Source organism: Apodemus sylvaticus, chromosome 13 (genome assembly GCF_947179515.1).
Source record: "Apodemus sylvaticus chromosome 13, mApoSyl1.1, whole genome shotgun sequence".
Taxonomy (NCBI): domain Eukaryota; kingdom Metazoa; phylum Chordata; class Mammalia; order Rodentia; family Muridae; genus Apodemus; species Apodemus sylvaticus.
Window position 1 is genome coordinate 43177645 of NC_067484.1, and position 144179 is coordinate 43321823.

The window sequence follows — 144179 nt, forward strand, 5'->3', positions numbered from 1 at the left end:
TCACCAGAATTACTACTTCTTGAAATACTCCCCTCCCTACCCCCACCCTAAGCCAGTAATTTTCTTAAAGGTATTGCATGACTCACATACAGTAATATGCACCCATCTTAGGTACTCAGTTTGATAACTGTGAATAGAAGTATGACTTTCAACAAGGGCTGCAAGGTCCCAAAGGCTCCTTCGTTACTATTCCTTCCTACAATACCACAGACCAGCCTTGATTATTTTCTTTTCAAATCTCTTCATATAAATTAGTGGTTTTCTCTTAAAAGTAATTTTTTCCCCAGGCAGACATCTGATAATGCTTGGAAACATTTTTTTCATGGGCTCAGTAAGCAGGGCAGTGAGAGAGTTGCTATCTGGAAGCAGATGGAATCCAGTAGTGCTACTAATCATTCTACAGTGCGTGGAGGACCATGTCTGACCGCCAAAACTAGCCTCTAGTGAAAATAGACTTGAGGTTGAAAAATTCTGCTATAAACAGAACCATAAAGTATATACTCCTTTGGATATGATTTATTTTATTTTATGCCTATGAGATTCCTCCATGCATTCGTGCAAATCAGTTATTTATTACTGGGTGGTATTCACCTGTATCATAACTCAACATGATTTAATTTCACTATTTTATAAATATGAATATTCTACTTGTATGTACATATGTTTATATGTATGTAAGTATGTATGTGCATTTCATGCATGCCTGATACTCACAGATAAGGCATGGAATCCCCTAGGACTGGAGTTACAGACTCCTGTGAGTCATCCCATCTGTGGTGGGAATGGTATCCCTGTCCTTTGCAAAAACAAGTGCTTTTAACCCCTAAGCTATCTTTCCAGCCTCTCAAAGTCATTTAAAATGCAGCACTTTGAATACTTCTTGAAAGGTATGTGCAGTCAGCCAGAGTACAAGAAGTAGACATGGGAAGTGTGACGTACGTGTATTTTCAGCCAGAGACTCTAGATTCATTGTTCCTTCTTTGCCTCAAGTAAGAAAGATGCAGAGAATGAAAAGATGGTATCTGTTCCTAGAGCTGCTGAGGATATTAAATATATACCTATATTTACATTGTTTCGTATCAGGTTGGTTTTGCTATGTTAAAATATGTTATTCTGTGTGTGTACCTTAGTTCTTGGTAAAAAAAAAATATCATCTGTAATACACAATTACCAGTGAAAGTGGGGAGGGGGAAGTGAGATTAATTATTCATTTGGACATTTGCCAAGGCTCCAAAGGCACTGTTAGCTGAAGGTCTCTGATGAAATACACCATTCTCAACATTGTTGACTTAACTAGTAGAAGAACCAGAGACAGATCACATGTATTTGAAGCAATAACAAGTTTCAAAAACTTTAAAAAATAAAGTGTAAAGAAAAAAAACTTTCAGTATCAGCTTCTTGCTTCTGCTTAAAGACAAGACCTCCAGTCATCATTTATAAGAAACCCTCCTCAGGTTGGATTAGAGAGAAGTCACATTTTCTCCTCCACCCCTCCCACAGCTTTCTGGTTTTGACTTTTTGCAATAGGGTCTTATTCTGCAGGCCAGGGTCTTTGGTCCTTGTTCTGTAGGTCAAGTGGACCTCAAACTGGTAGGAATCCTCCTGCCTCTGCCTCTCAAGCACTGGAATTACAGGTCAGTACACTAGACGATTTTATTTTCAGAATGTCAGAAATCACATACCGCACATGAGAGGAGACAAGGGTAAAATTTACTTTAGATGTTAATGTCAAATACTTTTCTGAAAGAAATCCTATTAAAATAAATGGAGACTTAGGGGTTTTTGAACAGTGTTGGGTGGGGTTTTTCTGGGACAAACTTGGAAATATTTTCCTGAAGTGGACACAAGTGAAATGATGGATAGTTTGCTGAAGCACACGTGAAAGAATGTTTTGCTGAAGCAAACACAGGTGAAAGGACGCTCTGCTGAGGTAAGACCAATACTGAGGGAAGACACCTGGTGTGGAGAGTATAAACAGGACTTGACAGACAGTGAAGGAGGCTGAGCTTAGCCTGTCTACAGAGCGAGTGGGGCAACAGTTGATCTCAAATCTTTGCCTCTTCACTAAATCTTTGCTTCACTGAGAGGGGCACAGCTGAAAACTTTTCCTGGCCTTCCTGTTGGCCCTGATTCCTCCTACTGACTCATGTCAAGGCTGAGGCCTGACTGTCTCTGTCACCAATGCAGATTTAAGGTTGCTCTCCCAACTCTACTGAGCTGGACTGCTGGTGTCTCTGGGAAGTATTTGTGAGTGGATCAAGCTACTGCTTGATCCTGTGAACCTGTGAACTAAATTGCTGATTTCCTAACAGTGCAGATGGGATCTGCTTCAAAAATCCATCTCCAAACAGGTCCACTTCCTCCATAGCCTTTTTGTCCACTACCTCTGCTGGTGTTGGGCTAGAAGGGAGGTTAAAGCATTTAAGAACCATCATTAAAAGGAGGATTTGAAAAAATTAAAGTTACAAATAAACAACTAATTCTTTAGTTGATTGAAGAAATTGGTAGTGACATCACTAAATTTTAAATTTTATACTTTTTGAGAAGCATCTAATGTTTTATTGTTTTTTAATCTCTCTCCTATATTTAGACACAACTTGATGTTTGACCAGATAACATAATTCAATATTCAGTATTTCAACAATTAATGACAAATTCACTGTCAAACCTGATTTTAAGAAATAGCTCCATAAAAAATGGGATTTTAAAAATCTTTTGTTTGTGAGTTTCATGTGACTACAGTACTTCTTTGAATTTTACAATCTTTTTACCTCTTCTGTAATTTTCCTTGAGCCTTAGTTGTAGGGGTCATGTTGCAGATGGATCAGCTGGGGCTGAATGAGCTCATCACCTACACCAGTTCTGGGGTTCTGTTTATTTTGCTCTGTTGTCCTCAAAGTTCTTGTGTGAATGTCAACAGTCGTCCTTTGTCCTCCTTGTCCTATTATGGGAAGGATCTCAATGCTAAGTCTGCATCTGATCTGCATCTCATCTGCATATAAATTCTACTGGAGCTCTGCTTTAGTTAACTTTTGTATTGCTGACAGAACTTAGGGTGGAAATAACTTAAAGAGAAGGGTTTGTCTTGTCTCAAGCTTCTGAGGAAGTTCAATCCAGCATGGTGAGGTAGGCTTTGTCCACAGTGACAGAGTGTACTGTGGTCACTGTTAACACTGTTATGAACCTGGAAGATGGAATTGTGACTGGCCCAGGGACAGGTATGGTTTCAAAGGCCTACCCCAAGTGAGGCACTTCTTCCTGCTGGGACCCACCTCCTGAAGGTGGTGTAGTTCCCTTAAAGTTACACTCTAACTCTGAGAGCTGCAAACAAGCCTTCAACAAATGACCCACTCTGTGATGGATGCTATAGCTTTAAACTATAATCACTTAATCTGTTTAATGTCTCCTGGGAGTGGTCTTCCTTCTTAGATGTGGGGGGGGCATGACTCCTCATTAACCTGATAGATGAGGATAAGAAGAGTTAGCTTTGGCCCATGGAAATAAGTGATAATGTTTAGATGATCACATCATTTGAAACATGCTTATTGTTTAAAAAGTCAAGTGATTTCTGGTCAAGAGTTACCACACAGTGGGCTCAGGTTATACAACATGAGTACTTCACTGTGGCCTCTGGACAGCTAGTCATCGTGTTCCTGGCAGTGAAATTGTTATAATAGCCCATGTCTTGCTCATTAGCGGCGACTTCCGCTAACATTAAGGAAAAATACCCACAAAAGTACAGACTCTGAAAACCCACATAAAGGTTTGGAGAGAATACAATTTATTTGGTACATGTTAAACATCAGGAAGGAAAACAATATGTTGTGTATTCCCAAAGCACAAAGCTGTTGTCTTTGTTTCCCTAAGAAACATTTCCCACTATCAGTGAATCAATGACATATGTAAGTAAATCTGTCAAAATTTGGGAGTCACCTGTTGTGACTTTTGTTACGGGCTAGGGCAGAATGAACTTAGAGCTCTCTGATATAAAGATTCAAAATACATTTTTTTTTCTGCAGACATGACAAGACTATTAAAAAGAACTGATGCTCATGTAAAAACAGTAAAACAGGGGTCTCACTCAGCAGAGATTTGAGTAGGGGGACTACCAGGAAATGTGACCAAGTTTTTTTTATGTTGCAGAGGAAAAGACAGAGCATCGGCAAAAAAACGGGAAAAAATGAGGTCTATGTGCCCCCACACGGCCAAAAAGACTGTCTCTAAAGACAATTTTAGTGTCAAATCCACAGTGTGATTTACCTGGAGAGACAGAAGAGAGCAATCCTTGATTGATTCAGTTATCCTTGTGTGTGTGTGTGTGTGTGTGATAGTACAGCCAGAGCTGTCTGCTTTTTGATTCATTTGGTATGTATAAAACATTGGTAAATGTCAGTCAGGCCTAAAGAAAACCCTTGCCCTCTAGAGGCTGGGAGCCAGTGGTCTATACCTTTTCCTACCCATCCTTCCCATCCAGTTGGCCATTCTAACCAAGGCCTCTTTGTCAACAAAGTCTACCTGAGGGTCAGGGAGACCATTGATCCCATGTGAATTCAAGCTACTTGAGCCACTACACCTCCCTTCCAGATCCTTCTGGCTCTGTGGTCTTTCAGATAACATTCACTCCAGTGTCTTCATGACATTCTTCTTTTTTAAAAAAAAATGTATTCTTATGTTATATGTATGAGTGCTTTCCCCGCATATGTGCCTGTGCACCATCTTACACAGAGGCTAGAAGAGGATGTTGGATAGCCTGGAACCCAAATTATTATTCACTACACAGGTGGTGGGAACTGAACCCTGCAAGATCAAGAAGTGCTATTAACCTCACCTCTGAATCATGTCTCTAGCCCCTTATCATCCATATCTTGTTGTTGTTGTTAATATTTTAAAACAGCCTTAAGTTATTGGTCCTAGTGAGGATCGAGTTTTGTTTACTTGCTTTTTTCTTCAATACAGCATTCATATTAGCATGTTTTAAAGTTACCACAAACCTAACACAGGCCTCCCGTGTGCCTTGGACTGTGCTAGGGCATCAGGAAGAGCCACTGCCTCCATGATTTGTATGTTGAGTGTGTAACTGGTGTGTAGTTAGAGGCTGAGAAGAGCTGTGGGAAGGGGACAGTGAGGATTGGATTTGGGATTGGAATCAGGAAAGGTCAACGTTGAGAGGACATAGGGGTGACAGAACCATGGCTATCTGGGCTTGGATTTGCTCTAGACAAGGAAGTAAAGATGCAAAAGCCTGAGGTCCGGTGGTCTGCAGTCTTTCAGCAGGATTTCAGACCTGGGAGGACCAAGCATAATGAGGATCACAATAGAAGAAGTGAGCACGGACTGGAGATCCTGATCTGTAAGGTCAAGTTCAAGGACTCTGACAAAAAGTTCCTGAATAGGAAAGTGATGCATTATGTGCGAAGTTTTTAAAGTCCACAGAAAAGTTCTAGATTTTTCAGGACGCTTCAGAGATTACTGGTAACAACCACCTTATCCAGCGAGAATTATTTTAAACACATTCATGGCCAAACACATGGCTCTCCATAAGAAGACCCTTTTTTCTGCACACACACTACAATGGCATTTGTGTAGTTTCCTCTAGTTTTTATCAAATCTGTACGGGTGCTGCCAGTCATGTTTTGTTTGTTATCTTTAAAAATTAGGAGTAACTTTATAGATGTAGTCTAGATTTATTCTTATTCGATTTTTTTCTCATCACACACACTAATTATATACATTAGAGAAACTCAGTGAGGTACTTTCATACCTACAGTACGCACTGATCAAATCCAGCCACTATTACCCCTTTCCCCCCTCACCTCCAGTAACTACGATTCTACTCTGACACTGGTATTCCAACTTCCACACATGAGAGCAATTAGCATGTTGTTGGCATCTGGCTTGCTTCATTTAATGTCCCCAGACCTGCTGCAGAAGGCACAGCTGTTTCCTCTCTGTGCCCAAACAGCAGTCCATCCTGTGTTTATGTCACATTTTTTGTATACATTTGTCACTTGATACAAACCAGGATTCCATGTCTTACCTATACTAAGAGAATATGGAAGCAGGTACCTCAGGTCCAGTCAGAATTTAATATTACCACGGAGTGAAAATTACCTTCCCAATTAGATCATTCCTGAGTGTACGACTCACAGAACCTGTAAGGAAGCAAATGGTCATTATTTCAGGTCACTGGATTTGGAGGCATACTGCTGTTCAATAATAGATAATGAACACAATTAGAGTCCTGGGGACCCATTCAAACTCCATGGTTATTCCCTTTATTATAAAAATATCCAGTCTGAAAACAACTATGATCACCACCATTCTTGAACTTTCAGCTGAAGTTTCAAGCATCAGTCATATATTATCTAATTTAGTCTATGAAATAGCGCTGTCATGTAAGTCTCTCTCTCCCCCTCTCTCTTCCTTTCTCCTTCCCCCTCTTTTTCATTTTGACAGGATTTCACTACATAGTCCAGAGTTACCATGAGTCTTCTGCCTCATCCTCCCTCATCCTGAAGTTATAAATCTGTGCCACCATGCCTGGTGAAAATGTGTGTTCTTGATGGCCTTGTTTTATGGATGAGGAAGTTTGAATCTAAAAATTTCAAAGGCTATTAAAAGTGAAGTTAGTGGCTGTAAGGGTCACAGTCAGCCTCTAATGCTTAACACCTTCACTTGCTAACTCAAATCTCTCTCTGCTTATTTTATATTATGTGAAACTTCAGTTTAGTTTTGTTTGTCTCTAAATAAGAAACAAAGGGGCTTGTAGGTAAATAGTTGTTTCAAGACCCTGTTCTCTTAAACAGGAGCAATACAACAGAGTACAGTTGTGCGCCATTTCAGAGCATGGTATACTGGCTCTTGAGAAGCATGGAACTGCTATGTCTTTGCATGGCCTCAGGGATATGGACCTGACTGGGCCAATGAGGGAATGAGAAGACAAACAATAGACACAGAGAAAGCTGGGACTGTGGACAGAACTTAGTGGGATTTTATATACGTTGAGTAAAGAGGTAGGGATACTGTATACAGCTGGATTGGGGAGACAGGCTCCGTAGGAGCCGTCTCGGTATGGAGGCAGGCTTCACTTAGTAAATGTCTGAGAGGACAAAGATATAGTCAACATTTTTTACACAAACTTCAGCCTTTGCACTTGGACCCTGGAGGAAGGCTTTGCCATGCCTCTGAACCTCACTCAGATCTGGAGAGGCTTTGTCCTTCCCATGTGTCTGAGGCTATGCAGTCCTTGACATGGCTGTACCCATGTCACTGTGCGCAATCACTCAGGATTCGCTCAGGATTCACTCACTCGGGGGATTCTTCATTCCCCACACGAAACTCTTCCCAACAAAGCAAGTCATTTGGGGAGGAGACATCTTTGTGTCTTCTGACTTTGAGTTAAGTTGCCTAAAACAATACCTTTGCTTGCACGGAGTGAAAATGTCAGATTTCTAGAAATTATTCTTTCAATTTGTTCAGAGAATTATAAGTCAGAAGGTTTCCTATGAGTCAGGAAAGCAGAATTTACCACATACCCACAAAGAAATTCTTTCTGTACTTAACGGGGGCTAACATTTGATTGACTTTGTAGTTGCAAATACCATTCATAAGTTTGCTTAACTTTATTAAAATAGCTGAGTTTGTTCAGCCAATGTTTGTTGAGTCATGCAAATGTGCCTCAAGTGTATAATTTTTTTTAAAGCCCCATTAATGCCTCTGTAAAGTCAGCACTAGGAATTCTTGTTTAACAGACAAGGAAAATGCTGACCAAGAATGTAAGTCCCTGCCGGAGGACATCCAGCTGGCAACAGGCAGACTTGCTATTTGAACCCAAGTCTGCCTCAACACAGAAACCATGTTCATACTTGTTTCTACACCTTGTTTAATCCTAAAGGTATTGACCAAAAGCTAATAGTCCAATGGAGTAGAAATCCACCTTAAGCAGTGCTGAGAATCGTTGTATTAATGGAGAGAGGTCTATGCTAATAGGACAGAAGTGTACATACCATCCCAATGAAAACTAGTAACAGAGACTGACTTCTGATATCCCACTGCTATTGGAATACACACTATTTTATTCTAAGAATGGAAGGAAATTAGGATACAGAGTTTTTCTTCATGCAGTTGTCTGTGCTTTCTTTGCAATAATTATTCGCTACCTAGATAAAGTACCTGAGCTAGATTAGAGTAAGCTACTGTAAGGCAGAGGCCCTAGGAGAGGACTGTTAGATACTGCTACCCCATCATTTATTAATACTAAATCTATCAATATGTAACAATGAAAATATATATGAAAATAATATAAGATGCTTATATTATGATTCATCACAGTAACAATGAAAATAATTTTATGATTTGGGGTCACCACAACATAAAGAAATATATTAAAGGTCATGACATTGAGACATGACATGACATGAAAGTTGAGAACCACTGAGTTGGAGGTTGATGTTCCTGACACCATAGGCCTAAGCTTGCAACACTTGTCTCTGTAGGTATAATGGTCCTTGCTCATGAGACTTATATAAATTTATATTAGAAGGCGCTTCTTGCTGTCTGCTAGGGATTATTGCTGGGAACACGAAGGATTATGATAGTTGCCAGGTACTAGTCTGTTGATGGTTAAAGCACAGAGCAGTATGCCTCCAACCAGACTGTGAGAGCCCTAATTCTCTGGAGTCTAAAGCCTTGAGCATTATACCCCTGTTCCCTGGGGTGTGGAGGTATAAGCCTGTGGCTCTGCAGTCCATACCCGAGTCTTAGGCACTCGAAGGTTCAGACTTGCCGTCCTCAGAGGAACTTCTTCTCACCTCTACATGGTTCAAACAAACACATACCACCTTACACACAAATAGACAAGAGTTCACTCAGGGAGAGAGTCAGTACTGAATGGAACATTTCATAGTCGGAATTAAAGCCTGAGTTTCCAGTTGCCAAGGCCAGTGTTTTACATCGTATGCACATCTTATCTTTAAAAAGTAGTTTAGATTTAGTTGATATATTGCTGTGAGGCCAGTGTAGGTGTGTTATCATGCCCTCTGTACTCACAGGTTTTGTGTGTCAACTTGACACAGGTTGGAGTTATCACAGAGAAAAGAGCTTCAGTTGGGAAGTGCCTCCATGAGACCCAGCTGTGGGGCATTTTCTCAATCAGTGATGAAGGGGGAGGGCCCCTTGGGAGTTGTACCATCTCTGGGCTGGTAGTCTTGGGTTCTATAAGAGAGCAGGCTGAACAAGCCAGGGTAAGCAAGCCAGTAAGAAACATCCCTCTATGGCCTCTGCATCTGCTCCTGCTTCCTGACCTGCTTGGGTTCCAGTCCTGACTTCCTTTAGTGATGGACAGCAGCATGGAAGTGTAAGCTCAATACACCCTTTCCTCCCCAACTTGCTTCTTGGTCATGATGTTTGTGCAGGAATAGAAACCCTGACTAAGACACCCTCCCCCTCTTCTTCTTCCTCCACCTGATCTTTTTCTTCCTTCTTGTGTGTGATAGGACTGTAGGTAAACTAAGTTGGCCTCAGATTCACTGTGTGTCCAAGGATGATCTTGAACATCTGATCCCCCTGCCTCCAACTCCTACGCACTGGGATTGTAGCCAACTGCCACCATGCTGAGTTTCTATGGTGCTGGGAAATCAAATATTGGATTCTGTTCATGCAAAGTAATGGGTCAGTTGATCAGTTTACTAACCAAACTGTGTCCTTGGTCTAATACAGGACCTTTTGTTCTGGTGGTGGTGGTGACAGGGTTGTACAGTAAGATTTTCTCTGACATGTGACTTTCTCAGACCTGCCAGAGATATAGATATTGACACAGAGGCTTTTTAATATTTTAAAACTTAGGCCTTTTGCCTAGGGCAGTCTCTCAGCTAGTCTAAAGTTAACTTGACTAATCCTGGCACTCTGTCCTGCCACCTCTATACTCAACTCTAGCCCACCCCTGTGCTTCATGAAAGGCAAATCCCCACCTTATTTCTTCTCCCCGTGTTCCTCTTTGTCCCTCAGAAGTCCCACCCTCTACTTCTTGCCCAGCCATTGGCCCGCGACTCTTTATTACAGTCAATCAGATACAATTCTAGATTACCTCTAGGTAAAGAAGGAAGGAAAATATTTACAAAATACAGGACTATTGATGGAACATAGAAATAACAAGACCAAGTCCCAGCCACATTTTTATCTCTCTGCCATTACAGAATTAACAATTGAAAAGAGACACACCTTCACAGAGTGTACCCCAAGAGTGTTGGGGATTGCTGTCAGTACACCATGGGTATTTTTTTTTCAACTAAACTCAGCCTCCCAATTACCCCCAGCTGTAAAGATTAAAATTAAAAGCAAGTTTAATAGATTTTATAATCCTTCTAAGATAGTGTTGATTTCTTTTTGAGTAAAGTAATTTTTTTCTGGCCTATCATTAGATTCTGGGAGTAATATACATATGACTATTTATAAAAGTGAAGAACAGTTTAGTTTTTCCCAAAAACAGATTCAAATGTGAATTCCTTCCAACTCTTGCATGTGGGGTCAGTGCAATGAGCACCTAGTGGTGGTATGCATGTTTGTTTTTTAAAGATTTATATATTTATTTTATGTAAGTACACTGTAGCTGTTTTCAGACACACCAGAAGAGGGCATACGATCTCATTACAGATGGTTGTGAGCCACCATGTGGTTGCTGGAATTTGAACTCAGGACCTCTGGAAGAACAGTTGGTGCTCTTGACCACTGAGCCATCTCTCCAGTCCGATGGTGTGCATATTGATCCATCGCAGTAATGACTGCTAGATACCATGAAGGAGAGAGGCCATTGCAATCAGCTTCACAAGTGGAACATTTCCTCATGAAACCCCAGCTGTGATATACTTCCAACAGGAGGCATATGCTGTCAGATAGTTTTGCTAGTGAAGAATGAAGCAAGGATTCTAGTTTAACTTAACATTGCTGGCTGTGGTGGTCCATGCCTTTAACTCTAGCCCTTCAGAGGCAGAGGGAGAAGAATCAGAAGCTCAACCCAAGCCTTGGCTACATAATGGATTCAATGCCAGCCTGTGCTACCTGCAGCACTGTCTCAAAAGCAAACAATAAAGACCAGATTCAGCATCCTGAACAGACAATACCCTGACTTGATCTCAGAAAAGGGAACTGAAAAAAGGAGAGCAAGTGAGAATCCCTGAAGAGTCCTCTAAAGTTGGAACTAATAAACACACATTTAAAAGTCATGTTTTGCTTGTTTGAATGAAGTCTCCCTTCTTTTGCTCTGTCTCCTAAGTGTTAAGAGTTCCATTCCTACACTGCCGTCCCCAGCAATAAAGTCAAGCTTTCCCAGTTGTCTCTTTTGGCATGTCACCTGCTATTTCTCCTACTTATGATTACTGGAACTCAGCTTTGGCTATTCCTAATTATGGGTGCATGGAATGGACAAGTCAAGTTTACTCCAGTATAAGACAATTCTGACAGCCCACTGATAGTAGGCGCTGAGATCTCTTTTACACATATACAAACAATGGGATTCTCCAACAGACTTATAAATTAGGATGACATGCTTTGGAAGTATATAAAGTCATGGACAATTCAACATGAGGTGCAGGAATGAGCCTTAGTGTGTGGCCCAGGGGCTGTCCCCAGTGGACAGTGTTATGTTTGGAAGTTAAATTTAATAAATTATTAATTAATTAACATGATATTATTTGCCTGTTTATAAACGACCTGCACAGCCATCCCATGCCACATGCCATGCCCCTGTGGTGTCACTGAGAACTGCAGCTGTCTCAAAGACACAATAGAACTTATTTTTAAGCAGTAAGAAAAAACGGATCATAGGGGTCAGGGTCGCCATGTCCTTGACCCCACTTTTCTGTGTGGTGGGAAAGAACGAAACGAGTTAATGACCTGCAACTGGCTATTTTAATTTTTATTGGCAAGAAAGGCAATAATCAAATGACTCCTATGGGGATGAATTATAACGATGTTAGCAATAAGCCTTCAAGTGAATTATACTAATTAATTTCTGTAGGACAGTATTACCCATCACCTCCATCATGATAGACATGGAAGCCTCAATCCCAAGAAACAAAGTTGTATTTCAAAGGCTTTTGGGCATCCAGGGATTGAGATCCATAGCTTTGTACTCCAAATGGGATATTGAGTTTACAGAATCATGCTGACGTCCAAGGGCTCAACTGCCTTCCTTCTCTACAGAGGTCAAACATGTGGGTGGGGGAGCAAAAGCTGGGGACCCAGTGGAGCTGTTGGGGGTGCTGTCTTATCAGTACTTGTGCTACAAACACACAAACTCCAGCCTAGAAGAATCTCTCACTTGAAGCTTGAAAGGCTGGAAATTCACACATGCAATAGGGATTCAATGGCCTCCTGCTCATTAGGACCACTCTTTAAAAATCAAAATAAGATTGAGCTTTCGATGAGAGGAAACAGTTTCTCCTGAGACACCAGTGGCTTTACTCCGCTCTCTGAATAAGCATTAATGCGGGTCTTTTTGAAACTGTTGACAGCACTGTCCTATATTAGCGCGAGTGGGTTAAAATGCAGGTGTTACAGGAGAAGAGATGTGAATTCTCGCTCTTTGGTAATGTGTTTTTATTTGATGACTTTATTGTGTATGTCTAAGGTGTGTAGCATGGTGTTTTGATGTGTATTTACGCATAATGAGAAGGTTATTCCAGTCAGGCCAATTAACTTATCTATCATCTCACTAGTTATCCTCTTAAAAAAATATATGCAGCAGGAGTATTTGCATTTCCAGAGCCCAGTACAACATTGTCAGCAATAGTCTTTATGCTTCCAATTAGAGGCCTGTAGTGTCCTTTGTCCCACACAGTACCACCATTCATGTCTCTTCCTTCTTCCCTTGCTTCTCTCTCTTGGTAACATCTCCTGTTCATCTCTTTTCAGTTCAGACAGGGTCCCATGTAGCCCAGGCTGGTTTAAGCTCCTGCCCAGGATGTCCTTGAACGTAAGGTTATCTTGTCCTTCCCTAGTGTGTGTGTGTGTGTATCACAAATGTTTGCCACCATGTATGGTCAGTGCAGCATTGGGGATCACAAACTCATGGTCTTAGGCACTCAAAGGTAGCATAGGTAAATAAGTGTTCTAACTGAACAACATGCTGAGACCAGTACTCTATTTCTATTTCTATATAGTCAACCTAAAAAGAAAAAAAGAAAAAGGATTCCCTATCACTTGTCTTTTTGTCCTTGTCTTACTTCATACAACATAATATCTTCCAGGTTCAACATACTAGCACATGGAAGATTTTTCTCTTTAAGGCTAAAACATACTCTGTTGTATATTACACATTGTAATATGTTTGCATCTTTATGCATGTATAATCATTCATCCCTCAACAGACAGGTTGTTATCATGTTTTGGCTATTATAAATTATGCTCAATGAGTTTGGGAATGTAGACAGCTCTTAAGCGTACTGATTTTGGTACAAGACTCCTTCAAATAGGAACCTGGTTCTGGATTTCCTAAAGGACCAAGCTCTGTCATCTCAAGTCCAAGTCTAATGAGTGAAGCAAGGAAGGAATTTATTCTTTGATACGGCCCAAGTTGGATGGAAAAAGGGAGTGGGGGGTGTTGTCGATAGCCTAAGTTCTGTATTCAGAATCCTGCCAAGAGGTTGGGGTGTGTCTAAAGATTGGACAGAAGTGAGGGCAAGAAGTTTGAAGAGTTAAGTGGTTTTGGCTAAACTGGTCTGATTGGGCATAATATCAGATCTGTTTTGGGCAGGTCCTGTAGGCTCCAGGAAAATCATCATTGCTTGTAGAAACGATGACTTAGTTCTTGTCCTGACATGATTGTTCTTGCTCAGTGGGTGACCTACGGCTCCTGTCATGGGGAAATTGCTCCCACTCAGGGCAGTAGTCCCATCACGAGATGGCTTGCATGCAAGTTGCTGTTTTGGAGTCTGGAAAGTTCAGTAACTATCCTCCTGACATCATCAGCTTTGATGGTAGCTGAGAGAGGTCAGACAAAGTTAAGGTCTGCTGATCTTGTACTGTTTTAAAGACAGATACTCCTGAAAAGGTCGATGTGTTTGTGTGGAGCTGAGCAGGGCTATTATTCAAAGTTGAAGGTAGCAAAGAGCCCTGGGACCAACTGAAGATTCAGTACTTTTAGCAAAGACAGCGTTTAAGTCCCTGTTATAATTTCATTTCTTTTCTGTATTTGCACAGAAGAATGATTGCTAAGTCCTATGCTAATTTCTATGTGCTTTTTCTTTCTTTTGAGGAAGTGCTATTGATTTTCTATTGTGGCCATACCAACTCTCATTGCCACCAACAATATGCAGCCATCTACCCGGCTCTATCCTTACCCACACTTTCTTCAAATCCTTGTGTCTCTTTGAGCCCAGTTATATTAAGATTAGAGATATAATTTCCTTGTGTTTTTATTATATTTCTCTGATGAAGAGTGGCATTAGATATGTTTACATATTTAACAGCTGACATATTTGTCAGCCATTTGTATGCTTTTTAAAAATGTTTAGTTTTCTTTGGTTCCCAGAGTAAGCTCAGGTCTCCATGCATACTCAGCAAGTATGCCACAGAGGTTCATGCCAACTTTGGGTTCTCTTTTCAGGGAAATGTCTGCTTAGGCTATTTACTCATTTTAAAAAATGGTGACTTGGATGTTTGTTTGTTTGTTTGTTGTTGTTCATTTTACTGTAGGGCTCTAGGACTTCCTTATATATTTTATATATTTACCTCTCATCAGATCTATAATCTGCTAAAATTTTCTCTGAAATTGTAAGCTGCCTTTTTTGTTATGTTAATTATTAGCTACATAGAGGTTTCCACTATGGGTTCACTTTGGGTTTCGGTCATTTTGTAATTCTGTGTTTTGCCAAGCCTTTGGTGAGGTGTGCAAAAAAGAAAGAAAAGTGTTACTAAGAGCCCTCACTATGTGTTTTCTTCTAGGGACACTTGTGTGCATGAGTGTGTGTGCATGTGTGTGTGTGTGTGTGTGTGTGTGTGTGCATGCACACATGTGCACAGGCATGCTCATACATTTGTGTGCACAAGTGTGTGTTCATGCACACACTTGTGTGTAGGCATATATGTGTGTGTATGTGTATGTGTTTGTGCATGACTGCACATGTGCATATATATATATATACATATGTGTGTTTATTTTTAGGTCTTTAATATATTTCCACTTGATTTTTATGTATGTTGTAATGTAAGAGTCTATTTCTTTCCCTTGAAGATATGTTTTCCTAAGATATAATGACTATATCATATCTCCCCACCATATCCATAGGCTGCTCTTGTTAGGGTTTTGTGGACTATTTAATCTTTGTTTGTCTTTGGGGGGTCTCTCCTCCATTCCTTTGGTCTATATGTCTATTCTCTTGCCAGTACTACACTCTTTTGATTACTATATACATATTTGATACATATACATATTTGATTAGTATAACATAATTTGGAAGCAGGAAGTATGATTTCTCAATTTTTTCTTTCAAAACTTAAATGACTATTTTTTGACTCTGTACACATTTTAGGGTTGTTTTTTCTTTATCTGTGAAGAATATGACCCAGTTTTGTATAGGAATTCATTGGATCTACAGATTTCTGTGTGATGACATTTTAATAATATGAATTTTCCCAATCCAAACAGGGTATCTTTCTATTTATTTGTACCGCCTTCATTTTTGCATTAATGTGCTTCATTTCTTAGCCTTTATCTCCATACTCAAATGTATTACCAAGTATTGTCACTCCGATCTGAAACTTGATTGTGCCCTTGCTTCCAGTTTTTGATAGATTATTTAAAGGAATGCAACTGAAATCTATACGTTGATTTCGTTGATTTATAAAATCATGTTATTGAATTTATTAACTAATTCTGAGGGTGTTTTTTGTTTGTTTGTTTTTGTTTGTTTGTTTTTTAAAAACACTGGCATCTTTACAGTTTCTCCTAAAGGTCATGGCATCTAAAACCAGGAATAATTTTCTTCTTTTTGATTTGCAGACACTGATGAGTCTTGCTAGTGTGTCAAGGCTTTCGTCTCACAGAAGTGACGGGGGTAACCCAATCTTAAGAGAGGAGTGTTTAGGTTTTTCCTTGTCACTTACAATATTAACTATGAGCTTTCTATGAATTGTCATCGTAACATTAAGACACTTTCCTTCTGTATGTAAATCATTGAATGTTTTTAATCAAAAAGGAACCCTGAATGTTATCAAATAATTTATCAGCTTTTATTGAGATACATATGTAGTTTTAATAATCTTTCATCAATTATGTAAAAATATTATATTACATCATAAACATGTGAAACTAATTTCACATTCCAGGAAAACATATTCTGTGGTGGGGAACGGAACTCAGTATTGATGGAGGCTGTAGAGACACGCAGCGGGAAAGCCTTCGTGGCTTCACGGCAGTGAGGAGAGTGTCTCTGACTCCTCCTTATGTTTTCCCTGAACAGTGGGCATGGCCCAGACAAGGCACTGCCAATCTTTTGTGTGCAGACTTCTTCAGTTCTCTCAGCTTTCCTTCTGCCCCCTTCCATCTCCACCTTTCCTCTCCTCTTGCCTCTTCTCCTCTCTTCTCTTTTGTTCTTCTTTTCTTCTCCTTTGTTTTATCCATTCTGAGGGTCAACACCAGGGCCTTCCCCACACTAAGAAAGTGATCTTCCACTGAGCTACATTCCATGGTCCTTGTTTTCGTTTTAGTTCTGTTTTGGGAACAAGTTCACTAAATAGCTCAAGCTGGCTTTGAACCTTCTATGTAGCCCATACTGGCCAGTTTTGGATTATAGAAGTGTAGCAGCACAGTTTGCTCCATAGAGTTCTGTTCTGCTCCGCTCTGGCATGTACTTGGAATATAATTGGGTTCTTCCCATCCCTTCTTTTACAGAAGAAATGAGGAGAGGGATCCTCTAGTCTCCCATCTTGCTGACATTATTCCTTGGGAATTTCTTTTTGAAGCCATAAGACATCAAACATTTGGTCTTGCTAATCTGAGACAGAAATCACAGCCACATTTTCTGCCATTTTGAAGGCTGTATATGCTAATAAAATTTATTTGAACAAGATGAAAAATTGCTGGTACTAGAAGTCTTTTTGTCACATTAGTTCAAAAATTCAACTTCTAGCCATCTTGGCTCTATGACAAGCTTGGGAGTGCAAAAGCATAATGTATTTAAAACAGTGCACACTTTCCAACGGAAGGCAATTATGTTTAGAAACTCCCTCACCCAAGGGTATTTGAAACCATTTGCTAAGAACAGCATAAGCACACATGTAAAATCTTGTGCCTTGAGGCAAGGCACTCCAGCTTTGGAACTGGCTAACATTTTATAGCCTTATGTGGAATAGTACTTGAAGTTACATCTTGCAACCTATTATAAGATAAGCCAGATAATTCATAGGAACGATGACTCTATTTTGATAATATGGCTAGTCTGGCCAGTTGGTTTGAAATTTTATATGAGACCCTCAGTTTGAAATGGTTATTTTCTCTTATGTAAAGCTTTCATCTACGCTTCCTGCAACATTGATCAATTTTAGTACGTTTTTATCTTTTCCAGAACTGCAGTATTTTTGGACTGCTGTCAAAACCAGCTCCACTGCAATTCTAAAGGCTAGCTTCGATGTCACATGACTATCTGCTTCCACCAGAAGCAATGCGTAAATGCAAATGCTGTTTACCCTGTTAATCTTACCCATGGTACAGATTGTGTGTGTCTGCTGTGTATGTCACAGAACACCTTCTGATTCTACAAAAGTGTACATCCTACCGTGTTCACATCTGTCACTCTCATCTAAAGAAATGTTCTCATCATGAAAGAGGGAAAAGGAAATGAGACAGTACAAAGCTAGAAACCCTTGCCAAGGTACTTAATGTGCTGAGAAGGCAGATTTTAGAGGGCTCAATGACTTTGACCAGGGAGAAATTACATACCAAAAGAAAAGAAAACCCACAAAAATTAAAACATAGTTCAGGACAAGATGTTATCATTGTGCTTTCTAGTGTGGTTAGTTATTTTTAGGGAAAGTTCCATATCACCCATCAGATAAACATCATGATCTAAAAAAAAAAAATGGGAAATCCATGTTTATTCTTTTTCTCCATAAGAATTATAAATAATGACTTTAAAGGTTCTGCTCTCAACTGATAGGAACAGGTGCAGAGACCTACAGGCAAACATTAGGCAGAGTTCAGGGAATCCCATCGAAGAAGGGGAGGAAGAATTGTAGGAGCCAAAGGGGTTAAAAGACACCACAAGAACATGGCCCAGAAAAATTAATTTATCAGGCTCATAGGAGCTCACAGAGACTGAACCAACAATTAGGGAGCCTATATAGGTCTGACCTATACAGGCTCTGCATCTATGTTATGTTGTGTAGCTTGGTGTTCTTGTAGAATTCCTAACAGTGGGAGCAGGGTCACACTGGGTTTTTGCCTGCTTTTGAGATCCTTTTCCTCCTATGGAGTTGCCGCATCCAGCATTGATGTGAGGGGATGTTCTTAGTCTTGTAACTTATTATGTCATGTTAGGTTTGATATCCCTGGGAGGACTGCTCTTTTCTGAAGGGGAAAGGAGGAGGGTTAGATCTGGTAGAGAGGGGAGGTGAGAGGAGGAGCTCAGAAGAAAGGAGGGAGAAGAAACTACAGTCATAAATGTAATACATGAGAGATAAATAAATAGCACCACTTTCTAGTCTCTTTGTCAGATTTTGGGCCTGAAGTTCAAAATAAAGACAGTAGCATCGGGACTACATGAAGATTTGCACACTCATTCTTGTAAATCTCCATAGATTTGATGCTCTGAGTCCAAGTCTGATTTCAGTATGAGATTTAGAACAAAGGAAGGAAGTCTAAATTTTAATCTAGTTCACTACTACTAACCTGTCTGAGATTAATAGATTATTATCTTCTCTAGATATTCAATTCCTCCTCTATACACTGGAGACTTGTACATGTGTAGAATAGAGACCCAACAAATCAGCAAATATTGGTCATCTTCCCATTTTCTCTATCTCTTAGCATACACTTATTGCATTTTCAGCCCTCTGGGCCCACAGTCATTGTAATAATACTCATTCAAACTGTTAAACTAGAGAAGAGTAATAGGTGTTTCCCAAAACTACGGCCAATAAGTCAAATATACACAAGGCATCTTCATATATGCTGATTCCTAGACGCCCAAGTCCAGAACTTATATCTGAGTCCTTTTGTTCACTAGAGGAGTCATTTCCAACTCTCCACTGTTTAACTTCATTCTCTATAAAATATGAATCTAAATAAGAAAACTTTTAGCAACAGTAGCCTTAAGGTTATAATGTTGATGTGGACTGTTTACCACAGAGCAGGGTCTTAGACTGTCCTTATGCAAGGGTCTCATCCCTGCCCTCCTCCTCCCACCTCTAATTTTTGTTGCCCTACCCCTTCTTCTGTCAACACTCCATTGAACTATAATCCTGAAGATCATAGTAGCACAGAGATTCAACATCACACAGATTAGAGGCATTGTAAAGATGTAGTATACACTGAATGGGTTATCCTCTGCTAAGTTCAGGCTCTCTTCGTTCTGGATCCAACATCTGATGTTAAATAAATGGTGGCTTCACTTTTCCAGGAATTATACTCAGAATTCTAAAGGTGAACGACAGAATTTCTCCCACCATTTTCTCATTAATTGTACAAAGGCGAAACTGAGTTCTAGGGCTGAGGATGTAGCTCAGTTACAATGCTTTCCTGACACTCACATATGCACAAAGCGCTGGGATCAGCTTCCAGGATTGTATCAAACCAAATGTAGTAGCTCACTCCTGCAACCCAAACACCAGGCAGACTGTGCAGGAGGGGCAAGATTTCAAGATCTGGCTGCTGCTGCACAGAGGTTTCAAGTCCAGCTTGGCCCTCATCTGACCCTGTATCCAACGGATACAGCAGCAGCAATAGGAGGAGGATGCTGGAGGAAGAGGAAGTGGAGGAACGGGAAGAGGAGGAGCAGCAGGAGGAGGAGCAGCAGGAGGAGGAGCAGCAGGAGGAGGAGCAGCAGGAGGAGGAGCAGCAGGAGGAGGAGCAGCAGGAGGAGGAGCAGCAGGAGGAGGAGCAGCAGGAGGAGGAGGACAAGGCAGTGACCCAGTTTTAAAAAGAAAAATCTGTTCATTATAATATTTGTGAGCATTTTTAAAAAAATCTCTGCTTTATCACAAATATCCATGGCTAGTCTTCTGGGCTAGAGAACCAGTGAAAGAGAAAGCATTGTGATGTGCTATGGCCGAGAGGTATACCGGCACTGTGTTTGACGCGCTGATTATTCAAAGGTGAACACTGCTTGGCTCTCTCAGAAAGACCCCCATGAACTCATCTGCAGCAGACCACAGGAGAGGCTGCATAGAGGCTGAGGCACACGGAAATGTAGGCTGTTCTTTAAACAGGGTACTGACCTGGCACTTGTTTTTAATCATGTCCAGATGCAGGCTGCATAGTCACATAGATTTATTATTTTTACAACAGAAGTCAATTGGGCATGACACTAATGTATTGTTTCAAGAAGAGTCTCACTCAACTAAATCGAGACTCAGTAGGAAATTTAAAGAGAAGCAATTTCGGTTATGGGTTTTAATGAATACTATTAAGTGATAACCAAAAATAAAGAGGAAGAGAAAAAAAAGAGAGAGACTAGAGATTGCTCAGAAAACATCCTTCCCCATCTTCTAAATCATCATGACAACACAGTCCTTGGCTGTGAAGTTAATTTCCTTCGTAATTACATTCTATTTAGAGGTGTGATTGCTAAGAAACACCCTCCTGGCAAGGAAGGGGGAAGGAAGGGAGCAGGGGAGTGTGGTGGTGGGGAGTTATTTTAGTGAGGGACAAGGAGGAAGGCTCCTCCAGTACCCCATGCTAAGTATCAGTCTCCGTCATTTTGTCTTTAGACATTTACTTACCCTTCAGTAGGCCCCTCTAGTCCCTGTGCCTGCCTCCAATCCCCAAAGCAGTGTGTAGAATTCACATAAGACACAGAAAATCTTTAAATGTGCTTGCCTTGAACTCTTGATGCTTATCCTAAGGTACTTCGGTTTCCCCTGTCCCCAGGATTGCATAGGGAGTATAGACTGGGCTTAGCAGTTCTGTTACACTTACATAGGATAAAAGGGCTATGTACTTTAAAAATGAAATGTATGCCAGTCTCCTTTGGCGTTTTGAAATGTGGTTGAATCACATAGCAAGCTTGTTTCTGTTAGGACAGAAGTGTCTGTGTTTTAACAAAACCTTATCTATAACTCTTTTTCTTCCAGTCATTTGAGATGGTAGGAAAAAGCAAAGCATATAAATAAATAAATAAATAAATAAATAAATAAATAAAAGCTGTGCTTTAGACTGTATTTGAGTTTGGTCAGGAGGTCTTCACCCTAAGGACAAAAATCTAGGACAAGATACCCTGTTATGTTAAATGCCAAGTTCCTGTTTTCAGAACACTAGGGAAAAAAAAGAAAGAAAGAAAGAAATGGGGCCAGAAGATTTGACTAAACAATTGTAAGAGCTGAATTCCCAGGTCTTCTGTCAGGCTTCGTGCAAGATCACAGACTGTGTAGGACTATCCTGAGTCCAGCTCAAAGAAGCTCTAATTCTATTACTGCCTCATGCACGCACATTATTTTTGCTCATTAACAAGATGGCCTCATGACAGAGCAGTCAGAGTGATTAGCAAAGCGTCCCCTTCCATTCTTCAAAATATCATCAACGCGCTGCTCAGGAAACAAACTCATTTTCCAACCCGGCTGTGATTTGCAGGGTTTCAGGCACTGATGACGGCTTGTCTGCTTGGTTTAAAAGAGCTTCTGATGTAACAGAACCTGACACTGTTTACTTCAGCCTATTTTGCCTGCTGCATTCGCTGAATGCTTCACTGGAGAAGAAAAATCGAAGGAAGGCTATTCATTGTAATGCCAGCTGCTTTTTAAAAAAGGAAATCAATTTTTGCTTGAGCTCAGAATGTACTCCGTAGGTCCAGAGTGACCTACCACTTTCTGATGTCAACAACAAAAGGGACTGCTCGAAATTTTCCACCACAATCACCCAACAGCTCAACGAACATTGAAAATTCTAGATTAGTTTCATTTGAGTTTATGTTCAAATTGGTATCCGCTCAGGCCAACAATATCACAAAATAGAAAGCCTTAGGTGACAGCCCTTCCACCGCAAGCTGCAGAGGACTCTGGGCTCTGCCTTTCCAGCGTTTGTTATAAATTACTTGGCAAGACCATTTTATGACGGAAATAATTAGTTATGTTTAGTATTTATAGCTAGTATCATGATGCTTTCCTGCACTGCTAATTAATTATTTTATGGCCAGCATGTTTCAAATGCAATTAGTTAGGTATGGCAATGATCATAATATTTTGCATATTCATGACAACATTCTGCCTATTTACAGCAAAACTTGGGTGTCAAAATCAGTTATTTTCCTTTTGTTATGAGGCAGAATAATTACAGGAAACAATAACAATGATCTGTTGCATATGAATAACATTTTACAAAGGAGCACCTCCATTGATGTCACCCAGCCATGCTCCCCTGCTGTTTCTCATAGGGAAATAGAAACTCCATATGTCGACAAGCTTTGGCTGGGCCTTTAGCCAGCTTGAAGGTCACCAACGGTGGCTTTTGCTCTTTTCATACATAGCTGGTGCCTCATTTGGGACCCTGGGCCTGATTGATTACTGAAAAAGGGATATTGAGAATGAGAATATATAGGCCATGAAAAAGAACCAAGGGAAGCAGTTGGCTCTTCCCTGCTTTCAACAATGCCTCAAGCTTTTTTTCTGTGGTACTATTATTACTCTTTGTAGGAGCTAAGGAGGTGCCTCTTAACAGAAGTGAAGCTGCCTCTATTGTTTCTGCACTAGAGGCTGAAGACAGTCTGAATTACTGGTTAACCAGACTCTGCATCCAGCAGGCACACTGCCTTGTGTCGAACTATTGAGCACTTCCTAAGTCTTGAGCATCTACAAGTAATATTGTAAGGCTTGGGAGTGTTCTCAATTAGCTTGTAGACAAGATCAATGACATGTGCTCTCTTCCAGGGTTGGGTCTATTTCTCTTTGCTCTAAGCTCCCCTGAGTAGCTAGAATCCTCCTTTTCCTTTGCCCCATATGTCTGTGCAAAGTAAGTGCAAATAGTAAGAATCAAGAAAAATATTGACCACTGATAACATAGACTTAGCTGTGAATCTCCTGTCGTGGGGCATGGTTGTGTGGGCTTAGAGTGAAGAGGTGGGGCAGTAAACATAAGCTTTTACATAGATCCAGGTATTGCTCTTCAGACTTTAGGTGACCCAGGAGAAAAAATATGTCAGAGGGGAAAAAAAACTGATGAACTTTGTTTTGTTTGATCATTTCGTTTTTCTTTATGTATGATTTAGAGATGTGTTTTGTGATTTCAGAGTGCCATGTGTCTTCCAAAGGCAGCCAGGCATGGTGGTACATGCCTTTAATCCCAATGCTTTGAAGGAGAGGCAGGTGGGTCTCTGTTAGTTCAAGGACAGCCAGGTCTATAAAGCAAGTTCAGGATGGATAGCCAGGGCTGGTTACACTGAGAAACCCTGTCTCAAAACCAAACCAAACCAAAACAAACAAACTAAAAAAGAACTCTTGTTCCAAAGGCAAAGAAGTTCTCCCTTTTCCCTCACCAGATTCTTTCCTGTTTTTAATTCAAGCCCGTTTTCATTCACTGAGTTTGTCACGAGCCAACTAGCTTTGAAGTTAATAATCATTATTTTCCCATTTCTTGGGATAAAGGCAAAACGGACCCTCTTAGCACTCCCTCAGAAACCGTTCTTTATCCCTTTAATCATCTCTGTCACGTCTCTGAACTTACTCCAGTTTCACCACATCTGCACGTTACAAGTTCTTGGTGTTCTCAAAAGGAGTCCAAGCCATGCTCAAAAACATCTGCCCGCATTCAGGGCCAAGTCTAGAATTAATCCTTCTGTTTAAATGACTCTGGTATGGGTCACAGGCTGGCTGTTTTGTTGCTTTTAAAAAGCAAAACATAACAAGAAGCAAAAAAAAATCTTACAGGCAAAAAGATATTTTCTTAAGATAAACAGCTAAGGAAACAGTCATTTTTTTATAAGGCTACATGTCAGGGATGGACGGTGTCTCAGTTTGAGCCTGGCGCTCCTGATCAGGCTAAGACATGGAGTGGAGAAAAGGAAGACTACGGAGCTTGGAAGCTCAAGAAATCTGGGCAGTTCCAAGTGAACCCTGGGGGTTCTTCATGCTAGAACCAAGATGGCAGAGATTGGAAGAATGGGGATGATTGAAGTGAATCCAGCCCTTCTTGGAGCATTTACCACTGAAATTGCAACTGTTACCACTTTAGGAGATTCTTCAGTGTCTGTAAGACACACTACAAAGGCCAAATACTAACAATGAAAAGAAAGGTGTGTGTGGGGGGGATCTGAGGGTTAGCAGACTAGATGTATGGGGGTCAGCGGCAACTCATCCGTTTGTAGAAATCAGACAGCTTTTGATTTACCAACTCTGTCCCACTTAGCACCTTTGTTCCTAACTTAGCATGCCTAAGTCCTGGCTATGCATTCTGACAACCCATCCCACTGCCTTCGCCTTTCATAAAAGCATTATCCTTACCTGAGTTTTCTGCTTATGTTTGGGGGGGGACACTTTGAAAATTTAAAAAGTGACCAACACCTGCTACAGGTTGACTTAGTGTGATTCACACCGGCTTTTTTTTTTTTTTTTTTTAACTTCTAAAAGCCCAACTGTGGGCACAGATGTTCTCTGAGCGAAGTCCAAAAACCAAACATATTGCAGTGCTGATGAACTAGTCATGCTTTTTGCCATCAAAGAGCAGCATAAAAAGCCCAATGCAAGGGACGTGCTTTTAGTAATTGAGAGCCTAATCAATCCCACATTGCAAGTGCCTCTGTCATCTGTTTACACACCTTTTGCCGGTTTACAGGGCCATGGTTAAAAGGCAAGCTTGCTTAGCCCTGGAGGTTACAAGACATCTGTATCCCTGTGGTCTGGGAGGAGCACAAAAGTCACGTTGAAAGAGACGTTATCAGTGGCGTGTGGGGACTGCATTCATTTAACTCATAATTATGAAATGTGGGTGTTGGGTATCGAGCTCAGCCCGAACAGGAAGCTTTCTTGTGATTGATTTGCCTAAAACAGTTGCTGCATTGAGGGAATCTGAATGGTTTTAACATACATGTTCTTCGGTTACATTAAGCTGGTGTGGTTATGGTAAATGTACAGGCTAGCTATTGTCACCCAACTGAACAATTTCACATATCCCAAGCTAAGCTTACGTACTTTTAAATATCTCCTTCTTTCCAATTATAATTTTCACACTTCTTATATTTCTAGAAACTCCACAGGCATTACTAATATATTTCCATGAAGATTGACTTGTAGCAGCCTTCTACAGGGATTAGAGCTGACATCTGTGTAACAGTGCCTGAGAGGGGAAAATATTAATATAGTTTCTGCCATATGATGATAGACATTAGAATGTCATTAACAAGCCAATTTCGGAAATGGAACCTGACACCATATTGGGAGTTACGATCTTGGTCTTGACCCAGCAGCATGATGTGGAGCCAAGACAATATGCACACGGACACAAGAGAACTCTTGTTTTTCCTTTAAACTCTTTCTATATGAGATATCAGTGAAATTGGAAACAACAATGTGTGGATGTTCTGCTTTTTGTTCTACCTGCTAGCTGTCTTCCTAGAATCATTTCTGTTTCAACACTATTGAGCTCATATTTTTCCCTTGGGAAAAATTCACATCTTCCTAAACTTTCTCTGACACACACACACACACACACACACACACACACACACACACACATACACACACACACACCACAAATTCAAGGAGAGAAGAGAAGCCTGCCTTCTCTTCTCAGTTGCTGGGCCTTGTTAGCTAGTTCCAAGGAAGATTGCCTTAGCACAGCTTAGCCGCACTTCTGCCCATTCATTGCTGTGCATTCCCCCCCGCCCCCCCACCCCCCAGCACCTTCCCATTAAATTAAGGCAGAGTTACACTGGTTCAGATTTTAATTCTTCTTCATTGACCAGATGAGTGTTCTTTCCTGTTGTTAAACCTCGATAAGCTCACAAATATGTTAATGAATGCACATGTTTTCAACCTCACTTTCATAAGTTTAATTTACTGACATTTATATCAATAAATATAGAAGCTTGCCTATCATTTGCGAGCCATTGATCTGGCTGTCACAGAAGAACACAAAGACGTGGTGTGTGGCATGCATGTCGAGCCTTCCAGTTGTTCATAATCATGAGCCTTTAGGAAATTAACTAAATCTAGCACCTGGGTACATAGTCTAGTCCCACTGAGGTGTTTGACTTGATGTGAGGGTAGGGGAGACCCACTCTTGGTTTGTCTGTGCAAACTTTTCCCGTTTGCATCCATTTTAGCATTTCAATGTTGTAATCTCCAATTTTGACCCATTTGTTTCCCGCAAAAAGACACACACAGAGCCTTTATATTTACAATAAGCCTTAACCAGCACAAAAGCTGGGCAAATATCTACCTTTTAAGCTGTTAGAATCTACTTTCCTATAGGTAATCCCGAATTATTCCTTAGTACTTCCTATGTTTCAACTGGGCTGCTCTTAACTCCAATTGGCCAGCCCGGGGGGGGGGGGGGGGGGGGCATGTTTGTATGGCACAGCTAATGGAGGAAGTTTCTCCTTCCTCCCTCAGCACCTTCTTTTTCTAGGCGGCTCAGGAAACCTAAACCCCACCCGTGTCTCTTCTGCCCAGTTATTGGCTATTGCCATCTTTATTTACCAATCAGAAATAACACGGGGCGGAGGGAGGCAGGGTCAAAGGTCTACAGGCTAATTGCAGATTCCAGGTCTTGGGGTCCGCGCTTAGCATTACAGTAGACAATTACAATCGACAGCAAGACCAAACTTTTGTCCTTGGGGGGGGGGATGGGGGGGAAAGCTTAAAACAGGTGTGAAGGAAATAAGCAGATTGGGTCTTTGAGGTTTCAGGTTGGGGGGGGACGACTACAAGGAAGACCCGAGGAAAGTCCAATGTCCCAGTGTCGTAGCTGAATACAATGCAGGGAGTGCTGTATGCTCACACCAGCATGCTTTTTCCATCGTCTAAAGCACAGAACCCAACATTCCAGGGTGATTGCTTGCAGGCCTTGCTAAGGGGAAGTAATTCCCAGCATTGTGATTTTACCACACAATGTAAACAGATGGCCGAGGTTCACTGAACCCACTGAATGCTTCAGTCTGATGTTTTACAGCCTTTGGGGTGAGCAGACCATTTCGGACTCATGGCGCAAGCCAGAGAGCCTTAATTGCTGCTTGATCATTTTGGATTTAGGGACTTGTCAAGAAAACACCCTTTGTTCCAATTTTAAAAAGATACTTAGAACGGAGGCAGAGCCAAATATCTTCTTGTTAGTTTTTATTACCCACACCAACCAAGAGTGTGTGTTCATAAAAGCATTGTACAACTCTTCTTTTGTCTCCATCCAATGGTTAGAAATTAATTTCCTTTGTTTTCATTGCTAAAACAGACTTGACCAAAAAGGATGCTTTTGCTCCTTCTGAGGTACACAAAGTCCTGAAAAACCACGCAAGTTTGTACCGATATTCCCTCTTCACATCTGGGAGGAGGAGCCCATCCAGTTTGGACTTGTCTGATTTGAAAGAGATTTAATAGCTGCAAACCGGATTTGTCAACTGGTTCCTTCCACCACTTCCAGCCGTGTCATGAAATAATGGTTAACAGAAACCAAATTTGTATTTATTAATGTTTATTGTTTTGCAGCTGAAATTGATTTTCAAAGTGTACTTTTGAGTGCCATTTCCATTAAAAAACCAACAGAGCAGATGTGTTATTAGGGCTTCTCCAGGATAATCCAGGAGGGCTAATGTGCCAGCCTTTTCTGTGTGAAGGCAAATGAATGGAGTGGGGGGGGGGGCGGAGGGCGGGGAAGCAAGGGGCGGATGCACAGAACTAATGTTTTATCTAATCTGCGGCTCGAGTGAAACATGAACAGATTTTTGCTTTTCTACATCGCTTGTAATTAGCAATGTCTCCCTAGGTCTAGACCCACTTAGAATAAAGTAAATAACATTCATGATTTGGCTATTTCTGATTTATTCCTGTGGCTTTGAAAATTGAAAGAATGAATTAAAATAAGCGGTCGCACACAGCGATCATCACAAAGGATTTTTCCAAATAGGTAGGATGTTTTTATTTTGGTGGGCGGAGTGGTGGAACAGGAGGATTCCTTGACCCATGCCATAGATTAAATACCATTTCACAGGAGCTGGTTTCTGTTGCTCTAGGTTTGACCACGTTTATTTTTAACCACAGTGGAATAGGGTGTCCTGGTGCAATATTGAGTTATATTTGCTGGCCTCACTGGGCAGAAAACAGTGCTGCCTGTCTTCACTGTTCACTGGCAGATTTTAGAAAACAAAATAGACATCTTGTTAAAAGATGACAAAATTCCTGCTTTATTGCAAACTTCTTCTGTTGCACACAGAAAAAGGAGCCAAACACAGGTTCTCAGGTTGCCAACCTTTTTGGCTGAGGAAGAACAGCTGGGTGAATTATGTCTCTCTCTTTCAGACAGATTCTTTCCTCATATCATCCTCCTCATGACCTTGTTCCACCTACCTGGGGGAGTAGGTTTTTCTCCGTGGCAGGCGAGGGGGCTACAGCACGCCATTCACCTGGGGTCATCCACCCTCATAAAGTCCTTAAGGCACTCATAGAAAACTGCTCTTGCTGCAGAAGGTTTTGATGTGATCCCTGTAAACTGAGAAAAGAATTTCTTAATCTCAAACATTTTCTGGGATGTTCTTTGATCTTCTGGCTTGCAAGACAGTATTTGTTCTTTTGGAAACAAACTCTTATGATGCGAAGACCTTTCGTGAGGAAAAATAAAAAATAAAAAGGGAGAGTGTTGAACTATGGAATGATTCAAGATTTTAATTTTAACCAGGTGAGCTGATGCAAACTTTTAATTCCAACGTGAGAAAGGCCAAGGCTTACAGATCACTGTAAGTTAGAGGTCAGCCTGATTGACAGTGAGCTCCAAGACAGCCAGCACTACAGAGTGGAATTCTGTCTCAAAAAAACAAACCACACCAAAATAAGAACAACAAGCAAACAATGGAGCTTCAGTTTGGTAGATTTCAGGAGAGCCCCGCCCCCACCTTCTGATGGTGTAGTGGGACATTCTTCACTGTAATAACTTTCCAGTGTTCATTTTTTTTTTTGGCAAACATTTCCAGTTGGTTCTGTTTTCCTTGCTTAAGTGATGATTATAGGGTATATAAGAAATTCCTACTCTTGGACAATTTAGTGGTTCTGGATACAGAACAGTGATTGTGGGTATCTGTGGACTCAGTCGTGGTGTGTCACCCCGAGGCTCTGACTGAATTTGTTGTTCTACACTGAGGCGGTGGGTGGCAACCTCCAGAGAAGGTAGGAAAGTTGGGCAGACAAAAAAAAGGTAATTTTTATGACTCTTGTACAAGGGCCCGGATTGTTGACTGCCTAAGCCTCATCTTCTAGGGCAATATAAGAAGTGCCTAAGCATCTGTTCTCGGGCAATATAGGAGAAGTTCCTTCAGTGGGAACACCTGTGTGGTGACCCCATCATGGTGGATCGCCTAAGATGCATTTTATGTACCTCTAACTAGTTCTTCTCAGCTGCAAAATCCATAAATACCTGATAAGCCATTGTAAAAAAAAAATGTAAACTGAAGGAGAAGCACCTATAACAAGGACACTCTCTCCTCTTGTTATTTTGTTCTCTCCTCTTGCCCTCTTCCTTCCTTTCCCCATTCCCCCCACCCCCTCTCTCTATGTGCTCATGGCTGGCCTCTAATCCTCTCTCTCTCTTTCTCTCTCTCTCTCTCTCTCTCTCTCTCTCTCTCTGCTTTTCTCTCAATTCCCTTCCCCATGCCCTGAATAAACTCTATTCTATAGTAAAATAATAATAGTAATAATAATAATAATACAGGGCACATAGTCAGCATTAAATAAATATTAGTTGAGATATCAAATGACAAAGCTCTACACAAGTCACATGATTTCTTTTTATGGCCTCTGGTAGTATAAAAGCATCCAATGAGTGTTGAATATTTAATGTTAACTATCTTTACTTTTGAAATGAAAGGGACAGAGAAACATCAAAGAGTTAGAGTACAGTCTATGTGATCTTGCAAGGCAGTTGGAGAATATAGCTGGTTTGGTGTTGACTAGAGAGGCAGATGTGTGTGAGCTGGTGTTTAAGGGACCCCCGCATCTAAAGGTCTCCGCTGTTTAAATTTTCAAAGACCTCAGTATTGCTGATGCTGTTATGGTCCTAAACTCTAACTGTGGACTAGTGATTCTCAGGGTGGGGTTTGAGGGTATATGGGGTAGGGATGTGCGTGCAACGGCACACTACATAGCGCAGGTGGGCCTCAAACTCACAATCCTTCTGCGTTAGCTTCCTGTGTGCTGGTATTAGAGCCATCACATGAAACGCTCAAGTTAGGATCTTCTGATGTGTGTTGGTCACTTTTCATGGCTGTGACAAAGTAGCAAAGAAGATAAATATAGAAGAAGGGAAAGCTTATTTTGACTAACAGGGTGTCTAGAAGGGACAGACCCACTCACATCATGACAACTAAGAAGAAGAAGAACAGAGAAAAGCTCCATAGACAAGATGCACTCTGGGAAGGCACAACCCCCAATAACCTACTTCCTCCAACCAGGCCCTAAGCTCTGCTAGCAATTCATGGGTGGATTAATCCATTGATAAAATTTACACTCTCCCTGGCCAATTAACTCTCCAACTGATCACGTAACACGTGAGCTTTCTGGGGATACTATTAGATAAAATTCCTAATATCTTTCAAGAGGCTTGTGAAGGTCAAATTCTTGTAATACCAAACTGATTTTACACTTGCTGACATTTGACCCAGTGCTAGAAAAGCGGTGATGAGTGAGAGTGCAGTATTAATACTCCTGACAGTCCCACAATGCTCCAACAATCGCAGCAGTCAGTGCCCTTCACTGCCTTGGACCTACCCTCTGTTGAAAAACAAACAAACAAGCCAACGAACATGTTAACTAATAACAAAGTAGCCCATGGTAGTCAGTCAGCTGTAGACTACACGCCCAGTACATGTGAGGTCCCACAGCATCGCGAACTACAGCATCAGGAGCAAAGCCAGATTTCCGTAAAAGCATCCTGAAGGAAGGAGTAAAGTGGTCAATTTTAAATATCTTGACCCCAAATACAGGTTGTTTAGTGCTCTAGAGGACTAATGCAGGCATGAAAGGCTGCTGCGCTCTCACTGGAGTTCCTTGCTTGTCTTACCTGCAAGCACCTTGTGACTGTAGACTTTGGACTAAACGACTGGCATTTGTCCTGAAGCACAATTTGCACTTGAAGCCGGACTGACATTGATCCTGTGTCTATTCACAGTTTAGCTTTTAGCAAACATGTTCTTAAAAAAATATGAAAGAAGGGATATGGTTATTCCAGGGGGTGGGGAGAGTGGGGGGGGGGGGAACTGGTAATGTTGGTTGGCAGCAAGAAAATTTAAGCTCTCAAGTAAAATAGCAACATTTTAGAAAGCTTGCTCTTGCTGTTATGAACTTAGAACTTTCTGGATACTTCTAGGTGCTGATATTAACACTGATATTAAGAACCGTGCTTGTTTGCTATGTGTTATGAAATATATTAACCTTTGGAAGATCTGGATATTTCCAAGTGGCCAATGCATCTTTTTATTTTTCATAGCATTCATTTTATTTTATGATGAGTTTGCATGTGTCTTTGTATGGCTTTTGAGCATGTGAGTGCAAGCTCCCATGGGTAGAAAAGGGTACCGTGTCCTCCTAAATCTGTAGTTACAGGCAATTGTGAGCCAATCAACATGGATTCTGGGAACAAACTCCAGTCCTCTCAAAGAACACGATAGACTCCTAACTCCCGAGCCATCTCTCCAGGCCACAAAATGAATTTAAAATACTGTATGAGTATGTTCAAAATTAACTCAAGGTTCAAGCTAGTTAGACCCAAACTGGAGTTTTACATAGCAAAGTGAATATATATACAAATATCTGTATATATATATACATGTATGTATATGTATACATATACATATATATCCCCTATGACTCTATGATTACTGACTACAGTTGACTTGCAAGGAATGGCTAAGTTTTGGAGTAATATTCAAGAAAAATGTTCACAACTGAGTTAAAAAAGAAAAAAACCAGTAAAATACTTCTGTTTTTCCAACTACGTGTGTGTATGAGGTCAGATTGACTTCGTATGTTTCAGCCCCAAAAGCAAATTATAGCCAGCTGAGATGGCAGCAGACATGAGGATCCAGCTGTTTTCCATTATACACTGGACAGGAAAGAAATTTAGTAAAACTTCATAAATACACTGTTTTCCTCACTACTTAGGAAAAAACCATAGTCTCTTTTCACTTAAAATATTAATGGACATACAGTGGATATTTTGCTGCCATTTTTAAATAATTTTTTTTTCTCTTTTTTAAATTATTTTTTGTCTCAGTAGTATTTTTTTTTATTTGATATAATTTATTTACATTTCAAATGATTTCCCCTTTTCTAGCCCCCCCCACTCCCCGAAAGTCCGGTAAGCCCCCTTCTCTTCCCCTGTCCTCCCTCCCACCCCTTCCCAGTTCCCCGTTCTGGTTTTGCCAAATACTGTTTCACTGAGTCTTTCCAGAACCAGGGACCACTCCTCATTTTTAAATAATTTAATAGGGTATTTTGAAACATTCAATTTGGCTTCCTGTAAGATACTGGCAGGTAGGATACACACATGTAATGTCTTTTTAGTGGATTTACTGATTTTTCATAGTGTGAAGGACAAAGGTTTTGGGAGATCCCAAAGACTGAAACTTGGTACCTACAACGGCTTGCTTAACAAGCTTTAAATGATAGAGAGAGATTTACATCTTGCAGATCTAATTTCTGCTCTGTAGAATCATTTTTTTTTCTGGAAAAACAAAATCCTCCTGAAGAAGAAACCGAAAAGCATTGCTTGCCGTCTTTCTTAAATACACTGTGTATGGGCCAGCATTCTGAGTGGCATAGTTTGACAAAAGGTGTTTCCGAACATAACTTTCTATTTTGGGCTTCATGATCTATCATAAATATAATTGTAGTGATGCGTGTTGCTTTCAGCTTGGGCTTTCTTTTTAATTTTGAGTACTTAAAAATTTTCACAAAAATTTGGAAAGGTTACACAGCAGGTCATACCCATGATTCCATTGCAAAATACTTTACATAATGACTTCTTTTTGGAATTTTTTCCATTCTGTATTTATTTTTTAAGATGTATCCATTTTGAAATATATAAATTTGCTTGCTTTGAAAATTACTGTCGTGTATTCTTCTACAAATAAATTCTCAAGATTCTTGGCTTTTAACAGTTAAACTGTATTTCTTGCTAAGGTGTAACATTTCTAATTCTTTGTTGTATATCAGGAAAGAAAGAAGCAATAGTTCTCATGGTGATAAGGATTTTTGTTTAAAATCTCAGTAAAGCAAGTAACTAATGATAAATACTTTGATTTTTAAACTTACTATTTAATTTTTAATTTTTAAAAAAATTTAATCATGTGTGTGTGTCTGTCTGTCTGTGTCTGTCTGTCTGTGTGTATGTGTATATGTGTATGTGTAGTCATTATGGCAGGCATGTGGAGGTCAGAGGACAAATGGAAGGAGCCAGTTTGTTCCATCATGTGGATCCCAGGGATTGAATTCAGTCAGGCAGGCTTGACGGCAGTCAGTCTTTGTGTGCTGAGCAGTCTTAACTGCTTCATCTCTCAGCATTTGAAATCATAAACTTCAGCATATGCTTTTACATATTGTACAAGATGGGTGTTCTAGAAATTCTAACCATTTCCATGTCCTTCCTGAGAGAAATGGTGTTTGGTGCTCGACTTCTAACCAGCTGATATAGATAATCAAGTACACTGAATATCTATGACCCCACCAAATTCACAGGTTGAAGTTTTAATCCACTGGTGTGACTATTTTAGGGAAAAGGCCTGTGGGATGCTAAATGCTAAATGAAATCACAAGGGGCCTTTAGACACCTGTAGTGGCACTCGCCTCGAATCCCTGTACTTGGGAGACAGCAAGTTTGAGACTAGCCTGAGCTATCAGCACTGACTCTGTCATGCGAGACCAACCCCGTAAATCTGGCACCCTGGACTTTCCGACTTTGGTTGGTGGTGTTTTCTTTCCAATGGTGGCTAACCCAGCAGTCTCTGTACAGTAACACTCAGGAGGGCATTGCAATTTTAGTCTCAGGGTCTTCTAGCTGAGTCCCAGAATCAGGGAAGCAAACATGTTAATGCTGGAGTGAGCTTCAAAACCAAGAGCTTACATGAACCCACAAGTGTTCTTTAGACTTCTACCATAATTGCTGGAGTAGAGCAACCACTGCATGGCATTTTGTTTGTTTGTTTTGTTGTTTTGTTTTTGTTTTCAATCACACCTGCCTGAAAGACGTGAGGAATCAGCTTGCCAAGAGTCACACTTACACTACCAAACCCGATGACCTTTCTCTGAGTGTCACTTTTCCGGTTCAAAATTCTGCGCTGTCTCACTTTGCTGGTATACCTTCCATCTCCCTAAAAGGAGCTCTGATCTCCAGAAAGCTTTGTGCAAAGAAAGGGAACCATCAGAGTTGAGTGACATTTAATCAACCCAAAAGCTTCTAAAAATTCCAAAGGCAGTGGTATGTGGTGTTATCTGTCACTTACAGGAACCAACCTGTAACAAGCAGCTCACCAAGGCTAAGAGTCAGTGAGCCATCACAGCTGGGAGGGACAGTCACTGGTTTGGTACAGTGTTTTCAGGAGAACGGCTCTATGTCGAGATCCTGGCAGGAAGAGCAGTGTCAGGCTGGGTGCTTGATGGGAATTTCTAGGAAAGCATGAGCAGGGGTGTCAAAAGGCTACTGAAGATGTAACTGTAACAACGGCAGTACCCCTCAGTCTGTAGGGGGAAAGCAAGGAGAGTTGAGGGGTCTGGAGAACCTCAACTTGGAAGGAGCCTGAATGTAGCAGAAAACAGGCTGATCCTTGTGCCTCCTCCTACTCTTATTTCTGCAATCTAGAACTTAATCCGATATTCAAAGCTACACTTAACCTGAACCAAAGCCAAAGGGTGAAGGAACCCTTTCCAGCCAGCCTACTGTGTGTGCATACCTGGCGGCCAAGGGTGGAGAGGACCTACGTGCGTTATTTGAATGTGTTTGCTTTGGATGTGAAGTGGTCCTCAGAGGCTCACGTGCTTACTGCTCGGGTCATGCTAGGAGTAGGCACTGAGGTAGGTGAAGAGGGTCCCTGGATGGGCCTTGAGATTCCTCCCTGTCCTCTCTCTGCCTTCTGACAGTGGAGACAATACGATGGGCTCCATTGTCTTGTTTCCCACAACTTGATGGCCTCCATCGGCTGGTTGTCATTACCTCAGCTTGCCACGCTGCTCTTAGGCCAGCTGTTCTCTATCCAGCATTATATTTCCTCAGATCAAGTACCCACTTTTGAGACCTCTGTCCACCCAGACTTTCCACTCTTCTGTCCATTTTTCATTTTTACCATGTGGGGCTCCACTTACTTGCTTATTATCATGTTGTTCCCCTGAGTAACTTCTAGTTTCTCAGGTGGTGAACATACATACACACACACACACACACACACAAACACACCACACACACACTGTCTGTGTCCTGGACTAATTGCTGCCTAACCCTACGTGCCCTTAGGGGTTGGAGGTGAGGTGGCATGGAATCAATGACACAGACTCCAGGAGCCACTGGGAAGCCCCCAGAAAGCTCACCTTAGAACTGCTTCTTCAATACTCTCCACCCATGCACCATTGGTCCCAAGAAAGCATTTTTCAAAACAGCAGTTCCCTATTGATGGCATTGTCTACATCAGAAATCCTTATTCTCTCAGACAGTCCTCAGTTAGGTCCTCCTGCAGGAGATGCCTTTGCAGCTGCACAGCCCCTGGCTGCTGTACCGTTCCTCTCTCTCTCTCTCTCTCTCTCTCTCACACACACACACACACACACACACACACACACACCTTGCTAATTATACCATGTTTGTGTTGACAGAAGTATAAGAGCATGGCATGATGGGAGTCTGTGAGGGAGTGAGGGAAGGCAGCAGCAACATCCTACGAGGCTCAGCGTTCCACATGTATGGGGTATCTGCGGGCACTGGGCTGAGAGATGAGGCCACATGGAATTGTTTCTGGCCTGCCACTGCTGAGTCTGCCAGCTGCAGAATCCCAGTGAACAAAGTCCTCATTGAACTCAGCATGTCAACAGTGCTGTCTTTGCTGCCTGTCACAGGCATAAACCTCAGGTCATGAGAAGTGGCCCTTTTCTGTGAAAATCTGGAAGCACTGCTGATGAAGTCAGCAGGAGGCTTTTCTAAAGAAAGCGTGGTAGTTTAGGTGACACAGTTACATGTTTCTTACACAATTAACTACTACCTTCTTTCTATATATCAGAGAGTTAAAATCATGGTTCTTTGAGCCAAAATGTTAAAATTTTTTTAAAAAAATATTATTATTATTATTGTTATTATTATTATATACAAGATCTCTCTTTATACCACTGGCTGTTCTGGAACTCACTATGTGTAACTGTCCCCAGTTACATGGAACGAACGGGTTACCCGGTTACCTGGAAGGAAAGAAAGGATAGAAAGGAATGACAAGAGAAACATGGAGCCTAGACAAATAGGTTTTCTGATCAAGGCTCAAAGTTTAATGGGGGGGGGGGTCTCCAAATATATATAGATGGGTGAAGACCCTTCCCCCAAAGGCTGGAAACCCTGGCAGAACTGCAGAACCAGTTCGCTTGCTCTGCAGGTGGCTAGTGTCCGGTGGCTAGTGCCTCTCAGGAAACTGCAGATCCTTGGAGAACAATGGGCTTTGCCTTGGTCTGAGCACTCCACCCTAGGTGGAGGGGATTATGTCTAGCACAGGAGTACCCGCCCCACACACACACAAGGCTGGGAGAGGAACTTCACCTTGGTCAATGTCAAGTTCCTGCCAGGTGGCAGGGCACCCCAATACGGCTCTCTACAGCTATATTCACACACTGGCCTTGAACTCACAGAAATCTGCCTTTCTCTGCCTCCCAAGTGCTAGGCTTAAAGCCCAGCATTAAATTAGCTTTTAAATTCATTCTATATTTCAAGATGGTTCTGTAAGACCCCAAAAACCGAGGGTGCCCCAACACCCCACACCCTGGAAGGTGACACCCAAATCACTCGAGAGAAACGGTCTCGATGCAATAGCATGAGGATTTCTTTATTCCAGAATTCTGGGTTCCATAGCCGTGCACTATGCAAGGTCAGAGGACTATGGTCCCCGAGTGCTGAATTTTATAAGTTTACGACAGAGCCCTCGAATCACAAACCAATCATTTTTTAGCATGGAGAGCCCTCGAAATGGGAGCCAATCGCGACGGCTTTTATAAGTTTACAACAAAGCCTGCGAATCACAAACCAATCATTTCTTAGCATGGAGAGCCCTCGAAATGGGAGCCAATTGATTGGTACCACTCCATAGTTTTAGGCCAATCAGTTTAAAAGCCTGCGCTCAGTGGACCAATTAGTTTCCTATAATGTCTACAGCTGCATGAACTCCTGCTTAGGGGTAATGGCATAAGTTTACAGAAGCAAGATAAGCTTAGCCCATTTCCAATTACCCTATGGGGCCAGGATCACTTATTCAAGGCCTTTCTGCTAGCTCTAAACAAAGGGCGGGCTCTGGAATGTGACCTTTTACCTAGTTTCTAACAAAGCGAGATAGCATTTTAAACTCCTGATTTCTTGGGGTCATTAGAGTTAGGCTGTATTATTTTCTATCCTTTCAGTTCCACATATCCCGTGAACTGATAGATGTAGATAACACAAATTCTATATTTTTTTTAATATAAGTTTCTCTCAAAAGTTTTCATTTTGTTTGCACGAAGAACTCTTCTCCCTGACCACTCTTAATTGTCTTTAAGTTGAACTTTTGGGATGGGAATATTTCTAAATTTCTTTTGATTTACATAAGTTCGTTTTCATGTGGAAAGTATTGGACCTTAGATTTGGGGATTCTTGTACTTAAGATATACGAACCAACTGCAATGACCATGTAAAGTCTACACTTTGCTGCGTACTCCACCATTAGCGACAACAAGTGGACCTGACACAGACTATGCAGAGTCTCTTAGGGGCATCAGACAAATTTTTAAAAATCAAGAAAATGGAAAACTAAATAGTTGTGAGTTCAGTGGGCAAAGTATGCCCAGGGAACCTAGTTTAGAAAAAGTAGCCAACAGGGCCCTTTCTGAGGGCTGAGTACAGGGTAAACAGAAAGGCCTGTCAGGGTAGCTGCTCATCAGAGAATAGGGCGGGGACAGAGTTCCCTGGGCTATGGAGGAAAGGCTGAACATGTGCATAGCAGCCAGAGAGGTGAGATGTTGAACCAGGGAAGAGTGGCTTGTAATAGAGTTTGAAAGAAGAATGGTGTCCTGCAGTTTAGCTGCAGGGGGATGCCATTTACTTCATTCTAGCTGCAGTGGGATGCTACCCACTTTAGTGTAGCGGAGGTGGGATACCTCTCAAGGTGCACAGGTTGCCGTGTGATTGGATTCTCATCTTAAGGCTCACTTGCTCACATGTTGAGTGAGAGGTAAGAAAATACGGCAGAAAAGTAAATCTTCTCAGTCAGAAGGCTGTGCAAGTCAGACTACAATGGGGCCAGGATGTGGCATGAGCCTTGGAAAGAAACGGGCAGACACATGATCTGTTTCAGAGCCCAAGTTGAGCAGATCTGCTGATGAGTTACATGTGGCATGTGGCAAAAAGATAAATGATCAACAAAACCCGTGGGTTTCTGGGAAGCAGACACTGTGATGCTGGGGTGAGCACATTGGCCCTTGGGGTAGATAGTCTAAGTCCAAATACCAGTTCTCATTCTCAGCAGTCCTTCTGTCTTAGCAAATTTAACTTGGTGGTGTCTTGGTTTTCTTCTCTCCCCAATGAGAATGACATGCATGTTTTCCTTACCGGAATGCGGTGAGCTCTGAGATTAGGCAGTGTGACGCATTCTGGCACAGAGCAGTCCTGACTAAGTGTTGGTTGTTATGTCTAAACCAGGAGGACTGGGAAGGCATTAGAACAGAAGGGTAAAGTGCAGCTGTGAGGGGAGAGAACCTTCAAGGCTTTGTTATTGAAATATTGAGCCAGTCATAGTTGCACACGGCAGTAGGATTTGCTGAAGGAGGAAGAGGTGGAGGATCACGAGTTCGAGGCCACCCTGGGCTACACATTTTGGACTGGAGAGATGACTCAGCGGTTAAGAGCACCAACTGCTCTTCCAGAGGTCCTCAGTTCAATTCCCAGCAACCACAGTGTGGCTCACAACATCTGTAATGGGGTCTGGTGCCCTCTTCTGGTGTGTCTGAAGAGAGCAATGGTGGTGTACTCATATACATAAAATAAATAAATAAATAAAAACTTTCTTTAAAAAAAAAAAGAAATATTGAATTGTTTGTTGGAAATACAGATGAAAAAACTACGATCTTGAGATTGGAAGAGACCCTGTACAGAAAACTCCCAACAGGAAGCTAGATTAAAAACATGCTAAGTGTTATCCCTGAGAGATAGCAAAGTTCAGAATTAATCCCTAGTCCAGCTTAGAGTGTAGAGTTAGACCCAGGAAAGGAACCTGAGTGAAAAAGTGTCTGATATATCTATCACAAGGGGACTTTAAGAGAAGTTGAGGAAGGAGAAGGTAGGACAAGGATAAAGAAGGAAGGGTCTCAATTTGGAGCACTGCTGAAGGGTCTCTGAGGAAGGGGTCCAATGGGCCTGGTGCCATGGAGAGATCACTGGGCCACTTTGATGAGAATGGGCGAATGCCTCAGAGTGAAGAGGGCAACTTTGATGAGCAGAGTGTGTTGGGAGCCAGGAGGACTCTTACTGAGAACTATTTGCTAGAAAGGGGCGGGGCAGCCCTGTGCAGGTGTGTGTTCTTGTTCACTTGTTTTGTTGAATGGCAGGTAGTAAGAACAGGAAGTGAAGGGTAAGCTGGTGCTGAAGGAGTGAAGTAGTTCCAAGGAGCTAAGGACCACAGCCATCAAGAAGAGGCTCGCCTTTAATGGTAGGTTTCATAATGCTCAGGAAAAAGGCAATACAGGATCGTAGAATTTTCAGACCATCCTCCATTTCTTTCTTTCTTCTTACATTGAAACAAGATTTCGTGTAGCCCATACCTGGCAGTCTCAAACTTGCTACATACTCAAGAAAGAGCTTGAGCTTCTGAACCTCCTGCCTCCACCTCCTGAAAGCTGGGATTACAGATGTGGAACCATCACGCCTGGTTCATGCAGTGCTAAGGACTGAACTCCGGGCTTCAAACGTGCTAGGCAAGCGCTCTATCAAATGAGCTATATTTCCAGCTCTTGATTCTGTATCAATAATGAACTTCAAGGTAAAGTAGTCAACCAGCTGGAAATAGAGGCATAGGAAGTATGTGGAAGGTTCCATACAGGAGAGCTTGAAATAATAACTTTGTAAAATGGGAGTCTATGAAGACAAACAAACAAACAACAACAACCTGACATGAATGCTGAGTGAATCCGTAACTGATATCTGAGATCCTATATTCTCAAAAGACCTGTTGTGATTGATTGGTCAGTTTTCTTTGTAGGATTCAGTTGCTAGGAATCTTACATTATAAATACAAGGTTACTCCTGTGGACTTCAAACTTGGGTTACATTGAATTCAGAACCCACGAGTCTGTTGCAGTAGTTTGCATCCACAGAAGCAAAATTGAAATTTTACAGAAGCAGAGACCACATTCTCATCATCTTAGACTGCTTTCATAGCCATTTCCAAAATGAAGTAGACAGGCAGTGACTAGGTTATTCATCCTACATAGCTTTCTGAGAGGGCATTGTACTTCTAGACAAAGCCATTGACACTGTTCCAAAATTCTAAAAGAGGGTATGAGGATGCCCTACTCAGTCATGTCTATACAGACCAATGTCTAAACTGAAAACCAAGCTTAACTGTGGCAAAGCCATAGGCTTGGCTTTAACAGTCTATAAGGTTTCAAACTGGCCTCAGCTGAGTTCACGGGAATGTGTATGTATAAAAGAGAACATACCATTTGAAAATGTACCTGAGCAATTGGAAACACATACTTGTAAAACACTGGAGTGGGTGTGTGCTACCTGTTTTTATTATGGAAATGCTTACGCATTATTTCCACCCTCAGGTTTTTTTGTTTCTTTTCTTTTCTTTTTTAATCTATGTCCTGCTTCTGAGAGCAGGACAGTGATTCTAGTACATTCTCTTCTCAGATTACCTGTACAGAAAGCTTTTCTGGGCCTGGGCTTTTTGTAATCCTACTCCGAGTATGTTCTAGTATTTGCTGCCCATTATGATGGGTGATTTCATGGTCCTGAGAATGGGTTTACTTTGAAGGCATCTTTATTTGATACAGAAGCCATTGTAAAATGTAGCTTTGAAATGGGACCCATAATGATCTAAAATGCACTAGAATAGTGCATGGGGAACTATGACAGCCTGTTTTGTGAAAAAGAGATCTCCCAGAGGAGGCTCTGTTACTAAAACTTTGATTATTTGTGGAAATTAATTTTTTAGAGGTGTTTTTACCCCCCCCCCATAGAACAGTAGGGTGTATTGTTAATCTTTCTCATCCATGGTGGGGTACCTTCTAAGATCTCTGACAGGAAACAAGATTATTCAAATAAACACCCTGGACATGGTTTGCACTAGGCTTCTAGGCACACGTGGATTCAGAATCTTTCCATTGGATGGGTCTCTGTGGGACACTAAGTGGAGATTCAGCTGAGAATCTACCTTGGTGTTATAAAATCCAAATGGGCACTATGGGTTGGAAAAGAGTTGGAGATGTCACATGTACCACTGGTGATCCTCAGCTCTGTCTGTGACTTGTCCCTAGTCCATTTGCCCCTCATCAATGCCTCCCTTAGTCACACCTGTCTCCAGTTTTGAATCTCGGAAATTCTCGTTTCACAGGGACAAGAACAGGAAGACAACATTCCTTCAGCCTGAAATATCCTCCCTCCCTTTCTCCACTTACCAAATTCCTCCTGAACCCACAAGCCCCTCTCAAATGCCATCTACCCAGGAAGGTCAGAGTTAACCATGACAAGGGACAGAGCCGCAGAATGTTGGAGTACAAGGGCATGTGTCACAGGGCCCTCATTCTGTTTCCTAGTTCTCCACTCACAGGTGTTCTTCATGAGTCCTCTTCTATATCGCTCCTTGCTCTTTCTCTTTTGACCCCCAGTTGGACCTGTTCCCTACACACTAGCAAAGTCCTTTGTTCATCAATCACCATCTTTTATCCATTGGCTCCTCCATCAATCTTCAGCATCCTCATTTCCCCTGCAGTAGATTACCTTCCTAATTTGGATGAAGCTCCTGGTTTCCAAAGCCTAAAATATTATAACATCCTAGATTCCCTTTTCTCTCTCAGCCCAAACTCCATTGAATCCAAAAGAACCGGGCTCATTTTGTCCTTATCTCTTCTGGAATCGTCCTTGGTTTGGGTCCTTGTTCTCTCTAATTGGGTCCACTAGGACCTCCTGACAGCTTTTCTCATTTAATGTGCTCTCCCAGAAAACTCTGTGCTCTCCAGAGCAGATGGAGATGATGAGGATCAGGTGCTTCCCTAAAGCATAGCTCTTTCATCCATGCACCCCACACCCAGTACCTCAATCCCACATCCCAGCATCACTAGTGAACTCAAGAGTAAAGATGCCCAGAGAGATGTAATACACTCCACGTGGCATTCACCAAACTCTTCAGCTAATTTTGATAGTCCAAGCTTTGAGACTGATTATCTTCAAAGATAAGCAAGGCCCCATCAACTGTGGCATGTGAAATAGAGGCCAGGAGGAGGAAGCTGCATCCTCATTCATCTTAAGCTTCCCACCCAAGGGTTTTGTTCTTGCTGTATACGTCTCCAGGTGGAAGCCATACATGGCTTCTTGAATGAGTACCAGAGCCTACTCAGAACTTGGCTGTCCCATGGGCAGAACTGAAGTCATTTATTTCTTTTCTTTTTGTTTTCTTCCAGTGGATTTTAGATGTTTTTTCACCCTGGATGCAATATGCTCTCACTTTGACTCTTCAGAACAAATGACCTTTGTTAGCTGGGAGTTGTGCGAAGCTTCTTGACAGCGTGGGCCCTGTGACACATGCCCTTGTACTCCAACATTCTGCGGCTCTGTCCCTTGTCATGGTTAACTCTGACCTTCCTGGGTAGATGGCATTTGAGAGGGGCTTGTGGGTTCAGGAGGAATTTGGTAAGTGGAGAAAGGGAGGGAGGATATTTCAGGCTGAAGGAATGTTGTCAACAAAGACGAGAGATGAAGTTACAAAGCAATACGCCAGTAACAAAAGAAGAATGGTACAGGCTACGCACAAGAGAGGAGGCTGTGAAAGGCGTGTGTATGTAGTCAGCCTTGGAGAGCCAGCTCAGAATCTGGGCTGTATTTGAAAGACCACAAAAATGGGTAGTCATTGTATTAGGAGTGTTTACATACTAATATTTCAGGGAATCACCACTATGTGATTTCAGTTCCCAGAGAAAGACAAATTGGTGCCAAAGTAATTCTGTCTGACCCCTCAGCTGAGAAGCCAAGGTAAGAGCTGCATCCACATTACAACACCCTGGGAAACACTGACTGGACTCAGCTGTGGATGACTGACTGCTTTTCCTTTGCTTCTGAAGGTGATGACATTGGCCACACAGGTTTTGTTTATATTGTTGTGGGAAAAACACCTTGAATGAGACCAGTTCTTCTTGAGCCTTCTGTCCCTCTCCTTGCCTTCCCTGAGCCACCTTGACATCTATTACCAAGAGGATAATTTTGATGTTGTAGACTTGTAAATTGTGGACAGGGACTTAAAGAAAACAAGCTGTTAGCATCCCATTTGGTGTCTGGTTCTGACCGGGCATCAAGACATTTTCCCTCCGGTGGAGAGCTTAACCTCCGTAAGTGGCTGTGAAGCTAACTGCCCCTGCAGGTGATCCAGTGTGATCCCCACACTTTAGATAGCCTCTGGCTGTTTTGATTTCCCAGTGACAAGGAAGAACTTAGAAGGGAGCCACTGCAGAAGCAGCTGAGGCCCATAGAGGAGCTCCAAATGCCTGCCTCTGCTTAAAGTGGATTTATTTGATCAGTTTAAAAGATTTGCTGCCAAGATTGGGCTTAGAGGGTAAAACAAAGACTTAAGGAAGAGAACTGAGAGATTTTTAGATTCTTTTTTAAATCAAATTAATGTCAATTTTTTTCTTGTTTCATTTCATTGCTGGACTTGAGAAATGAAAGAAACAAGTCTTTCTGTGACTCCCAGGGCAAGACACCACTGCCTCAACTGATAATACAAAAGAGCCGGATGGTAGGAAGGCCTGGAAATGGGGCTCAATCATTCCCTGCAATTACTGTGTCTTATTGATAACTAGCAGCTCTATCCAACAAATGCCATCTCTGGAACAAAGCCTGTCACAGATCAGACTGAAGCCATTAAAAGCTTTGATTAACATGTCCCTGGGGTGTGCTGGGGAAACTTTCTACGCCAAATGACAGCCTATTGCTGCTGCTTCTGACTGGTTCTCCTGAAACATTCTCGTGTTTTAATCTAGTGCACAGTTTAAATTAAAAAACGGCAATGACTTTGTGTGACCTAAATATGAGCCACTTCTATTCCGGGTGGGATTTATCAACTGCTAACAGATTAAGTGCTCAGAGAAGCAACAATTAACCTTCCTGTGTGGTGGCTAATATTAATTATATAGAGAGATAATTATATATATAGTTGTATATATAATTATGTGTGTATATGAGTGTGTGTGTATGTACACGGTACATATGCTGTGTATACAATATTTCCTTCTGGCCTTCAATGAGTCCCAGAGATTCATACTTAATATGCTTCATTCAGTACGTACAAAGCTTTGTGTATATTACTGGTGGAAAACAAATTTGTTTGTGTTTGAGGAACACACTGTTTACCCTCCCTGGTACTTTTGCTGCTGTTGGCGGTGGTTTCTGATATGGATGCTGTTGCAAATTCAGCCTTTGAAAGCCAAGATAAAGCTCACTCAATTTTTCCATTTTGGAGTTGTTAGGAACAGGGGCCTATCTATTGTCTGCATAAACATGTCTTTTCTACCTATCGGAAACTATTCAGTCTTGATTGACTGTCGGGCGGGTGGGGGTGGGGGTGGGGGGTGAGGGGGTGGGAGGGAGGGGTATGTGTGTCTATGTCTGTATATGTATATGTGTTTTCTCACTGTTACTATATATTCTCCTAAAGTACAAGTTTCAAATGATTATATGTTGGAACTGCCATGGTCCACATCATATAGTGTAAGAGATAAAAAGAAGTCTCTTTACCTATAGCACCCTCTCTCCACGTATTTATTTTGGGCACTAGGTCTTGAATCCCAGGCCCAGTGTTTGCTATCATGTACCTCACTATTGAGTTACACCCCTATCCTTCTTCACAGTGTTTAAACTATGAAACCGGTAGAAGACAAATTGGCCTTTTATGGGCAGGATTCTTACAGCAAGTTTATTACAGACAACCAGTCATTGTGGTGAAAGGGAAAAGGAAATTAAGCTCATACAGAATAAAGAGCAAGCAGCTAAAAGACAGCCATCATCCTAGAGACCCACAGTCCACCTCAGTGGCGAGAGATGCTTTCCCTCCCAGTGCCCAGGGGATTAGCCAGCTCTCTCCGTGGAAGGCCCACAGCTCATCCCTGACTGGGTGTTCATGGCACCTCTATTTTTAACCACCAAGTGTGTTGTATGCTTTCAGAGGGCAAGGTAGAGGACCTTAAGGCATGAGATACTCTTTAAAATAGAATTTTCTAGTTCATCCGACTTCTACACCAGTGTAATGAATGCCTGCAATGTGAAACAATGGCTCTTGGTGGTTGACACAGACTGGGAGATGTGTACCAGGTACAAGATGTAACAAATGGATTTGTTAGACTATATCATCTGACACTTGGAACATTAAGCTAAGTAGCTGCATTTAGGACAACAACTGAGCTCTTTTCTGTATTAATTAGAGTTTTCCAGAAGACTAAAACTATAGGAAGAATACACCGCGCGCACGCACACACACAAAGCCACAGAGAGCCATCTTATGTTAAAATTGTAACATAAAGTTGTCTACGGCAACAGGGACAATCGATCATTATTTAGCAAGAATTGTTTTCCAAGGACTTCACAAGTGTCCATGGCAGGTAGGGCTAGCTCTGCATTTGCATATAGGTGTGACTTCCTGTGGTAGCTAGCTCTTCCTTGTCAGGTTGACCGGATTTGTAGTCACCGAGGAGACACATATTTGGATGTGTCTTTGGGGACATTTTCAGGGAATGACCAATCCTGACCATGGGTGGCATCATCCTATAGATTGAGGTCTGGGATTAAATAAAAAGAGAGTAAGGGAAAAGCAGGCTGAGCGAGCAACAGCCTTCATCTTCCTTAGCTTCCCAGCTGAAGGTTCATTGTGACCAGGATCTCACACTACTGCAGCTTTGACTTCCAACCAGAATGGACGGGGTCTCTTTTCAGACTGTGAGGCAAAAATGTATTGTCTTAGTTATTATATCTTCAATTATTTATCATATATTTATATGAGCATATATGTGTGTGTATGTTTGCATTATAGTGATTTATTGCAGGTCAGAGAACAAATTGAAACTCAGCTCTCTTTTTCTAGCATGTGAGTCCCAGGGTTTTAAAGTCAGGGCTGCTGCTCAACCAGCCCAACCAAATGGTATTTTGTCATAGTGACTTAAAAAGTAACTAATATGCTCCCTTCATAAAAGTAAAATAAAGTGTCCAAGAGAATTTCAGGTTAAAAAGTACCAAATGGAAATCCCAAGGCATATTTGTCTAGGCATATTAACCAAATGTTCTCCATTACTATAATTTGATATTTATTTGATTATTCTTTTTTTGTAAGCTTGCATTAAATTCCAATTTTTCAAATGCTAGATGCTATAATTGCTTTAAATATGAGCAGGTAATGACTTAGCATTTGTGTCATGTTAACACATTTGAGGCCAGTAAATGTGCCGGCAATGAGTATATTTAATTTCCAACAGAAAACAAGGAAGGCTGTTAGTGCAAGGGGTAGACACATGCCTCTCTCAGGAAGAATTTGTCTCTTCTATATATATCACAAAGGAGTGTGCTGTGCAGAAGTATTTTCTGGTGTTCTTTGCACTTTGGACAGGAATTCATTTCTAGGGGAGCAGTAGTCACAGAAGCACAAATAGTTTTAAAATTGTTCTTGACTTGGAACTAAAAAAGGAATGAGCCAGGGTCTTTCAATTATTTCTAGGTGCTAGCTCTATCCAGTTTAGAAAGTCAAAATTCTACATCTATATAATTATATAGAATTATAAGTCTATAAATAGTCATTCCCCTGAGGCCAACTCTCTTGTAAAGTAAAATATATTTTAATGTATTGACTTAAAATCTTTCCTAATCCTAAGAAACACCTTGGTCAGCAGAATTCTGTCTCTATCTGTACAGTGCATCTAGTCATCGGGCACATAGCTAACAAGATTGCTATCTCCTGGGGGTCCTGAAAATTCCTAAGCAAAACAATAAGAACACAACGCATTTGTCACTCAGATAAAATGGCTTTATTGAAAGAATGTTTCTTTTTTTGAGAGTTGTATGTGGTTGGTGTGGTGTGAGTGGTAGATGTGTTAGGTCTATACACACATTATAATTGTGCATGCTTATGTTTAGGCATTAGGAGGTCAGGAGAAATGTCACATGCCTTCATCTATCACTTTTTCCTCTGTTAGACAGCGATAGGCTGACTGGACTTTAAGTTTCCAGGCCTGCTGTTCTCCTTTCAATTCCAATGCTGGGGGGCGGGGGGTGGGGGGGTGGGAGGGGGAGACACGTGGCCATGCTCAGTTTTTCTGTAGGTACTAGGGATTTGAACTCTGGTCCTCATACTTTTATAACACATATTCCTCATCTCCTAAGCTTGAAGAATGATTCTTAAAAACAGCTAACTTTTCATCCAAGATGCCACTATAGAAAAAAATTATTCTGACACTACTAAGGTGCTCAGGCAGAATATCTTGTGATGGGTATAGAAGCTGATACTGCTGTTGGATTGTGTGGTACTGTGAAATACTGGGCTTGATTAAAAGAAAGGTAGAGACCTAGAATAGGAATGAGAATCACTAAGAGGAAACAACATTTAGAGGGGATTCTGTCTAAACTGTAGCTTTGTTGAGAACAGGCCAGAAATACTGAATCCCGAAAGGTAAGGGCAGAAGAAGAATTCAATTGATAAAGAAAATGGTTGGACATCCAGGATGGTTGCTTTCCACAAACTGAAGAACCTAAAGATTCTTGTTAAAATTTGGTTCTGCTAGACCATGGTGAGATGCTCTAATTCAGGCCTAGTTGAACAGTGAAGTAAAATCAAGGAGACAATCTTTGTCTACATCCACTAAGCATGTTATGAATACCACTGTGATTCCATTCACTAGATAAGAGCACTGAGATCTTTCCAATCCCAAAACCTTTGAAATGACAGAACTAAGATATAAAAATAGTACATTGAGTTCCAATGTGTGCATTGAGACAGTTTTGCATTTGTTCCTTTCCTAAGAATGTGTCACTCAGCTATCCTTTCTAGCATATAAACTCTTGGCTTCTCAGTTATAAAATCTATATACATTTACTGTGTTTTGCATATTAAGTGCCAATCATTGTTGCATACTCTTAACCACTCATGAAGGAGAGCTATTTATTACTCCTGTTTCATAAAGAGGACTTCATTTACATACACACACACTACACAGACACACACACACACACACACACACACACACTATATACACGTATACTTGTAGTTAATTTCTTTTCTTCCTTCCTTCCTTTTAAAAAAGCTACTAACCATCTGGAGGAAGACCTCCTGGGGCCTAGGGTCATTTTCATATCTTTAAAAATTCCTGAATAGGTGAAAGATATGCTGAGTTCATAAATGACCCTTCTCAGAATGCAGAGGCACATAGTGCTGACAAGAGAAGCTGAGTTAAACAGGAACAGCAAGAGAGGTGAAGAAAAGCATGTGTTTATATATGTATGCATGTCTATGTCTATAGCTATCTGCCTGTCTCTCTCTGTCTGTCTGTCTGTCTGCCTGTCTCTCTCTCCATCTATCTATCTATCTCTATCCATCGCTATCTGTCTATCTATCTATCTATCTATCTATCTATCTATCTATCTATTATCTATCTCTTGGTTTTATATGAATTGTAAGATTTTCATGGGTAATTATCCTACAGTGGATTCTTGCTTATTCTTAGAACTTCAGTGTAAATTGTAATAGTATATAGACACACACACACACCTGCATGTGTTTGTACAATAACTGAGATCACTTAGAGTAAACTCAATCTTTGTGTTTCCTTTGCTGCTCAGTTTAGCCACAAAGCCGATGTCTCTGGATGAGCAAGGCTCATGACTGCACATTTCTCATGAAAGGACAGCTCTGGGCATCACTGAAGTGGCATGGACAGTACCATGCCATATGCAATGTCACTGATACAGGAACCTTTGTTCATGTTGGAGACTGGGATCCCTTAGGTAACTACAGAACAGCTCCTAACTGTTCTCTGAATAGAGGACGGGCATGGCTAACAAGGTTAACAAGCCATCTTTTGTGGGTCTGTAGTACAGTCTTCTAGCAGGTGTAAGCTTCCTTTCTAGCATGGCTGCCTGGCTGTCAGCCTTCTTTGTTTCTATCCAGGTGTCAGCTTCTAGTTCACCATTCTTTTCTTTCTTTCAGCTATAAGCCATCTGGAGGAAAACCTACTGGGGCTAGGGTCACTTTTTGTACTGTTTAAAGTTGCTGTTTAGGTGAAAGATTTTTATCAAGCCCATGAATGACCTTACTCAGATCTTGGAGGCACATGGCAGTGCCTCTGAGGTGGTGCCTCCTTGATAAAGAAGCTGAGTCAAACAGAAGGAACAACAGAGGCAAAGAGGGGCATGCTCCAACTACAAAATGGGCAGAGAAATACAGATCTGCCCAATTATAATTCAAACAAAAACAAGTGAGAAATTGTTGTCATTGAGGCTCTCTTGGCTGAGCATCTGGGCTTTGCATGCATGCATGCATAATTAAGCTTCAGGCAGCTGCAGGCAGCTGCAGACTTCTGCAGTGCAACAGGGCAGGCAGGATATCATAATACACAGTAGGATGTGTATCAGCGGAACTCTCTTTAAAATCCCATGAATGCTACGATAAAAAGACATCAGCAAAAGTTAAACAGCATTCAAGATGTCGGTGCATTGTGATCCAGGTCACTAGGAAAACAATGGAAGCCGACCTGGTTTCCCCTTATTGTCTGCTTTCCTCCACACAGATTAGAGCAACAGCGCTGACTTTTGTCTTAAAATGCACTCAACTCAGAAGATCAAAGGATCAATGAACAGTTAAACAACTTTCAAGGCACCATGGGAAGGGAAAAATTGTCGGCTTTATTTTGAAAGACAACAGAGAAAATCACACACATGCATTGGGGTATTGTGATATGCAGATGGTTATCTTGCAGAAGAATTAAGTATTCATGGGAGATACAAATCCCCCCCATTATAGTTTTTGATATATATGAAGCTCTGTGATCAATGCCCCTTGTGTTTCCACAATAGACAGGCCCTGTTCTCTGTACAGATGTTCCTGACACCGAATCCAGCCCATGACATCACAATCCATACCAGAACTGTCCTTTGAGGGCCCAGGGAGATCCTCAGGGGGTCTGGGGCAAAGTCCACAGTGCTTGCCTCACATCCCCAGGTACAGTGCTCTAGAACGGGGCCAGTTGCTTAATCGCTCACCTTTGTTTGACAGGGAACTAAGAAGATTGAGGATTGGGCCTTTAATCTCATTAAGCACACAAGGGTGACAACTGAAAAGGCAAAGTGCCCCACCAGGATAGAGTGGCCATTGTTGCACAGAACAGATTACTTATCTCTAAAATTCCATATCCGCCTTCTTCTTGCTTTCTCCCCCCAGCTCATGTGCCAACTCACACAGACAACAGGATTATAAGAGGGGTTTTGTTGAGGGGCAAAGATGAAAAGTCTGGTCTTGCTCCTTATAGGGACTGAAATCAAGAGTTTATTAGACAGGCATCAACTGGATGAATGAATGAAAAATGAGACCTGCTTCAAAGAAGCCATTCAGAATGTGGGAACACCACCATCACCAAGACCTCCAGCTTCCAACCTGATTCAGAATTTAGCTCATTTTCATGGGGTTACAACATGCACTATACTGATTGTATTCATTGGAATCTCTGTTTTAAACGGTGGAGTAAGTATCTCTACTTCTTTTCTCCCAAGCTTTAGGAATGCATTCTCCATAGACAATGAGGAATTGATGGAGGCTCAACAGTGGCAGCTCTCTGTTGGCACTTCGGCAGTTGCGTTGGAGCACAAGGTGGTTATGTGATGTGTTTCCATGCACTGTCCTAGACCCTAACTTTTTATACTTCTGCCATTGTCACTGTCCACAAGTGAGTTTCAACTTACTCCAAGTTAGATTCGAAGCATTTGTTTTCTAGGTGAACATGGAAGTGTAGATAAATCTTTAAGATGACTCTATTTCCTTTGGATATTGTCTCAGAAGCAAGGGTAGTTCTTTCTTGTTTTGTATCTGGGACATGGAGGTGGTGGTGTGTCTCTCTGTAGTCTGTGTTTTAGTCTGCCTAAAATGTCCAGGTTTACCATTACTTACTTATCATCTTCCTGTTTTAGCCTTCTGAGTGCTGGAACTGGAGGTATGAACTATCAAAGCTGGTCCAAACAAGTCTATTTGAGGTGGAAGCCTCCATCCATGCTCCCTTAGTAACTACTCTTTTACAGTCCCATCAACGGTATGCAAGCATTTCCTTTCTTTTACGTCTTTGCCTACACTATCTTTCAACTTTTTCATAATTCCCTTCGAAGCTAAGATGAAGGAATTCCTTCTCATGGTTCAGCATTGAATTTTCTTTACAAATGCATAGGTTGAGTATGTTTTCAGGCACCCATTGGTCATTCAGATGCCTTCTTTTGAAAACTAAGTTCTTTACCCATCTTTTATTATGGTAGTTATCTGCTGTTGAGTCATATGAGTTCATCTTAGGTATCAACTCTTACTGGATTTATAGTTTGTAAATACTTTCTTGTGTTTCTATAGGTTGTCTTGGGATTTTGTAGATTGTTTTCAGTCATGATAGAGAAGCAACTTCTTCTTCTTCTTCTTCTTCTTCTTCTTCTTCTTCTTCTTCTTCTTCTTCTTCTTCTTCTTCTTCTTCTTCTTCTTCTTCTTCCTCTTCCTCCTCCTCTTCCTATTACTTCTCCTCCCTCCTCCTCATAATCTTACTATATTTTGATATTGTACAGTCTTTTGTTGTTAATAAAAACAATCACCACTGACTCCAACATCAAGGAAGTTTTTTCCTATGCTTTCTGACTTATGATTTTACACCTTTAGGTTTAGGTCTGTGATCTGGTCTTCTGCAAGCAGATATCAGTGTCCTTAATATTTTTCACCGAAGAGTCCATTCATCCCCTCAGTCCTGTGCTCTTGGCACATCTGCTTGGAAGACTTTAGCCATGTGTTGCTTTCTGAATTTTGCCCCATCTTCATGCTTTCTTTATACTTTCCACTAATATTCTGAGTTACTTGAAATCTGGAACTGTGATGCCTCACTATTATTTTCCTTGTTCAGGAAAGCTTTGACTAATCAGGGTCTTTCATGATTCCACACATATTTTAAGCTATTTGTTCTACTTTTATGAAAACTGCCATTGATAGGTTTTTTTTTTTTTTTTTTTTTTTTTTACTTAGGTTGTCCAGTGTGAGGTCCTCTGTTTATTATATTCTGCTGAAACAACACTGTGCAGTGAGTATGCAAGGTTCAATCTATGGCTGAAGATAGCTAAAAAGTGGTAAAGAGTTCCTGAGACATAGTTATCTAACATTGCCTCTCAGGGTGAGCCCCGCCCCAGTGAGACTGTTCCCCAGGGCTGGAGGACCATTGATAGTTTTGATAAGAGCTGAATTAAATCTTAGATAGTTGAGCAACATTAACTCCATCAATCTATGAACTTGAGATATGTTTCCACATATATCTTAATTTCTTTCATCAACTTTACATGTAGATATAAAGTCACACTGGGAAAAATAAAACTCATGGGCCTCTCCCTTTTACTCCTGTAGTCCCTCTACTAGACCTCACCTGCTCTTGTCACAGCTCAATAGTATGGTTTTCTGATCTTTCTTACAAGATGTTTCAAAAGAGATAAGTGCTAGGAATCGATATACATGATCTTAATTACCAAATACAATTTGTTTTTATTGTAGGCCATTCATTTCCCAATAACCATGAGACAAATGCTACATCCTGGCACTAAGGATAAACTAGTTTTAGCATGATGCAGAAACACTTATTCAGTAATTTTCATTTTAACTTTTCATTTAAAGATACCTGAACTCTGAGGAGATCACCTCATACACATAGGTATTGTTTATTTAAAAGGACTGAACATCTGCTGTATGTCTTTATCCAACACATTGCCTTTCTGAGACTCCCAAGCACTTAGCTAACCATTTTTGTGAATATATTTTCAAAACATTTTTAAAACTATGCTGGTAAGATTCAATCTTTGTAAAATAATTCAAGATGACTAAAATATATTGATGTAGTTTATTTTAGTGTAGGATACCACGGGGATGGGATATCCTGAGATGGATATCTGGGAATTTGATGAGTACTGAACAGGAGCCTGAGACAGTTGAGGAGCCCCAAGATCTATATATCCATATCCAATGACCTAGTCACCCAAGATGGACATTGGGGGAAAGGGAACTCTCTTTTAATTTGGAGGAATGTATAAAGGGTCTTTGTATCTTCCATAATCACAATTCTCTTAATTTTATATTTTAAATATCTATAGAATTGTGCCTTCTTATCTGCTATCTTTTAACTAGCTTTTAGCCCTCCCCCCTTTTTAAAAAGAGCCTGTTAAGTTTTCTAAAAAAGAAGAAAGAAAAAGAAAAAAGGAGACAAATGTCAATTGTCACTTCTGAAGCAATTTCCTTTTTATTTCCATTTAAAGACCCTCTCCTTCCTTGTGTTCCAGTCTGTGAATGGCTTATGCTTGGATAAGTTAAGTTCCATGAAAGTTATGCTTTCATGTTAAGTTTCCAGTGGGAAGAGGTTAGAGGAAGCCTCATTACATACAGCAGCAGTACCTGAATCTCTCCATGTCTGAGAGTCCCAGCCTTTCTTGATGGCTTTAAATGCCCAGATGCCCCTTACTTGCTGCTTGCAGCATACAGCACTACTGAGGAAGATGGCAGAAGATGGCTTTCAGGGGATGCTGTTCCAATTTCTAGGCACCTTCAGGACACACTCTCACTCCTGAGGACATGGTTCTGGGGCAGACAAAAGATGAAGAGAGCCTACTGTGCCCTGGGCCTTCAGGAAAGCACTGTACTCTAAAGACAAAGGACATGTGGTCAGGGGGCAGGCTGGGCCCCACAATGAGCAGTGCGACCATCTGAGGACAAGTCCGGGAGACATGCATAGCTTAGTTCCCCAGACACAAGCAGACAGACTGAAGCCTAGACTGATTCTAGTGTAACCAGGAGGACTGTAGATCATAACAGTGGTTGCTGATTTGGTATCAAAGGTGTACTGTCAAGGCCACAATGGCTGAAAGTGGCACCAACATGCTGCAGCCAGAGAGATGAGTGCCAGCCTGTGTGAACAGAGGATGTTTCATGAGTACCTTAGCTAATAGCTCTAAGCTTCACAGGAAGGCCTGGCAAGCTTCTCTTGAACAGGGTCTCCCATGGAGCCTTCGAGGAGCTTCCATAGAATATTTCTGTGTCCACTCTCTTGCTAGTCTGTTGTACTTCTCTCTGACAGCCTTGTAAGTATGAGATATTTCTGGCACCAGTCGGTCATCAGGGTTGGGGTTGGAGAGCAGAGAGCAGATGGACAGGAGAACTTTGGACACAGTCAACGCTGGGGACCACTGTGACCTCAGGATGTCCAGGCAAATGCTGCCACTGCTGTTGCTGTTAGGGTTATAGATTTTGGTAGTGAAAGCAACAGCTACCACGCACAGGTCCTGCGGAACACGGAGCAGGAGGATCCCTCTGTCAGTTCCTTCTGGATCCTTTCAGAGCCATGCTCCCACTGCTCCGGCCCCACCTGCCCTGCAGGACAGCCTAAGGCAGCCACCTGGGGCCAAGATTTTAGCCTTTTTACCTTAAATTCATCCCATCAACAGAACCTCAGTGAACACCAGTCTGGTACAGTCAATTTCCTGTAAGTACCTAATAGGTAAGTTTCTATCTCTGACAGACAGAAGGCAGACAAGCCCAGTGTCTGTGCTTCTCTTGGGATTAGTTTGGATCCCACAAAAAAAAGGCCACCATAGAGGGCCTTGGTAGTTCCAAGGCTTAGACTTTGCTGTCCAGCCGGCCTGGAGCACCCTTTCCCATTCCATCTAGACTTTTCCTCACCCCCATCAACACTCAGTTTAGGGATCAACAGCTTACTTATGTCCTCTCCATTTTGCCCTTTCCTAGAGGGGTACACCTAGTACTCTTTTCTGTCTACCCCAGTATATTCAATCCATGATGACTCTGTCATCGCTTGGAGAGATGAAGTGCATCACAGAGCTGTGTTGGGCCTTTAATCCCATTGGATGTTTCTGGAAAGACAAAGTATGTTGCGTGCCCAATTGTTGTTTCTTAAATGAGCAAAGTGTTGAGTTGGAAAGCAACATAAGGAAAGAGGGAAGCAATATAATCCAAGGAGCTTAGAGCAAATTACCTTAAAATCTGGTACATTTGCATGCTGAAGAATGCAGCAGAGGATGCAGAAAGATGAGGAAGGATTTTTATAACTCCTGCTGAAGCCTCATGCAATAAATTCCCTCCCTATACCAGAGAGAAATGGCTTTCCCTGTTTCTGAGAACCTAGGCTCACAGGGAAGAATAGGAACTGAGAGTCCTTGCTATGGTCCCATTTTGTTACTAAGATCAAACCACCTTTGCAGTACAGTACCAGACTTGGTTATTCCTCATCAATACTAGAATGAATGTAATTTTAACCACTATTTACGGTCTTTATTTCCTTAGACAGTTTCCAATGTGTCCTAAGATGTATTAGATACATATACACGATATTGTCCTTTTACTCTGTTTTGTTATAGAGACTGCCTATAATTAATATTAGAGAAGTTAAAGATGATTTTCTCCATATGACAAGGGTAAGGACCCAAGGCTGGAGAGAACAGGGCCCCACAGGACTGGAATCTGTAGTGAACTCACTTACTGTCCTGAAGCCATGCTGTACTATTGTCAGCTGACACTTTTCCTCTGTGGGAAGAGAGTTATTGGAAAGCACGTCTTTGCTATTCTCTTTGGTTTATATGAACCTGACTTTTGAGAATGTCATAGAAAGGGAAAGAGGGCATAAGTTTACAGACCCCAGTGATCCAAGGTGTCACTGTGCTTACTGAGGCTCAACTGTAAATCAGACACTACCGGAAGCTACTGCACATCATCTTGATCCCAATAGCTAACCTCTTTGCCTTGCCTGGATTCTTGGAGAATGAATTCAGACAATGTATGTGCTATAAGGAAAAGTGTAGTGTTTGGGGCTGGCAAGATAGGTTAGTGGGTAAGAGTTTTTGTTGCTAAGACTAAAGACCTGGATCCCATATGATAGAAGGAGAGAACTGAATGAAAAGTTGTCCTCTAAAGTCAACATGACTATCAGAGCCCATGTACATACTTGCACATACAGACCCATGTAAAAATGTGTGCAGGGCACAAACAAATAAACAAATGTAATTTAAAAGAAAACTCAGTTTTCATATTAATTATTAATATGTGAATAGAGGCATGAAAATTAGATCCTTTACTTTTTTAGAGTTTATTTTTATTTTACATGTATGGACATTTTGCCTACATGCATGTGCAGACCTCTGAGCCATCCCTCTAGCCCCTAGGTCCTTCTCTATTTTTACACATTTCACTTAATTTCAGAAAGTCACAGTCTGCAAGAAGGCAAAGGGGCCTAGAAATCATTCAGCTTACTCGCCACTTTGTTTTACAACCAAACAGGCCAGTGTTAATAAGCCTGTCATCTACAAGCATGGCTTCACAAGGAGCACACCTCTATGAAGTATGGCAGATTATTTAAGATTACTGTGTATCTTAGTCAGGGTTTCTATTCCTGCTCAAACATCATGACCAAGAAGCAAGTTGGGGAGGAAAGGGTTTATTCAGCTCACATTTCCATATTGCTGTTTATCACCAAAGGAAGTCAGGACTGGAACTCAAGAAGATCAGGAAGCAGGAGCTGATGCAGAGTCCATGGAGGGATGTTTCTTACTGGCTTGCTTCCCCTGGCTTGCTCAGTCTGCTCTCTTATAGAACCTAAGACTACCAGCCCAGAGATGGCACCACCCACAATGGACCCTCCCTCCTTGATCACTAATTGAGAAATTGCTTTACAGTTAGATCTCATGGAGGCATTTCCTCACCTGAAGCTCCTTTTTCTGTGATAACTTCAGCTTGTGTCAAGTTGACACAAAACCAGCCAGTACACTGTGCCAATATCTTCTTCAGTGATATGGGGATAAAAGATTATCTGCTGCCTAGCCTTGTGGGGAGGATAAAGAAATCTAGCAGTAGACATTTAATGTTTGCTATTACAGTTTTCTAAGTATTGTGACAAGTTAACCAAAATTACAAAGTGAGCTTCAAATTTGCATTTCTTAGATGACATCTGTACATGGCACAAGGGTCCTCTTAGTTACATGATATGCCTCAGGCTTCTAATACAGCCCCATGCAACTACGGAAGATGTGGCATGCAGCCTAAGACTGATGACCCTTTACCTACTGGCCTCTTCTAGTCTATTGGACCCTAGAGTATAGAGAGACCAGCCAAGCTCCCCTCTGCCTCCAGGTCCTAGTTGGTGTTGGCTTTTGTGTGGTTACCCTTTACCCTACCTCCTGACCTGGATGTCCTCAACTGCTTTATCTTTGGGAAGCATGGCACCTGCTTACTAACTTCACAGGGCTCCAGGCACATACACCTTGGTCCCAGTAGTCATCACAAGCTAGTGAGAGCATGTGGAACCTTCCCTAGCTAGAGGAGGTGACAGAACACATCCTATAAGCTTCCAGATACACTGCTTTCCAGCAGTGATTAAAGATTGTAAATACGGTATGGAGTCAAAGAAAGGCACATTTGGTTTTTCCTAGAGGAGTTTCTAGGGATGAGACAGGAAAAGAGAATTTTGGTATAAGGACTCTGTGAAGGTCTCTAGGACCTGAAGAGGCCATTAGCAGTGTCTAGAATTGGTGTGGATCTCTGCGGCACCTTAACTCAATCCAATATGAATCCTTCTCTCAGCAGCTTCACCCATGCTACTGCATGCTTTTTTAATTCTCTTATTTATCACTCTTCTTGCTGACACTGGGGTCTTTTTTATTTCATGTCTGGAGTTGGTTTGATAAACAATCAACCCCACTCTATGCCTGAAACTGAGTGTACTGCTCTGTGGAATAGAGGAGAGCTAAGACATCTGATCCAAATGTGGAGATGTGATCTTGGGTTTTCCTGGGGTCTGATACACTGAAAAGGTGAGGCATAGGTCAGAGTCAGGAGACAGGACTGACTGTGGGAGGAGACTTGGAAAGATGCACCTGTGTGTCCTAACAGCCACTACATTTGCAGTAGTGGCTGTAGAAAATTCTGATGGTGATGATCACAAACATATTTGTAGAAAATTCCCATCTTAGGCTTAATATTTCAGAGCTCAGGCTAGCAGCCTGCTGAGCTTCAGTCTTTGGCTCTTGAGATGTTAATTAAACTCTCCTAGTACACTCCTGTGAGAAAGAAAGGAGCTGATATATGAAAGTGCTTAAGCTACTAGACCTCAGTAAATTATTAATATCAGCATGATTATTATTTTCATATTCCACTGCTGGCCATACTCCTCTAGCCAGGATCTGTCCCAGCTTGCCCTTAGCACACATTTGCTTTATGTTTAGGCACAGAAAAAAAAAAAAGTAAAACCCAGTTGCTGATCTTAAAGATTGGGAGTTTTGGGTAAGAAAGGCATTATGGGACATTTGTCTCAGAGACCTGGAAAGCTCCTGAAACTTCTGAAGAATGAGTAGTCTGTACAGGGGAAGGTGAGTCTCGGGGGAGGGGCCTCACAATTAGCTAACTGCCAATGAGCAGGCAGCTTTTGAACTGTCCCTTGGAGCTTTGGAGAAGTAGAGTTTTGAAAACAGGCTTAGGTACACTCTAGCAGTAAGACCCCCCCAAAAACCGAGGGTGCCCCAGCACCCCACGCCTAGGAAGGTGACACCCAAATCACTCGCGAGAAATGGTCTCGATGCAATAACATGAGGATTTCTTTATTCCAGAATTCTGGGTTCCACAGCCATACACTGTGCAGGGCTAGAGGACTGTGGACCATGAGTGCCGAACTGCGACAGCTTTTATAAGTTTACAATAAAACCCGCGAATCACAAACCAATCATTTCTTAGCACGGAGAGCCTGCGAAATGCGAGCCAATCTATTTGTACCACTCAATAGATTTTAGGCCAATCAGTTTAAATTATTGGAGACCAATTAGTTTCCTATTTTCTTGAATGTCTATAGCAGCGTGAACTCCTGCTTAGGGGTAAAGGCATAAGTTTACAGAAGCAAGATAAGCTTAGCCCATTTCCAGTTGGGGCCAGGATCTCCTATTCAAGGCCTTTCTGCTAGCTCTAAACAAAGGGCGGGACTCTGGAATGTGACCTTTTACCTAGTTTCTAACAAAGGGAGATAGCATTTTAAACTTCTGACTTCTTGGGGTCATTAGAGTTAGGCTGTATTATTTTCTATCCTTTCATAGCCACTGCATTAGCCAGGTACAGCCAGCCCCCAAAGAGTTTGTTTAAAATCACACTGAAAGGTATGGATGGGTCAGATAGAATTTGTTAAAAAACAAAGCAAAACAAAACATTAAAAGAAAATAAGCAAGCACAGATTCCTCCCACCCCACCCCCTTTTTAAAGGAATGCCTAATTTGGAACTTTTCAGTATTCCTGTCTACTACGGAGCATATTTGCATCACTAAGCAGAATGTTTTTTCCCCCCTTTATTTGCAAGCCCAGCCGACACTTTCTGATGCAAATCAATGTATTTGTACTTGCAAAAGGTGCCCACCTGCACTTTGAGGCCAAGGCTACAGGCGCTAACCTGTATTTCTATGTGAGTTACCGGCTCCCCTCCCCCTTTCTCTTCTCCCAGCAGCCGTCCTAATTCTGCTCACATTTCAAATGAACTGGTCTCTCTCCTTTGCCCACTCCCATCCCTCCTGGCTTTTGCAGTTTCAGCCATTGGCCATCAGTGACTTGTTCCTTATGTATTTAATGCTTTCCTGAAGCTCAGCTTTGGCATTATCTCCCCAACTTTTGCAAATGATTCAGTGGGTCTTCCTGCTACTCAGTATTCCTGGTTCCAACACAGCCATGGCCTATTCTCACCACGCCTCTAAGCTATTCCTCTCCATCAGCCCCTAGCCTGATGCATATAGCATCTCTAAAACAACCTGGGAATGACAGTCATCTAAGTAACACGCGAGCCCCAAATGTAGTGACTTCACCCAATACACGGTCTTTATCTCACATAGTTCCTGTGTATCTGAAGTCTAGAAGAGGCTTCACCTGGTGATACTGGCTGTTGCTAAGATGTCAGCTGTGTCTGATGTCATCTGAGGACTAGGGAACCTGCAAGGTCCAGTTCTAAGTGACTCATTCATATCATTGGTTGTGGGTAGCTGCCTTTGATTCATACCATATGGCCCCCTGTATGAGTCTCTAAGTCTACAGGGATGAGAGCCTGGGGCAAGGAATGACCTCAACATTTATGAGTTGGCCTGGGAACACAGGGACATTTATTTCCACAACACCCAATCAGTGACACGATACAGAGGAGAATGACAGGGAGCCATCCCAGAAGCCAGCTGGCACACCTTAGAAACTACTGTGTGACTGTGTTTGGACACCAAATGGAAGGAGACATCAATTGTCTTCTCTTTCATCTCGTGGAGTTGGCAAGAGCTAGGGGCTAGTGTTCAGAGACAGGTTTTCAGGCCTGTTATGCTAGGAATGTTCCTGAACACCAATCCCCCTCACAACAAAAAATAATTAAAGATGCATAATTAGAGGATGCTTCAAGCTTCTCAATCACTTTGGGGACAGGGAGCAGCCTCACAACCACTTCATAACTCTCAGGAGCACTTGGACAAGAACTTATTATTGCAAAATAAGTCTGCATGCTTCCAGAATACCTCTACTACTCTGACTTTTTTTTTAGGGCCAATTTCCTCAAAATGGAAGGCATTTCTCTCTCCCTTTGGGAACAAATTCTTTTAATAAGGCTCTGGGTTGGATGGGTTATTTACTTGATCCTTCTTTGCTGCCATGGATGACTGTACACATTGCATTGGTGTGACACACTCATTTGAAAGGATGAATGTTTCTAATCATAAAAAGATAAAGTTTTTTTTTTTCCTTTCCTAACGTCTGGAGTCTGATGAATAATCACTATAATTAAACAAGAGGCCATTGTATATTTGGGCATTTTTTTTTTAAGCTTCAAATGCCTCTCTGTGTGCAAGATTCATGGTGTGCTGCCTTTTCTTCTAAAGCGTGCTTTCTGTGGAGTGTTCAAGGACTATACTCAGGCCTCATACCAGCTGCCATTAAAAATAAGTCAGCGTGGCCTGATCATTATCCTGCCTCTCAGAAACCCTTGATAAACAAACCTACAACTCTATTCTGTGTTCTGCCACATGTTCCCTTAGAACCTCCACTCTGAAAGGCTGGCCCTCCCTCCATTACCATTACTGATTTAGGAATGTCAAATCGAAAGCAGCAGTGACACAGGGGTCACTGTTAAGGTGAACAGCAAGGCACCACAGTGAATGCAATGCGATACAGGAAATCAAAACCACCTGTAGTCAAATTGGCAATGAAGGGTGGCACCTTGCATTTAGATAGCCTCCCCAGCCCTGTCACTGGGGTCCCTTCTCCAAGTCACTACCCCATTCCTTCTCTAGGCTTCAGAGTAGGTTTACCTGTTTTGGAGACTCTTGGTGCTTTGCTCTACAAGCTGACCCTGCCATAAAGTCTTCTAGCCAATCCCAATGCTCATGTGGACTCATGCCCAGCTCTGTGCTTTCTGAGAGAAACCGTGGAAATGAATCTAATTGCACAGATCCCACAGAGATGCTGGAAACATTGTAAGGGCTTCTGTCCTCCTGAGTCCGTTGGCTCATCTTCATGGGCACTTATTTTCTGATATGTGAAAATGACAGAGAATTCTGGAGCCTATTGGGCACTCTACCTTGCAATTCCAGAATTCCTTAACTATCTTACTCCTAGAAGGTATTCTGCAAATTCTTACCAGTTGATTGCAATAAATCCTGTATAGTTTGTTGTTTCTGATTTGTGTTTGGCTCATTGAAACACAGTATTTATCTTAGTTCTTTTTCTATTGCTGTGATAGAACACCATGACCAAGGCTTGTTGGACTGATGGCTTCAGTGGACTAGAGTCAATGATGACAGAGTGAAGGCATGGTGGCAAGAACAGCTGTGAGTACACATCTCAGACAGGAAGCAGGAAACAAAGAACACACTAGGAACAGCAAAAACCTTTCAAAATTTCAATGCTCTCCCCAAGTAACACTCCTCCTCCTATAAGGCCACATCTCCTCCAGACAAGGTCAAACCTCCTAGAGCTTCCCCAAAAGTTCCAGCAACTGGGGATCAAGTATTTAAACATATGAACTTTTGTGCGATATTCTTATTCAAACTACCATGGTACCAGAAGCAAAATAATTAGAATAGGATGATGTTATATAAAAAAGGACAATAATGAATTTTATAGTAGTTTATCATATTTCATTATGTTAAATACATTCTAAATGAAATTAGCATCCTAATTAATTTTTTTAATCATTGTGTATGTACCCATAATGCAGGGTAGAGACACATGTTACACTGTGCATACAGAGATCAGAGGACAATTTTCGTGGAGCCATTTCTCTCCTTCCAGCTTTATATAGGTTCTCAGAATTGAACTCAGGTCACCAGACTTGGCTGCAAAGACTTTTATCCACTGAGCCATTTTACTAGCTCAACTTAAGTATTTTTAAATTCTACAGTTCAATTGCACTAAATACACTTACAATGTTGTCTGCCTACCACCATTCATTTCTGTAACTGCTTTTACTTTATAAAAATGAAATTCTATACTGGTAATAAAGAGTAAATCACCACTACAACTTCAAGCTCCTCACAGTCACCATGATATCTTTTCTTTTTACGATTTAGACTATCCTAAATGTCTCATATAGGAATGGAATATTCGTCTTTCTGTAACCAGCTAAATTCCCTTACTACAATGCCTTTAAGTTGCATCTATATTAGAAGATATGTCAGAATTCCCTTCCATTTTAAGGCTGAGTAATCCAAGATAAGTGTTGTAGATTTATAAAATTTTGGAAACTTGAACATTTCAGAAAGTCAATGGAGTGGTGAAGTGACTCAATGGATAAGATGCTTGCTGAGCAAGCCTGTTGACCCAAGTCCTAGCTCTAGAACCAAATTAAAGATGAAAAACCTGCACAAAGTTATCCGCTGACCTCCAGATCTCTGTGTTGGCATGTATGAAGTCCCACCATACATACTACATGCACAATAATAATACATACGTGGTTTTTAAAGAAAATTCTTTACATAGTTTACCAGTAGTTGAGTAAATAAAGTATTATTCTATAAAGTACACTTTTGAACTTATTACAAGAAAACAAATGGTAGAAACATTTAGTATGTGTACATATTCTGTATATAGCCTGTATCATCTAGAAGAATTTAGGGCATGTTCAGGAACATTTTATATATAGAGAAGGTTATAGTTATATAGTTACATAGTTATATTCAGGAGTAGAAAGCTAATAAGACTTCATGTATTTTCATTCACTCCACAAAGGTTTTATGGAAGTCACAAGAGACACAGTGTTAGATGAAATGAAATGTTGACTTAAGCATTTTCTAAGTTTTTTCCATAAGATTGTCCAAATGAAGTTGGTTCATATGTATACTCTGCCTAGTCAGAAGGAATTCACTTCAAAAATAAACACTTTGGTAGCTTTGGCAAAGCAGTAAGTACTTCTATAGCAGAAAGACTATATTTTCATTTTAACATACACATTTTACACTGTGAATGTGTGCACATTAGATATATGGAGAGCTAAAGCCATGACTTATATATTATTTGGGAGGAAAGAATCGAAGGAAAAGTGATCTTTTCAGAGAATCACTAGTGTTGCATGCCACAACCCCAAATGAGTGGATTCATTTGTTCCCTTGATACATCAGATAGTCAACTTCTCATAAAAGTTACTATGACCTGAAAGAATCTGGATCAATAGAAGGCCAGCTCTAATTCACAGGTCTCAATTAATTGAACTGTTTGCTCCAAGGAGCTTAGGAGAATGATGCCCAAGAAGAAGGACATCAGGACACATTTGACTGAGTGTTTGATCACATCTCAGCTACCTTTCAATGACCTGGTTTGCATGACAACTTCTGTTTCTGGTTCAAAACAAAATAGTGAACAAACAAGCAGCATCGTCCCCTTTCCTGGTATATAACCTATTTTCTGGGTTAATTTGCTAATGCTGGCTGAGAGATGACAGAAACCAACCTGGCTGAATGTCAGGGCTAAATTCTAGGCTCAAGCCCTTATCATGTACTTACTCTAGATTCTGACAATATGCAACGATTCCCAAACAATCTAGGGGTCACTACCACAAAAGTAGGAGTAAGCAAAGCATCTTGTTTTCAGACTTAAAAATCTTAATTAGAATGAAAAAATACATTAAAGCCAATTTAGATCTTCTACCTATGGACCAAACCATGTCACAATGCATAGCTTGCAAAAGCCTGTCTGGTATCTCTTTCACCTTCAAAGATAATTCTTTTATCAGATTACAAATGGAGAACAATCATGCACAGGTGATAAAGTGGAAGTTTCTGGTTGCATGATGTGATATAGACTCCTGATGTGTGTGTGTGTGTGTGTGTGTGTGTGTGTGTGTGAGAGAGAGAGAGAGAGAGAGAGAGAGAGAGAGAGAGAGAGGGGCATGGCAGAAAACAACGGACATTATGGCTAGTCTTGGTTGCTCCAACTGACTTCTGCCTATTTGTCAGAGGCCTGGCAGTTTCTGCTGGATCATGCCTCCAATTCATGTTTGGTGACATTTTTAAACTAGATGATTGGTGTCCTGGCACTTTTGAACTGGACTGCTGGCATCCTGACAAATGGAGATTGGAATTGCCCCACTAAAATTACTTAACAGATCCACATCTCCTTGATCTATTTACCATCTTTTCTTCTGTACTTTTGGGGGTAGAAGGGTGGTCAAAGTGTTTAAAACCCTTAATAAAGCAGGTTTTAAAAATCTAAGCCTACAAGGTGGTTTCTGTGGTTAGGTTAGGGCCGACTGTGGAATTATATGTGAATAGCAAGTGACAAACCTTTGAGGGACCCTAAGGTTTTTTTCCAGTCCCACACCCTCCTTACAGCCTCCTCCTCCCTCCTGGGGTCAAGGCTAGGCCAAGTTCTATTCTCCACCCACATGAACATTCTTGAGTAAAAAATTTTCAGAATGTACTGATAGTCACCTGACCCTCTGGAAAGTCCCAGGTAGAGTTCAAACTCATGTCATGCTTGCTAGACAATCGATTTAATGGTCAATATACTATCCAATAAGTTTGAACTGTAACTTTGCTGATATAACCCGTGCCCCTAAAAAGTATAAAACTGCTTCTAATAGCCATTTGGGGTTGCCTTCTCGTCACTCACCTTGAGGGACTGATTGAGGGTTGACCCTGACATGCTGGAAAATAAACCTCTTGCTTTTGTATCGACCTGTGTCTCAGTGTCTCACTCAGGGTATGGGGTGGGGGGGGCAGGAGGCTTTTCAAAGTAAGTACCACTGACGGAGTGTCGGGGTCTTACACCTTCACTCATACGGCTGTAAAGCTAACAATACAAACCATCTTCATTGCTCATAGCACCCCAGACTTATCCTGCTTAGTAGTTACTCTTTTTAACCACATGTTAGTGTCTTTTGTTATTGTTCTGAGAGAAACGCTCTCTAGATATCCCAGAATGGACTAGAACTTACTATGTAGTCCAGGTTGGCCTCAGTCTTATGGTAATCCTCCTGGCATAGTCTTCTGGAATTATAGGTTTGAGTCACCATGCCCACTTTGGGGATGTCTCAAAGTCCATTTACTTGAATAGGAGACACTTCCCCCACCCCCAAAATATGCTAAGAGCCAGTTTTAGGGAATTTTGTTTCATTTTCGTTTGTTTGTTTGCTTGTTTGTTGTGCTGGTGAACCTGGAGATCCACCTGCCTCTGCCTCCCAAGTACTCGATTAAAGGCCTGCACCATCATCTATCATCACCTGGAAGTGTTGGCTTCTTTTAAGACTATTGGTATAGTTTGGATCCTAAGTGTTTCCCAAAGGTCCATGGGATAAAGACATGCTCCTCAGGACAGTAGTATTTTGAGGAGGTATGATGGGGCTTAATGGGACATCTTTAGGTCATTGAGGGAGGGAAGTACATGGTTAAAAGGAATATGGCCTCCTCAACTTTTGTTGTATTGAGATGAACAGTTTAGCCCTTATATAGTTTCACTATGATCCTCCTCACCGCAAAGCAATAGTGACAACCAGTCACAGGCTGGAAGTTCTAAAACCATGGGCCGAAACAGCCCTTCTCCTCGTAGTGAGTTGATATAATGGAAAGCTGACTAAGCAGTCATATTTAAAAAAAAAAAAAACATTTTCACATTCATTTGAGAAAAAAGTCTGACAGTCTGAGCTGTGTGGAGGGTGGGGCTTAGACTTTTCGGCATCCAGTTCCATGTCTCAGACTGCTCAACTCTGTGAACTTGATAAATCAGAGCATACTCTCAGCTCACAGGCTACAGGATTTGGAAGTCACATTCAGATAGTATCTCTTGTGGTTCCAGACTCATGTTCACATCCTATCTCCACCTTAAGAAAAGACGGGGTAGAAACAAGTTCCTTTATTTCATGGTAGCTCTCTCTCTCTCTCTCTCTCTCTCTCTCTCTCTCTCTCTCTCTCCCTCTCCCTCCCTCCCTCCCTCTTGTGTGTGTGTGTGTGTGTGTGTGTGTTTCTTATAGACTCTGTAATATAGTATAATGTGTTAGGAACCAGAATGTCTGATGGATATTCAGTTCAGCCATGTTTCTTACACAATATTTTATAGGAGAAATATCCTGCTTCTAGGATCACAGTGTCATTATTTGATACCACAAGTACTTGCAAAGATAATGCAAATGAGAAAAGTTGGAGGCATTTTTCCCTCAATGTGTTTTAACTCCAAGGGCATCAATTTGACTTATTAACCTTTTATTTAAAAAGATTAATTTTACTATTTTGTAGTGTGTGTGTGTGTGAGAGAGAGACAGAGAGAGAGAAAGAGAGAGAAAGTATGTTGACATGTGCACATAATATAGGGAGGCCATAAGAAAAGAAAAAATACTAATCCTCCATTTTTTCTTTCTTTCTACCTAGAAAGGTAATCATAATAATAAAACCAAATTTAAAAATACTTTTACTTTAACATAATATTCCGATATCCTTTAATAATTTTTCATTTTTTATATTTTTAGTTAAAATAATATACCACTTCACAAGTTAATATGCTCATTTATTATAGGGTAACATAGCCCTAAACACATCTCAAACTTCCTCAGACACAGAGACAAGGCTGGACTTCTTCATGAGGTACTGGCTCTTCATTCCCAGCTCTGGATGCTGCCCTACATTTAGAAAGCTGGTGTGCTGAGAGGAGACTCAAAGGATTGCCTAGAATGAGGAGGGGAACGAATGTGTAGTAATAATGTCTATTTCCTGTGAGTCACACACTGTTCTAGGCACTGTGGAGTAGACAGGAAGGGCATTACCAAAGGTCAGGGGTTCAGCGACTCAATATTTCTTGTAAACAAAACGAAAACAGGTATAAGCATGATTGCTAGAAAAAATAAGTATGGGGAGGTCATAATGAGTATAGCTATATGTGTGCACACTTCCCCCAACACGTCCTGATTTCTAAACTGCACCCATTTATAGGCCAGTGATGACTCCCAGTGTGAACTTATCAAAGGCAGAAAGAGGAGTGGGACATAAGGCAAAGTTCTATTCTTGTTATAATAACTTTTAAATTGTTATATACATTTTCAGTTCATCAAAGTAGAATCCTCTTATACCCCGGAGCCTTTGGGAACAAGCATGGGTGTTACATAAATATACACTTCCCGGTGAATACAAATGAAAACATTTTATCTAACTAGAATAGTTTCTATAATTAAACATTAAAAATTAAAATAGATGAGAGAACGTTGGAATAATGATTCCATTAAAAACTTTCCTTATAACGCTCAGCATTTGAAAAGTGGTTGAAGGCAATTATAGTTTTATCTTTTAGGCCTTTAATGGAACTTAGTCAGCTCCTGTGGCAGGAGTGCCAGCCCTCAGCCTCATTTCCATAGTTAGTTAGGAAGCCCTGGTGTTCCTTCCAAGGACTCAGCCAGAGCCAGAGAGATTAATGCTGGGCCACATGCGTGTGGCAGGTCATTACCACAATTAGACTTGTTCTCATCAGGATCTATTTGGAAAGGATTAACATTTTAATGTTTATAGACTGCAACCACAATTTTATCGCCGGCCTCCCCTAGAAACTATTCATCCACTAAAGTCAAGAACGCAAATAGAAAGAGTGGAGAGTAGAGTTCTTGGCAGCAGAGTTCTCCTAAGAAGGGGTGGGTCTCTTACTGGCAAAGCTGGGTCATCTTTGACCCATGCTTTGGGTCAGTAATAACAGAGGCAGCCACCCCCTCCCGATGCTCACAAAAGGTTCTGTTGAAATCCTTTAAGCCCCTCCACGGAAGGACAAGTACAGACAATGACAGAATCAAGGTGTGAGGCAGAAGAAATGTGATAAGCAGCTGGATTTTGTTTCCTCCCAGGAACTCATGACTTAGGAACGCAGAAGTTCAACAAAGAATTGGAGAAACTTCAGCAGCTTTCAAGATTGCTCCTGAATGTTTGAGTTTCTCTTTTGGTCAAGTTAGAAGGTGCACATTGTTTAATCTGAAAACTCAATGGCCCTTGTGGGTTTTAACAATAAACGTCTTTTTACACCTGTGCTATCAAGAACAATCAGATAAAGCCCATCTCTCCCCTCCCTGTGTAATTTCAAAAGGGAAAAAAGCTAATCTAGGATTAAACAAAGCCTAATAAACATGCCTTACCAGATCACCAAGGTTTACTACATATCATCTATTTACGTAATTGTAGTTCATTGGAAAAAAGAAATGAATGCCCCAGTAGTCCAGTTCTAAACAAGTAAGAAAGGATGGCAGGGTTTAGCCTCGGGCATCTTTCATGTTTCCTTTGTTGGCTAGACTATGCTCGCAGCTAAAACCTTACAGGTGGTTTCTGCCCCTTGACTTGTGGACAGTTGCAGTTCTCAAGGCTCCTAGTCTCTGCTCAACCCTTAACTACCAACGCATCGGCTTTGGGTGGACAGCAGAATTCAGCCATCTTTAGTTGAGGTGTGAATTTTAGAGCAGAGAGGAATTGGGGAATAGAATGGAATAGGAAAGGAAAGGACACTCCAGTTTCTGCCCTCTCAAAGCTAACTGTGAGGCCCAGGCTTTCCTGTAGATCCTGTTCTCATGGGCAGGACTCATAGATTTCCTTACTGTCTTTTCTTATTCACCTCATGCCTTACAAAAATCTTCAGATACCCAGAGAGATCAAAACAAGCAATTGAGAAACCAACAAGAGGAAATACGATTTCAAAATAGGCCCTTGCCCATGTGGTGGGTGATCTGTGGAAGTTAGTTAGCAATACAGAATCCTGATCCCCAGACGCAACCAGACTCCAGATAGTTCCTTCTCAAATCCTTTGAGAAACAAGCACTCACCCTCTGCACCTACCTAGTAAGGACTTGATTTCTGCCTTAGGGATTGACCTGACTGAAATAGAGAATGAAGAAATGACAGAGAGATGAGCAGAAAAGCTGGGACTGGGTGGGCCATGGACTTTGATGGAGACACACCAGCAGTAGCCCAAGAACTCAGCTTCTTTATTATATACAGTATAAGCCAGGAGTCAGCAGGCTAGCTAATTTAAGTAGGAGGCCTGCATAGGGAAGCAGTCTCTGTTAAGGTTATCAGGAGAAGGAAGCTGTGGTTGAGAGTTTCTGCACACACTGGTTTCAGCTAAAGGCCAACTGCTTATAAGCATTCATATTCTGGCCAGCAAAGACCTTGCCATTCTCATGGGTTTGAAGTATTTGGGTCCTTGGCATGACAGTGTTCATGTCAATAATAAACCTTCATCCTGGACTCTCCAAAAGGAATGTTGAACTGTAAGCCTAACCAGGTTCTGGGTTATTTATCTATGGATCCTCTGAGAAACAGTCATTCTTAGCACTTATCCATTAAGGACTTAAATTTTGCCCCTTCAAGATAATGTAGGAATTGTGCTCTGGGGAATGTTTTTCAGGAAGTTAATATTTACATGCAGTTAACAGGGAAGAATGTGTTAACTTTGCTTATGTGGAAGATGAATGGTAAGGTGATAGCATCAAACATGGAGGGGAAAGGCTTGTGACTGCAGATAATGGAGATTTATTTCAAGGCAAAGGATCTTTCAGAGTTTGGAGAAGAGGACTCTCAAGCAGTAGAGTATAAAGGAGGAAGAACAAGAAAAGAAGAGCATCAGAAATCCAGGTAAGGACTAAATATCTCTGGTGATGGAGTAGTATAAGCCACTAATGTGAGTCTTTCTGAAAGTATGCTTTGATTTTAGGACTGCATGTTTCCAGGACAGCCATAGATCCTGAATCTAATTATGTAAGTCATAGATTCATAGATTCATCAACTATTAGACTTATAAAGTCCAAGAAGACAAGTTTACAACTGTTTTAATCCAGTGAAACATTTGCCGAGGAAGGGACAGGTTTTAGGTGACTTGTTTATAGACAACACTCTAGATGTTGAGAGTGGTAGGGTCTAGAACAATGTTTCATTTGACCATCTTACGCTTGCTTTGATTTGCAGCAAGAAAGTGGCATCATGCTATGAGCATTTGCTAGTTGTGTAACTCCATTCCAGTGTCTCTGTGACCAGTTCCTCTTCTGCTTTATAAGACATGAAAGTAAAGAGTTATCCATGGCAGATTTGGTTATCCCTAAGTACAGATTAGTTGTTTTGGAAAAGAGAACTTTCAATGTTAAAAATATCACTAAAAATATTAAAAATATCACAAAATATAGCCTTTAAAAAGCATGCATTGTAAAAAGGTCATGTCAAAATAAAATTAGCTTGATAGCTGCACATTTGTTATTTGGTAGAGAAATCAGAAATTTAGAAATTTTTTCTTTTCTGCTACCAGCCCCCAAATGTATTTCTGACATTTCTCCAACAAAATGGACTATTGTTGCTTCCTGTTGTTACTGGAAAGGCTTCATTCTGGCCAGAGTGCTGTGGGGATGACCCTATGTGATTCCCAATGATGGATAATAGATACCAATCATTCATAGATACCATTCATAGAGACCAATCAATCATAGCACACAATTTAAACTCAGTCAAGGCTTGGGTAGGGAGACATACTCTAACATACTTTAATGAAATCTCAACTTTGACAGGTAGAGAGTAGGCAGGTAACGTCTGAAGTGACAAAGAGGGAGGAGAGACAGAAATAAGGAGAGAAATGGTAATGGGGAGTGGGGTGGGGGAGGCAGGGAACAGATGAGGTCATAGCTCACTTCTTACCTTTCCAAATCCATCACATATAGACTTTGAGTCAGAAACACTCAGATTCATTTGTAACCCACAGAAACTTTAAAGATGATAAAATAATTCAGGGCATAATAGTGCATACCTTTAATGCTAGTACTTGACAGGAATGCAGAATAGCTATACTTCTTTCAAACCATAAAGTTAAGGACTACAAATATTTTATTCCTGTCTGACTAATTTTTATACCTTTGTTTCAATTTTTGGCTATGATTTCTCAAAGTCAGATATAATCAATGTCACAGTAACAATAGTAAGGGGTATGGGTAATTAAAAGCCAGCCTCTCAGAAGTCCTCATGATCTTATGCTAGCATCATGACAAGAAGCCTAGGAAACTGCTTATGGATGAAATCACTTTACTTGAGGGTCAGAGAAAGACCAAGAAGATTAGATTATAGGCAAAAGATATCCCAGATGACTGGGATTATTAAATCATTGTCTGGATTTGGGCTTTCATTTGTGGACAAGGGGAGCTGATGGGAGCTTAGCTTTGTATATCTGAGACAGAGGATGGCGGCGATGACCTAATCATGACGCAGCTTGGATTGTATTGTTCACTGTGTGGCTTGTGTCTCATAATCTCAGAGAATTCTTTTTGAAAACAACGCCAGAACACGGAATATGCTTAGTGCTCATAATTCCTTTCATATGTGGCAATAGAGCCGGCTCAGGCTTCATAAAAACAAATATTGCTCACAGCTGTATTTGGCCCATTCTCACACTCCAGAGAATTCGCTCCCCTTTGCTATTTTTATAGCAATCTTTGCCACTTTACTCCTTTCCCTTTCTCTCCTCTTTTTGATTCAGCTGCAGCTGCATTCAATAAAACACGGTGACAGATAGACGGATCCTACAGAAAATCCGCTGGTTGCTCTTTCTGTAAACCTCAAATGTAAACAATACAAGGACATTTGTTTCCCTGTCATGTTTCCTTTAGTACATAAAGATGAAGAACCAAATCAATCCGGGGGTAAAATAATATGTTGTCAGCCCCTCCTGGTCGAGTCTTGCATACTCATGCCTCCTAGGAAAGATGGCAGACAAACAGCTGACTTAAGGCGGGACAAGAGAATTTCTACCCTTCTGATTTTAGAATTCCTTAGCAAGAAAATTCTAGAGAAGAAAGTTTAAAACCTAGCAAGAAAATTTTTTTATTACTTTTTAAATTTTTTTTATTTTTATTTGATCTTTTCAAAACACATTCATTCATTTATTCATTATTTCATTATTTATTACTTCATTCATTTAGTTGGTTAGTTTGGGTTTCTGTGCACATGTGGAGGTCTGAGGACAGCTTACAGGAATCAGTTCTCTTGTTTCCCCAATTGGGTTTCAATAGAACTCAAGTTGTCAGGCTTGGCAAAAGGTGACTTTACCTGCTGAGCCATCTCACTGGCCTTCTGTGGCTTTTTAGGTATACCCACACTCTGTCAATGAAAGAACAGTGAAGTGTATAGCTTGTGGATTAGGCACAAGTATTCCAAGTACTCCTTATGATAAAATCCAGAGGTGGGCATTTTATTAATTTGAAAAGAGTCTGGATCTTATAAAATAGTTGAAGCTCACCATGATTCACATCACCATCACCAGTAATTGAGACTGATGCTGTAAAGAAAGATCTTCACACTAACTGTTCAGTAGATTGATTTTCAGTATTAGTTCAGTTGTACCAATGGGCACCATACCCTGCTAAAGATAAGTCAACTCTACCTGGACTCAAATGTTTCTTCTAATTCTGAACAAGATGTTCACATCTATATCTCCAACTTGGAAAATGCACTCTTCTGTCAAAACATGAAGTATAGAACTTAATCTATGTAGTCAGCAGCAAATTCGCAACTTTGGTCTCTCGTGCAGTTGGAGGCGTGCATAGACACAGGTGATTTAGGCGCCACCAGTCTTGGATGTTCTGCTGCTAGAAAACATTTTCAGCCCCAAATCATAAAAATGACAACCAACTAGCCTACATGGAATTAAATCTTGTCATTTTACTGAGGAAAATCTTCTGACGTCGGTAATTCCAGTGCCTTCACCCCTTTTAAGTGAAGACAACTGAATGCTTATAACTGAGCAATTCAATAACACATTTCAGAGACTTGGCTAAGAAATTATGACTTGGCTGAGAATTCTACTATTTCTCTTAAAAGTACATCACTTCATTGTGGTAGCCATACCAGAACTCAGAGGATAACTTTAACTCATTCACAGAATTCCACAGAGAAAATAACTTCTTTTGTTGATGAAAAGTCTACTAAGAACTTCATTCCATCATCAAGTTCTGGCTAGTTGATGTCAGCATGAGGTGCCCAGCAGGGATTAGAAATAATGCTCTTTAATTCCCTGGGGAGATTTTGCTTAAGTACTCACACCAGCATTGAGTTTGTATTGCTGTGAATAGAGTTGAAACACACACACTATCCCTGGGGAGGATAAAGAAAGCTAGAACGCCCACAGGAGGGGATGCTGGAAAGGCTCTGATCCGGGCCAAGATTTCTGCTCTGTGGTTTAAACACATGAAAAAAGTCTTTTCTCCTTTCTGTTCCCAAATACACACGCATGAGGATAGACTTCAAGCCAGTCCCGTAGACAGAATCACAGTCTTATGTAATTTCTGACTTATGGCTTCTCAAAACACGGTTACTCCTATTTACAGTTAAATTCCCTTGAAAGTTTCTTGTATGTCTTTTGGCAGTTCTTTAAAGCAGAGAGCAAAGGCCTGGTTATGACCCCTACAATGCCCAGCACATTTACAAAGTAAGTGTATAGCTTTAGTCAAAATGGATTGAAGAGGATTAGGTAAGGTATGCTGGTTCTGGGAGACGGCAGTAATGAGTTATTTGAGGCTCTCAGTTTTGATATAAAATTGTTGGTAAACATACAAAAACAGAAATAAAAACAGATGTCCATAACCACCACAGAGAAGTGACCTACCTATGGCTGCCCTGCTGGGGACATCGCTCGGGACTTTTGGTACTGTTTTGTTCTCCTCTTAAAATTCTCTTAGATCCCATCCCTCCCTTTGGCACATTTTCTTGTTCCATCAAAATACTCTGAGTATATTTCCAGAGATAGGGCATAGGAATATGTGGCATTTCCTCTTTTCTACCACCCTCTTGGACAGTGCACCCTCTTGGACAGTGCCATCAAGTTTTCGCCATCAAGCTCTTGGGTGTGACTCTGATAGACAAACCAGAATGTCTCATTGAAGGCAGAGAGTCAGAGGTGGTGATCGATGGCTTTGTTGTCACCTCTCTTTCTGGGCACAGCTGGTGACTGCTTTTGCCCTGTATTTTTGTTTGTTTTGTTTTGTTTTTGTTTTCCAACGTGTAGATGGTATTACAGACTTATGAGGTCATTTCAACTAGTGTTCTACTCAGATTTTTCTTTTCTTGTCAGTGACAAACTCCTGGTTCAGGAGAGGCCTTTGTAAAGTGCCAGCATCTGCTAATCTCCATGAAACTTTCAGTGACAGCACAGGTATTGTTTCTGGGATCTGATTCATCAAAGTGGATTTGCATATGTAAAAGTCAGTGGAATAGTGAGCTCAGATCAGTAGCTGTGCAAGCTATACTGTGCTATGCAAGCACAGATGCAGACCTTCAACTCAAACCAGGAGTCAGTGTTGAAGCAGATGTGTCTGTATCTCTCACCTACCATTTCCATTTGAAAACGAACAGTCCCATTGAAGGTCTTGCCTTGTGTAGTGCCCTAATAACGCTTCCCATCCTGCTGGCTTAAATTCCTGTTGGAATCCAAATGAACAAAATGAATAGAACAGGTACCTCTGCCCCCCAGTTGTGGCTTCGGGAAGCACAGTGAGCTGGCCACAAACACTAGGCAGGACTGTTGTATTCAGTACCACCCAGTGCTGCCTTCCCTGCTAGTTCCCTGTGAATAAAGAGAAGAGTCAGCCTGGAACTGGATCCAGGCATTGTCTGGTTGAAAAGGTCACTGCTGCAGAAGATCAGTTAGCATGCCCTGCAGCCCTGGAGGTTTTGGCTTAGGAGGTATCCCAGAAACACACTGTTTGGATTAACCAGTTTTACAATAAACCCAGTTGTCAGGAATCTGCCCGGAATCGGAAATGATAATGCTTCCCACAGTGGAAAAAGAAATGCAAGTTCTGAAGCCGGAGAAATGGCTGGTCTGTTAAAAGCACTTATTTCCTTTTCAGGAGACTGAGGTTCAGTTTCCAACACCCAAGTCAAGTAGTTTCACAGGCTCTCTAAGGACATCTACAGGGGTATATTGTCCCCTCTGGTTTATTTAAACACTGTATGACATGGTACACATACAGAAAAGCAGATACACACACATCCACATTAAAAGAAGCAGACAGACAGACAGATATACTGACAATTTGCAAGTGCCCACAGAATATAATAGAGGCGTTGTTGGTTTCCTGGTTAACATGATTGTACAGACTAGTACACGGGTACTAGTACAGAGTAGGGGCTATGACTGTGAAATCTCCTTTTAAGAATTTGAGAATGACTTTGGTAGCCTCAGAGCTCAGCACAAAGCGTTGTTTCCTAAATGTGAATTTAGAGGGGAAATAGAGGTTAGGAATGCCAGGGTTGTCTGTGTTGTGAACACTCTCTGAGGATCAGTTACATTATTAGAGAGTGTCGTTTGTTTCAAACTCTAAGTTTCAAGGTATATGATAAGTAGGATGTGGAAACAGGAAGGAAGTGGGCACAAGCTTGTTAGTATGAGCTGGCAAGGGGAGGGGTCTATTAAGTTGGATATCAACTGTAGAAGGAGAAAGGGAGAGAGGCAAAGTCTGCAGCTTTCCTGGGCTCCCAAGCCTAGGCCACCCTTAGCTTTCACCTTAGCTGATCCCATAGGGTAGAAGCAGATAGGATTTGGAACAGTCACTCTGAACCTAGAGGTTTATCCCTGAAGGGATGTTACTTTACCCACAGCAGCCTGGTAGAAACTCCGCTTCTTTGCCAGATTCAGTCAAATTGAGAGAAAGGAGCGAGGGTTCTCAATCTTCTCATCTGCAAAGGTGAGATTTTTGTTTTATCTTGCAGACAAAGCCCTGAAATTGCATCTGACACAAGAAACTCCACACAGTGAATCAGGAAGCTGGGACATGAGATCAGATCTGCTAGTCCTGTTGTAAAGTGCACGATCATATTGGAAAGAAAGGAGCCAGGGCAGACCCTGCTATACAGATTCAGACTTGGCGTTTTGCAGCACAGGCTCATGGTCCTCCTGAGGTTAGATGCTATAAACACATTCAGAAACCCTCTTAAGCATGCAGCACACCATCTCTGGGGAAGCCTAGTTTTAATATTCTTCTCTATTTCTCTGTATAAATGCATGTCAGGTTCTGTTTAGATTTGCTGGAGTTTCCACATGTGATTCTATATCCCACCTCTGCACCTATGCAGAAATCTTTATTTTTTCCCCACATGATGCTTTTGCTTTGCTTCCAGTGGTCAAGAATATGGGAGGCTTGCTGAGAGGGACCGAGCTAATGAGGGAGCTGCTGGGATCACAGAGCAGGTCACACTGGGCAGCCAGGAGCACACAGGAGCCAGGGTTGGAGGAAATAGAAAATGATGAAAACCCTCTGATTTCCTGTACTCCCCTATGCCTATTTCTTACTGTTATCAAGTTAAAGGATACCATACAACTTCAGAAAATCCTAGGATGCTCAGAATTTACAGGTGCATTTATCTGTTCTTATCTTGTAGCTTGTCTAAGCCTCTGTGGAGTCTGAGGTAGCAGCTGGGGCTAAGTCTTGGCACTCTTCCTTATAGAGACTGAGGTTATTTCACCGAAGGGATACTCCATGATCAAGTCTGAGGTTGACAACACTGCTGCCATCTCTTTCAGCAGAGAGGAAGTTTCTAAGTTTGGAGTTAGTGTCTGATGTTTCAGATTGATATAGTGCTTGACAAAGTTCTATGGGGGTTGGGGCTGGGACAAACAAAGCAAACACGACAGAAAACACTAGGACAAGGCAACAGAAGAGTAGGGTACCGTATAGAAGCTTACATTCTTCCCCAGGTTCTAGCCCAGACTTTACATCTACAACTCCCACTCCAAGGCTCAGGATCAGTGCAGAAAAGGAGGTGGAAAGATTGTAAGACCCAGAGGATCAGGGAGTATGCTGTGAGATTGTGTCTCCTAGGAATGTCAGAAGCTACACCCATTAAATCTCACCAACATGATGGTCTAAATATGAGCTGAATCAGGAAGACACCAATAGGCAAGCCAAAGCAAAAGGGGGCGGGGCTGTACTCAGGAGACCTCAGCCTTATACAAAGACCTGCATTCAGCTAAGGAATGCTTAAAGGGGAGAAATCACATTTCCTAGGGAAGAGCACACTACAAGTGGCTCTCTGACACCAAATGTTCAGCTATGAAAACATACAATGAGTAGCATTTACAGAACAAGCCAGTTGTATTTAGGCACACATGCTCATTGTATACACATATACTATATACATATACATACACACACATATGTAACAGCAACTAATTAAAAAAAGAAGACATAAATGTACAAAAGAGTGAGGAGGGGTATATGGGGAGGCTTGGAGGGAGGAAAGAGAGGGGGAGATTATGTAAATTATACTATAATCTCAAAAAATAAATAATTGGAAATCTGCAGGTTGCATGTGATCAGAGGGAAGGACTCATTTCAATCCAAATGACTTATGGAAGTTTACAAACAGTCATTAAAATATTATGATGGGGGTCATGGAACTTAGTTTTTATGCTACTTGGAAATCATGAATTTTATTGCTTTCATGTCATATGATTACAATTTTATTGTTAGGTTGGATGCAGATAAAATAACCCAGTCTTTTTTGTTTGTTTTGTTCTGTTTTTTTTTTTTAACAAACTTTCTTTTTTTTTTTGCAATTAATTTTTACTCAATATATTTTTTATTTACATTTCAAATGATTTCCCCTTTTCTGGCTTCCTACTTCCTGCAAGTCCCATAAGCCCTCTTCCTCCCCCTATTCCCCCATCCACCCCTTCCCACTTCCCTGTTCTGGTTTTGTCCTATACTGCTACACTGAGTCTTTCCAGAACAAGGGGCCACTCCTCTGTTCTTCTTGTACATCATTTGATGTATGGATTATGTTTTGGGTATTCCAATTTTCTAGGCTAATATCCACTTATTAGTGAGTATATACTGTGATTGATCTTTTGAGACTGGGTTACCTCACTTAGTATGATGTTCTCCAGCTCCATCCATTTGTCTAAGAATTTCATGAATTCATTGTTTCTAATGGCTGAATAGTACTCCGTTGTGTATATATACCACATTTTTTGTATCCATTCCTCTGTTGAGGGATACCTGGGTTCTTTCCAGCTTCTGGCAATTATAAATAGGGTTGCTATGAACATAGTGGAGCACTTATCCTTATTACATGCTGGGGAACCCTCTGGGTATATGCCCAGAAGTGGTATAGCAGGGTCCTCCAGAAGTGATGTGCCCAGTTTTCTGAGGAACTGCCAGACTGATTTCCAAAGTGGTTGTACCAATTTGTAATCCCACCAGCAGTGGAGGAGTGTTCTTCTTTCTCCATATCCTTGCCAACACTTGCTATCTCCTGAGATTTTAATCTTAGCCATTCTGACTGGTTTGAGGTGAAATCTCAGGGTTGTTTTGATTTGCATTTCCCTAATGACTAATGATGTTGAGCATTTTTTAAGATGCTTCTCAGCCATCTGAAGTTCTTCGGGTGAAAATTCTTTGTTTAGCTCTGTACCCCATTTTTTAATAGGGAAAATAACCCAGTCTTATGGCCATAGAATCTGTTAAATTCAACAGGTTACCTTCTACTCAGGACTCTTCACTCACCTCTTCCTTTTTTTCATTGCATAATAGTATAAAAATATTTCCTCATTCTAAGATTATTAATAATGGCAATACATCCATAACTTTCAGTTCGATTCCATTTGCAACCATAATCACTATAGACACAAAAACATAGCTCTTGCCTCAAAGGGAACAATAGATACGTTTATTCTGGATCCAAATATTCATGGTCAAGGTCTGTCTGGAGATAACAGATTTAAGACGACTCAAATACCTCATTCTAGTGAGGGAAGGGAACAGTTTCACGAAATTTTGGTAGTAATACAACAAAGAAACTCATATGTCAAGACATTTGTCAATTACATTGTTAGATACCACCATATAGGTAGATCACAGCAAACTGAAAAAGTCTTGGCTATAGACCTTAGATCTTACTGATGGCTTTTTAGCCTATGGGTTGGAGGAAGCCAAGTAGTATGGGCATGATTGATCAAGGGGTCTCACCTGATGTTCGCAGGGTGTTAAGTTAAACTCAGGGGGATTGCAATTAAGAAGACTAAAGAGAGCCCAGGATAATTAGTTTCCACAGCTGTGAAATTCCAGCTCCTCACCACCACAGATGTTTAAAGCAATCAACCAGCCTTGAAGAATGCTTAGCACAGATACGGATTTTTTTTTTTTTTTTTCTGAGAACTTCATGTATACCATGAAGCCTTCAGAAACACTTTCCTAGAGGTGTGCTATCTGTTTGCCTATGTATTATTTGTGTGCACAAAGAGAATGTGTAATATGTGAACTTTTAAAGAAAGAGTAATGGTGGCTAACATTTCTTATGTGCTAGGCACTGCTTTGAGCATGTTTAATTTAATCTCCACAACAATATGATGCCGTAAATATTATTTATATTCCTCTTCAATTATAAAAACTAGGGATCCAGAGCTCTCTTTTCTGTGTTGGAGAAGCAGGAGTTTACATCTGGGCTGACAGTTGAGGCCTTTGAGGTAGATGATATCCTAAAGTGGGAAATGCATTCTGTAGAAGTTACAGTGTGCGAGCTTTCCAAAGACACTCATGTATTCTAGATGGCCATACTCACCTAGATACACTTACAAGCTGCTGTGTTGTATTCTCGCTGTATGGATGGGCCATACTGCATCTTATCTACCCATGGTTCTGCTTCTCACTTCTTTCTTTGGGGTGACCAGACATTGCCATATACCAGGAAGTGAAAGATAGAGTGAAGCTGAGTTCTGTGGCCTGACTCGAAAGAGTCTGGACCCCGGGGTATACCAGGCCAGAAAGAATGAAGTGGAGTCTGGAAGTAGTGGGTCAGCAGGACACCCTGCTGGCAGTAAATCCTCAGAGGAGGTTTCCTCAGAAGATTCCAGTGTTACAGTCCTTCAATGTTACTGCTCTTTTTGAAGACAGGTCTCTTAGGTGATAGTCAACAAAACAGCTTGTACTCTTTATAAAGGGTGAATAAAGACTGTATAAATGTTGGAAAGTGGGAAGGGTACTTCTTAGGGTGAAATTTCTTTGGTTGAGGTTAAAGGTTTTAGGGATACCTCATTTACATGGAGAGGTGTTTCAGGAGGTTGAAGAAGTTGAACTTGTAATTTTGCCAAGGGTTGTGTGATATTCCTCAGGTAGAGTGTGGGGGTTGAAACTTCCCAGATAAGGTAGAGAAGGGGAAACTCTGCTGGGAAAGGTAGTCTATTACCTATCACCTATCTATAATCTCTGTATCTCTGTATCTCTGTATTTATGTATTTATCTATCATCTATCAATCATTTGTGTGTGTGTCGTGTGTGTGTGTGTGTGTGTGTGTGTGTGTGTGTGTGTCGTGTGTGTGTGTGTGTGTCTTCATGACTTTATGTGTACCACACGGTGTAAGGAATGCAGAGTGCATTACATGGCTTGGAACTGAAGCAGCAGGTGGTTGAGAGCTGCCTTGTGGGTGCCAGGAACTAAACCCGGATCTGCTGCAAAAGCAGGTCATGCTCTTAACTGCTGAGCTGAGCCACCTCTCCAGGTGCTGCCTGAATACTTCAGCTGTCTCACATACATAGAGCTATACAGGATTTATCTTTTTGTGTATGGTTTATCTCAAGTAGCACAATGCCCTCAGAAGTTTCCCTACAACATCCAAGTTGTAGCATGAATCAGAATTTTCTAACTTTCCATAGCTGAATTGTCTCCCATTGAATGTTTATGGCATGGGTGACTCTTACGCATTGATGGACAGTTGGTTTGCTTCCATATTTGAGATACTGTGGATCCTCCTTAGAAGGCTTGCTACACTTGCTGTAACTTTACTCCTAGTGTTCTAGAGCTCCCCACACTATTCCTCATCCCCCTTTGCTCCATTTCACATTCTCACAGACTGTACAACAATCCCTACTTCTACCAAGCACACGGTGGTACCTCACTGCACTTTTGATTTTCTTCTCCCTAATAGTAACACTGAACATCCTTTCCCATGACAGTGTCTATTTGGATAGCATGTTTAAAGTGCTCATCCAAGTCCTTTGACCCTTTTTGTATTGGGTTGTCTGAACTTTTATGATTGAATTTTAGAAATCCTCCAGATATTTTCTGCCTATTGTTCCTTTGCTAGACATAATATCTGTTAATATTTTCTTCCATTAATTTTTATTACCCTTGACTCTATTAATGGTGCCTTTGTTGTATAATCACCTCCTCCAAAATATAAAATATATTTCTGTTCCTTGGTTTGTTTTTGTTCTCTAGTGCTTTGGGGTCATGCCCAGGAAACCATTACTGAATATAACGCCGTGAGAATTGCCTCCATTTTTTTCTTCTAAGGTATACAGTCTTATGTCTGATGTTTAGATTAGTTTTTCTTTTTTTAAATTTTTATTTTCTAAATTCTTTATTTACATTCCAAATGCGTTCCCCTTTCTCAGTTCCCCCCTCCCTATATGTCCCATATGCCCTCTTCTCTCCACCCATTCTCCAATCACCTCCCTCCTTTTTCTCTGTCCTGGTACTCCCCTACAATGCTGGATCAAGCCTTTTATTTTATTTATATGAGTACACTCTAGCTGTCTCCAGACACACCAAAAGAGGGCATAGGATCCTATTACAGATGGTTGTGAGCCACCATGTGGTTGCTGGGAATTGATCTTAGGACCTCTATAAGAACAGTCAATGTTCCTAACCACTGAGCCATCTCTCCAGCACCCTGATATTTAAATCTTTTATCCATTTTGACTTAATATTTTGTGTGATGCTTGATAAGAAATTAATCTCAGATTGGTAAAAGATTGACTGTCTCCCACACTCCTACACTTGACATGCTTCTCAAAACTAATTCAGCCATATAGCTAGACTCTCTAGTCCACTCAATTGGTCCACACCACTGTCTCTGTCCCGGTGGCACACCACTCTAATTAGCATCATTCTGTGGTTTGGAGTCTGGAAGTCTTCCTTATCTTTGTTCTTTTTCAATACTGTGTTGACTCTTTGGGATCTTTTGAGATGCCACATGGATTTCAGCATGAGCTTACTTCCTTGAAGTATTGACATGGATTGGACTGAATTAGTGGTTTGGATTGTGTAACTAAATATCTTAACAATACTGACTCTTCAGTCTGGGGGCACTGAATTTCCATTTATTTATCTTCTTATAATGATAGGTGGCAGTTTTCATTGTCTACATTGTCCATCTTCTTGCTTAGGGTAATTTTGAGTTATTTTATTCTGTTTGATCTTATCATAAAGAGAATTGTTTCCCTTTCAAGTGGTTGTAGTATATGGAAGTATAATTGATCTTGTATTTTGTTTTTATAATATATCATGCTACTTTTTAAAAATTCATTTGTCAGTTCTAATTCACTTATTTTGTTTTAATTCCAGAGTTTTTCAACACTTAAGAGCACTTGTAAATAAGACTTAATTTAATTTTCTATTTCTAGTCTAAATTCCCTTTTTTGTGTCTTTGTTTTCTTTTGCTCATTTTTTTGGGGGGGGGGGACAGGTCTCACAGTATAGCCAGGGCTGACCTAGAACTTCCTGTGTAGCCTGTGATGGCTCCTTCCTCCTTTCTTGCCTCCCAAGTAATGCCAGTAATAGAGATGTATGCCATTATGCCTGACTTAGTTTCCCTTTCTTGTCTAATTGCTTTGGTTAGAACACTGTGAACTGAAGGGAAGTGTTGAATTAAGCACCCTCTCCCAGTCCCTGATCTCCAAGTAAGTGCTTCTCCTGTGATGTTCACTGTGGTGATTTTAGTTGGTTTCATCTTGCTGGAGTAGCAATCTGCTAGACCTAGTTTGATGAATGATTTTTTTTTCTATCATGAGAGAATGCTAAACTTTGCCAACTATGTTCTTACCATTAATTATCATGATAATTTTTCTTTTGTTAACATGATATATTGGCATATCTCAGAAATATTGCAGATCTAGTTCCTCATGCCAGCAGTGTTGTGCCTAAGGCAATAGGAAGAACAGAACAGGGCCGAGAATGGCATACAAGTCAGATTATAGATGATATTTATTAACTTTGACTTCTATCGGCTTGGTTCATGGTACCCCCAAATAATTGTAACAGTAACATCAATGGCCACAGACCAATATCACCATAACAGATGGAATAATCATGGAAAAGTCTGAAGTACTCTGAGATTATTTAAATAACACAGAGACACAAGAAGACACAAAATTACTTTCATTGTTGAGAAGATGGCAAGTATAGACTTGAAACCTTCAATGTTTTAAAGGCATGGTTATCTGTGAAGTTTAAGATAGCACAACACAAAGCATTCCTGCATTACATTGACCGAAAACTGTGTGTAATTGTCTCTACATTCCAGGCACAAATTCTGCGTGGTCCTGTAGTATTATAACATGTTGCTTAGCCCTGCAATGGACAGGATTTTGCATGCTTTATTATTCTAAAACTTTTTTTTAAACTCTACTTAGCTAAATCCTCATTTTTTTTTAAATTAAAATAAAATGTCCAAAGAAAATAGTTTCAGGATCATGTCATTTCAGCTTGAGTAAATGGTAAAAAGCAAGATAAAGTTGATGCCCTCTGAGAAACAGTGGAAGGAGATTGACATGAGGGTAGTTTTATATAAACTTTAGAAGCACATCTGTATGTGTATTGTATAGAAGCACAATAATGTATATTGGTAATATACACTAGCATGCATTACTGTGGGATATTTTTAAATCTCACTAAAAATCCAGAATAACTTGTTGCATTGACCTAACAGTAAGAGATAGGGTTATCCATCTCATGCCCTTTGGCCATGTAAAATCTACAGGTCTAACAAGTAGTTTCATGGAGGATGTTTGATAGTGTGGCACCGCTTCTCATGCTTGTTTGCAGTAGTGAAGGGATAATGTTTATATGCAGTGCGTGGAGATATGTCTCTCTCCTTTCTTGCCCGTCTAAGGCACCCCATGATTGGATAAAATAAAAGCTGATGGCTATAACAAAGTCAGAAAGCAGAAAGTAGGAATTTCGGGAAGAGATAGGAACTCTGGGAAAGAATCAGGCATTGGGAGATTCTTCACTTAGATTCGGAGGAGGATGTCAGATATATGAAACTGAGGAGAGGTAACCAGCCATGTGGAAACCACAGAATAGTAAAAATGGGTTAATGTAAGTTAGGAGCTAGTTGAGGAAGAAGCCTCGCATAGAGCCTAGGCATAAATATATTAAAAAGTCTCTGTGTCACTTCAGGAACTGGGGCAGACATGGAAAAGGCCAACCGGTTACACAGCAGTACAACTCACTGTGCTGTGTGGTCTTGTAGTTAATATTGAGAGTTATGTCAAACTCCTTCAGTCTTTACCCTCACTTTGTTACCAAACTGAGTCAGGGCAACAAGCAAAGAAACCCAGTTCAGAAACACTGTCCAGACAATACACTTTCACAAACACTTGCACCACAAAATTGTGCTAATCCCATCTATAATCTATTGCTGTTGCTGAGATGACAAGGGGCCCAGTGCCAGGGACCCAGAGTCTATTTTCTCCCTTATCCCAATAGGTCAGTTCATCTTTTCTTTTGTCCTAAGGTGAAAGCCTCTCTTTCATAGAACTTGTAAGATTGGTGAAAGGCACGCAGGTCAGAGAATTACCACACTTCTACTGATCAATTAGAGCTGTCTGAAATCACAGCAAGGAATGCCATTCGTCAGCTCTCAGGGCCTGGATGCCAGCCACCACACCTCAGCTCATTCTACAGTTAAGGTCATATTCTTCCAGACTCTTGTGATGCCACACACGGGCACGGCTTTAGAGAGCACGGGGGAGGCTGTACATGGGACAAAGACCCTCTTGAAACTAAAACATGTATTGAGTACAGTCCTCATAAAAGCAAAACAAATAGTACATGAGAATTTCTTCCTAAAACATGGAGGGCAAAGATTCTCTGGGGAGTACTTTTTTCTCTCTTCTCCTACATTGGTACACTGTTATGTTCTTTTCCTTGTTGGAAGCTCTCTCTCTCTCTCTCTCTCTCTCTCTCTCTCTCTCTCTCTCTCTGTGTGTGTGTGTGTGTATGCATGCACACACACAAGCATAAGTGTCTTGATTAATTTTGAATTATTCCCTGTTGCATAATCCAAAATATTTTGACATAAGTTGATTCTCCTGGGAGCCAGAAGTGGTGGATGATTTCAAAAACACAATGTCTTGTAGACACAGCAAGACTAATACACACATGAACTCACAGAGATTAGGACAGCACACAAAAGATTTGTACAAGTTCAGGACAAAATCCGGGCAATAAGAAGGGGATGTGGACAGAAAGTCCCATCCCTAACCAAAAGCAATTTCCAATGATACAAATGAGTGGAAAGGGCAAATCTGTGTTTTCCTATGGACTGTCACTGGGTCCATCAACCACACTCGAGGGCAGCCCCCAGTTCATGAGTAGTTAACCTACAGAAAACAGACTCTATTTCTCCTTCCTTCCTTCCTTCCTTCCTTCCTTCCTTCCTTCCTTCCTTCCTTCCTTTCTTCCTTTTTTCCCTCCTCCTCCCCCCCCCACTCCTTATCCTCCTCTTCCTTATTCTCCTCTTCCTTCTTCTGATGGACTTTTGTTTCATTTTGTTTTGGTTGCATAAATCTGTCTTAATTTTTTTTGCATTTATTGTGATTTTCAGCTTTTGGTATTTTAGGAAAGAGAATGAATATAAAGTTGGTTAGTTAAGGAGGTTAGGAGAATATGGGAGAATTTGAAGGAGGAAAATTATGATCAAAATGTATTATATGGAAAAAAATTTAAAAATAGACAATTTTATCAAATGACTTAAATTCTGTGGCAACAATACTAAAATGATTACTTCCAGGTATGCTAATGTAATAAATAATAATACTGTTTTCTCACTGTTAAACCATCTTTATATTGTAGAAAGACATTGCTAGGTCATGTTTAAATAAACAAATGTAGAATGTATTATTCTTGTAAAAAAAAAGAAAAGAAAAACATGGTACATGTTTACAATGGAGTCTTATTCAACCATAAAACAACTCAAAACTTTGTCATTTGCAGAAAAATGAATGGGACCTGGAATCATTAGGCAAAATGAGAGAGTGTCATAGTGATAAACATCACAATTTGCTCTCATAGGCCAAATCTAAATCTTCTGTCTCTGTCTCTCTGTCTCTCTCTCTCTCTGTCTCTCTCTCTCTCTCTCTCTTTCTTTCTGTCTCTATCTGTCTCTCTCTCTTGCATGCCCACATATATGTATGTGTGCATAAACTCACTCTCTCTCTCTCTCTCACACACACACACACACACACACACACACACACACACAAATACAAAAGAGGACTCTATTTGAAAGGAGGAAAGGGATGAGAGGAAAGAGAAAGTGTAAACAGGGGTAAGCATGGTCAAAGAACAATATGGTTGCATGAAAATAACAAGGAAGCAAACACATTGATGGGCAGTTGGCTTAGAAACTGCTCTTTCTCTGAAGAGATACCATGACCAAGACAATACTTGCAAGAAAATTATAGACTTGTGGGCTTGCTCACAGTTTCCGATGGTTGGTGCATGACTCTCATGGTAGAAAGCAGTGCAGTAGGCAGGTGGGCACTGTGCTAGAGCAGTAGCTGAGAGTTCTCATAAGAATCACAATCAGGAGTCAGAGATGAGAGCAACAGCAAGAATGAGAGAGAGAGAGAGAGAGAGAGAATGACTGGGCCTGGACTGGGCTTTTGAATTCTCAAAGCTCACTCAGTCCTATTAAAACATCTCCTCCAACAAGGCCACACCTGTCCAACAAGGCTGCATCTCTTAATCCTTTCTAAACAGTCCACCAACTGGGAACAAAATATCCAAATATAAAAGTCTATGGGTGTACTCCTGGGCATATACCCAGAAGATTCCCCAGCATGCAATAAGGACACATGCTCCACTATGTTCATAGCAGCCTTATTTATAATAGCCAGAAGCTGGAAAGAACCCAGGTATCCTTCAACAGAAGAGTGGATGCAAAAAATGTGGTATATATACACAATGGAGTACTATTCAGCCATTAGAAACAATGAATTCATGAAATTCTTAGGCAAATGGATGGAGCTGGAGAACATCATACTAAGTGAGGTAACCCAGTCTCAAAAGATCAATCATGGTATGCACTCACTAATAAGTGGAAATTAGCCTGGAAAACTGGAATACCCAAAACATAATCCACACATCAAATGAGGTACAAGAAGAACAGAGGAGTGGCCCCTTGTTCTGGAAAGACTCAGTGAAGCAGTATGGGGCAAAACCAGAACAGGGAAGTGGGAAGGGGTGGGTGGGAGAACAGGGGGAGAGAAGGGGGTTGATGGAACTTTCGGGGAGTGGGGGGCGTAGAAAAGGGGAAATCACTTGAAATGTAAATAAAAAAATATATCGAATTAAAAAAAAGATAAAAAAAAGTCTATGGGTGCCATTGTCATTCAATAAACAACAATAAATGTATACAAATAAAAAAATTAATAAATGTATAAATAAAGCCAGACCTCCTTGTTAGGGAGTCCCAAGCATGCACTTCTTTTAGGCTTTGACACATTTCAAGAATGTGATCAGTGATTTTGTTTTTTTGTTGTTTTTAAGCTTCTGAGGAAGTATTTAGATTTGGCAGACTCTCAAAATGTATTTGGAGTCAATCTGGATGACTAAAAGATGGCTAATGAGACTGGGAAACTGAATGTTTACAGAAATAGCAAAAAGAATGAATGAATGAATGAATGAATGAGAGAGGTAAACTAAACTTAAAAAATTCTAAAACTTTTTTTGTTGTTGTTAATTCTTTTTTGTTTACCAATGGGTATTTTGTAATAAATAGGCTTTATAACACTATAAGAGGGCTGGCTATAGGGCTTCAATTGTTCTCTGTAGAAGCTAGAGAGAAGTCATCACAAGCTTGCCTCCAAGAAATGCCAGATGGGTGGCAGTGCTGCTTAAACAGACAAATGACTTGAGCCTCCAACAATGCTCTCTCCATATAAGGGGAGAATATTATTCCCCAGATGCAGCCTCCTGACTTCTTGTCTTTGGTTTCCAACTTCCAAAAAAATCAACCTCTTTTCTGAGTAAATGCCATTGATCTGGAAATGAACAAAGGGATTTGTTCAGCTTCAGCATCATAGGTATTTAGATAAGAGTCCATTAGCTGTGAGACAGCAGGGGGCCTGAGCAAAAGTCCAACTTGTGGATACTTGTGGAACTTCTTTCTCAGTCTTCTCCTCCAAATGAAGGATTCAATTACACTCCAAACTTATCTATGCATTCTGTAAGTAATTGCTTGTGGCATTCAAAACATAGGATAAGAGAATTAGGATGCTACAAAGAACCTCTTCTTCATACTATCCAAATAATTGTTTTCAAAGAGAATTCTCAAGGGAAAAATCAAAATGACCTCCATCCCGTAAACACTCTCTCTCATCACTCTCTTCAGATTACTCTTTAATTGACCGAATACTACATTTGATTTGATAATGCTTATTTTGCGTAAGCTCCTTATTCATAGACGTAGCAAACATGCCTGCTGGAGAACAGAAAGTAACTGATGCAGAAATGAATAATCAAAGCACGAGTGGAGCTATGGAGCTAGAAGGAGGAAGCTCACTAAAGGGACACACGTGAAGAGAGACATCAAAGCTGATCCAGTTTAGACACTGAATGCCAGTCAACCATCACCTTGAGAACTATTTTAGGTTTGGCTTTCGTTAGGAGCTGAAAGACTAGCCCGGTGGTTCACATTTCATGATTATTTAGAAACCTTTGGATTGATAAAGCAGACAATTATATGACTATTGGACTTTTATGAATCCTGCTATTTGATTCTGTTTTGCTTCATTTATTTCTTGGGCTTTGGGCTTTGACTCATGGTTTAAAGCCGTGGATATTTTAGCATTGATGCAAAAAATCAGTTTTAAAAAAAAATTAAAAAGCATTATCAAGCCAACTCAATAGAACATATTACAGTACTTAATGTGTACCCAAACAAAAACAATACCAATAGGTTTATGTTAGTTAGCCTTGTGGCACATGATGGATACTTGAGCTAATAAACTTCTAGGAAAAAGTATTTTGGCTCAGGATTTCAATTTAGAATCCATTAGCATCATGGCTTTGGGTTTGTGGTGAGGTAACAGATTATGTTGAGACAACATAGCAGATAAATGTATGGCCAGGGGGCAAAAGCAAGGGAAAGAAAGTGACCAGTCCTCCCAACCCCTTCGAGAGCACATTTCCGAAGGCCTAACAACTTCATGCTAGGCCTCACCTCTCAAAGGTTTCATCGCCTTCCAATAACTCCACAAGGAGGAGATTTTAAAACATGAGTTTCAAGAGACAGTCAAGATTCAAGTCAGAAAAAGGATTAAGTAGTTCAATTTATTTATATACACATTTATGTAATAAAGAACATCTATCTTGGTATAGAACATTAAATTGTACTACTTGGGGACTTTGAAAGAAAAGCTTTTGTTTCTAAGTTTTTTCATGACAGGACCTAGATTCTGTGTGTGTGTGTGTGTGTATACATATATACATTTGTGTGTGTGTGTGTATGTACATAAAAACACATAAAACCTGGATACATTCAATGTGGTCATTAACTTGTTCATGTCATGTTTTTTTCTTTAGAGTACAGATATTTTTCTGAAACATCATTTCTTCTCAGTTGAGAAATACTGTAAAAACTGAGCACAGTGGTCCATGTCTTTAATCCTAACACTTGGAAAGCAGAGGCAGGTAGACATCTGTTAGTTTCAGGCCAGCCTGGTCTACATAGTGAGTTTCAGGACAGACAGGGCTATATAGTGAGACCTAGTTTCAAACAAAACAAAACAACAGACAGACAGACAGATGGACACACACACACACACACACACACACACACACACAGAGGCAGAAAACATCACATTCTCTGTATTTTCTTGTTCTGTGAGAAATATTGTGCTATGGAAGGAGCCTCAGAGAATTCGGGGACTGAATGTTAAGTTTATGGCTTAGCTATACTGTTGGGTGAAGGTCTCTGCTGTGGGTCATCCCTTGGGGCTATAACTCCAGTTGGAACTCTTTTCTTTCTGCAACAGATATCATTGAGAATCTCACATGTGACTTCAAACCAATTGGCAATTTTTAAATTCCAAATGGATATTATTGACTTTAATCAATTAAGCTTTCCATGATAGTTAAGAACATATGTTAAAGTCCTCATTAAAACTAATCAAGTTACCTGAGAAGGAAGATTCTTCTCCTATTTTCTGCAGCTAGCCAAAGGAATAACTCCCAGACACTTCCTCTACCTGCCTGGCTTCTCCCAGTTCTTCTTGATTACTATTTACCCATGGGAAATATCTGTGTATATTTTGTTTCAAGGAAGCCATCAACCATGGTGCTGATAGACCTGGGTATCTTAACTCTGAAAGAGAACAATCTGAAGCTGCCTCAGAGCCAACTGGCCATTCCTGTCAATATTTCCAATTATGAAAATGTCACATTGTTTTGCCGTGATTTTTTTGAAATTGCTGAGGTATATTAAGGACTGTTTTTTTTTTTTTTTTTAACATCCAGATTACTGTGCACACGAAAGGAAAATTTCAAAGCTCATGATATTAGTCACATGAATGCTAGCAAAAGAATGTGGGTGTTTTCAATTAATTTGGTCTTTTTTTTAAACTATCTTATGGGAAACAGATGAGAAACTCACACCTCACTATCGTGGAAAGAACATTGGATGTGAAGTCAAAGACTTTGGGCGTGTGGAAACTGCCTTGCTGTGAGAATGTGGGCACATAGTTTAAACCCTTTGAGAATAATTTTTAGCAAACAAAGTGCAAATAATATGTGGTATATTAATATGAGTTTATTGTAGTAGTGAATGGGGGAACAAATGAAAAAATGCAATATTTAGCCATTGTCTAAATATTGATGTATATTCATTACATGCCTTTGATTACAAGCCACAGAAATAAACTATGGCTAAGTACAGCTAAGATGAGTTTATTAGAAGGATCCTAGAGAATCATTGAATATTTGAAGAGTTTTGAAGATGCTGTGGATACAACAGGAAATTAGATTGCTATGGGCTGGTGATATAGCTCAGTGCATAAAGGCTCTTGTATCTAATCTTCAAAACCTGAGTTTGATCCCTGGGACCCACGTGGTAGAAGGAGAGAAGTGATTTCCTCAAGTTGTTCTCTGACCTTCACAGGCACTCCAAGGCATTCATAAACCTCTCTACACAGAATTAATCAAGTAAGTAAGTTAAGTAGCTAGATAATAGATGGATGATAGATACAAAGATAGATATATACACACACATGCATAATACATACATAGATAAACAAGCCATAGATAGATGTAATAAAATTAAACTAAATAGAAAAGAAATTAGATTACTTCAGAGACAGAGAAGCAGGATATGTCAGTGGCCTGAGTAGAAACCATGATGACGATGCATTGAGTTCTACTTGCATCCAGTATCTTTAATGGTCTGATCAGTTTTAAGTACTGGAAGAGGTCATCCAGTTGGCTGAAATGGAATCTTATGTTTGGCCCTTGGGTGTGGAATGACATGGTCCTTACTTACTATTATGTTAGTATCTCTTGCAAGCAGAGAATTCTCAAAGAAAGAGTGATGACAGAAAAAAGGATAGATTTTGGACAATGGAAACGTCAAGCAAGATATTGATACTCTTGAATACCCACATATATTATAAAATTTATTCAAAGTCAATGACTTTGAGCCTCAGAAGTCTGAGTTATGAACTCTATATACTGACATGTTAAATCTCTAATCCCTAGAATGAGGATAGTAGGAAGGTGATTCAATCATGATAATGGTAGTGCTCTCACTGGTGGGATCAATGCCCTTTTGAGAGACAGCCAAGGGAGTTGGTTACTTCTTGTGCCCTGTGAATACGTAGCACTTCCTGTCAACTTAGAAGCAGTTATCATCATACCAAATCTTCTAGTTCCTTAAGCTTAGATTTTCAAGTCTTCAGAACTTGAGAAAGAGGAAATGACTCCTTAAACTATTGTTTAAACTATCTCAACACATACATATATAACAGCTCAATACAGCGAGACAGTATCCTAAAATCAATACTTACTTTCTCTGTTTGGGATATAACATACGGATTTTTCATTCAACGCCAATGATGCTGGTCTCTGCTCCTTGCAACCAAGAGAATGCCCTATCTTTCTTCTCTGGGAAAAAAAGGGATCATCTCCTTCATCTGACAACTGCCACAAGTAGTAGCAATTATGTCTCAGATCAAACTAGGATAATTGTAACTGAGATACCTCAAGCAGAGGTGAGAAAGATGAGATCTGACTCAGTTTCCCAAGGTATCCTTGTTTGGGATTGCTGATATTTTTGGCTGTAGAGACTCTTGAAATCTACTTGGTCCAGCCCTTCTGGGCACTTTGGGATGTGCTTAGGGTCAGCAGCTGGGCAATGTCCACTGTATATTGGTGAGCATGGTCAGTGATAAAACATGGTACTCTTCATCTAAAGTGCCAATCTTGCCTATCTGCCTATCTTGCCAGTTTTTTCCAAATAGTACTACTTTTATAAACATTAAAAACATTATAAACACATACACACACTTTAATACATACACATATAACTAAACAAATATAGCCTGTTCAGTCTATTTAGTATTACTTGTACATATATGACTTCAGGACTGACTGTTTGGTATTGAATAACCAGTTAAGGAGCTAATTCCTTGGGAAGACTATTTCTCCCACTGTCCACATTCTTTAGTTGCCTGTAGTTCTTTGTTTACTGGTGAGGAGGCCCCATGAGACTTCCTGCTTCCATGCTAGCGTGATTCTCGGTGTTGTACTGTAAGGTCTTGCACAGGCAGCCATGTTGCTAAAGTATGTTAGATAAAGCTTTCCTGCCATTTCCAGGAGGCAGAAATTTACAGCAAATTTACTGTTCTTCTGGCTCTTAAAATCTTTCTAAACCCTTTTGCATGAGGTTCCTTGAGACTTTGAGTTGTGCTGTAGATGATCCATTATGGTTAGGTTTCTGAGATCCTCCCAGGCTCTCAGGATGCTGGTGACAATATCTAGAGGATTTCTTGCTCCCATCACTGCTGTTCCTGTACTACTCCTTTCTCTTGACCTCTGTGTTTTTGTCCTGCTGGCAGATGCATTTCTTTTAATTAAAGACACTCAGTGGATATAAACTTGAGGGATAGTGATGCTGGGTCTTCCCACCATGTAGAACTACCCAGAAATCTTTCCAAGGATGCCACAAATGATTTGTTTGGGAAATTTCCTTCCCAAAGGTCAACTGGATCAGTGTTTGCTGTGAAATCAGAACACATGAGAGTAATCAGATCTGCTAGGAAGAGAACAGTTTGGAACTCTTACTTTCCACAGCATTTCACAATTTCACATGTGGTTTTTCCTGAGAATGCTCTATCGTATGATATCCCGATATAGTTATAAAGGCCCCAGGTCATATGCTACAGCTCAGTCAGCATGCAGTCCAACAAAAATTATGCTCATTTATGATACATCTAAACTGCTTGGCAATGGCTTATCAATATGCTTTGGCTTATCAAACAGAAAGATTAACATCTAGTTTGTGCATTTGCTTTTACTTGAACACAGATGTACTTGAAAAAATAATCAAGACATCTTGTTCAAATATTTTTGTTCACTTTTGGATTATATTTCCGAAAAGGTAGGATAAGAGCCCTCTAAAATTTTTTTGGTATGACCTAATAAGTCAAATAAAGAACAGTTTTTCAACACATCAAAATTATATTTGGAACATTCGAGGAAACTTGAAACTCTTGTCTCTTTTGTTTGTTTGTTGTATTTTGGCAATCACCACAACTGTTTACATGGGGAACATGAGTCAACCTAATTGAACATGATGTCAACATGTTTTGGAACAAAATCGTGTGGAGAATATGATGAGATTATATTCTGGCACCAGAAACAAATATGTCAGAGCTGAAAGAGCTGAGAGGATATTCAACTTAATCCTCTCATCTAAGAAATGGGAGAATTGGGAGCAAACTGTTCAAACAGCATGCCCGAGCAGATAGCTTGGCATTTGCAGAGCTCTCATGCATGACTCTGTAATTGTCTCCTTCTTTTTCCTACTTTTTCATGGAGATGGGGGTATGTCTTCTCTAGCTATCCTTAAATTAATCCTGACTATATAAGAAAACAGGCACCCCTAATTTACCATCTAGATATAGCATCTTGATAATATACATTTATAGTGTATGTTTGTGTGCGTTTGTGTGCGTGTGTGTGTGTGTGTGTGTGTGTGTGTGTGTGTGATAAATATTTTTGGTTTGGTATGGTTTTTAACTTTTATTTATTCTTGAATGATTTCACACATGAATTCAATGTATCTTGGCCATATCTACCCACAACTTCCCCCTCCGAATCCTAGTTTTAGATTACTGATATTTTTGGCCATGGTGACTCTTGAAATCTAGTTGGTCTAGCTTTTCTGGGTACTTTGGGAAGTTGACAGTCAGTGTCCACTTTATGTCAGTGGGTATGGACACAGAAAACATGCTGCCCTTCTTCCAAAGAGCCTATCTTGCCCATTTTTTCTCTTCTATTACTGCTTTATTAAAGCCTTCTAAAATTTTTAAATATAATTGCAGGTTTTACCCCATTCCCCTTTCTTCCCACAGCCCCTCCAATGTCTCTCTCTCTTGCTTCCTCTTAAGTTCATAGCCATATATAGAATCCATTTCTATAGGAGGGAAATAGACATTTTTGAAAACTTGAGATTTGGAGAAGACATTAAGTTTTTCTAAAGGGAAAACTGGGTCTCTTAGGTAAAGGTAGGCCAAGGTAACTAATTGCTCCAGTTCTGATATATTGAGGACAGAAAACAGTGCATTTTTGTGTGGAATTTTGATTTTAACAAGATTCAAATCTCCAGGGTCAATGAATAGCAGGTATCACATGGACTTGCATTCAAACCTGGGTGTCTGTCACCTAAACTGTGCTCTCAAGATTGTGTCTCCATTGCCTTATCAGAGTCCTCTTTAAGTTTAATTTGCTTGTTTATTCCCATACTTTTTGAATTCTTTGAACTCTTCAGACATCTTTATAATTGTTCCTTTGGCTTCTGTGCTTTGAAATTTGAAGTTTTTTGTTTGGTTGTTTCTCTACTTATGGGATTAGTCATCTCTGGAGGAGATGCACTCTCTTGTTTTTTTCACATTGCTTGTGTTTTTGTGATGTGCCCTGGGCATTAGGATTTGGTTGCATATTTTGACGTGTTTTCTAATCACACCAGTAGACAGCATGGCTAAGTTTAGGAGGAGACAGAATGAAGGGGTGTTGTGGGGAAAAAAATAAAATGAACTGGCACGGTCTGCATTAGTGCTGGCAACCATGGGGCCACAGGGCTCCTGCTGGGCCATCTCCCTCAGTGGTCCCTCTGCTAGCCATCTCTACTATGGCTCCCCCGCCCCCCACCCCTGAGTTCATCTTGCTTCCACACAATTCTCACTGCACTCCATAGTCAGCCATTTCACGACCTAATTACCTGGTAGAATCAAGACTCTTAAAGCTTAACTAACCAATCAGATTTATATATTAATAAAATTACAATTTACTATCAATATAGCCATTTCAGGGCCAATTGATAATGATAAAAGCCTTATCCCAACATTTCTTTTTTTTTTTTTAGATTTGGTTTTTTTTTTTTTTTTTTTTTTTTTTCTGAGACAGGGTTTCTCTGTATAGCCCTGGCTGTCCTGGAACTCACTCTATAGACCAGGTTGGCCTCGAACTCAGAAATCCGCCTGCCTCTGCCTCCCAGAGTGCTGGGATTACAGGCGTGCGCCACAACTGCCAAGTTTATCCCAACATTTCTAACCTTGGGAAATCGTAGCTACTTATGGCTGTTAAAATCATGCAGGATCAGGATCTTCTTCTTCTTCTTGTCTGTCTGCCTCCATGTTGGCTTCCCTCTACTCAGACATTCCCTTTCTCTGCAACTGTAGTTCCGCCTCCCTTTTCCCCATCCAATCACAGGCCTCCTCTGTACAAATGTAATTGGACAGGGAAAGTCCTGCAACACAGGGGGACAGGCCTCTTATTGGAAGTTTGAGGAGCTGGAAAGTATTCTTACAGGTGTTCTACTTGATAGCATTGAAAAGTCCAGATCTGTCAGAGTGGTCCTGTGGGCTGGGTGCCTAGAGAAAATCCCTAATACAGAGAGAATGTGTTGAGAGTTAGACTGGGTCATGGACTTGGCATGCCTGGAAAGATTGTGACATATTCCTGGAGACTGGGTTCTTGTAAAAGCACATAGAGCTCTATGCCACCTAGGGAAATAGTTGGGAGTAGATTGGCATGGGCACAAAGCAAGAGAGGGACCTATCTGGTGGTAGAGGTAAGAGTGGCTAGAGACCTGTGGAGAGAAAGTAGTGGGGTCTTATTTGTGGTGGGAGCAATGTGAGATCTTAAGCCCATTGCCTTATCTACAATATAGATAAAGCAACTGCTGGTTTCATAATGTGCTGGAAGATCACAGTATTGCTATCAGGAGGTATAGTCTATCTCTCTACTCTATGGCATCTGGAATAACCTTTGACTTTAATAAGATGTGTGAGTTCTGAGGTAGCAGCCTTTGTTTTTATGAAGCCTTTTCCTAGGACCAGCATGAATGGAAACCAAGCAAGGCTATTGAAAATGACTGAACACATAGAGAAGTGATCTGCTCCAGCTTACATGTTGCTGATGGCCAATTAGAATGATGCTGTCTTGAACCTTCCAGCTAAGGCAACCCTCCATCTGAGTACAGACACATGCCCAGCCTAGATGATAAATCATACATGCATGCATAGGTGTCTGGTGAGACTCACACAGTGTCCCTGTGTGTGTGTCCACTTTCAATTTGGTTTTCCCTGGGAATGATTTCCTTTGGTGGTCTGCCTCATTATAAGCCCCTGTGTCTGTTTACTCCTTTTCTAGCCACGTAACTGGGTCCAGCAAGTATGCTCTTCTGCAGTGCTAGTGACCTTTGGAATGCAGACATTAGCAAGCATCTGTGCCCTTTCAGAATTCTAGCCAGAGACACTGCCCACTGATGCTTAGAATGTGCGATCATAATGCAGCAATTTGATAGAAGTGTTTCAGGGAGAGGGGGCTCATTTTCCTAAGTTTCACAAATACAACTTCTTTACCGGAATTGAAGGCCAACTCCCAAACCAAGCAAATGTTTAGTAAACAGCTATTCTTATTTATAAGCACCAGATATAAATCGACACAGTGCTTTACAATTTGTAAAGCGGACTGAATAACTTTATCCTAATATGTCTTCACAATAATCTCATAAGGAAACTTTTTTTTCCTTTTGCCTTCCATTTTTTCAAACTTTCAACCTGTGCTGCTGAGAAGGCTCAGTAGATAGAGTCAGTTGCTTGCCACCAAACCTGATGACCCAAGTAGGATCCCTGGGACCCACATAGGGGAAGGAGAAAACAGACCACTACAAGCAGCCCTCTGACCTCTGCACATGCCACTGCACTGGTAAATATGTTTGTGTGCCATACATATAAATAAATAAATAAATACATACATACATACATACATGTCCCTAACCATGTTAAAAGTCACCAGGTGTTAATGATTTTGAACCACTTGGATGATAAGTTAGAAACAGAGATGCTGTTCTGTCTGGTAGGTGCTGTTTTGAATTTTGTGTACTTACTTCCATGACAAGTGATAAGGGTGGACATGACAATCCCTAAAGATCAGGCTGTCCTCTTCCCTAGAGTCCTTGCTTTAGAATCTCACCTCTCATTCCTTATCTGTATTGCAGAATGGAATGTTTCTGACTTTCACTTCATCTGGGCCCAAAAGCAGCATCTTGGGTTGCTCTCTTAAGACAGCCAAAGCTATAGTAACTGTAGCTCTTACATAAAGTGCAAAGTAGCCCAAATAAGATGCATTAAGGAGCGACGGTTAGTAATAGAGGCTATGACATGCTTTTTTGACATCAGACTAGGAGAGCTAACCATGAGGAAAGTGGAAATCAAACTTTCAAAAAATACCAAGTTCCACATGGCCTGGGCAACAGGAAAATAATAACATGTGTTGGTAACATGAGGAGAAAGTAGAATCCTTATGCACTGCTAGCAGGGACTTACAATGTTACAGCTATATTTAAAAACAGACTCGGAAAGTTGAGAGCAGCAGCAGTGCCTGTATCGTCAACACTCGGGAAGCAGAGGATTAGAGCATCACAGGTTCCAGCCCAGCCTGGACTACATTACATGACGCTCTCGAAACAAGCGAACATTTCCAAATCAAAAAACAAACAAACAACTGGCTCCTCCCAAAGCTAAAAATTAAGCCGAGAATACAGATCAACAATAGACTATATTAAAAAGCTAAAAGTACCGTTCCCATGTAAGTTAACAGTCTCTTCTTCAAACATGTATAGAATAGAAACGAATTATCTGTTCATGTAAAACCTTGACAGGAGTGTGCTTAGTAGCATGGCTCATAATATAGCAGAAGTGGAAAGAGGTCACACACACACTATTTGATGGATAGATAAATAAACGTGGGCTATCCACGCCAATGGAATACTATATAACCATAAAAAGAAATTAGGTACTGATATATATCACAAAATGAATGGCCCTTAATGCATCATCATGCTAAGTGAAGGAAACCAGATGCCAAGCAATGCGTGTTGTATAATTCTATTTATATAAAATGTCCTTAATAGGTAAAACCATAAAGACAGTAAAAGGATTCATGGCTGCTCAGGGCTGTAGGGGGACCCAACATAATGTCATGACTACACAATGTAACATTTCTTCCTGGAGAGGTAGAAGTGCTCTAAAATGGACTCTGATGATGAGCATCCTCCTCCGTGAAGATACAGCCAATATATCACATTCTTAGAGCAGACGGATTATACGGTATGAGAGTCGTGTTTCAACAAAGCTATTAAGAAAAAAAGAGGGGGGAGATGAAAGCCTTGACTAGATATATCAGCATGCCAAGAGCCGAGCTGGTGTGAATGATATTTATGTTGCGGGGGAGAAATAGTCAGAATATATATAAGACACAAGGATGCAAGACCAAAATGCAAAGGTTCATCTCCATCGTGAAGCCGTAAGGCTGGGCCCGGGAATGAGGGCTCTGACTGCTGAACCCTCCGGATGATCTTCATCTCAAACACTCATCATAGAGGCCTGGATGCTGGCTCCCCAAACCATGGAGGACAGAAGAAATTCGAGGCTGCTCAGGGCTGTAGGGAGACCGGAAGTAATGACTATTCTATGTAACATTTCTTCCTGGAGTTGGAGAGGACTGATTCTAATGAGAGCCTGTTTCTCGGCACTTACCAACAAGCTAACATTTACATCCTGGTGCCAAGAGTGGGGAAAGGGGGAGGAGTAAGTGTTTAGTCTGATCATCTAATATAGTTGAGGCACTATCCAGTTAGGGTCTCTGTTATTTTCCTATGTGGGGGTATCCTGATTTCAAAATTTAAATTGTGAGCACATTGAGGCTGAAGGAACAGTGATCGTTCCCTCATGTAGCACACAATAGCAGCATCAGCATAGAAAGCCGAAAGAACCTCTCAGCAGAGCATTACAAGCACATCAGTGTAATTCAGAATCCCCAATTCAGACAACAGAGTGTCATGGCCTGCAGACTTGAGAACAGACAAAAGCCCCAAGCTGCCACCCTGCCCCTCACTGATCGCAGCTCTCCAGGTCAGGTTTGATGAATGATATTTGGCGAAAGTAAGGGGGATAGGTCATGAGCCCTGTCGCCCAGGGGCAGAACTCCAACAGAGTCAGATCGGGACTATCCTCTTCCAGCAAACTGTGCTGCTGCCTCCAAGAGCCCCCTTGGCACTAGAGGATGGCTTATGTAACAGGACCCCACGCAGCTGCTCTGAGCTCCGAGGTCAGGCGAACCGTGGGCTGAGGATGGAAGGACACCTGCCTCTTGCAGGGAAAGATGAACAAATGACAACATTTGCTGCCGGGACTGTGAGTGGCCCAGGCAGCATGTGCGAGGCCCTTGCAGAAGTGTTTGCTTCGTGAGCATGGGTCCCTCTTTTCATATCTGGAGCAGGGAACAGATGTTCCATCAAAAGACACATTTAAAATAAAGATAATTATGCAGTAAGAGGCTTAATTACATCAGCTTATTCAGGTCCACTTAATTGCCTGACAGCCCAAGTACCTCCCACTTATTTGCGGCAGAGGCTCTCGTGTTTTGCTGGTTTATCAAACCCTTTGACGGCTGGAGGAAGATGTTATTGACTTAGCAATTCAGAAAATATCAATTCCTCATATACAGCTGGTAGAGGAAAATGTAAATATTTTTAACAAGCAATAAAGAATCATCGTTTCCCTAGTGCTGGCTTATGGTGTCCTATAAATGATTAATAACTGCAATGACTCACAAAGGTAAGACCCAAGTAGATATTTCATCTTTAGCTGTCTCTTGGTCATATTTGCAGCCTTCCTGTCATATTAAAATCCTGGGGAGAAGGTGATTTGGTAATTTAAAGAGGCCATTTGCCTTATGTGACAATCAGGCAATTGACCCCAAGAAAGCAGTTTTATGGAGCTATTTTCAGCCCCCCCCCCTTACTTTAAAGGTATAGATTAGTTCTGTTCCAGACTGATGTCCTGTCTCTCTCTTTGGCCCTGTAAATTACCAGCCTTTTCAAAGCAGTCATTTCACTTACTATTTCTATTTTTCTCTATTTTTTTTCCTGTCAAAGCTTCCAAATAAGTCCCTGTTCATCTCAGTTCTAAGAAGAAAGAAAGAAAGAAAGGAAGAAAGAAAGAAAGAAAGAAAGAAAGAAAGAAAGAAAGAAAGAAAGAAAGAAAGAAAGGAAGGAAGGAAGGAAAGAAAGAAAGGGAGGAAAGGAGGAAGGAGGGAATGAGGGAGGGAAGGAAGGAAAGAAGAAAGGATAGAAACATTTTTTAAAAGCCTCAAACAAGGGAAATTCAGATTTTTGTTCTCCCTAAGTCATCATCCCATTCTGTGGGCACAGCCCTTATGTAAACACTTCTATCATGGATTCCAGGAAATGCTTCTTCTTGGATTTACCCTGAAACCTCTAGGGATCCCAGCGGGAGGCAGCTGGTAGTCCAGGCTCACTGACTGAAGGGAAGAAAACCAAGGGACACCACAGGCAGGATTCCCACGTCTGTTCATAATAGAGAGGATGTAAAATTGACCTAGGTGTCTACACTGGACAGCGAAGATGTGCTGCGTAAATACAATGGAATAATGCTGATCTGTAAAACAATGAAGCTTCCGTTTGCCACAGCGTGGATGAGCCCAGAGGACTCTATATCAACCGAAATAAGCCAGACACAGAAAGACGGATACTGAATAGAAGTAGAAGTTTAAAAGAGAGACCCTAAAGAAGTGTAGAATAGAATCATAGTCATCAGCTGCTAGAGGTAGAGGAGAAGGGGAGAGATGGTTAATGGGCACAGAATGCATACTTGGAAAGGAAGATAGCTTTCAATAGCTATGCCGGATAATAGTTACTTTGGTTGACAATAATCAGCCAAATGTTTATAAACAGCTTGTAGAGAGGATTTTATATATTAAGAGAGAAAATGACTTCTGATGACTATGTCAATTATTCTTATTTGAGTATATATCATATATTCATTAAAAATAACACAGTGTATTCCATATGCACATAAAGATCTGTCAATTAAAAACAAACTTTAGAATAAAGAAGAGAAAGATGAGGTGAGGTACAGGACAAGAAAAAGAAATGATTAATACATCGGGCCTAGAGAAATGTGTTGTCAAGTCTATTCGAAAGAGGTGGGAACATGAGGCACGGCCCCTTATGGGCTTCAGGTAGGTGTGTGGAGAACCTGGATCAATGCATAAAGGAGGCAGTGAGGGGAATCAGTACTATGTCTTCACTCTATTCCCCCCCAGATCTGCACCAGGTCTCCCCACTGGCCACCTCAGACTTTCAGAGACCAGGGAGTCACAGGTAGTACTCATGTAAGTCAGTCTCCCAGGTAACAGAGCACAGCAGGACTCCGGTAGGAAATGAGAAACCTGTACATTATCACCACTTACTTGCTCTCATCTATTGGCACTTCACCCATGATTACCTCCTAAGCATTCATTCCTGCAGGTTCTGCTGACCTTCTCTTGGATCTACGGTTCTCAGTTTTTAGGTTCACCTCAATATTGGCTATATTTCTTTCTTTCTTTCCTAAGCTCCCTTTGCTTTGTGATTTCATATGAGAAGAAAGTCATACCCTGCATTTGCACATAGTCAAACTAAAATAATTTTTTGTTCTGAATTCAGTTCTCCCAGAACTCATTCTGTGGCTTAATGTTCTCTTCCCAGAGTTAGGGCGGTGGCGGTGGTCATCTTCATTTCTTCAACTATATGGAGACCACAGAGTTTTAAGTTCTGTGGATCCCAATTCTGAATTCTCTACACTCTTCCTTCTTTTCTTTTAGTCTGTGGGCAATCAAAAGGCAGATCTCACTTCTTTCTTGTGTGTGTTCTTTTGCTTCTGTTATTTAACTGCGACACTGTCATCTATGTCTCTTCTGAATTTATCTTTCTAAAACAGACTGCATTTTGACAAACTTCCAGGCAAAAGTCTTAACATTAACTAAACCCTACAGCTCCAAAGCTGAGGCCGGCTTTTCTTCAACACTTCTTCTCAATTCCACCGTCTATCCTTATAGCATACTACAGAATTGCTTAAGGCATCTTGTAAATATCTATGCTCATAATATAAACAAATCCTACTCTCAGTCTCCAACAGGTTTTTAAACCCCACTGATAGAGAAATCATGGCTACTCAAGATACTGAGACAGAGAGGGCTTGAATGATCAGCCCTAAACAGGACATTTATACCACCCCATCTAAGGCTCAGGGAACATTCCAGAAGAGGGGTGGAAAGAACGTAATAGTCCAAAAATAGGGAGAAAAACTGCAAATGTTGTCTGTTTCTCTGGGTATGATGTAGCAAATGCAATCATGATCCCATAGCAGCCCAAGTTGCTTGCACTGGCCCATGGCAGAGCAGGCCTGTCCACAGTCAGCCATGGAACAGGGAGGGAATAATGAGGGTTTAGTCCTCCCTGCCTACTTACTGGCTACTGATAGAGTCTAGGGGAGGGGTAGACACTGTTTATACTTATGTACTGGCTGTTGTGCAGTTCCACACACAGGATCACACAGATAGCCTTGGTTAAACTTACTGAGCTACAAAAGAAGATTAAAAAAATGATTGTGTGAACAGGGGAGTGGTGAAGGGGGTTGGAAGGACTTAGAAAGGGGTAGGGAGTGATAGTAACACTACATATATGTATGAAAATGTCAAAGGCAAATTTAATAGCAGTTACTTTAAAGCATTTTAAGTCATTCAAATTCATATTTTATACTTCTCATCAGGGCACAGGAGAGAGTGCAGTGGATAAAAGAGCTTACCATACAAGTCAAGGAGCAGAATTTGGACATTCATTTTTGATATAAATACCAGGTAGACGTGGTACCCTTCCTATAATCTCAGCATGTGAGGAACAGAGATAGGAGATCCCAGATCAAGCTGCCTAGCTAGATTGGTGAGTTCTGGGTTCAAGAGATAGATCTTGCATCAATCCATGGCGATGAAAAACTAAGGAAGAAATCTGATACCGTTAGGCTTTTGCCTGCACATGTGCACACACAAGTGCACACATACATACCCCCATATAAGAACACATACATACAGGTGTACCACACACACATATACACATAAAATCATACTTCTTTCTTCTCTTCTCTATCACTCCACACCCTCTGTCTTCTCTATTCCTTTAAAATACACCATTATAATTATAGAGGAAAAATGAATTCACATAACAGACGAACTGAAGGTATAGGTGTGCGTGAGCTCACTTCTGCACCCTTGAAAAACAATGGCATCATCAGGAAGGGCCAACAGTGCCAGGGGAGTCTGTCAAGCCAGGTGCCCTGTCCTTGGATTATCAGTCTCAGGGATATAAGTACACATGCCTAGGAAAGTAACCAAGGCCACTGGTAGAGACAGCTTCTGACTCCTTACCCTCGTATCCTTGACAGTCACATGTATGGCTTTATTTGATCTTTCACATCCTCAGTCCTCCCACAGTCATGGTGAGGGATGACCATTTTCCCATGAGATACTTGGTGCTTGGAGCTTAACCATCCCTCCTTTCCTCTCAAATTGGGGATGTCTTCCACAACTTCTCTCAGGCACTCTTAGCTCTTTGGCTAACTGACCTTTTGATGCTTAGGTAGTTGCTCCAAATTGACAATGAGGGTATGCGAACATTGCTCCAATCCCTTAATTTCCACAAGCTTGCTCATCATCACTTGCTCCAGAAGGAGGTTCCAGGAAATAGTGTAACTGGCCCCACGGTATGTTGCTAGGTACCTTGTATAAGCTATAACCTTTCCAGACATCACCAAACTGCAGTTTCTGCATAGAGCACTTCATTCACCTCTCAGCGTTTCCCTCAAGTCAAAAAGGTAGTCCTGTAGATGCTGTGGACTACGCAAGTGGTCTTTTTAAGTTCCTTAGGTATCCTCTGCAAGGGGGAGAAAATGTGGGGGTATACTCCATAAAGACTTCACAATGAAACAGGCTTTGTGCTGATAAGAAATTTCATCTAACACCCCCACAGTGAGAGATAGTGCTGTTAGCACACACTATTTTTAGGCAAGTAAACTGAAGTCCAGATAAGAACACATTGCAATTTGCTTAAATTCATGTAGATGTTAAAGGGTGCAATGTGAATTCATAGGTGAGTTTCAGATTAAAACTCTGCATGTCCCTCCACAGGATGTCAGTTTAAACAACCCTCTAGTTGTTTACATCTGTTTAGCAAACCCTTTTTTTTTTTAAGTTAACTAATCATTTTATTAATTCTTTGGAAATTTTATATAATATATTTTGGTCATATTTGATCCCTAATGCCTCCTAGACGTACCTTCCATTATCTAAAGAACTTTGTGTCTTTATTTGTTTTTAAACTCATGGAATACAATTTATTTCATGAATTGGGTATGTGGCCAGCTACTGGAGTATGGTCAGAATATCAATGTTCACAACCTTTAAAAAAAAAAAAAAAGTTCCTCTTCCTTAGGAGCTATCAATTTTCAACAGCTCTTTAGCGAGGGTTGGGAACTCATCTCCCTTTCTCCATGTCAGGACTTTGCTTGTCCTGGGCTTGCATAGGTCTTATGTTACCACAACCACTTGAGTTCCTACATGCAACTACCCTGTTGTATCCTGTGATGGTTTGTTTATGCTCGGTCCAGGGAGTGGCATTATTAGAAGGTATGGTCTTGTTGGAGTAGGTGTCGCCTTGTTGGAGTAGGTATGCCAGTATGGGCTTTAAGATCCTCATCCAAGCTCCCTGGAAGTCAGTCTTCTCCTAGCAGCCTTCAGATGAAGATGTTGAATTCTCAGCTCCTTTTGAACCATGCTTGCCTGGATGTGCCATGCTCCTACCTTGATGGAAATGAACTGAAACACTGGACCTGTAAGCCAGCTCCAATGAAATGCTGCCCATTGTAAGACTTGTCTTAGTCATGGTGTCTATTCATGGCAGCTGCCTTTGGAACAAGAGGGCACTCTCAGCTCCTCCACATCCATACCTGCCTGGATGTTGCCATGTTCCTGTCTTGAGGATAATGGACTGAATCTCTGAACCTGCAAGCCAGCTCAAATTAAATGTTGTCCTTATAAGAGTTGCCTTGGTCATGGTGTCTGTTCACAGCAGTAAAACCCTAAGACATATCCCTCCAAAAATGGTTTCCTTGTAATCACTTAGGAGCTCTTGCATCTTACAGTCCTTCCTTCCTCTTCTGTGATAATCTCTGAACACTGCTGGGGAGGAGGAGGTGTGATCTAGATGTCCTGCTTAGAGCTGAGCATTCTGCATTTTCATTTTTCTTTTATTTTTGAGATTATAATATAATTACACCATCTCTTCCCTTTCTTCCCTCTAAACCCATATAACCTTCCTTGGTATTTTTTAGAATAATGGCCTCTCTTTTCATTAATTATTGTTACATGTGTATATGTATATATTACTAGATGCCACTATACCACTAGGGCAAGTTCTTCAACACTGCTCTGGCTAGGCCACCCAGTGCTATCCTGAGCAGGAGGCAGGGTCAGCTCTCTTGTTCCTATGCCCTAGGTTGGCTTACCCATACCCATGCCAGCTCACTATGCTGTCCAGTCAACCACAAATACTGAAGCCTGTGATGGGATGGGACAGACAGCTCTTGCACTCCCACCCCAGGGGGTAGCTTACTTGTACCTTCACCTTTAGAGCCAGTTCCACTGTGTTGCACAGTTGAGGTGCAGGGCTTGCTTTCCTGTTTTCTGCTGCCTGCGAGGGGCAGGGACAGCACATCTGCTTTCAGGATCCTGGGACCAGGCCTCCTGACTGTTGTAGGTAACAGAGGGTGAGGGGGCATCATCCCTGCACCCCACCACCACCTCCTGTTAATGGACAGGAGGTTGGTCCAACTCTCCTGCCCTTGAGGCTGACTCACCTTTGCTGCTACCACCCAGGTCATCTCTGCTGTGCTGTCCAAGCAAGGTGTAGAGCACGTTCTTTCTTTCCTGGTGTTGCAGCTGGTGAGGGATAGGGCTAGTGCTCCTGTGCTCAGGAGCTTTTCAGCATGATTTTCAACTGCTGGAGTCAGCTGTCCCTCCCTCACACCCTTGGCCAGCTCACTGACACCCTTGCCACCAGGGCCAGCATCACTGTGCTGCCTAGGGTCCATTCTCTCTAGTGCTGCTGCTGGCAATAGGTGAGAGGTTGGGCCAGCTCTCCAGAGAGCTATAGCCAGTGAATGGCGGGACCAGTTCTACTCAGCCCCTGGACATCCATGTGGTCCTTGGGGGCTGTGCAGATCAGGGAAATCCCCATGTTTACTAGTGGTAATATGAGCCATGGGCATTGATGCTGTCATGGACTCAGATAAGGACTTTAGCTGCTGCTCAGGCTGAGACCTCACTGTGACCCTACTTATAACAGGCTACATCTCTCTACCTTCCAGTCTCCAGTTCCATCTCTCTTCATAGTGCTCAAGCTGCTACATTTCTCCTTCTCTCCCATCTGCCCACCATATACTTGCACAGTGTGGTTGCTTCTGCTGCAGGCTGGCTAATCAGTTGGCGCTCCCTGGCTGACATCGATGCATAATAGGTTGTCTCGATGTATGGTATAGTAGGATGTCTGTGGCCTGCCTGTTTTGTGCACCAGAGAGCAGGACTGTAGGTGGCATGGTGGTCACAGATCTTTGTCTTTCTCCTTCCTTGCTGGACTGTGTGGTGGTAGGCAGAGCTGTGTGTCTAGGCCCACCTGTGCCATGAGGCAGAGGGAAGGTTTGTGGGCATCTTGCTTCACATGCGTTGTGTGAAATGGCAAAATCCAGGTCTCTGTCTGCCTTCCTCCTCCCACACTTTGCTGCCTTGACTTGATGATCAAATAGGACTGCCAACTTTGCTGCTCCTGATTGATATAAGAACAATACCACCAACAAGGTATCTGTTTGCCAGGGGGCATCATCTTAACACCATCTTAACTCGTTTAGATATGTGCATGTATATATTTTAGGAAGCTTTTATAGTAGTAGGCTTTCATGTGACTTTTTCAAACTCTCTTCAGCGTTAGTTTTCCCTTCAGTGACTTCCTTTTCTAACATGCCATCCCTCCTCTATCCCATTTAATCCTTCCTGTTCCATTATTCCCTTCATCCTTTAATACGACCGCATCACCTGAAACCACCCTGCCTCAGCTGTTATTAACTTCCTGGCCTCAATGGGTCTTCCAAATGAAACACAGATGTAAGATCCAAAGCCAATATCCACAAATGACAGAAAACATGGCATTTGTCTTTCTGGATCTAGGTTGCCTCATTCCTAATAATTGTTGTCCATTCCATTCACTTGGGTGTGAACTTCATAATTTAACTTTTCTTAACAGCTGCGTAATATTCCACTATGCAAGTGTGACACATTTTCATTATCTGTTCACCAATTTAGGAACATCCAGGTTGTCTCCATTTCTTGGCTGAAAACTCATATATATATATTTATATGAAATATAAATATATATAAAATATATATATTTATATATTAAAATATATGAAATATATATATATATATAAAATATTCAGAGTTCTATAAAAGTGGAAAGTGATTAAATATAGGTTAAACAAACAAACAAACAAACAAACAAACAAAAACGTGAGCTGAGAATGAATGGCCACCAACTCAGAACTCAAGTTACAAACTCAGCAAACAAAAAACAAAAACAAATGAGCAAGGCTTACAGTTTACAGATCCTGGTGAAGCACCTCACTGTGTGATAAAAACACAAGTGATTGTTACACTGGACCTGAACAATGCTTATTTTAACCAATTCTACATGAACTATTCGTGACGTTTTTAGAAAATAAAAATGACCAATAGGTATTCACTTAATTAAATTAAAAATATAAAATCTTCATTGTTCCTCAAAAAAGTTAGTGAATTCTTTTCTATAGAATCTTTCTATAACAATATAAAAGTATTATAATGGTTGGCTAGAATCCTCCCATTTTTCCATTACCATCCCCCCATGTAGAATTTGGACATGAGATATGAGACACCAAAGTCAGAGATTCTGGTCTGCATCTTGTCACTGCCCTTTAAAATCATCAGACTGAGACATTGCTTCCAAGAGGCTCTAAAGCGTAGTCTGCTTAACACGACACAGTGCTTTTACCATAGAGAAATATTTCATTTAGTACCTACGAACTCCATTTGAAATGAGTGCATTATACAAGGAAGGCTCAAGTGAGCCTCAGGAATGCCCCATGAACATGCCCCTGGTAACAATGGTTCCCTCGAGGCTTGGCTGCCCATTCCCACAGCTGCAAGTATGTTAATCTAATTGGCCTCTAGGAGAAAATCTGTCCTGTAGTCTTCAAAATACAGAAAATAAAAGAGAATTGTTTCAATGAAGTCATAACACAAGAATACTGTCAATTATTGTTGCTGTTTTTTTAATCAAGGAAGATCTGTAGATAATCTTACTTATAAAAATTCTAAAGCCTCTCTACTACATATATGCAGCCAGCCCCACACAATGGATAATAGATTATATCACTATTGGAGGACGTTCTGCTGTTGTAGATTTTGTGTGTACTTACTTTCATTTTCTCTGGGTGAGGTTTTATTTTGTTCTCAAAGTAGTAAGTGCTGCTTAAGACAGAGCTATCACATTTGTCATGAAGATGGTTGTTTTTTTTTTCCCATTTAACCTAAAATGTTATTTATTAATGTGCATGTTCTTGTATGCAGTTTGGGCATGTGTACGGCATGGCATACATGTGGGGGTGAGGGGAACATTCTTGATAGGCAGTTCTCCTTCCATGGTATCTGAGGTAAGGGCTTTCGCGCTGTTTCTGCAGCTGCCCTGCTCATGTGCCCTTCCAGGTGATTCTCCTAGCTCCATCTCCCATCCATACCAAGAGTCCTAGGATTACAGATGTATATCACATATCTGTTTTTTTACTTAGGTTCCAGGGATTGACTTGGGTTGTAGGGCTTGTACAGAAAGCACTTTACCTGATAAGCCATTTCTGTGGCCCCAAGGAACATTTCTAAAAAGATTTATTTTTATTTTTTGGTGTGCTGGTACTGGTGTGTGTGTGTGTGTGTATGTGTATGAGTGTTTGTGTGTATGTGTATATATGTGTGTAAATATCCAAGGTTAGAAGTGGAGATCATCCCCCCTGGTACTGGAGTTACAAACAGTTGTGAGCTTGTCAGTGTGAGTGCTGGTAACCAAACCAGGGTCCACTCAAAGAATAGCAAGCACTCCTAACCTCTGTGCCATCTCACCAGCCCCAGAAGAACATTTTACAGACATTAAAAGTAGTAGCTTCAATCCTATGTTCATGCCCCAGCCCCTGCAAACAAATGCTAATGAATTTTGGAAGTCTTCCCAATGAAATTCGAGGTTTCAAATTCCTTCCCACTCTATACTACATTAGCTCCTCTTTTAAAGACAGCCATGAAGGTTGACCATCTGTAATTAGAAATCATAAAACCGCTTTCTCTATATTTAGTTGAGTGCAATTAGCACATGTTTCCAATTAAGCTGTGTATTACTTTGCCCAGATTTCTTCAAATAGTTTTTTTTGACAAAAACAGCCCGCCAATACACTATTTGGAATAACAAAAATTTAACAATAACTGCACAGCTTTACATCCCAACATTTAGGCTTACACATTGGTGTTCCTCTGGAAGTTGAATATTGGCATCAGGTTTTTTTTTTTTTTTTTTTTTAGCTATTCTTGAGGTATACTGAGGTTTCCATTGATATTTGGGTTTTACTTCCCAACTCCTCCGATTGTTTCCTTCACCTTAAACATGTATGTCTCCTTATTCTTACACCACATGTTTGTGTTGCTAAATACATGCCCAGCATTGATACTATTATAACCCTGCAAATATAAAAATAAGTAAATTAATAAATATGACTGCATTCCATCAAGTCCATGTCCTACTACATTTACTATATTTGACGTGCTCCTAGCTTCCCCAACACTAACAATCTGAATGTTTGTATCCATTCACCAACTGGTCTCTCACTGACCCACACGTTTGGGCACTTAACATAATTATGTATCCAGCATTCCATTGAACAAGTCCGTTTCTCTGATCCATGGTCTGTGTTTATATTGTCTGAGAGAACTCTAAAAACTCCTTTCAGTGTGGTCCTATGTGTTAGGATATCAGTTCAGTTCTCACCCTTAGAAGTTTCCTTTAGGAACCTTCTACCTTTGACTTCAGTGTTGTCTGATTGCAAACTCATTGCTCTTATCTTGGAATCTCTGCTTTAGAAGATGGTAGATTGCCCCCAAAATGCCTAATGTTTTTTTACTCTTTCTGTAGTTTTTATCCTTTTCAAAGTGACTTTGCTCCTCTTCTTACAAAACAGAATATTTGAAAACCTTTCTCTTAAAACTTGGCTGGTGTGTGACTTGCTTTGGTCAATAGAAGATAATAGTGGAATAAATATTTTGAGTCTTTTTCTTTTTTTTAATATTTTTATTTTCTATATTCTTTGTTTACATTCCAAATGATTTCCCCCTTCCCGGATCCCCCCTCCCCATATGTCCCATAAACCTTCTTCTCTCCATCCATTCTCCTATCACCTCCTTCCTTTTCTTCTCTGTCCTTAAATTCCCCTCCAAGAATTCTATAAACCTATCTGTCTGGCCACCCATTGATGGATCATTAGCTACCTATCAACTTCATATTGTATTCTACCTGTCATTGAGCACCTATATATCATCGGTCTGTCTATCTGTCTGTCTGTCTGCCTGCCTGTCTATATTAATCAGGGTTCTTTAGAGTCACAGAAGTTAGTGAAGTTAATGAATATTGTAATGACTTATAGTTTGCTGTCCAACTAAGCCATCAATGGGCAGCTGTGAATGGAAGTCCAAGAATCTAGTAGATTCTCAATCCCATGAGGCTAGTTGTTTCAGCTGGAATCCTGAAGAAGTTGGGTACAAGAGATGTGTTGGTAAGTACTATCAGGTAAAGAAAAGTGAATCTTCCTTCTTCCAATGTATTTATGGAGGCCTCCAGCAGAAGGTGTGGTCCAGATTAAAGGTATATGCTACCACGCCTGGATCTGGAACTTGCTTTGACCCTGGCTAAGCTTGAACCCATAGATCTCCTTGCCTCAGTCTCCTGGGATTAAGGGCATGTACTATTTTGCCTGGGCCTAAGATTTTCATGGCCATTATGTCTCAAGATCTCCATGTCAAGATCCAGGTCAGAAACATGTGTCTTCCAGCCTTAAGATCTAGATCACAGGTATGCCCTCCATTTCTGAATTGTGGTTCATTCCAGCTGTAGTAAACTTGACAACCAGGAATAATCTATCTATCTATCTATCTATCTATCTATCTATCTATCTATCTATCTACTGTTCATTTATATAGTCTATCTCTGCCTAATAATTATCTATTGATTTATTATTTATCTATCTATATAATCTATCACTGTCTGTCTATCTGTCTAACCACCCTAATACCCTCAATGGCTTGAGGATGAGTGAATATGTGGTTATTAGACTAAAGATGGCCTGCCCTGGCTGTGGCCATTCGACACAGGTCAGCTTATATCTGATCCAGAAATCATCTGTAGAAGACACCTGGATAAACTTTGAAGTTGAGTTTTCTCTTTCAACATTACATCCTACTTTAACTTGGCAAAAGTTCTGAAGTCATTTTGTAAAATACAGAAAACTGGCTGCAAGAGAACATGCTGGTTGATTATTTGTGGGAAGAGGAAGGCTAGTGTCTTGAGGACATGGTAATGTACTGGTCCTCATTAGATCCTGTGGATAGAGGATTTTGAAGTGCCAGTGGCATGTGTAGAGTTTCCTTTCCCTCCTTTTAAAATATGCCATTGTAGTTTCAAACTTATTTGTTTACTTACTGAAATATAAACTAACAAAGGCTTCCATGCGGGGTTTTCATATTTATTTCATTTTGGTTGACTTTTCCCTTCCCTCCCTCACTCCCTGGTCATCTCTCTACCCCTGCTCACTTCTCACTGTCTTGTTTTGTGCCCAGAATCAGACAAATAGAATAAGGGAATGTAATCAAAACACAGAGATAAACTACATAACTTGGGATACCCGAGCTTTGGAAAGGATGTCAAAAACATACACACACCAGAACAAAACATACGTTCTCTCAACAAGTGGTGCTTATAAACATGGATACACACCTGTGGGGGCAAAAAACTAAATCCATGTAACTCACTCTGAACAAAATACAACTCAAAATAGATCAAAGACTTTACTTTAAATCTAGAAACATTTAGGCTGGAGAGGAGGCTCAGAGTTTAAGAGTGCTTCCTGCCCTCCCAGAAGACTCAAGTTTAGTTCCCAGCAACCATATAGGGCCCCTCCCAACTGCCTGTTACTCTGGCTATAGGGGATCCAACACTTTCTTCTGGCTTCTGCAGGCACCTAAACCTACATAGCCATACACACACTCACAGGACCACTACCCCCATCACTACCACCAAATAAAAAAAAAATGAAAATACCAAAACTACTAAGGGAAAGCATTCCAGGGCATCATAGGTTTAGGCAACATGTTTATGACTAGAACTGCAGCAGAATAGGAAATAGTCCCCCCCCCCAATTTTAATTACATAAAATTAAAAAGCCTTGGTACAGCAAGACAAATTGTCATCTTGACAAACAGATAGTACAGAGAACAGCACTAAACCTTTGTCAGCCATACTTCTGACTAGGAGTTAGTATCTAAAATGTATAAAGAACTTTAAAAATGAAACACACAGCAATCCAAAACTGCCAAGCAATGCATAAGCTAATGGTCCAAATAGACAGTTCTACCGTTCCTAAAAGAAGAGATAAAAGTGGCCAATAGATATTTTATATATTTTACATTGGTCAACATATTGAGGGCACCAGAGAGATGTAAATTAAACTGTTTTGAGATTCTATCTCACCCCAGTCAAATGGCCACAACCAAGAAACAAATGAGAGGAGATTGTGTCAAGGCTCCCCTTACGGAAATCAGTGTGCCATCATCTCAGGGTGGGAGTACTGATATTGACTGCGAGTGCCTATTAGTACTCCCAGATTTTTACTGTCATTGAACTTAATGCAAAATCTTGTAAATGCAAAGTCACTTAATTTGAACTTGTATGTAGAATGCTATATCATTTTAATGTACTAGGGGAACATTTGTAATAAATTCTGAGCTATTTCTGAGTTGTTGACACCTCAGGATAAGGGATTATTCACCTTTATTGGATATTTTAATTTTAGCAATAATGCCAATTCTTGTGTGTTCATGTATTCGTGTCCTCATGGCAGACAACATGCCTGGGTGTTATTTAGGGTGCAAGATAGAATAGTATGAATTTTTGTCCATGAGCACAGAGGGGCCCTGAAATTGGTTTTTAATTACATTGCACATATTCATTCTTTAGTAGCCTGGTGCTGGAGATCACACTTCTCCCTAATGGTCCTGGAGAGCACCCAGATGAGCGTGATAAGGTAAGAATAATGTCCTGACATACCACTATTTTAACTTCTCCTACTCTCTCATCCCTTTCTATAACTGACCATGTATTTCATGATTAAGTCCTAAATGGTAAGAAAAATAAAATCATCCAATAATCAAGGAACATTCCAGAAGATGGAGCAAAAAAAAAGATGCTACATGTCTGTCATGCTTTCTTCTATGCTTTTACAACATGCTCACACTTCATTACTAAATATTTATTTTAAGTAGTACAAAATCTTGTTTTTAAAACTCAAGATTAACAGCTGTCTTTTAATACATTTTTGTGCTCGTTTACATTTAATGTAATGCAAGAGAGCACCATAGAACACTGATTTCTGGACAAGATATAACTCTTGAACTCTTGAACTCATAGCCCATGAAGTCTATGCTGCCCTGAGGATTTATAGGTAATAAACTGTTAATGAGGTAGAAAGGGACAATTTCATCAGTGATATAGCCAATGGTAATGTGCCTATGCTTCTATAAATAACTCAAGTGAAAATCATGAGGACACACGCATACATTCACATACACGAAAGTATGTATCTGCATACATACAAAGACAAAGACATCCAAGGGGGGGGGTTGGTGAGAAGAGGAAATAGGTTTCACACGAATGGGAAGGAGACAAGAAAATGTCATAATGAAACCCATGATGCATAACTAGTATATTCTAAGAAAACATTTAAAAAACAAAACAAATTCAAAGGGAAATTTATGAAGGGATATTCCCATATGAAATGTTTCTATCCATGTGGACGGATCCTATTTCTGTATCATTTTTGCCTCAGTCCCTTTGTGAATTGCTCATTTCATAAATAAATGGGCATCTTACAACATGGAAGTAGGTTTTTTAAAAGGGAGCAACCAAAGAGAAGATATTCTAAAATCTCAGACCAACTTTGCAATGTGTTTGGCAAATACCTTCAGAAGTTCTGCATAATCATGTATGCTGGACTGTATTAACTTTACTAGTCTCCAAAGCCAGTCCAGGCCCAAAGGGATGGGCAGTAAATTAGACCTGTTGGCATGAGGAGCAAGATGTTGTCCAGGCATGGCAGGAAGCTGTAGCATCTTTCTCTGGGGACCATTCACCACTCATGGCGTACCTATTTCCACTCTTTTACATTCAAGTTGTATTGGCCTCATTGTTAAGATGTTTAACATAAGTCAGCGTTAGTCTAAAAATCCAAACTAATTTCTGCCTTTTATTACATGATTAAAAGTTAAGCTCGCTACATTTAGTGTAATTATTGATTTAGTGTCATTTAAGTGTCCCATTCTTGTGCCTATTATGTTGAATGTATTCATTTCTTCTTCTTTTCCTCATTTTCAGTCTTTTCTCAAGGGAATTCCATTTCTTTTAGTATTTGGTGTTACATCTTGTCTTTATACATCATGTGTTAACTTATTTCTTAATAATTACTTTAGAGTTTATAGCATAAAGTATTATCTATTTTAAAGAATGTCAAAAAATCTTATAATAATAGTCTCTATGTCTCCACATTTTGAGTCCTTGATATTTTGTTACTACTACTAATATATTATAAATTCATATTTATTTTTAGTGTCTTTATCCACTAAATTTTTAAATAAATCATGTATTTTTACATGTTGTATATGGAAATATACTAAATTATATGGTATGATATCTATATTATATATACTATATAATATAAATTAATAGTATGTACCATAAAATATAAAGAGATAATATATAAGGTATATGTATATAATATATGTCATATATGTAATTTATAGATGTGTGAGTTCCAAGAATCCTTCATCAGATCTCTTTTGTTCTACCCACTTATAATGTACTACTCCTGGGCATTCAATGAAGACTCATGGGATGGACACCATGAGTGTTTGGTACTTACTTTATTTTAAAGCTCCTGTAGACTAGAATCTGTTATATGCACCACCCCCAGCTATTTAAACTCATCAAGTTTTTGCTACTAAGACTTCACTGTCTCTTCTTCAACCTTGAACTGCTGGGCATGAGAGCAATGTAAGCTCTTCCTGCACTAGCACTGTAAATAGCATTTCCCTCCCTGGACTGCAGAGCATTTGAGTTTGAGTCCCCTTCTGACCCCATCTTTTAAAGAACTATTCTCAAACCTTTCAGCTTTATTTTTGGACAGGATTAGTGTGCTTGAGTCTTGCTCTGTTTTTTAAAGAGGCATTCCATGTATATTATTAAAAAAAAATTCTACTTTTTAATTAGATATTGTTATTTTGTTTCTGAGTTAGAGCACATTTTTGTCACTCCTACAGAGTTATGAGGCTTTATTTCAGTATTCCTTCAACTTCTCTATTTCTGTTACTTCACATTTGTATGTCAAATGTCATATTAAATAGGACCTATCCCCTTCTCTTATTTCAGTCCCCTAGCCTTGTCACCAGAATCGTAGCAGACAACTTTTTAGTAGCCCACACCCCTGCTACCTGAGCACGGCCACCTGTCTGCATCTCCAGTAGATCACACGAATTTCCCCCCAACCTTCTTTCCCCAACTCATCCCATTACCCAGGCTCCAACGCAGCAGGCATTCCCTGGGAGCACACCAAGCACACAGGCCAGGAAAGCAGAGGCTGACTGCAGATCTGCATCTCTTCCTCCTTTCCTCCAAATCCAGTGCCCTGATTTCATCCCCAGCTTTATAACCACCTGTGGTAACCTCACCTGCCTCCCTGCCCCTATCTCTAGTTGATCACACAGATCCTCCCCTCCATTCTTTCTTTCTCACATTCACTCATTACTTGATCCCAGCCCCCAACTCCAGCAGGCAGTCCCTGGGAGCTTACAGACCTCTCCAGCCAAAGAAGCACATAGCCTAACTTGATACCACCCCTTTATCCTCTCCTCTAACTGCCCAGTCTTACCCACAAATCTGTTACAGGCTACAGACTATGCCCTGTTCTCTGACCCCATTGTAGTGGTTCAGGCAGATCTCCTCCAACCTTCCTCCCCACTAATGCAGTTATTCCAGCCCCCAACTTCCTGCAGGTATTTCCTTGGGAACCTTTCAGTCAAGCCCTCTAGAGAAGTGGGTAGGCCATAGAAGCGAGTAGGCGGGCTTTAGCTCTTCATTCTCTCCTCTTTCTCATACCCAATCCCCCCATCTCATCCCAGATCTGTGGCAGACTACATGCTGTGGCCTCTCTTCCCTTTCTGTTCCTGCTCTCAAGAGACTAAACAGATCCTGGTGGAACACCATGCCTCTCTCCTCCTGTGGACCCTCACAGCCCCTTCCTCATTCCCAAGAGTATCTCCCAATACTTAGAACACATTTTAAACAGAACCCAAACTGACCCAAATCTATCAAGTCCCCCAAATTTTTTCTAGCAGCCAACACAAAACCATCACAGTATTCTAAGAACCAGAGAGGAAACAGTAACGAAGAAATGAAACACACATCCAACAAAGTCAAAGTCAGATATTAGCATCTAAAACTACAATCTTCCCAAACCCAGATACCAAGACACCAATGTAAACACAATCAATAACAACCAGAATGTGTCTCCACTAGAACCCAGCAACCCTAGCACAGTAAACCCGAGAATTACAGCATAGCTGAGGCACAAGACGAAGACCTGAATGGCCTTTTTGAATATGGTAGAGGCCCTTAAAGAGGAAATTAATAAATTCCTTAAAGAAATCTATGAAAACTCAAACTCTCTCTCTGTGTGTGTGTGTGTGTGTTGTGTGTGTAGCTGGAAGTGGGTTGTGGGGGTGAAGAAACAGCTCAAGACCTGAAAGTATAAATAGAATCAATAAAGAAACCCCAATCTGACTGAAATCTTGAGATACAAAAAATTCAGAACTTGAACCAGAACCTCAGAGGTAAGCCTCACCAATAGAATACAAGAAATGAAAAGAAAGTCTTAGACACTGAAGATAAGATCAAAGAAACGGATAGCACTTTTAAAGAAAACGACAAATCTAAAGACATCCTGGTATAAAATATCCAGGAAATGTGGGACCCCATGAAAACACCAAATCTTAGAATAACATGAATGAGGGAAGGAGAAGAAACCCAGGTTAAAGGCATAGCAAACATTTAAGGGTAGGTGACCAACAGGGAAATAATTCCACAGCATCAAAAGGAGTTTCCTCACTTCAGGTCACATAGGAACTTTTTCTCTCTCTTTTTTTAAAATTTTATATTTTTATTTATTTATTTTTTTAGTTGTGAGCCTAGCCATTAACAACTGTGCCATCTCTACAGAACTATTTTTAACTTTACTTTATTTACATATTTTTCCTTCTGCCTTTTTATCCTAAAGGTCCTTTGCACATACATTATGACTGCCAGTTTACTGGTTTTACTGGAGTCCTAATGGGGCTCTATTTTTTGTGCCTTCTTTTGGACTCTTCTCTCTCCTTCTCTCTCTTGATGTGTCAGTTTTTGTTTTATATTATATTATATTATATCGTATTATATTATATCTTATTATATTATATTATTATCCCTTAGAAGCCTGTTTATTTTCTAATGAGAGACAAAAGAGGGAGGAAGGATTCAGGTGTCAGGTGAGATGGGGAAGAACAAGGAGAAATAGAGGAAGGGAAATCACAATCATAATCTAATATGTGAGAAGAAAAGCCTATTTTTAATAAAATGGAGAGAAAGTGAATATAGAATCAGGGGATTAAGAGGAACTGAAAACTTTGTATGTTGTGTGTATGTATTGCAATATCATTCTAAATATCATTAATGTGTATGGTTAGACATGCTAATAAATCAGATCAATAAAAAACAGCACTTCCTCATGAGAACTTTTCCCCTTACAATCTTTTAACTTCTTCCCTAATGATCAATCACTCTTTATGAGATTCTAAGTAGTTGTCATGGTGATAAAAACAATACTCTGTGATTAACACATCCTGCAGATGGTAAGGACTGTTTGAGAAAGGAGTTTTGGAGTGATAGTTGTGTATTTTTGCCTTGCTGTTCTTTGGTTATCTTTGTCAGTGGCTGAGAACCCTATGGGAAGTGTCTCTCCTTGGCCTCTTTCCTACTCTCAATGTGCCAGCAATCCAAATGGATCTAGGCACAAGACCCTACTCCTGTCAGTAATAGCCAAAACACTGAGTTCTCCTCAGTTGCAGGTGACAGTGTCCCAACATAGCTTAAAGAAAATGGGGCTGTTCTTTTGTTTATATGGCTGATAAGTAAAAAGACTGGGCTTCAAGCATTGTTTTCTAGAATGTTAATTTCCACTGAATTATAAAGTTGGAGGCTTCACATTAGCCTTTTGTTTTTTCTTATCTTCCATCCTATCTAAGAGGTTCTGTGGGGTCTGATATGATCACTGCCATTAAACATATCATTTGAGGATACCTTCATTTGATGACTTGTGTCCTTCATTTGAGGACACAAGCCCATATGCTAGTGGAAGTGCAGAAATCACTGCGGTTTATAAACAAAAATCAGATTATTATAGAGGAGGTATAGCTATGGTAATAAGAATTTGTTTTCAAAACTTAAAATGGTCTAGTTTGAAGGATATAGCATCAACAGAATACAACTTACACAGACTAACATCCCTTACATAAAAGTTTGAAATTTAACCAAAATACTTGAGTAACAACATGTTACCATATATAGAAAATTCAACCTATGACCTTGGAAAAACCTAAGTAAAAACAGAGATGCACCAAAATATTGTATGAAATGACCCCAGGCTATGTGTATTTGGGTATATAGAACATAAATGATTTTGGGGATGGGGACTTAACTAGCCTATAAGTGGGACATACACTGTAAGGAACAACGAAAAGAGAGACACTGTCTCAAACAGAGTTGAAGGTGAGAAGAGAGGACCTGAGACTGTCCTCTGACCTCCATATGCAAGAGATGAAACAGGCATGCCCACACTCATACACATAACTGCATGCCCACACTTATACACATGACTGCATACACACACACACACACACACACACACACATGCACATGCACTGTATACTTACCACATCTGTTACACCTGTCATGTACATGTACACATACACATTTCAAAATTAAAAATAAATTGAAATCTAAAGCCTGGAAATCAAGTCTTGTTTACCTGAGTTATTTTTCCTCGCTTCTCCATCCTCGATCAAAATTCATAGAAAAGCATTTATTTGAAAGCATATAAAGGAGACAGTAAAACTCAATGAAATGGCAATTTATTAGAACAGTTTAGGCTGATGAAGAGCCCCTGAAACGTTATGTTCACGTCTGAGGTTGGACCAGTTTGTATTAAAGCCGTCTAGTGGATGAGGATCTGCCTAAGTCTGATGGACCATGGGTCAGGGCTGCTGCCTCTCCAGGGCTCTTCACTTGGTGGGCTGTGATGATAACACGAGCTCTGAGTACAGGAGATTTTCATTCGATGAGTGGTCTGAACATCTACTTAGTGGTTATAAAATATCTACTGCTGAAAGCCACAGTGCATTGATAAACAGGTCCTGGACAGCTGAGTTATTGCAATCTACTTAACATGAGGAGAACAAATTATGAGTCAAATGTTCCTGTTTAATAACCTCACTGAGGGCAGAGAGCCGCTCCAGGCTGGCGTTAACCCTGCATGCACTGAGCCTGGCCACAGTCCCAGAAAGGTAATGCAGGCAGGCACTCAAGCGGTTCAGGGGGATTTTCCATTAGGACTAAGGTACACAGAGAGGAAAATTTAAAAGGTCCATCTGGTAAAGGAAATAAACAATTTGTAAAACTGCTATATGGTCTTGAATACACTACCTGGAATCCCTCTGTGACTTACATTTCATTTTTTACATTACACATGTTTAAGCTTATTAAATCTTGTCTTCAGCATAATGCCGCATTCTTTTATGGCACGAGGGGAACGGAAGGACTCTCTGCCTGTTCTCCATTAGTTGTTTGAACCTAGGTCAAGCCTCTCAGCCCACGGACTATAAATACTTTTGTTGAAAACTGACTCCTTCCCCCACTTCCAAGGACCACGCTTTTCTTTAACATGCGCAGAAAGGGTTGGCTTCATCTTCTCCTGGGAAACACATTAGCAATAAGTTTCCTGGGCACTGAAAAAAAAATGAATTTAAAATGGTGTTTGTTTCTTAACCTGCTCCTCTACATGTGTTTTGGGGTACATATGTAGGGCATGTCTGAGAGGGAGTCAAATAATTTCTAGCAGGTAATGGAAGCCCAGTGCATGTGTTTCTCATGAGTAGAAAATTGCACTTAGTTGGGGCTAGGGAAGCAAGCCTGTGGGGAGCTTTAGCTTCCTTGGGGTGCTGTGTGTTTGTTTCACATTCCCATTTCACTCTCCAGAGCCCTGCTGCATCCCATCCTTCACCCACAACGAGGACCCACATATCCACACCCATTTGCTGTAGACCCATTTTTGATGCCTTTGCTCCCATAGAACACTGTTTCATTCTTTATTTGAACTCAGTACTAATGTGGCTACTAGAAACTTCCCTGCAAAATCAACTCTACAGACATAAAACTGGAAAATAAAAGTATATAAAAATGTGTATTTTAAAAAACAGATTTGAATGAAGGCCACACAGTAATTCTTTTCTTTCTTTCTCCTTTCTTCTTCTTCTTCTTTTTTTTTTTTCCTATTGGCATGCTCCCAATAGTGTCAAATTGGTTTTCCTGGAGCCAAAAATTTCCTTAAGCGAAAAGCACTGTGTTAGGAAGGCTTTTAAAACCTCTTCACCTTAAAGTGCAAACCTCGGAATGGGGCCCTAGAAAGCAAAGTCTAGTTTTGGCATGCCACTTAAACCGTGATTAGTGGAGAGCATCAGCACACTAGAAATAACTGTATTTGCGAGCCTCCTGTTCTGCAGCTCTTGACTGCCAGCCAAGCCCCAGATCAATCCCAGAGAATGAAAACTAAGATAATGAGAAAATGGGCTTTTTGTGCCAAGACTCAGGAAAGCGGCTCATTCTCCACATGCTGCCTCTGGATCCCAAGAAACAGGGGGCAGCAACTCTGGCCTGCTGGTCCTGTCTTCAAGAACCTGTGCTGGACCATCGTAGCCAGAATCTCAGGGTTCCTTGGGTCTCAGTGTCCTTAGCAGGAAACTAGGAACCGAATTGCAGTATGCCTTTTTTTTTTACTTTTGTAAGTGGCACTCTCAAGCAGCTAGGTTGCTGGGGGCTGGAGGTTGACATGGGGGGGGACGTGGAGGGGGCGGGGTGGGGTGGGGTGGGGAGGTACTAGTCAGATATCAAGCTCAACTCCTGCTCTGAGTTAGCATGAAACAGATTTGATTCTTGTCGTTCTCTTGAAGTAAGGCTTTGTGCCTGGCTTGACAAGCTGTTGTAAAAATACTTAGAAAGATCTCCTGCTCCCCAGCTGAGTCGGCTTGGGTCTGGTTCTGAGCCGGAAGGGGAATGGACTCGTTCCCTGTTTTTTCCCTCTGTAACTGGCTAGCATTTACTTACTGGAGCTATTTGTTATGAAGAATCAGCCATAAATCAGAACTCATTTCCCATTTTCTTCTTATTGATGGAATTGCTGGAGGAAAACAGCTTGTCTTCCAAGCTCCTGGCGCCCTGCAGGACTGAGAGCCTCATACAATAAAAGCTGTTTTGACAGAACACTGACCAAACATGACAATGGACAGAAGAGGAAGGCAGGGGGAGGGGGGGAGGGAGGGAGAGAGGGTGTACACGCTTGTCTGTTTTTTGAACCTAGGCTCCCTCTCTCTCTCTTTTTTCTTTGTTAAATTACTTTTTCATATGAAGGACACAAAGGGAATGGCCCCTACTGGCAGCCAGAAGGCAGAAAACAAACCCTTTGAAATTCCTAATTTGTTTATAGATGGTCCTCCAGGAGCCAGCTGGAAAATAATTTTGTCTGCCAGAGACAGCGAACAGCTACCCGAGGGTGTTGTGGGGGAAAATGACTCTCCAGTTTGGGTCCTTGAATGTCTTATTGTTCAGTACTCAGCAGTTATTCTGAAATTACTCATCCGACAGTGAAGAAAAAAAATGAAAAGAAAAACCCCTCCTCCACTCTCTGCCCTGAGTTTCTGTGGAGGGTTTTTTTTAAAAAAAACAAAACAAAACAATTTTTGATCTGACTTTAAACTGTTCCACAGTCAGCTTTAGCCTCACACAAAAGGTTGTACCTCTTCTCTCCTAATCTGTCTTTTCTTTCTTTTCTTCCTTCCTTCCTTCCTTCCTTCCTTCCTTCCTTCCTTCCTTCCTTCCTTCCTTCCTTCCTTTCTTTCTTTCTTTCTTTCTTTCTTTCTTTCTTTCTTTCTTTCTTTCTTTCTTTCTTTCTTTCTTTCTTTCTTTCTTTCTCTGCTGTGTTGTGTATAGTGGATGTTTCCAGATTGGTCCTCTCACAAGGGCCAGCTGGGAGCGAGGGGCTCTTGTCATCTCCCTGAGATTTGCTAAGAGAAGGAGGAGATTCTTTGTGTCTGAGAGCTCCATCTATTAGAGACCTTAGCCAAGGAGTTTGGAATGCAGGGAGGTGTGGTGTAGGCTGAGAAAGGTCGTCATGGGGCAACTCTGTCCTCTGATGCTCAGGGCTCCTGTCTCCAACTGGAGAAGGCATCTGCAAGTTTAACCCCGGGCTTGGCCCTTGAATAGTTTTCTCAAACTTACTGTGATGTGACAATGCTCTCACAAGTGACAAAACTGGACTGCAAGGTTTACATGGAAACTTAGGTGGCTGATTTGAAGGTGGCCAACCTATCCAGCTCCTTTATTGTGAAGAGCAGGGAACCTAGTCCTGTGGTATGGTAAAGGAGAGACATAGTGTCAAGTCTGCCCTGGACATCCTCTGCTACCAATAATTTGACTCCCCATCTTTATAGCATTGAAGGTGGCCAGTTTGGGTACCGCATCAACTTTATTTGGGTCTCTTTCAACACATAGGGTGACTCTTCCTCATAGGCCCAGGCAAATACTTCCTTTCCAAATGAAAAGAGTCACCCTACCAGTCTGATTCTTGAACCAGTGCTGACAACTGCCAGACAGACATACCCAAGAAGATGTGGCTGTCCCTCTCTCCACTCTATTGTAAGGAGCATCTACCGGGATCCACCCTGCTTCCTGACCATTCTCAACTTTCCTACAGTGTAGTTCTCAGGCATCTCTGCCCACCCCCTTCAGATTCCTGTTCTCCTTTGACTTCTGGTCCCACCACCTTCTGGTTAACTTATGATGGATGAGATCACACTCTATGCTGAAGAGACAATAGAAGACATCGTCCAAGTTCACCTTCAGAGATCTCTTTACACTAACTATTTCCACCTTAGCCTTCCTACTCTCCTTATATCTCTGTGGAATGTAAACCTCTTCCCTTAAATGGATGTCCTCTCTCTGCAGCTGCGTACCTCTTCGGAGACCTCCTCTTTAATTTTCTTTGCTCCAGTAATTCTTCACACCCTATGCTTAAGGTGACCCCGCTGGCCCTGACCTCCCTCTATCCACAACACTAGCTTTCTCACAGCAAACCCCTCTGAAATAAGAGCCTGTATACCCTGTTTCCATGTTTTCACCTCCAGAGGAATCTGGATTTTGCTATCACTGCTCTTGCAAACCTACCTTCCCCCTTGGCTCATGTAACCTCTCTCTGTGAATGACATTCCCAGAAGCCATAGTCCCAAGATTCCTCCTGAACTCCTCCCACTCACCAATGTCCAGTTGTCTCTGGGTATGTGTCCCTCCCCCTATACATACACCACACCCTACTACCCACAACCCTAAGCATCTTTTAAAACTATGCAATGCTCCATCACACCTTTATCTCAGTCATAGCTCCTGCTTGCCTGAATTACCCTACAGGCTGATAAATCCTCTCTTTAACTCTTGTATGGGCTCCCAATCCATTTTCCACACCTCAGCCATAAGAGTCTTTTTAAAATGGAAATGTGTCCAATACACTGTTTTGTTAAGAACTCCTCAAAGGCGTTTCCTTGTCCAAACAAGGTAAGGTTTTGCACTCCTTTCTTGGGTCATGTGATCTGGCTTCCCCTTTTCATTCTGCTTTATCTTGCATGTTTTTTTTCTGACTGGTACACTTTACTCTCACCAAAGCTAATTTCCACTAACGTGACATCCGTTCTCTCTGTAGGCAGTTAGGTCTACTGTTACTACATGCTGACACTGGTCAAGATGCTTGTAGCCCTTTGTGTCCCCACAAGTTTCTCTTCCTTCATTCGTTTGCTCACTCTCTTTTTAGATAATATTTTGATCCAATGAAAGCCCAAAAGGTTTGTAAAGTGTGTGCCAATCACACCCAGCCATTACTACGTCCATCTAGCTGTCAAGTCCTCTGCTGGCTAGTCAGTGAGCCTCAGGGATCTGCGCATTCATGCCTCCCCAGTGTTAGGAATACATCTACGTACACCACCGTGCCCAACTTTAAATGAAAGCTCTAGAGTATAAAATCACCTAAAGGAACTAAAATAAAGAGTGGAAGCAAATGACTTTCTCTCTGTACAGAGTTAATGAGCACACATAGTATAAAAGGCCTCGAGCTAAAAGGCAAAGCTCAATATGTGTGTAAAAGATGGCATGGCGGCCATTAATAAGACTAATAATGTATCATTAATGGGATCAAAGATAGCAAAGCTTCAGAGTCCAAAATGGCTGTTATGTTAGTTTACTTACATCTGCCTGACTTTTGTAAAATACCACTTAGAAGTATTCACACTTTAAATCTCACAGTAGGTCAGGGTTAGGCATATACTGCTTTTGGGGCTCTGTCATATGTCACAAACTCCTCAGACCTTACAAACATTTCTGGATCTAGTCTTTATATCAAAACAAGCTAGATGTTATTATTCTCACTTCACACTGATGTAGGCCATATGCACTTCAGTCAGGATTATGCTCCAATTATTCGATAAGGAGACTTGTTGGAAGCTGGTAGACCAGCTAGCCTAAGGTATACAGAAGAAAACAAAAGCAATCAAACAACAACAAAGAGATATCACGATCTCAAAGGAGGCAGAGGCAAGGACAGTACCTGAAGTTGTTCTCTAACAACTACACACATGCTATGGTACACACACACACACACACACACTCACTCACAGAGCAATACCACCCACATAAGACTTCAGGCACAGTTCTCAAAGTGTGGGATAGCCAAAGAATGATCTAAAATCACTGAGAATTGGGGAAATAGCATTTTTAGGAAAGGAACTTCAAAGTCCTGTGTAAATAATGCAGAAATTTTGTCTAGAAATAGCCTTGATTGTCTCATATCAGTGCAGTCTGGAAGATGGACGGCTAGTAACCATCACGGAAACAGCAGACAGGTGTCTGAAGGAACCAGGCAACAATTCCAAGAACAAGGGGCCAGATGGCCCAGTTAACATCATGGTGAGAAGTTCCACTGAATCTTTAATAATCATACAGCCGAGATTCCATTGGGCTCCTTATAACCCTGAGTCTAGGTCAGCTTCAGAGCAGGCAAAGCCCAAGGCTGCAATCCTGGCTTTAGGGAAAGGCTTAATACAAGTTCAGTTGATCTACAGGGAGGGAGGGAGTAAGGGAAGAAAGGAACATGCTCACACGAGAAATGATGGAGGGAGGGGAGTTAGGTGGCTCACACGGTGGGCACGATGACCAGTGCAGGCATACTGCTCAGGCTCTGAGACCATTCCATTGTCTTCCAGAGAGCATGTTGGGAGCTGTGAGAAGACAGACAACTCCTCGTTTGTGCCTGTTTGGTATGCTGTTCTTGTCTGAATCTTCATATGTAGAATATATGTATATTTTTATTATTATATGTATATTATATGTAGAATATATGCCTTTACATGTAGAATAAATATATTTGCATCATAAATAATATATGAACATGTAGTACAAAACCAACCTTCACTTAACTTTGTGTTGGCTGCACATCTGGAGCTATGTGACATTCCTCAGGTACCCACTGGAGCCTTTCTTAAACATGAGATATTCCAACCTGGGCCAGAGAGATGGCTCAGATGGTAAAGGAGCCTGCGGCCAAGCCTGAGAACCTGAGCTTACTCCTGGGAAATGACATGATAGAAGGAAGGGACCAGCTCTCACAGGACCAGCTCTTGTCCTCTGACCTCTAATGGCATGTGCGAATGCCCCTACTTGTCCCCATAAATAAATATAAATTAAAATAAATAAAAACAAAACCCCCAAACCTCATCTGGCTGTAGCCTTACATGAATATTTTCAGGTAAAAGTTTGTATCTGTAGTTCACATTTGATTCCAGCTGCTTTGAGGATCAAGTTGTCCTGCTCTGTAACATCTGTAGTATTTGAGAATGTGTCTGACATCATAGCAGCTCTGTCAGTATAAATAAAGTAGACATTGACTGTTTCAGCTTAAACACCATACTCAAGGGGAATGGCAGTAGACTGAACGTTTGGAAGGCTTCTCAGTGGACCAGGATGCTGGACAGGCCATTTTCATAAGCCTTGGGCTCCTCATCTATGACAACCACATTGACTCCTCAGCCCCCAGCCCAGTAAAACGAGTTGAATGCATACAAGGGACATGAGGTAAGTGATTATCATGCGATGCCTCAGAGGGGAAAAACAAAACAAAACAAAACAAACAAAAACCAAAAGACAACCCTCTTTTACCAATACTAATATTAAATTATTAGAGAAGCAATTGTGAGATGATGGCATAAAGTGGAACAAGTTATGTGTATTTATGTGTGCATATCATGCATTAGCCAGTAGGCCTACACAGATATTATATAATGGTGAATACATGTGCACATAGATGTACACACACACACACACACACACACACACACACACAGATGATTGCTATTAAGGATCTGTGAGTTGCTATTAAGGAACTATGAGTTCCCTTGTGTATTCCAACAAGATGCTGAAATTCAGCCTCGTCTTAGTCAGGGTTTCTATTCCTGCACAAAACATCATGACTAAGATGCAAATTGGGAAGAAAGAGTTTATTCAGCTTACATTTCCATATTTCTGTTCATCACCAAAGAAAATCAAGAGGAGAACTCAAGCAGGACAGGAAGCAGGAGCTGATGCAGAGGGCATGGAGGGATGTTTCTTACTGGCTTGCTTCCCCTGGCTTGCTCAGCTTGCTTTCTTATAGAACCCAAAACTACCAGCCCAGGGATGGCACCACCCACAATGGGCCTTCCCATACTTGATCACTAATTGAGAAAATGCCTCATAGCTGGATCTCATGGAGGCATTTCCTCAAGGGAGACTCCTTTCTCCAGCTTGTGATAACTCCAGCTTGTGTCAAGTTGACACATAAAACCATCCAGTACAGCCTCCCAATATTCAGATTTCAGTGTTCTCATTTGAAATAGAGTTTGTCATGGACTAAGTTAGGTGAGGTCATGATGGAGACGGGTTGTTTCCTTTGTTCATAGTGTGGTTGATCCCCACAGTCATACATAGTCAAAGATACAGAGAGCATATGTGAAGATGGAGGAAAGGATTAGGGCCACACCTCTATAGAGCTGAGGGATGCTATGAATTGTGAGTTGTAGGCAGAGTACAAGAGAAAAGAACTGAACACTTTTCTCACACAATGCATGGAAGGAACCAATGTCACTGACACCTGGACTCTAGCCACCAGTGATGTTATTCTCCTGAGACTGACTTAGGCTCTAGGAGATGCAGTAAACATCAAGATGACATATTGGGGGTTTTCAGAAAGAATCCAATAGTGAGACTTTCTTGTATGTTATTAGTACATCATTGCAAGCATTTTACCCTACTTAATCACCTCAACAATTGTACATTGTTTCTGAATTTTAGTTTTATTTTTTAATTTATTATTATTATTATTATTTGTGTGTGTGTGTGTGTGTGTCTGTGTGTGTGTGTATGTGCATCTTCCTCAGTGCTTGTACAGAGGACACTTCTGTGAAATTGATTCCCTCACACAATTGATCAGTGCTTTGATATTAGCAACTGCAGGGACCAGGGATCAAAATCAGATTGTCAGACTTGTACTGTTGGGTAACAAATGCCTTTACCAGCTTTGCCAAATCGCTGGCTTGGCCAGATAAAAGTTCACACTTTAGAAAATTGAACCACAAAGGAATTATTAAGTAACAAGCTTCAAGTTGTACTGTTGTAGTGGATGAAACTGGCTTTCAAGCGAGGTGTGTCTGACTCTTTATGAGCTCCGCTGTACCTCACCCCCTCCTCCCGGAGCACCTGCATCCCTGCAGCTCAGCACCAATGTCTGTGAATAAATTCAGCATTAAAACATGGCTGTGGATTACATCACAGCCTATGAACTCAAAGTAAAACAGTAGTTGTGAAGTGATGGCATAAAATAAATGGCCCAATTTGTGTGTATTTGTGCATTGTGACATATATTAGTCAGTAGACTCTCCCAGCTATTGCACAAAAATGAGTAGGTATGCACATGGATGCACACACACACACATATTTAAAAGTTCTTGCTTTACATACATTGACCCAATATGTGCTCAGAGTAGTGTACTGGTGTACTCACTCTAATTGTTTGAAATTAGCATATGGTGGTGCAGATACTCAAGACATTAATTTTGTAAAGGTGGTGATAACCCCTGGGCCAGTGGCCTCCCAGCCAGGACAGTGAGAGACCAAAGCCTCACCCATCCGAGGCGCACGGCCAACGCCCTGTCACGTAAGTACAGTGGAACTTAAAACGTGAAGTGGCATTTTGTAGGCATTTCCTGGAAGCCTTCGGAAGGAAGTAAAGAGCTGCAGATGGCTAAATATACTTCTATGTGTAAACCCTTGATGATGAGTTTATAAAAATCGTGGGACCAAGAGGTGGGAACTAAAGGGAATGAGCTGAGAAACTTAGCCAGCTTGAATCTTTGTGTTCTTTCTTTTTTTTAAATGTATATCTTTTTACTATTTTACTCTCTCTCTCTCTTCCCTTCCTCCTCCATCCCTCTTCCCTTTTCTCTCTTTTCTCCCCACCCCCCAGGTATTTGTTCTATTCTCTGTGACCTTTTCTCTTTAGAGAGAAAACAGTCTTTTCCTTGGTCTGGAAGGTTCATCTTTTTCATGTGGTCACATGACTGACTCCGAGACCTCTGGTACTGATATAAGGTTCTGCTGTCATTGACTTCTCAGATGTCAAGGTGTTGTATTACGTGTCATTTCCTGAACACGCCAACAGGAAGTGTGAGGAAGTGGATTGCACCAAGGCATGCTGTACAAAGAGGAGCCTGAGAGTCTCACTTCCCCAGAAGGCCTTGACTATACCTGTGAGGAAGCAGATGACCCTCTAGGACTCTCAGATTTGCAATGAGGAAAAGTCAACTTTGGTTTGGAGTTGCTCAACCCACCGAGTGAGTGGACAATCACCACAGGCCATGAGGATCATACACCTCAGGTAAAGAAGGTTGTGTCAGTAGATAGGATACATTCACCCAGGAGGCTCATGAGTCACTGGCTGGTGGCCCTGAAGACCAATGACTGAATGAGGAAAAAGATATCTTCTTCAGTCAATCACCAGGTCCATCTGGTGAGAAGTTAGCTCAAGGGGGTGGATCCTAGCTAGAAGAAGTAAGTTCCTGAAAGCATATTTTGAAGGCTGTGTCATCTCCATGGCCCTTTCCTTTCTGCCTCTGTTTCCTGGCTGCTGTGAGTTGAACAGCCTGCTTCCATCCAAGCCAGGCAATAGCACCATCTGACTACATATCAAAATCTGAGAACATGTGTATCTAAAACAGTCTCCTTTGGTTACATTGTTTATTGGGGGCTGTTTGTTCACATTGACAACATTCACCATTTAACACAGAAGGGATTATTTGCCATGGATGAACTGATCTTAGAAACTTCTCCTTCAAGTTCAGCTTGGAGAAGAAATTAGGAAAGGGAAGGTACACATTGTAAAAAGCTCCAGATCTCTCTATCTGGAAGTATCTAGAAGGATAAAGCTGTGTCTGAGTTGGTAAAGTTATATAGTGTACTTAAGTTTATGCACACCTTCAATCTCAGCACTTGGGAGGCAGGGGCAGAGACAGATTTCTGTGAGTCTGAGGTCAGCCTGGTCTACCGAACGAGTTCCGTGCCTGCCAGAGCTACACAGAAAAACCCTGTCTCGAAAAATCAAAAGCAGAAGGAGAAGGAAGAAGAGAGGGAGAGGAAGAGGAAGAAGAAAAGAGTGCAGGAGAAGAAGAGAAGGAAGAAAAGAAGAAAGGAAGGAAAGAGAAGACAAGAAAAAGAGAAAAGAAAAGCAGACATAATTTAAGTTTCTATTTTTACCTATATGAGTGTATGGTGATAAAATCTGTTACTGCCAAACAAAACTCAGTGTTTTATTTGAGCCTGGATTTGTTCATAGAAGTACACAGTTCACTTGCCTACAGCTGAGATGAACCAGAGGAAAGCCACCCCTCCAGTGTAGTAAAACATTCTTGCGCTCTACTCGTGATGGATAATTCTAAACTATTATCAGCCTAGGAAAGCCTTGGGGAGGCAAGTACTGCTGTTCCTTTCAGCCACCTCGTGTTCACCATAGCTATCTCCTTAGCTCCCGATTTCTCTCAATGTTCTGTCCTCCAACAGATAAAGCACGTCCTCTTTCCCCACAGTCTGTTTAAATGTATACAGCAGTTCATGAACATGGGACATACTCTCTCTCCTCAGGACTACTGGGTTGATTAAAACCCAATGGCTAAAAATAAAAATAAATAAATAAAAGGGCTGCTGAGACAGCTCAGTTGGTAAAGGCATTTGCTACCAATTCTGAGGACCCAAGTTCAATCCTTTGGACCCACATGGTTGGAAAGAATAGATGTCCACAGATTGTCCTTTGACCTCTACATAGAAACATACAAACTGTGGCAGGTATGTGATCATATATAAACATGCATTCTCTCTCTCTCTCTCTCTTTCTCTCTCTCTCTTTCTCTCTCTCTCTCTCTCTTTCTCTCTCTCTCTCTCTGACACATACACACCCTACACACACACACACACACACACACACACACACACACACACACACAATTAAATAAACACATTAAAAAAAAGAAAACCAGAATTCTGCCTAGTCATCATTTTTTTCCTAGGAATCAGTTGTTTTCATATTTTTGCCTGCAAAATTTTACAAGAACACCTTCCTTGCATAATTAAAGAGTGCTATGCCCTTTGAAGAGTCAGATGGGAGCTCCAAAATGTATCTTAGATTCTTGCTAGCAGCAATTTTTTTCTCTGCCTACTCCTCAAGTGAAAGGCATTCAGGCGTGACTTTGTTCCTGGTAATGATGCGATGCTTCTTTGGCTCTGGACTGAACCACTCTCATGAGCTGGTATTCTTCTCTGAATTGCTTCTCGTGATTGCCTTGGTTAGACTCTCACTGCTACCCGGCAAGAGCTTTCCTTTGGAGATACATAAAGCTGAGTGTATCTGCTCAGTAGTTCTCAGAGCTAAAACTAAAGTCTAATTCTATTGTCTGCCACAAGGAGGTTTCCCCCACTCTGGAGAATGTGCAAAGTTCCTTTCCTCTGTGGGACTATTGATGTCACCTGTACACAATGTGTGAAGTTATAGATTTTGTAGTGTCTCTGCCATTGGTTTCTTCTGACAGTGCTTTACAAATCAGTAGCTGTCAAAAAGACTTCAAGTGTGGAGGTCAAAATGCTGTGTCTTACCACAGAAGACACACACCTAACAAAAAAACAGTTTGACAAACTCTCCAGTTTGTCAAGCAGAGAACAACACTTGTGATAAATCAAAAATAATTATGTAACTGATTTTTTTCTCTAACATTAAAACCAATGATCTGTTTTAGTCATGGAATTTCATCCCATCCGGAATAGGCAATGCTATTTATTGTATAATATCACATGTAGATGATTTATCAGTACTAATTTGATCTGCACAACTGTATGAAGTAGAAGAAAATATATCAATTCTACCAGTGGCATAAACAGAGGTTAAATCTATTCATTTATTCTCCAAGTTCTTAGAGTAGGTAAAAGGTTAGGTATGAACCTGGGCAGACTGATACAAATGTAGACATTGTAAACATTGTCAACTGTAAACCCTGCAACTCTGTGAACTGCTTCTCAGAAGCCTTGGGGCAGGTCTTAGACATGGCAGGAGACAATGCAAGTTTAGATGCTCTCAGGAGCCATCTCTGCTTGTCATTGATTTCTGATGTGACACCTTGAGTTCTGTGAAACTTTTCAACTGAATTGTGCTTTGGTTTGCTTTCTATTGCCCTGATAAAGACCATGACTGAAAGCAACTTGAGGAGGAAAGGGTTTATTTGGCATAAATATGGGATCACACTGTGATCACACAGTTTGTCATGAAGGGATGCCAAGGTGGGAACTCAAGCAGGGTAGGAATTGAGACAGGAGCTGAAGCAGAAACCACAGAGAAATGCTGCTTTCTGGCTTGCTCCTCCTGGCTTCTTCAGCCTGCTTTCCTATACCATCTAGGACCGACCTCCTAGACTAATACCATACACAGTGACCTGGATGCTCTGTCATCAACCATCAGTTAAGAAAATATCTCACATACAGGCTCACAGGCCAGTCTGATAGAGATAGTTTCTCAACTGAGTTTCACTCTTTCCAGATGACTACAAATTTGATATGAAAATATTTGTATCAAGTTGACAAAAAACAAACCTGCACAGGTTGACTTGAAATTAAAGTCTACATACTTCAGAAAAATTCAGACACCAGTATATACTTTAAGTGGGCACAATTTTAGAATTTTGTTTCTAGCTCACAGAATAAAATTAGTTTTGATTCAAATGCCAACTCTTTCTGAACAGATTGTGGATCTCATCCATCTTTACCCTTCCTGATAAGAACCAACCACAAGAAACCCACCCATGTCCGAATGCAACAAGCTCTCCTCTAGCAAGATGTTGAGCTAAAAAGATTTGACAGTTGCTGATTCAAAAGATATTATTCTTCAAAACTGCCTTCTCCAGCATTTTTAAACAAGAGAAGTAGTATGTTACCAACGAAGAAATCAACAGATTAAACACATTTCTTTTCTTTTTCAACTCTAATTATTAAAGATCAAAGATAAGGTTAACTTAAGCCATATGTTTAAGGTGAGAAATGTGCAAGAAGGGGCAGGAAGAAGAAGAATACATGTTTATGATCTTCTAGTTGGGTTTAAGCATTGATCCTTTGGAACAGTAGTCCGTATGCTTCCTAATGCTGCAACCCCTTAATACAGTTCCTCATGTTGTGGTGATCCCAACCATGAAATTATTTCATTGCTACTTCATAATTGTAATTTTACTACTGTTATGAATTATAAAGTAATATCTGATATTCAAGATATCTGGTATGAAACCCTACGGAAAGGGTGTTTGAGAACCGTTCCTTTAGAAAAACCATACAATTGAGACATGAAACCAACAGAGGAAAACTGAACTTGAGGTAAGGCACAGGCAAGACCAGTTACTGGGTGTGATGCTTAATTTCATGTTTTAACTTGCCTGGGCTGTGAAATGCCCAGATGTTTCAGAATGTGTCTGAGACGGTATTTCTGGAAAAGTTTAACATCTGGTCATTGGACTAAAAGCAGCATACCCTCTTCAACTTGGAGAGCTTTACCTACCTGGCCATGGATCCAAACAGAGCTCAAAGGTGGAGGAAGGTCTAGTTCTCTGCTGAGTGCTTGAGCTAAAACCTTGGTCTTCTATTCTTGTGTTGAGACTTACCCTAGTTGATGCTCTTGGTCCTTGGAATGCGTAGCATGAGCTTTCCCTACTCTCCGATGCATGGATGGTGGATCATAGGACTGCTTAGCCCTTAAAATAAGCAAAGACCTTAAAACAAATTTCATCATGTAGATGGTACACATATATCTTGCTGGTTCTCTTTTTTTCTAGAGAACACAGATACTCCATCATATCACACCCAAAGAGAAATCACACAAAATGTAACAAGTACTTCAAAACAAAGCCAACTTTCACCTTTCAAACATCTGTCTGGAAATCTGACAGATCGATGAAAGAAAGGACACGATGGATGGACCCAGAGCTTTGCGTGCTGTTATCACCTTTAGCTGATCAACGAAGTAAGACCTTCGGGATTCTAGTCTGAGAATTTAATACTGTGAGTTAAATACTGGAAGTATAGCTCTAGTTCCTTTGCTGTGAGAGCCATGTGTGTATAGAAATATATAAAGTGAAACAAAGATGTATGTAGATCTTATATATGTGTGTACTTTCAGTAATACCTTTAAAATTTTTTAAGATTTATTTTTATTTTCAATTATGTGTGTACACACATGTCTGTGTGTATGTGCATGAGAGTACAAGTGCCTTCTAAAACCAATAACAGACATTGGATTCATGAGAGCTGGAGTTACAAACAATTATGGGCTGCCCAGTATGGAGGCTGGGAACTTAACTCAAGTCCTCTCCAAGAACAGTGCATGTGCTTAACCACTAAGACTTCTTTCCAGCCCATTAAAAATAATTTTTTTTAACCTGCCCTTTGGTTTCCTTATATGTACATGTTCCTGCCCTCTCCAACATACATGCACCATAGAGTTAAAGAGAAGTATAGCCAAAGATTTACTAGCAATTTCTACAAAATAGGAGAATAATTGAGACTTTCATTCGGGCCAGTGGGGGGGGCATGTGTAAACATATACATGTGTGTCTAATAGTGGAGACAGTAGATGTAAATTAAATTGAAAAAAATCTCAATGAGAAATCCAATGCTTTAGAAGTTGTGGTGTCAACAAGAATGTTGCTTTTAAAACATTCTTGCTGCCTGGCTGCACCGCAACAGCCAGTCACTTTAGAGTCACTGGGGCAAATCACATCATGTCATTATGTCATGGATCATAATGGAGCACAGGGGTTGAATGAGGCACAGTACTCAGGGCTAATCTCCACACCAGGCTGCAGGCTTGAGAAGTTTTCTGATGGGGATAAAGGGGAAGAGATTGAAAGCCGTGCTTAATGATTAGAGTAAAATGAACCCCATAGGTAAAATTATTTCAATAGCAACCTGTCTTCTAGCCAAAGTTTTGATGATTAATAAAACGAATAGAACAGGTCAGAAATTCACAGAAAACCACTGCAGGTCACTAAGTAGATGGGTCAATCTGTGCACAGCAGGGCTGCCTACAGTGTAGTTTCTGGGCCAGGCGTGCGTGGGGTGTGCTGTGGGATTATTGCAAAGGATATTGTTGTTTTTTACCTCATAAAACAAGAAAAATATGTTCTTCATCTTCTATTCTGTTTTAAAATTTAAGAAAAACATTAGACAGCATGCTTCCTATTTAATACTCATAAAAGAGTGGGGTTTGGGGTTGTTTTGTTTTTATTATTGTTGTTTGTTTTTTGTTTTTGCAAATGTTTGATAAATAAGGGTGTACAAGTCCATCTACAACCCCTACCAAATTTCATTAGCAGATTGCCATAAACATCCAGCTTAAGGGACTTTGTTTGATTCTATTTCTTAAAATACAGAATTAATATATCCCTGAGGTAGAAAATTTGAAACATATCAAAAACCATATGGAGGAAAAGAAATGACCTTATGTCTACTTTCAGTAAGTATTATTCGTATCATGTGTATTTTTTCCCATTATTTAAATAAAAACTGTAATGTAGACACATTATTTCATTATGACTTATTTATCTTATGGTTGTGAGTGTTTTGTCATTAAAATAAACATAATTCTTTTAATGACATCATTCTTTGTCACCACGTTGCCCAACCACACACATGGACTAGAACACAGACTGTCACCCACCAGAACATAATGCAGACAACCTAACATACAGAAGTAGGATGTCATGCACAGAACATAATATACAATGTCATTTGAGAGACATTTGCTTTTCTCCCTTTCTTACTTAGTTCTCTGATGGAATAAGAATCACTGTTCTTATTTCTGATAATGTTTTAACAATTTGTAATAAAATTTGCTTCTTAATAGAGTTTAATTTTTTTAACATTTTATGCTTATACATGTTGCAGATTGACCCCTCTTGTCCCCACAAAGTCCCATGTTCCTGCTCATGTCTACCTACCCCCTTCTAACAAATCTTTCTCATGATCATATCTATCCTTTTTGTTTTGGGACCTACAGAATTTAACTAAGGCCATCTGTGTAAGGAATTTGTTTTTAAAAAAAAAAACAACAGAAAGAGCTTTCATATTGGCGTATACAATAGTCTCAAAGGTATAAGCTATTCGTGGAAAAATTCTTGACCCTATTTCTTAGTTTAACTGAACTCACCAGAGTATGTATAAGATTACAAATATGGACAGTCACAGAACACATTCCTGCTAACTGCATCTACCACACAGTTGAGACCCAGAGCTCACTGAAGGTCTTTGTGAAATTTCATACACCTATCAATACTGGGGTAGGAGTCCTTGCTTTAGGCATTAAAATCATCCTCAAGGCTGAGTAACTCACTCCATAGATACTCCAAAAGTTAGATAAATGATTCCTTGGAAAACTTTAAAGATTTCTGTCACTCGGTTTCAACTGAGATATGTGATGTCATCATGCTGACCCATCCCCACGTGCACTCGGATCACAAACCGTGATAGACTTTGCATTTGATTTGATATGGCAGCTGAATCAACTGTGCCCATTTCTGAGTCTGCACAACTGTCACTTTCACCACTGAATAACATAGGACCTGCATTTGCCAAGTCCCTTGCTGACATGCCAGATGGGAAAGAACTACCACCATATCCAATATGTAAGCTTGAGTCTGTCTCTGATCAAAAGGAAAAAATTATCTTATCCTTGTGGCCAAGAATGGAAGGAGCCACGAGGATAATCTGGGAATGATGGGTGTAGGAGGAAACAAAGAAAGGAATGTGTAGGGTGCCTGGCAGTCTACCTATAGCTGAATGTTGTTACTCTGATCAAAATGTACCAAAATGCACATCTGATAACATGCTCACTCTGTGCACTCTAGTACTTTTTAACTTTGCAAAATTACAAGAGTCTTAATGCTCCTTGATAAATGAGCTTTCCAAAAATATGCTAAACAGTGGGTCAGGGAGAAGCTAATACACTGTAGGTGAGGGAATTAACTTGATTAGGGCATAAATATTTTAAGATGTAAATGTGCACAGATAAGCATTGCACTTAATTCTGTCTCTCTGTTTGGACCTGAAAACAGTTGTCGGCTTTTAGATACTGTGTTTGCTGAGTGGTGAGAATGATCGGAGTCAGAACAATAAGATTACAGTGCCCTGTAATAATGAAATGCTCATATCCATTATTTTACTTGGAAATACACATACCACCCACATACACACGCATGCCCACAGACACATACACACACACACTCGCACATGCACACACTCACATTCACACTCACACACAGAGACAGAGACAGAGACAGAGACAGAAACCATGGCGTTCATATACTTCGAAAGGAAAGCAAGACTGATGTAATTCAGAGCTAGTATTTCACAGCCAGTAAGAAAGGAACTCAGGTTTTTCATTCCACAAAATTTTGCAACACCCATGTTGCAAAATTCTAATTCGAACCCAGAAGTTACATTTGGAAGTATCCTGAAAGGTCCAGAAAGGACAAAACTTTCTGACCAGAGATTAATGTGCTGAGTAACAGAATAGCCATAACATTCAGCTACAGATGCTTCAAATTAATTAATAATTAATTTATCTAAATTGAGGATTGTCTGCAGAATAAAGAATTCTAAAATGGTTACAAGAAGAGTCTTGTGGTTTGGTGTTATCTTTCTTTTTGGCCACTGTCTCTTTGACTGTTACAGCACTCCTTCCCAGTTAGTGTCCTTTTAGATATATACAAAGTCCATGAAAATGTCACCTAATATCAGAGCTTCAGGCTGGGGCAGAAACAAAATAGACTAGCACCAGTGTACATGATTTTTATGAATTGCCTTCTCACATCTTTGAGGCACTGAATATTGAACCCAGGACCTCATGCATTGTGCACAAGCTTCATTCATTCAGGACCTTTCTGGTTACTTGGTTGACCTGCAAGCCAGCCAACCCTATGATGCTATGTATAATTCTTCTTCTTCTTCTTCTTCTTCTTCTTCTTCTTCTTCTTCTTCTTCTTCTTCTTCTTCTTCTTCTTCTTCCTCCTCCTCCTCCTCCTCCTCCTCCTCCTCCTCCTCCTCCTCCTCCTCCTCCTCCATCTTTTTGATTTGTTTGTTGAGACTAGACCTCATGATATATTTTTGGCCATTCTGGTCTTGAACTCTCAATCCTCTTGCCTCAGCCTTCCGAGTGCTGGAATTATAAATGTGCCACAACACCCACTCTGGTGATAATATTTTTAAGTGATCTTTCTGTATGGATGAGTGTGACGTGGGCTTGTGTGTATTGTGATGCATGTATACTAACACATGTATGTGGGATATTTATGCCCTTTAGCAAAATATTTCCATAGTCAGTTACAGCTGTGAACTGCTGGGCTAAAGTGATCTCATAAAACATCTTTCACATCTCTATAACATTTGACCATGTGCATTGAATTAACATTTGCACATGAACTAAAATAAATTATGGATAATTTCCTGAAGCCTTTTCTCTGTTGTTAAGACTCTGCCTAGACGGGCTTGAGGATTGTAGATAATATCCTTAGATTTGAGGGTTTTCTCAGGGTGGTCACACACAGTTCCTCTGAGTATGTGCTTCCCATGCTAAGGTGCTCCTGCACTACCCAAACTCCCCTTTGCTATTCCATGTCACAAGAGGTCTCATGATTTATTGGCATATTTTACTAGTCTTTTCCTTGCATCATAAGAGCAAGTGCTGTCAAATTTCTCCTGGTTCACAGTAGAGGCCACACTTCATTCCTGGCCTGGAGGCACTAAGAAATCAATAGCAGACAAGGGAGAGGCTCCCAGGATCTGATGCAGACACTGCAGATAAAGGGGTCCTGGGGAGGTGAATCCCTCCTCTCTGCTGACTTGCTATAGCAGTCTAGTTTTTAAATGACTACAGCAGCAGAAATAATGTGAATGGCATAAAAATGGGGCATTGCACTCAAGGCAAAACATAAAATCCATCTGCCTTTTCTCTGGCTGTGAAGTTCCAGGTTACTTTGCTGAGTATAAAAATCCCTTTATATATTTTACATGAAGAAAGGCAGAGTGCTTTACTGTCTGGGTTGAGGTACAGGGATTCCGTTCAGGAAGCATTTTAAAAGTCTGATGGGTACACAGAACTATACATTTGGGAATAGAATGACCACAAAAAGGAAAGGCGGCAGGCAGCAAAAGGCCCTCTTATTTGTACCAATAAAATATGAATACATGTGATTTCCTTATGAGCAGCATCATGCTGGATTTGTAGAGTGTGACTTTCCAAAATTTAAAATGCAATAATCCAGAGAGAAAGCTGTTCCACTTGCAACCAAACCTCAGGAGTCTATTTGTGTATGTCAGGATTAAAAGCAAATAGATATATAAACAGAAATCCTTGCTTTCATCACATTCTTGAGATGGAACTTATTTTCTTTTATATATTAACAAAAACTGTCCTGTCCGTGTACCACCTGCATTAGCCCAATAATTTATAATTAGAACTCAACACCATGTATTGATTTCCAATTGATGGATATCAGCTGCACCCTAATAGACTGACAGACCTTCAGAAATCTATCCAGGGAGACCTTTAGAGTACATGACATGAGTTAAACATATTTAATACCAGAGGAAATTTGCATTTCATCTCTAAGGCTTTGGCGAAGCCGCTCTCAATGATTTAGCTTAGCTTTTACATTTCAGAGTCATTTCATTTCAATTTGGGCACACTCCTGTATAATTCTCAGCCTTTGTTCCACCAAATATAGACTCCTGACATTCAGCATGTGGAATAACATGTCAAAAATATGGAATGCTTAAATTCACGGTTTGTGGCTTTAGTGAAGATGTGAAATAAAGCCTTTGGTGCGTGTAAAAAAATCACAGGAAAATGTAAGGGAAACCTAATTGTAAAATGTAAATGAGGCTTAATTGTTTACCATGCTCTTGTAACTGGAACCCTGCTGGCTAATATGCCATGGCATCCCTCAGGACCAGGATGGCACATTCAGCAAAGGCAGGGGAGGCTGAGCTCCCATGCAGGCCAGCACTGTGTATGAGCAGATGGGAGGAGTGTTCCTTTCAGAAGCAAGAGGGGCTGTTTTATGTGGTTGGCAGCATGCTAAGCACAACAACTCTGAAGGTGACAGGTATGTAGACAGGCATTGGTGTCTTGAAGAGAATGACTGAGCAGAAGTGTGTAGGCTCTTGCCTGTTGATGCTCTTTTTAATGGAAGAATAAAATAGAGCAGAGAGAAGTTGCCTCATTAGGAACTCATTCATAATTTGTCCATTTATCACAACTTTCATTTAGGTTTACACAGAAGAACCAAGGAGTATTCAAACATTGCGTACCAGCTTGCTTTCCTTCTTTCTTTCGTTCTTTCTTTTCTTCTTTCTTTCTTTCTTTCTTTCTTTCTTTCTTTCTTTCTTTCTTTCTTTCTCTCTCTCTCCCTCTCTCTCTCTCTCATACTGCTTTTTAAGAAAGATAGTCACAGACATGGGTTTAGCATAAAGTGGAGACCCTTGGGCATTTCCATGTGGATTTTGTTTATTTTGTCTCTCTGTGTGTGTGGGGGATAACGGGATCCTATTAGTAGGTTCATTTGTATAATAATCATTCATTAAAATAGAATCCATGGCAATGAAATACTGTACTTGAATTCCAGCACAAAGCCTTTAAAAAGCTCAAATGTCAAAACAATAAAACTAATTAAGGCAACAAAATAGCTTTTCCCAGCTTAATGGCAAGCTGGTCTGAAAACACACTCCAATGATTTTTCTTTCCTCTGGAGACACTTTACAGAAAGCAGGGTAGAATTTTACACAATCATTACCCATTCCAGTGTCATCCAGGAACCCAGCCCAACTGAGCTGCCTGGCACAAGGGTCACATGTCGACTTTGGCTGGCTCCTTCTCTCCCTGGTTCCCTCCTCTCAGATCTTCCACTAACAGTTAGGCGGGTTCCCTGGGCCCTGGGGAATGGTGGCAAACCAAGACCACTGTGGATGCTGAAGTCAAAACAGCTGATGGATTAGAGGGACTGACACCACAGATATCTCTAGTCCAGTCAGGGGGGAAGTGGCAGAGAAGATCTTAAAAGGCACACAGACCTCCTATGCCACATTTCCCCCAGAGGCTATGTTCAAAGTTCAAACCCTCTGCAGGGTCCTTGGTAGCAAAGGCTCCAGCCCAGGGGCATGGGCTAGTCCCAGCTTTCACTGTGAGTTTCTAACATGGGGCAGTTTCTTAGGGTGTTTGTTTGTTTTTAGGATTTTATTATTCTTCAGAATCCTTAGGACTGTTTTTGATAGGATGAGCTGTAACCTCAGACTGTCTTCCTGTCTATTTCCTCAAGACTGGATTCTGGTACAGGTTGAGCAACTCTAATGTACAAATTCAAAATCTCGAATGTTCTAATACCTAAGACTGATACCACAGTGAAAAGTTCCATACACAGTGCCTGTGACTGGTAAGAGACAAGATGCAACTGAGCTCAAACCATATGGTTGGCTCAGTCCACGTGTATCCAGGCTCTCTAG